The sequence below is a fragment of the Meles meles genome, chromosome 5 (assembly GCF_922984935.1).
Source record: "Meles meles chromosome 5, mMelMel3.1 paternal haplotype, whole genome shotgun sequence".
Classification (NCBI taxonomy): domain Eukaryota; kingdom Metazoa; phylum Chordata; class Mammalia; order Carnivora; family Mustelidae; genus Meles; species Meles meles.
In genome coordinates this window covers 48,277,075-48,421,253 of record NC_060070.1, presented here as the reverse complement: position 1 = coordinate 48,421,253, position 144,179 = coordinate 48,277,075, and the positions used below count along the sequence as shown (strand labels likewise).

Here is a 144,179-nt window from a genome sequence, read left to right as displayed (position 1 = left end):
GGACTTGGTGGGTTGCTGTGTCTGATGGCCCTGCCAGGAGCTTCTCATCCTCCCTGTCTAAATTCACGTCATGGCTGCGGGAGGAAGCTGCTGGGACGGAACAATATGCTTGTAGGGGCCTGGTTAGCAAAAAGAAGTTACTTGCAAACCCCGGATATAGGGGCGGGCCAGGCCAGATAGCCGTATTCAGTCAGAGGGGTGTGCATATATTAACTGTGGTAGGTTGAAATCCGATTGGCCACCTGTGTGTGGGTCGGGCTCAACCACCACTATAAAAGATGGTCTGTGAGGCTGGAGGAGGAGGTTTTTTTTTTTTTTTTTTTTTTTTAGCAAGAGCAGCAGCGGCAGCGGCACCACCGCGAGCGGCACCACCCAGAGCAGCAGCGGCAGCGGCGTCACCTCGAGCAGCATCGCCCAGAGCAGCAGCAGCAGCAGCGGCGCCACAGCGAGCAGCAGCGGCGCCACAGCGAGCAGCAGCGGCGCCACAGCGAGCAGCAGCGGCGCCACAGCGAGCAGCAGCGGCGCCACAGCGAGCAGCAGCGGCGCCACAGCGAGCAGCAGCGGCGCCACAGCGAGCAGCAGCGGCGCCACAGCGAGCAGCAGCGGCGCCACAGCGAGCAGCAGCGGCGCCACAGCGAGCAGCAGCGGCGCCACAGCGAGCAGCAGCGGCGCCACAGCGAGCAGCAGCGCCCAGAGCGGCAGGGGCACCACTGCGAGCAGCACTGTCCAGAGCAGCAGCGGCAGCGGCGCCACCTCGAGCAGCACTGCCCAGAGCAGCAGCCGCAGCGGCACCACCGCGAGCGACGCCACCCTGAGCCAGAGTATCAGCAGCAGCAACAGCTGCAGCGTCACCGTCACCGCAAGCAGCCACGCTGCCTCGGGCAGTGCCGCCACCAGGAGCAGCCTCTCAGGAGCCAATGGTGCAGCCACGCCGGGAGTGGGTCTGTGGTATGGTGAGGGTGAGGCAGGGAGCCTCCAGGAGGGACCCCAGCGACTGGGAGGCGGTGGTCCCCAGCAAGACTCGGGCACCTACCGGTCAGTTTGGTTTCTGATGCAGTTTGGTTTCTGATGCAGTTTGGTTTCTGATGCATGGCGCGAAATAAAGCTTTGCTTGATTTTTGCTTTGTGTCAGTCTCGTTCCTTTCCTATTGCATCATAAATTACTACCAACCTAGTAGCATGAAACATCATTCATTAGCTCACAGTGCCATGGGGGCAGCGGGGACCGTGTCCTACTGCTCACAGATGTGTAGGTCCAGTGCAGGGTGCCCTCAGGCTGAAGCTGAGGTGACAGTGGGGCAGAGTCTTGTCTGGAGACTCTGGGAGAAATTACTCCCAGCCTCATTCAGGTTGGCAGAACTCCGTTTCTTGCGGTCTTTGGGTGGAGGTCCATGTCTGCCACTGGCTGGCAGTCAGGCTGCTCTCCATTTTACTGTCATGCCTGAGATGGTGTGTGAATCCTTCTCATGCTTTGAATCCTGGATTTCCTCTTCTGCAACCAGCAGGAAAAAGCACTCTGCTCTTAAGGACCTATGTCGTTACATCAGGCTCCCCTGAATATTCTCCCTAACTTTAAGGTCAACTGATTTGGGACTTGAGCTACATCTGCAAAAGCCTTTCATGCCAATACTTAGATTACGGTTTTCTGAATAACTAAGAAGAGGTATGTGTACCCCTGGGACCAGGAATCTTGGAGGCCATCATAAAATTCTGCCTCCTGTCATCCCAAAGCAAATAACTGAACCTTGTTTCTCAGCAGCACCGTTAAGGCCATGAAGGGAATGGCTGGATGAGGTGGCCAAGAACACAGATCAGAGGAAATCCTGCAAAGGTCCTCGCCTTTGTTCTACCCAGGTTTGGCCATGAAACTAGTATGAAAACCTCAGCTCCCCAGTCCTGAAGCCACCATGTGGAACTGGGCCATGGATGCCTGAGAAGTGACCAGTAGTAATCATACTCTCAAAACTAGTACATGTTAAGGCTCAGACATGTGGTCAGAATTTAAATGGAGTTATATAAGTTAATGACAGTGATATTTCTTGCACAGCCAAAAGACAGAAGTTGGACACCTTGGTGTCTCCCACACTAACAGCATAGGAACAATTGCCTTGACTTATTTCCTGATATATTTTTTCATTGTTTCACGAATGAATGACCAAAGATGAAGCTAGTAACAAATAGTTTGCAAAAGTCCACAAGGGCCACCAGCTTCTTGAATAAATCTCTCTTTCAGGTAACAGAAAAAAGGCACCAGGGCAGCTCTTTTAAAAAGTATGTTTGGAGAAAGGTTATTAAGTATTATATGTAAAAAAAAAATAATTCTTTAATCAAGATAATTGGGAAAATGCTATATCACAGTGGTAAACTGATTTCTTTCTGGAAGGATTTCTTTTTTTTAAACATCCTTAAAATGCCAGTGTGTATTATTTTGAGTGGGATAGCATATGTAGCATTTTCAAAATGTCCTTGACACAAAGAATCCCCTTTTGTGTGGGTAATGCATCAGGAAGGCTGGGCTCAGAAGCTGCAGTAACAAAATCTCAGCGGCTTACCCAGCACTGCGTTGTTTCTTGTTCGCTTTCCATGAGAGCTGCTAGGGGGCTCTTCTCAACATGCTCTTCACTCTTGGATCAAGGCTGAAAGGGCAGCTCCCTTGGGCCACTGCTGGTCCATGGAGGAGAGGGAAGGAAGACGCTTGAACCTTGCTAAGGTGTTGAGGCTTTTGCTGTCGGTGGCACGTGGCAGTCGTGCGCCGCTCCATTGGCTGAAGCAGATCACGTGGCCAAGCCTGATGTAAACAGAGAGAAGATCCACCTGCAGAGGAAACATTAGGGACACTGATTCCATGTGGAACCCACTTTGAAAACCCCACCATAGGAACACAGCACTTGAAAATCCCCCTGGGCTTGGGGCAGCCTGTATTAGGTACAGCAGAGGAAGAAATTGGAACCACAGGGCCGTGCAGAATTCACGGGCAAATCTTGGATTTGATTCCAAATCAGTTGCACTTGTAGTTTATGCTTTTCTTTCAATTTGAGGAAAACTGTGAACAAAAGAGAATGGAATAATGTCCCAAAATTTCACTCCTTTAGTTTAATATGTTTAACTATTTCCAAAAGAAGAAAGACATTCAGTCTTCCATTATCTTCTGCCTAAAAATTCTGATTTTTGGATATGTCCAAGAGAAAATGGAAGCCTGTTGGCTTCTCTGGGAGAAGAGTGTTTGTTTGGTTTTCTTCCTTAAGTTCTTAGTGGGACGGTGCTCCAAGCATTGTTTGGTAACACAGGCCGACTGTCCTACTCACTGTAGAGCCCTGGGCTCTCCTTTTTGGACAGGGGCTGGGTGCAGATGGGTCTGGGTGAGGGAATGAAAAGCAGTTTTCTACAAGTAATGACCTGATTCTGGGCTAGATCTGCACCGATAATGAAGCTGGTGAAGGACTCCAGACCCCCACTGATAGAGCGCATCATTCTTTCACCGAGAAAAAAGATTCAAGAGAAAGATCACAAAGGCAAGGTGAAGGACTGAGACTTTATTTTCTTCTTTACTTCCCACCCTCCTGTCCTTTACTTCAGAGCTGGGCAAGGGACAGAGACAACTTGCCCCAGCTGAGAAAAATGTAAAACAATAGGGATACCACTTACCAATTGGCTAACTACTGATCCAAAACTTTATTCCGGCTGCAGACAAAGAGCACATTGAATTTTTTACTGATCACCCCAGTAACAGTTCCATACCAACAATCTGTAGCTGACATATAAAGAAGAAGGATGACTCTGTGAACTCCACTTCTTTCAGAAACACCTTTATACTCATGACTTGCGGCTGCTGATCCATTCAGTGCAATAAGAGAAGCACCCAGAATCATCTTTAAAAATGCAATCACAGTTAATGGACCTCCCATGACACACCCACTACCAGTCACTAAAGTACCTTCATCTAAAGAACTTCTAATACACACACACACACAATACATGCTCTTATATATCTAAGTTAAAAATCATATATTTAACTCATTTCTATAGTTTCAAATTCAAATCATTATACATTGATAACTAGAGAGACCATGATTGAAATCTAACAAAATACCTATATGGTGGTTTTAACTGATGCCCTTTCACCAAGCTTAGAACTGGCCCAGTGACTGTGTTTTGTGAACTGTGTGGGTTTGTTCTCTCCTGGGCCACGTGTTTTGAACAACTTAGCTACTAAGGCTTGTATTTTTAACTCTGTCCCCAAAGGTCTTTGAATCATAGGCAGTGAGATTGATCTATATTTGACTGTGCCTGAATGAAACTCGTGCTTGTTCTCAGCCACGTGTCATCAGATGTAGAAATCCGCAGGTGGATGTGATGGGTGTGCTGGCTCTTGGGAAACACACAGTAGGGAGACTCCCACAGAAGATGCTGGATTTCAAGTCCCTAAGAGATTTTATGCAAAACAAGTCCTTTTACACTGCCTGAAATAGGACAAGACTAGCAAAGTGTTCACAAAACAATAACCAACACTCTTTCCTCCTCTACATGGTCTTTATAATAGTCTAATTAGCTTAAATTATTTTGTTAGCTTAAACTTATAATTAAGATGTAATAAGAACCTCTCACTAACTTATAACTAGAAGTCATGGCTAATCATCCTGAAACATCAGACAGTTTCTCAACTTGATCTTATTATAAAATTGCCTAGAGAAATGGAATATGATATTTTGTTCTTCACCTAGGCTCTTAAGGGTATACATTTTAGTTATAGCTTTGGACAAGTGTTACAAATGATATTCCCAAATTTTCACAATACCAGAGAACTAGAGGAAATTTAAAGAAAAAGAAAAGTCTAGGGCTATGTCAACAAAGACCACAGATGTGAGCTAACTTGACTGTAGCAAATAAGTCCTCCATGTTGGAAAGGAAATAATATATATGTCACTGCCTTGTAAATATTTTAAATTTCCGTTTTATAAAAAACAGCTCTAAGAGAATTTGAATCTAGTTGCCTAAACCTTAAAATGATAGTAAAAGAAACGCCTCCCTCCATCATCCCCTCTGATCCCACTATGCACAGCAAGCTTTCAAGACAATTATGAAACATCCTTTTAAGTTGATAGTTAAGAAATTCACTAGAAAGAGTTTTGCAACTTTAAGAATGTAAAAGCTCACTTTCCAAGAGCCCAACAAAGAACTCTGTTTCCCTATGTCCTAACAGCTGATGTTCACTCATACTTGACTCAGAAAATCCAACAGGGGCTTCTCCATCTTCTGACCACAAATCCACACATCTACTTTTACCCATACTCAGGTCTTGTGCAGCCCCCCACCTTTGACAAGGAAACAGGTGTTGTCACCCCTATGAAGCTTCTCCCCTTCCTCCTGGCCCCCAGCCCCTTCCCCTTTACAAGGAAACACTTCTGCCAGTCTCTTATTTCCCATAGCCTCTTTTATTCTTCTCCTCTGGGGCGTCCATCGGCACATGGACAAGCTGGTGTTTAACATTCTCAAAAAAACAAATGACAATAGCAGCTAAAACAAACTGTCCTAATCCCAGAGCACCCTCTGTTCTGATTCCCTGCTGTGCTTCTCTTCATAGCAAAACCTCATGAAACTGAATCCATTCACCGTCTTCATGCCTTCACCCCTTTTCCCTCTGAGAGTGTCGCTCTACCCTCCACTGACTCATCTTGATGGGGCCGCTGACAAGCTGTGTGAGGCCGTTTCCAAGAGTCACATATCTGCCCTTGTGTTACCCAGATTCCCAGGAACTCTCAAAGAAGTGACCACTTCCTCATCTGTCAAGCACTTTTCTTTCTTTCTTTTTCTTTTCTCAGTGACCCCCACACATTCCTCATTCTCTTTCTACGTTCTGCCAGTTCCTTCTCTGTCTTTTATGTTCCTCTTGGCCCAACATCCAAGGTTAAAATGTCCCAGGATTCAGTCTTTCTTGTCTGCATGTTCTCCCTGGTCTTACATATTAGTTATGTGCTAATGACTCAGGGGTCATCAGTTAGGATTCATACCTCAAATAACCAAAAATCAAACTTGTCCTAAAAGTAGTAAAAGTGTGGGGGAGGGGGAGCTCACATGAATGAAAAGTCCAGAGGCAAGTATTCTTCAGGGCTTAATGATGTCACCAGGGAACCAGTCTCTTAACAATTCTCTGTCCTGCCCTCCATGTTAGCTTTATCCTCAAGCCAATATGTCCCTCATGTTGACAAAATGGCTGCTGTGGTTCCAGACTTTACATCCACAAATCATGTCATCTGAAAGGAGAAACAGGATTGTTTATAGTAGCTTTCTCAGGGGTCTCAGAAAAACAGGAAACATGAAACCCTGCATGTGCCATTTGCCTAGATTTTTCACAGACCTTCTTCTGATCTGATTCCTTTGGATAGGGTAAATGCCATGTACAGAGTGCCTTAAATCTAAGCTTCCTGAATCAATAACAATGCAGGAGAAGTATGCAAAAGATTTCTATAGGCTAATTAATCCATTTCCTTTCCATCTATGCTGAACTTAAGCCAATTACACTAAGATACAAGATATTAGGGACCTTGTTCTTAATCCTTTATATAACCCTGTAACTTTCTTATACAAATTATTCATATTCTACATTTTTTAACTATCCTGAAGGGACTACTGATTCTTTATCATTGTGCCTTTGTTTTTATAACAATATATCAATTGGGGAGGTTTGGAAAGAAATATGATTAATTCTATTTGGTTGCGTTTTGTTTGAGATGCAAGGGTAAGATTGGTCCAGATGGCCTTTGGATATAGCTCTGGATCTTAACTTTACCAGTTTTTGTTATTAGCTATAGTAAAGAATTTAAATGACTGGGTTTAGGCAACTTTGTGCTTCTATCCTACATATCTTCTTTTGTTTCTTTGTGTCCTACAAAGAATCTCAGGCTGAACAAGTTTTATCACTAAAATTATACTTTTTTGTGTATACACATTAATAGCAAGTCGAAGACATAACTGCCTATAAAGAGGTGAATAGATCTTTAATATAATTTTTCTCAAAAAGTACATATCAAAGATTATAGTTATTAAGTTTAGCCTTAAATAAATACAGAATGAGTGTCTTCACATTATCTTGAACTCAGAAAGAATGGAAGTGTGAATGTATTAATGGAGTGAATAAACGAGCTAGAGTTGAATCCTGGGCATTTACACAGAAGCTAGTAATTCTGTAAAGCTACATTAGTTTTTCAATACTTCATGAAATATGCCTTTTTAAAAATATGTATTTTTTCATGGTCATTTGAAAGCTCTTGGATTGCTCAGAAATGGAGTAGTTTACAGTCATATTATTTAAAAATTCTTGGTTGCTAACCTACTTGGTGAAAATCTAATAGCACAACTAACTAGAAATCATTTTGGCTTCCTTTACCTGAGGTAGGGTCATCTTCAAAAACAGTCCTCATGTTCATTAGAATTGGAATTATAATTAAATATACAAAATGTGTTGAGTTCTTATCAAAAGAGTTTTTAAAATTATAGATACTTTGAAATAAAAAAATCTTGACAAAATTTTACTATACTCAAGAAGGGAATAAGATAAAAAATATGGCTCTGGCCCTTTGTGTTTGTCTCTATGCTGAACTCTCCTAAGATGGGAGAGTTAGTCAGTCTTGTTTTTCTGGCAGAACTATCCCCAGATGCATATCCTCCCATGCAAATAGAAGTACCGCAGGATTTGTGTGTGGAGGGTCTCCTTATTGAGGGCTCAAGAGGGCTCAAAGGGAAGAATTTGGGTCCAGTGGAGACAGGAGTAGAGAGGAAAAGAGGGGAGGAGAGACTCCTCTAGAAGCTCATAAAATACAGACATAAAACCTTACACCCTATCATAATAGGAAAAAATGGCACCTAGCCCAAAATTACACAATATCATTGTGTCTTCTTTCTCCCTGTCAAGGAGAGATCTCACATACATAAGACAGACCACTAGTGACTGAACAAGGGTGTGGAATTGGAAAAGAAGAGGGTACCAGACATCGTGATGCTCTGGGAGCCCCGAGGCCTTGTAATCCCACACTTTGATGTTAGTTTCCATTTTCATTTTAAAAGGAGAAAGGAATTGTGATTATGCCATTCAAACACTCATGGAGTTAACCTTCTGTGTTGTGTAGTCAAGTAGTACAAAGAAAGGAAGGCCTTTAGGATACATTTTGGAAGTAGATTTACAGTTGGTGTAATAGCAAAAAAACACAAAAATTTCCCTGAGGTTTTTCTTCTGAGTAACTGAGTGGATGATGGATGCCAATGACTTCAACAGAAAGATGGTTAAGAAATAGGGCTGGGGATGAGGATTGGAAATTAAGAGTTGTAATTTGGCCATGTTAACTCTGCAATATCTTCAGTGGTCCAAGTGCATTGCAAACCTCAGAGGTTTTGTTGCTGCACTTAGACCAACATTCCTCATTCACTGGAACAACGCCCCCATCCACCATGTCTTTCAGAGGCAAAGCCTGAATGTCATCCTAGACCAGGCCTTCCCCTTCCCCACCAGCCATCAGCTCAAGCTGTCTACACTTCACCATCTTATTATATCTGACTTTCATGCTCAGTGCCATCTCTATGATCCAATTCCGGCTACTCTGTGCCTCCTCCAATCATTAGGACTGAAAAAATATTGTGTGAAACTATTGCTAGATAGTAACCCTCACCACACAAGACACAACCCAAGCGACGATAAAGATTTGATGCTCTGGAGTATGGTGCATTTTATGTTTCTTTTAAGTCTTTCCTTTTTGTATCCCTCCCACACACCCTAGTGCCAGCATTATTTTCTGGAGTGCTCCCGCAGCAGTCTGGTTGACCAGAGCTCCAGTTAAGACATCCAGACAGTTCCAAAGTCTGAAAAAATCTTAGCATCACACTATTCAACCCAGAGTTTCCAGCCTAAGTTTATCCATCTTAAGAACTCCAGCTTTACCTAGCATCTCCTTGTTTCTTTTAAGCTATGAAGCAGTAGGAGGAGGAGAGGGAAAGAGGAAGAAATAGAGGAGAAGAAAAGTCTGTGTATATGTCATCTCATTTCCACCCTCTCAAACATTATCATCATTTTAATACAGTATGCTATTTGGATCATTTTCCTATTCCAAGGACCATCAGAATGTCCAGTGAACGCAGAGTCTGCTTATACATAACCAGCGTTGCTTACAGAATCAAGAAAGAAGAGGTGATCCTAAATGATTAAAAACTGTTTAAATTTATTCAGACAAAGTTCTTGGGATAAGGGGGTTTCCATTGGTATTGACAGGGGAAACAGAGATTCCCCCACAGATGGGAAGACAGAAATTATTCTAATTATGGAAAGTCAAGGAAAACCAGTCCATTTAGAGGCAGTTCATGAGGAGGTATGCCTCAAGAGACGGGGACACATACAGGAGGCCAGTGTTGGCATGTAAAGGATGTTAGCAGAGCCACGGGCAGGAATTTGAATTTCATGCCTAAGGTAACTAAGAAATCCTCAGAGCAAATCTGACCAATTATCTACAACCCCAGTGGAACAGCCACGGTAAGAAGCACACTTCCATTTTCTTTTCCAGACCCCACCTCCATAAGAAGTTAATTTGAATTGCACAACCCAGTCTTCTGCCTTAGACAGAAACATTTCGTTTTTTTAGAAATTACCAAAAATATTTATAGCTTGACTAAGCTAATTTAAAACACATAGCAAAAGCATGCCGTGCCTTGTGCTCTCTGGGCTGCAGCTGTGGGAGCGGCTGCATGCCTCTCAGCCAAAGGGGGGGGGAGTGCTGGGTCGGTGGGGACCCCGTGTCAGCAGTGGCACTCTCCATTCATCATGACCTTGCATAGATTACACAGGAACTCTTTGCTCACTAGGTAACTGTCTGGCATGGATGCAATCATTTCCTGGAACATTTCCTTCAGAACCTAAACTTTCGAGGCATTTGAGCCTCAGGCAAGACCCTGAGCTGGAGCTCATCTCAGAGTGAAGTGTTTTGTGTACTGACCCAGCAAAATATTTTACAATCTGTTTCCTAATCCTGGAAAAGCTGAGTCTTACCCTTGTATAAACCGAAAATTTGCCCTAAAAAATGAAAGCAATTAAATAAAACAATAGGGAAAAGATTTCCTTTGTTCTGCGGAGAAAATTCAACATTTGCCCTGGGGCCACAGCCGGCTATCAGGAATTTCAGCAAAGTGAAGGCAGCCAAGCCTGCCCCAAGCACCTGAACCAGACACCAGACATTCTTTACCTTCTCCCTGGTGCTTCAGTGGTAACTGATTTTTTTTTATTTTTTAGCTTCTGTAATATTAAGAGATATGCCAGAAGGTTCTCGAATCTCCGTAGAACATAAATTTCATCAATTATAGATATACTGGACAGACTCTTATTTTTCTGATTAAACTAGTAATGCTTCCTCTGGAAAAACTGTTTTGTCATCAACTAGAAAGGGCATGGAAGGATAAATTCAATTTTTTTTTTGCTGCAAAATGTACAAGGAGAAAAGGAATACGGAAGAGGAGACCGGGAAGGAGGACACGAGGAAGTGGGAATAACCCCCAGCCACTTTCTTCTGAAAACATAAGCAGATGTTGGTTGCAACAGTGCATTTGATACATACATGCCTCCTGATAAAAGCAAAGGCAACAAAATTACAAAGGCCAGCATTATCATTGCTGAAAAGCAATATGCAAATTATGGTCTTAAAATAAGCCTGGGAGAGGCCTGAGCTTCACTCACATGAAGGCGACTTCTTTGCTAGATGGCTCTTTTTGTTTATTCTCGGGTAAAGCAAGCGTGGACGTTTCCATGAAGGGCAGTGTTATGATTCATGACATTTAGCAGATGAGTTAGGGCCCTCTCCAGAAATGAGCCTCTCGTCCCAGGCGGAGCAGAAAATAGCTTAAAATGAGTCACACAACGTAAGAGACGGTACAAAAGATGATTCACCGGGTCCCAAGGAAAATAAATCGGAGTGAATGGCTAGTGTGCCTAGGGAAACTCGGTCTCCGTGGGCAGAATTTATTGGTCTGCCTCATACTGAGCCCCGTCACCAAAAGTGGTGGGACGAGGTGCTGGTGCTGAGAATGTGAAGGGTGGCGCGGAGCTCCTTTTGAGGCGGTGAGCCCTGTAGCGGCTGCTAGCTTCATTTAAGCATCTTTGTGGCTAAGCAATGCATCTGCACTAAGGGCTGCGAAGTATATGATGTGAAATGATTTATCCAGAAGTCTGCACAGCTGGCATCAGATAAAACACTGGAATCATTTTAAATGTACGTTACCTAGACTCAGCATTCCCGCCCCAATGCTAAATTTAAACCATTCCTGTCATTTCAGACTCTCTAATGAAATCTGTTTCTCTAGGATGTGTCTTGGAAATAGCATGCAACCCTCACCCCCCAAAAATGGAAGAGAATTTGAAAGTTATAAATCAGCTGTTCTACCTTCCTCTCGCGCATGTGTGCGCTCCCTCCCCCACCCACACACGCGCATATTCGTGCACAACCCTACCTCCCTCCTTCTCTCTCTCTCTCTTTCTCTCAAGAATTTCAGAACAGAAGAAGGAATGGAAGTGATAAAGATGAGCTTCCCAGGATGGCAGAAGGAGTAGGAGGGGTTGGCTGGTGCTTGCCGATAAATCACAGCGGCATTGAATGACTCAAGCAAGAGCCCCAGAGGGATCCTCGGTTCCCTCAGTCGCCCTTTAGAAGAGAGACCAAAAATGTGGTATCATAAATGTTCCCACAGAATCACAGCTTTACTGAATCCAAGGCAACCACAAGTTTACCCTGCTGCTCGCTATGCTCTAGTGCAAATAAGCTGAGGGACCCTACCCTAGAAACCCAACGGAAGACACGCAGCACGCACACGTGATTTAGTATCTAATGGGAAACCTTACAGCGTCTGAGTCTATCCTATTCCATGCTTGAATACTGAAGGACGTTTTTTAAACCTTCCAATATTTCTTGATGCAATTTAAAGGCAAAATCAACATACGAATGTTACTATTCTTCTCTCAACCATAGATTCCAAAACTTTTTCAAGAAATTAAGAACCCAGGCGCCTGGGAGGCTCAGTTGGTTGGGTGATTGTCTTTGGCACAGGTCATGATCTAGGAGTCCCGAGATGGGGTCCCACATCAGGCTCCAAGCTCCATGGGCAGTCTGCTTCTCCCTCTGACCTTCTCCCCTCTCATGCTCTCTCTCACTCTCTCTCAAATGGATAAATAAAATCTTAAAAAAAAAAAAATTAAGAACCCATTTTAAGAAGAACTCAGGAAAAGTTCCAGTTTGAAGCCCAAATACAAATGTTCTTTGCTGTTGGTAAAGAGGAGACTTGCTCACATCACTGGCGATTGTAACACACAGTCACAGGAACACCACATCTTTAACTTTTCCCACATGTCTTGTTTTGCATGATGCTGCTGCTACTGCTTACCATAGTTCTTCATCTCATCTGGAATGAGTTAGCTGAGGAATTGGATGCTATGCCAACGGGACCAGTAAAGACGCCTAGGAGCCTGCCCAATGTGTAGCAGTGCTCATAAATGTCTGTAAGTGTAAGAAAGGGTTGGCAAGCCTTATTTTGTGTCAGTAACCTTCTCCCTCCCCTCAGTGTGGCTCAGAAAGAGCAGGTTTCTGTGGCCCTCTCTCATGCTGAGCAGACAGGCAGGATACCAGCCACCCTGAACCAAAGGACTGGGAAAAGTCTTTGCAGGGTGCCCAAGGCAGTAGATCCTCTGAATGTTTCCTTGGAGAGTCCAAACTACCTGCGTTGCTGGGTCTCTTATTTCCAGGGTTTCCTGTCAAGGCATTTGACCAAAAATCTTGTGGCCATCATGCATTGTGACATTACATTGCTCAAATAGTTAATGTGGCTAAAAGCCTCCACTTGACATTTCCAGGAATGTGCATAAGTCCACTGGGGAAAAAGTGGTTCTTCATAGGGAGTGCTTAAGTCCAACGTCATATATCACTTCAAGTGTGAGAATGTCTTTTTCTTAAGCCATATCATTGGTGCTTCCAGCCTTAATTAACCCAAGGAAAACCACTTGCAGTACTCACTACCACAGCTAAGAACTTTAGCCTTCCTGGGGTCCTACCATGTTTTTCATCCATATTAAGTATTGCTGAAACACCCAGTCCCCTCACACATTTCTTGATGGGGGCTTGCCATCAAGAGTATAAAAAGTCAATCCATTATTGACAACCTAGTGGATTTCAATACATACTGTTGAAAGCAAATAACTGTTTTGTGTCACCATATTACTATGTGATGAAAGATGTGTGAACTCACAAGATCAATTGCAGTCATCTACAGAATGTAACCACCTCTATGGTGACAAGATGATATTGCTATATTATCAAGCCAAAGTGTCCTAAACTGGCTTTGTCCTACAGATTGGACTGCAGGTTATAATACCTTCTGAGTGGAGTCAGCCCAAAGGTAAACTGCCTCAATGAAGGTAGGTTAATGAAGGCCAGTTCACTCCTTTTTTTTTTTTAATGATTTTATTTATTTATTTGACAGACAGAGATCACAAGTAGGCAAAGAGGCAGGCAGAGAGAGAGGGTGAAGCAGGTTCCCCACCAAGCAGAGACCCTGATTCGGGGCTGGATCCCAGGCCCCTGGGATCATGACCTGAGCCGAAGGCAGAGGCTTTAACCCACTGAGCCACCCAGGCGCCCCTCACTCCTGCTTCATACTTAAATCTTTACTCAGTACTCAGAACAAAGTTTGACCAATCCCTATTGACTTTCAGAATGCATACAGAATCCATATTTCCTTTTTGATTAAAACATGCACTGATTAGCAGAGCTTGGTAATATATATTCAGTCACGCAAATCTTTTTTGAAAGTATCACAAGATGCTTCGGAGGCAAGACTTACCAAGACTCACCAAGACTCAGAGTCAAATATAAAACTAGATTCAGCTCTTAAGCATATTCCTTTTCTACTAAAAAAATATTTGCAGATCTCTCTATTGACATAGGAAGTAGTTTTGATTCTTCTAATAGCAGTATCTAATACTGGTTGTCCCTTCAGGGTTTCCAGTGTTCCTGGTCAAGGTCGGGCTGTGCTTACTACAGAGTAATCAGGGTAACCTAATGGTCACTGACAATGTGTAAGGGGGACTGTGAGCCATTCTCTAGGGCCTGGACCCAGAATTCCATGTTGTGCTTTCCTAAGAATAACCTATTTTACAAACAGAAAATGAGCGATAATTCCCACTGGTGCTAGAGAAGCTCAAAGAGCTTTGTGTTTTTTAGAAAATTAAAGTTGATGTCAACCCACTGAGATAAGACACAGGTGTTAACCAGATTCTTATTGGGAGATTGCAGGAAGGAAGAGCATGGTATGCCAGTAAGCTGGCCATAGTACAATCAAACATCGGGGTTAAATATCTTTGCACTTGACTTCCTGCTGGAGTGTCACTTCATGCTTTCATGAAACACATTTATTCAATATGTGAAACTAAATTCAGAGTCATCTTCTCGTTAGCGTTTGAAAGTTCTGGTAATTGACGTCCTGGCCATAGAGCCACTACTGTCTTTGTTAAAATACAGCCACTGTGATGTTTGGTACCACGTGGAATTATATTCTGATAGAAAAATCTGCATGAAATAAATGCCAAATTTAAGTCATAAGGGCAATGAAGCAAGTGATTTTTATCACCCAAACTACTATTCACAATTGCTTCAGACTTTTTTTTATTCCCTATGTTTTGTTTAATTGAAAGCACGCATTTAAATAGTATCCTGCACTAATCCAAGATTTTGAAGCATTGTTTATTCGGTAGCCAATGTAAAATAATTGACTGTCAAATTGATTTTTTTAAATGTACTCTGTAAATCCTAGGCATTGTGAATATCTTTAGAAATCAAACTAGGTCCTAAGAAAGCACTTGAAGTATGTACCCAGTACTCAATAGTTCTAACATTCATTTAGGGGACTGAGTCACAGCTGTGTATGGGCATAAATAGCATGTATGGAGTTGGTTCTTCTTCTCAAGGATGGGGTGGGAAGGCAGAGAGACTCCGAATAAGACAGTCACCATTTACTCACATGACCATTCACAATGGGAAAGAGAACTCAATGTAATGCTCTACTCCCATTATACTGGGTGCAGGGATCGAAAAAAAGAGAAAGTACCTTGCGTTTTTGTCTATCTTGCAAAGAGAACAGGAGAACTATTTGGTCAGGGAAAATTTTAAGCAAATACTTTAATGTATTGATATAGCTTTGGGGACAGGCGTATTACACTGAGATTCTTTTAAAAGCTCTTCCTTCTATTCAAAGAAAAAAAGAAAAATGCAAGGACAGTGTGCCGAAAGCCCACTGCCGTTCAGAACTACCACTACCACCCCACCACCCCCCACAAAGAAATAGAATGACTCCCGTCACCATATGTGGTTTGATTTTGTCTAAGTATAACCTTAACGATCCTTGCTAATCAGTATTTTAGTTCTATAAAAAGAAGTATCATACTTTGCAGTCATTTGCTAATTAAAAACACATGCAAGAAATGCAATAGTGAAGGAAAGGAGGTAAAATATAGCATTCCTTAGAAAAGGAAAGTGCCTATTTTCTCTTTATGCTTTGACTTTTGCTTGATTTCCACTGTCCACATTTTCAGTTCTTCACCATAATGTCCTGTGTGAGCTTGGGCCTGTCCCAGTTCCAGAAGTCTTTCAACAGTCTGTGCCCTTCACCTGCCTCTGAACCCAGAGCTTTGGGATTTGGTGATGAGTCACATTGCCACCACAAGACCCACTGGCACAGATGCCCCCTGTTGCCAAAACTCTGCAAGTCTGCCTAATCCCCAGGTTGCCCATTCCTTTCTCCAGTTTGGCCTCCTTTTCAGAACTGGGTCTCCACCTAGGTTTCTCTTTCATTGTTGCCAGTTAGTTGCCGTGTATGGTGGACTTTTTACCCTCAAAGACAGGTGCTATATCCTGAACCCAAATTAATGGAGACTGAGCCCTGATGGTTCTCATCAACCGTGGCTCCTGCTTCCTGTCCTTTCAGTCAAATAGGGACAGATCATCCAAAATCTGACTTTTGTTTGCTGGCTCCTAGAGCCCAAGTTCTCAGTTTCTATGTCACTATGTACTTGCCTGGAGGATGGTGCACCTTGTCTCCAAGATCAGGGCAATGATCCCTCCCATTGCACAGGCACATTTTTTTTTTAACTTAGATTTTGAAATAATGGTAGACTCACGGGAAGTTGCAAAAATGGTACAATGAGTCCTAGATACCCTTCAACCAACTTCATAAAATGCTGATATCAGAAGAATAACTATGGTATGATATCATGATTATTGGACAATATATTGTACACCATCAAAACCAGGAGATTGACATTAGTATATTATTGCTAATGAATGAAATTTCCATCATTTTTAAACGTTTATTTGTGTGCTTATAGTTCTATGCAATTTTATACCATGTGTAGATTTGTGCAACAACCACCACAGTCAAGATACAAAATTATTCCATCACCACAAAAGAACTCCTTCATGCTGTCTCATTGCATCCATGCCCACCATCTCCCAGCCACACCCTCCTCACACCTACTCTCTGTCCCTTGCCAACCACTGATTTGTTCTCCATCTATATATTTTTCTCATTTGGAGATGATTCCATAAATGAAATCTTACAGCATGTAATCTTTCAAGAATGATTTTTGTGATAAGCCTAAGACCTTTAAGGTCTATCTGGGCTGTTGCTTGCATCGCTCATTCCTTATTATAGTATTGCACTGTATGGATGTATACCAGTTTGTTCAGTTGAATGCAGGATAAGGAAGGATTATTGTTGCCATCTTGGAGACAAGTTACACAGTTTGACAGGTAACTGAGTAAAATACTGGCACAAAGACTGAAACCTCTTCACCCACAATGTGGATTTGGGTTGAAGATTTAAATTGCTTCCAGTGTTTTGCACCTATAATTAAAATTGCTATGAATATTTGCATACAGGTTTTCTGTGAACTTTAGTTTTCATTTCTCCAGGATAAATGCCCCAGAGGGCATCTGGTGGATCGTGGGCTAACTACAGGTTTAGTTTTCTGAGAAACTGCCAAACTATTTTCCAGAATGGCTGTACCATTTTACATGTCCACCAGCTAATGAAACCCAATTTCTACACATATTCCCTCACTGGCAATTGGCATTATCACTAGTTTTCATTTTAGCTACTGTAGTAGGTGTACGATGACCCCTCACTGTCTCTGTAATTGGCGTTTTTCTAATGCTTGATATTGAATGTGGTTTCATGTGCTTATTTGCCATCTGAATCTTCTCTATGGTGAAAAATCTGTTTATTTCTTGTGCATATTTTGTAATTCATTTTTCAGATGTCATTTCTTATTCTAGATAGAGTCTATACTTTGTCTTTCATCCTTTTAACAGGGTCTTTCACAACATAAACGTTTTAAAATATGTTGATTTGGGGCATCTGGGTGGCTCAGTGGGTTAAAGCCTCTGCCTTCAGCTCAGGTCATGATCCCAGGGCCCTGGGATCAAGCCTCACACCGGGCTCTCTGCTCAGCGGGGAACCTGCTTCCCTTCCTCTCTCTCTCTGCTTGCCTCTCTGCCTACTTGTGATCTCTGTCAAATAAATAAAATATTTTTAAAAAATATGTTGATTTGACTAATCGTGATTTTGATGTCTTAAGAACTCTATATATTTTTGGAGAAACCAAGAATATATATTTGTATGTGCTTGAATCTGCATAAGGGAACTGGAAAAACACCTAATCTTATCAAAGTGTCGGGCATCTGAAAGTGGGTACTGAAGGACATAGGCATGGATAGGAGATTGACTTTTCATCTTTTTATGTTAAAGTTTTTAACTATATGAGGATATTAATTTTAAAAATGGAGCATGAGCTTTGGAATCAGACCAGTATCAATACAGGCTCCACAGATTAGCTGTTAGAATTTGGAAAGTTACTTATTACTTTAGTTTTCTCATCTGTAAAATTAAATGTAAAAATAAACATAGTATTAGTCATTTTCATGAAGATTAAATAAGATTATGTGAAAATAGCTTAATAGTTTAATCTCATAATTAGTTATGAGATTAAATTATGAATCATAAACCAAAGTAAAATGTATATTTAATATAAAATAGTTCATTTTTTTTCCTCTTGTTTCATAGATATCTTTGGTGACATACTGCTCAGTTTTTCTAGGCTATGTATATATTTTTTACTTTTTTAAATTATATTTTTAATTATTTTTATTATTATTTTATTATTTATTTTTATATTTTTATTAACATATACTGTATTATTTGCCCCAGGGGTACATGTCTGTGAATCATCAAGCTTACACATTTCACAGCACTTATCATAGTACATACCCTCCCCAATATCCATAACCCAACCACCCTATACCTACCCTCCCACCACCCAGCAACCCTCAGTTTGTTTTGTGAGATTAAGAGTGTCTTATGGTTTGTTTTCCTCCCAATCCCATCTTGTCTCATTTTTTCCTTCCCTAACCCCCCACAACCCCTAGCCCTGCCTCTCAAATTCCTCATATCAGAGAGATCATATGATAGTTGTCTTTATCTGATTTACTTATTTCGTTCAGCATAATACCGTCTAGGTCCATCCACGTCATTGCCACATCTTCTTTATCCATTATATTATACCACATCTTCTTTATCCATTCATCTGTTGATGGACATCTAGGTTCTCCATAGTTTGGCTATAGTGAACATTGCTGCTATAAACATGCAGGTGCATGTGCCCCTTTGGATCACTACTTTTGTATCTTTAGGACAAATACCCAGTAGTGCAATTTCTGGGTGATAGGGAAACTCTATTTTTCAACTTTTTGAGGAAACTCCAAGCTGTTTTCCAGAGTGGCTGCACCAGCTTGCATTCCCACTAACAGTGCAGGAGGGTTCCTCTTTCTCTGCATCCCCTCCAACATCTGTTGTTTCCTGACCTGTTGATTTTAGCCATTCTGACTGGTGTGATGTGGTATCTCATTGTGGTTTTGACTGGCATTTCCCTGATGCCAAGTGATGTGGACCACTTTTTCATGTGTATGTGCTATGGTGAGTGCTATGAAGTGTATAAACCTGGTGTTTCACAGACCAGTACCCCTGGAGCTAATAATACATTATATGTTAATAAAAAAATTTAAAAAAGGTAAACACAATAAAGGAATGGGAGGTGAATATAAAGATGAAAATTTTAAAACATTCTAAAAAAGTAATTGATAAGTTGGTTGGAAAAAGAAAAAAAAAAAAAGGGCGCCTGGGTGGCTCAGTGGGTTAAGCCGCTGCCTTCGGCTCAGGTCATGATCTCAGGGTCCTGGGATCGAGTCCCGCATCGGGCTCTCTGCTCGACAGGGAGCCTGCTTCCCTCTCTCTCTCTCTGCCTGCCTCTCTGCCTACTTGTGATCTCTCTCTCTCTCTCTCTCTCTCTGTCAAATAAATAAATAAAATCTTTAAAAAAAAAAAAAAGAGGAGAGAATGTGATCAGGCTGGAGACGAGAACAAAGCCATGCACTAGATTTAGGGTATATTTTGATGTATTAGGTGAAACTGTATCCCAGAATCTTAAAAAAAATCTATATGTGTATTAAAAATAAGCTTAACTATAATGAAGGGATAAAATATGAATATAACAATGAAAATTTAAAAAGATTTTTTAAAGGTATTGTTAAGATAAAATAGTTTAAAAACATTAAAAGAGGAAAGAGGAAAGGTTTAAAAATAGAATAAGATAAAAATAAAATTAAGAAATGTCAAGGTTCATGGGAAAAAGCCATGACTTCTATGTGTTGCTTTCCCCTAGCTCTGGAGTTCATTGATCAGTGAACTAAGTCTTGGCTGGATGTTTTTGCTAATCTTCTGGGTGAGGGTTCTGTTGCAGTGATTCTCAAATGTCTGCCCGAGGCAGAATTGCACTGCCATTGCAAGGGGCCAGACTAAGTAATCTGCTCAGTTTTGCTCTTGGGAGCTTTTGTTCCCTGAACACTTTCCATACAGCTTTGGAGGATTGGAATGAAGATGGTGCCTCCCAATCTCTGGCCCATAGGAGCCAAGAGCTTGGGGCCCCATTCCTCAGTGCACTGTCCATCCCTCCGTCTCCCTTGTCCCTGGGCTCGCCCCATGCTCACCCAGCCTGTGATGAGCGTTTCTATGTCTGGCACACAGCCCTCTTTGGAGTCTTCAAACCCAGTAGATTCCTGCTGTGTGCTACCGTGCCACTCCTACTGGAGGAGGAAGGAGGGGTCTCTCCGGATCTGACACTTGTGAGGTCCCTGCTCAAAGAGCAGTGGCCCTTCTGTGCCTTGGATCATAGTTTAAGGTAACCCTTAGCTGAGAGTTCACTCCTTGGCTCTGTCTCTGTAGCCGGCTTCCCTGCTCTGAGACCTTGGAGCTCTGCCATACTCAAACACCCCCAGTCTGTGAACCCACGGGTCCTGAGACCACATGTACCCACAAGAGCTCCACTCCCACTTAGCCTGTGGAGCAACATCCCTCAGTGGAGCAGATTTCTAAAAGTTCCGATTTTGTGCTGCACTGCTCCACCGCTTGCTGGGAGCTGGCCCCTCCCCCTGTGGTGTCTCTTCCAGTGGCTTTGGATTCACTTTTCCACACGTCCTACCTTCCAGAAAGTGGCTGATTTTCTGTTCCTAGAATTGCTGCTCTTCATCTCTTCTATCTGCTGTTGAGTTTGTAGGTGTTCAGAATGGTTTGTTAGCTATCTAGCTGAACTCCTGGGACCTAATGATATTTCAGTCTCCTACTCCTCCACCATCTTGCTTCCTCCCCGTAGGCTTTGTATATTCTGATGAGGACTTACAGTATCTGCATTTGGGAACTCTGCTTCTTCAACTAATGCTTTTTTGATAAGTAAACACTTTTTTTATTTATACTTATAATAAGCTGTGTTCTTTATATGAAGTAACAATCTCTAATACTCTCATTAAGTAGAAAATTTTATTCTTAATGAATAGGTGAGAACTCAGGGCTCAGAGAGGTAAAGTGACTTGGTAGGTTGTCTAATTCCAGAGCTTTATAACTAATTTTGGGGTACCTGGTCAATTCAGTTGGCTAAGTATCCTCACTCTTGATCTCAGCTCAGGTCTTGATTTCAAGGTCATGGATTTTAGCCCCATATTGGACTCCACACTGGGCATGGACCCTACTTTAAAACAAAACAAAACAAAACAAAACAACATATATCTAACTTTGATGCCAGTAAAACCCAGAATATTTTCCATGGAACTCCAATCCCTCAGGGATATTGCTTAAATAAATAAATAAATAAATAAATCATTGGTTAAATGAATTTATTGTAAATTTTAAAATAAAGCATATTAAAAAGTCCCTTCTTGAGAGTCTTCATTGCATAATCACAAATTAAATGTTCCAAGGCTGCTTGGTAATGAGTATGATGTTGATGGTGATGGTTTTAGATATGTGGTTATAGACATGCATCTAATATAAAAGCATACTAAATGCCTCTTTTTCCTGAAAGTTTTCCATGTCTCATGATGGCAAAATGAGTCAAATACACTATTTAATTACCTATTAGACTGGTCACTCTTACGCTATTCTTGAAAGGTAATAGAAAATTCATCTTTTCATTTCAGCCTACTGTTATTTCCATTTCACTTTTTATTGATAAGTGCAATTAGTAATTTTTTCAGAAACTTTAAATTTTTTTAGAAACTTTAAATGACTTAATTGAAACCAGTGACATATGTAACAAATAGAACTTTAGAGATAAAATAGTTATAAATTCATTTTCTCTAAAAATTAAGATGACAATAAATTTTATTTCTTCTAAATATTACACAAGAAGTGAAGAATTGAGTTACAATGACACAATACTTTAAATATTTTTAATAGAATCATCTATAATTTCTATCAGAGAACACTTCAGAAGTCTAAACTAAGCCATTTCATAGTATCAGTTATAAGTTGTTATGAATTGAACTTAATTATGATGTTTTTATTTTCTATCTTATTAAATACTTATTTTCAGTGAGGGTGGACATTACTATTTCCTCTTCATCTTAAAGTATACAAAATGTACTTCTGTAAAATTCCAGAATATATTGTTCCACAGAATTTTAAAACTCATTCATTAAAGTAAGCTATAAACTGTAATGGAGCAAAATGTGCTTGATTTGATGTTTATGATGATTTAAAAAAAAATTATTTTACCTTCTGTCCTTTAAGCTCACTTATTTGGCTCACAATGAAAAGAAGAAAAATAAATTGATGAATGTACTTCATATAATTCTATTTTAACATTCATCCATCTTTAAATATTATCCATGTACCAACTGTGTGTTTATACAGAACACAGAAAACTCTCACACTTCCAATTCTTAAGCTTATGATTTTGATGCAATTCACTACTAAAAATTCTAAATTAATATGCCATCTGTTTCTATGAATCTGAAAGATAGTGCCTCATTTGGAGACTTTTATTACATTAAACATAAAAATTTGGAATTTTGAACTTATAGTTACCTGTAAAACAGCTCTAATTTCTAATTTTGGAATACTATTAAGATTCACATGTTCTTAAAACATAAACCTTAGATGATTCCAAAGAAGAATCTAAGACTGAAATGGAACACAAAATTAAGACCAATTTTAAAAATGCTTAGCTTGAATAAAAACCAACCCCAAATATTGATAAACTTTAACTGATTTTGTTAATTTTCTGCTTTGGAGTTACTTTCTTTACTGACTCATAGTCCATATAGGAAGACCCAGCAATTAATATGTTTATTAGAAAAGGGTCTGTTTGTTTGTTTATTGGCAGAGAGAGAGAGAGACCACAAGTAGGCAGAGAGGCAGGTAGAGAGGAGGAAGCACGCCCCCTGCTGAGCAGACAGTCCAATGCGGGGCTCGATCCCAGGACCCTGACATCATGACCTGAGCTGAAGGCAGAGGCTCAACCCACAGAGCCACCAGGCACCCCAGAAAAGGGTTTATTTAAATATGCTTATCTACTGCTCTATCTCTATGGTATATATATATTTCCCATTACTGGGTGGATTTATTAATTTTTTTTTGCAGCCTTTTGGTTCATTTTCTTAAAAAAATTTATTTTTTCTTTTCAGTGTTCCAGAATTCATTGTTTATGTACCACACCCAGTGCTCCATGCAATATGTGCCCTCCATAATACGCACCACCAGGCTCACCCAACTCTCTTCCCTCCAAAACCGTTTGTTTCTCAAAGTCCACAGTCTCTCATGGTTCATCTCCCCTTCCAATTTCTCCCAACTCCCTTCTCCTCTCCATCTCCCCATGTCCTCCATGTTATTCCTTATGCTCTATGATATATTTTGGTAATTTATCAGAATACACAATTTACTCTTCTCTTTGTATTGTTTTTACATCACAATAGGATTCAAAAGTCTTTTGCTTTAACAAGTTTAAAAAAATATTCTGAAACAAGATCTAATAGATGTAACTAATCTAAATGCTTCCACCATAGTTTTTGCCTTAAAATATTTGATAGCTATAGCAAATGAAGATAGATGCTTTACAGTGTGCATTTTCTGACACTGGGGCTTATTTTATGAAGGAAACTTAGCTGAATAATTGGAGCTTTCATGTTAACCAAGTTCAGGATACTTGCTTTACAGTCTCAAATTTTAAGATTAAACACCAGGTAAATCAATATTTATACTGAGTAAGAAATATGTCTGGTTTTCTTTTCTATAAAGCCATTTATCTAATAGATTTTTGAGTTTATAGTTAATTTCTCAATTTTTAAAGTATTATATATTTACAGAGCTTAGAATTCAAGCCCTTCTAAAAAAAGACTTGTGCCAAAATAGCTGCTCCCTGACCCAGCTCAAATGCAATCCCTGTTCAGCTTTCGCCTGTTTTTTCTTTATTTCAATCTACTTCTTAAAACCACTTAACTGAGGTATGACTGATAGGTAAAAATCTGTCCATATTTAATGTATACAGCCTGATGAGTTTGGTAATAAGTATACTTCCCTGAAGTCATTACTACCTTCACCACCACTTCATACCACCATCAAGGTCATAGACATATCCATTACCTCCCAAAGTTTCCTCTTTCCCCCTTTACTAGTAGTAGTAATGTGTGTGTGTGTGTGTGTGTGTGTGTGTGTGTGTGTGTGTGTAAGAGAGAGAGAGAACACAGGATTTATCTTGGCAGATTTTAAGTATAAAATCAGCAGTGTTAGTTATAGGTGGTATGAAGTGTGGTAGATCTCCAGAACTTATTTGTCGCAGTGTTCTGGCCATTTGGGGCCAACTAGTGAAGGAGAACAACCATGCAAAATCACCACGAGGAAAGGGAGGCCATGCTTTGTAGGCTACATTGTGGAGGTGACTAGGGGAACTGATGAGCTGTTGAGATGCTGGTGTAAGATCAGCCTGCTGGAATTGAATTGGCTTGGGCTGTAAGAACAAAGCACCATGATGAAGTCTACTGAGAGCTGAAGTCATCAGTTAAACTCATCAAAGTGGATAACCACATCTACTCAGACATGAGAAAATTCTGAGCAACTCAGGATATATGAATTGGACCTTAAGAGGTCAAACCAGAACCAGCTAAAGGGGAAAATATGCAAAGAACCCAAGCTTTTCTGTAGACATAACCAATTAATAAAAGTGGAAGCCATTCTTCCACTTGAAGTTTGAGGAGATCTGTACATATTCTGTCACCTTATACTGAATTCAGTCTTAAGGATAACTCCTGGTTTGGTCAAAGATGAAGTTTGCATTTGCTTCTTGTGTTTCTTGTTATTTAGAGGTAATTTTCAAGAGGAGGCTGAAGATGGCTTTTCTTTATCATCTTAAAACTGGAAGTCCTACTGCACACTAAATTGTGCCTCCAAAGTCTCTATAAGTTAAAAAAATAATTACATCACCTCCAAATCTTTTCAATCTCATGTACCCATGAAAAGACTAAGAGGTTCCCTTAATTTTTAGCCTAACTTTAAAAGAATACTACATATAACTGCTACAATTTCAAATGCCATCTATTTTGAAAGAAGTCTATTTATAGGACTTTATTTTTTAGGGGCTCCAATACATCCTAAACTGAACTCCACAGCTAAAGAAATTTATAAGTATTTTGGAAAATATTTGTACTATAAATTCATATTCATAATTTTAAATGTAATTCAGTTCATTTTCTGCTCAAATTAAACTTATAGTTAAAAGTTCATGTGTATATAATTAGTTTATAAAAGATGGGTAGAGGAGGAGCTTGTAAAACAAAATACCTTATTAGGAAATGATGATCTGTCTTGGATATCTGAAAATGAGTCTGGCCCTATAATTTTTCCCACACAGTTTTGATCTACAGTTTAACTTTTATTTTCTAACACAGAATGTAACTAGAAAAAATGTTTAATTCAGGTATAATTGACATATTAGTTTCATGTATACAACATAATTGTTACCTGTATATATTGCAAAATTATCACTAGTAAGTCTATAAAAATTATAACTAGTAAGTCTAGTTAATATCTATCACCATATATCACTAGGAAATTTTTTTCTTCTTGTGGTAACTTTTAAGATCTACACTCTTAGCAGTGTTTAAATTCACAATACAATATTATTAACTATATTCCCCATGCTGTCCATTACATCTGCATGACACACTTGTAACTGGACGTTTGTACCATTTGAACTCCTTCACTCATTTTGTCCACCCTTCACTCCCTGCCTCTAGCAATTGACAATCTGTTCTATCTAAGGGCTTAGGGTGTATATATATATATATATATATAATATATATAATATGTATTAGTATAATATTAGTATTTAATTGTATGTTATATAGTATAATATATAATATAGTATATATATGATAGCATGCAGTATATACTAGATTAATATATAATTAGTATATAATAAATAATATGTAATATATAAAATTAACCTAATGTTATATAAATTATATAAAATAAATATATATATTTTATTAAGATTTCACATATATATAAAATTTCATACACACGTGAGATCACATGGTATTTGCCTTTCCTGTCTGACTTATTTCATTAGCATAATGCCCTCCAGATCCATCCATGATGTAGCAAAAGGCAAGATCTCACTTCTTTCCATGTGTGTGTATCGCAATTTTTTAGTCATTCATCCACCAATGGATACTTAGGTTGTTCCTGTATCTTGGTTACTATAAAATAATGCTGCAATGAACATTGTGGTGCCTATCTTCCAGTGTGTTTGGGTTTTGTTTTTTTTTTTTAGAAAAGTACCCAGATGTATAACTGCTAGATCATATGGTAGATCTACTTCTAATTTTTTTTTTTTTTTTTTTTTAAGATTTTTTTTTATTTATTTATTTGACAGAGAGAGATCACAATAGACAGAGAGGCAGGCAGAGAGAGAGAGAGAGAGAGAGAGGGAAGCAGGCTCCCCGCCGAGCAGAGAGCCCGATGCGGGACTCGATCCCAGGACCCCGAGATCATGACCCGAGCCGAAGGCAGCGGCTTAACCCACTGAGCCACCCAGGCGCCCCTACTTCTAATTTTTTGAGGAAACTCCATACTGTTTTCCATAGTGGCTGTACCAATTTATATTCCCACTAATAGTGCACAGGGGTTCCCTTTTCTCCACATCCATACCAATATTGTTATTTCTTTGTTGTTGTTGTTTTTAAAGATTTTATTTGAGAGAGAGAGGGAGCCCAAGCAGGGGAAGTGGTAGGCAGAGGGAGAAGCAGGAGCTCCCTCTGAGCAAGGAGGCTGATGTGGGACTCAATCCCAGGAGCCAGGGATCATGATCTGATCCAAAAGCAGAGGCTTAACCAACTGAGCCACCCAGGCATATCTCCTTTTTGTTGTTGTTAACAGCCATTCCACGGGTGAAAGTGGTATATCCTTGTAGCTTTGATTGTGTTTCCCTGATGATCAGTGATGTTAAGCACCTCTCATATGTTTGTGGTCTTCTGTATGTCTTTGGAAAAATGTCAATCCAGCTCTTCTGCCCATTTTTAAATTTGTTTTTTGTTACTGTATGGGTTTTTTAATTCAAGTATAATTAACCTACAATGTTTATTAGTTTTAGATGTACAATGTAATTTAAAAATTCTATACATTACTTGGTGCATCACAGTTAAGTGTACTCTTAATCATTTCACCTGTTTCACCTATCTCCCAACCCACGTCCCCCCTGGCAGCCTCTAGTTTGTTCTCCATATTTAAGTTTTTTTTGTTCATCTTTTTTTGTTTCTTAAATTTCACACGAGTGAAATCATATAGTATTTTTCTCTGTAATTTTTTTTTCATTTAGCATTATGCCCTCTAGAGCCATCCATGTTGTTGCAAATAGCAAGATCTCATTCTTTTTTATGGCTGTGTAATATTCTATTGTATGTATGTGTGTGGGCACACATGTATACTACCTCATCTTTATCCATCTATTGATGGACACTTGGATTGTTTCCATATCTTGGCTATTGTAAATAATGCTGCAATAAACACAGGGGTGCACACGTCTTTTTGAATGAGTGTTTTCATTTTCTTTGGGTAAATACCCCATAGTAGAATTACTGGATCATGATGGTAATTCTATTTTTTATTTTTTGAAGAACATCCATATTATTTTCCACAGTGGCTGTACCAGCTTGCATTCCACCAGTATACAATGTTTCTTTTTTCTCCACTTCCTTGCCAACACTTGTTACTTCTTATATTGTTTATTTTAGCCATTCTGACAGGTTCACAATGATGTTTCATTGTCATTTTAATTTGCATTTCCCTGATGATTAGTAATTTGGGCATCTTTTCACATGTTTGTTGAGTTTTAGGAGTTCTTTATATATTTTGAATATTAGCCCCTCACTTGCAAATATTTTCTCCCATTTGGTAGGTTGCCTTTTCATTTTATTGACCTCCTTTACTATGCAGAAACTTTTTAGGTTTGAAGTAGTCCCATTTGTTTCTTTTGTTGCCTTTGCTTCTGTTGTCAAATTCAAAAAATCCTTGTCAAGTCGGATGTCAGAGAGTTTATCACCTATTTTTCTTTTAGTATTTTATGGTTTCAGGTCTTTATTCTGTCTTTAACCCAGTTTGAATTAAATTTTATTTATGATGTATGATATTTTTTCCAACAGCATTTGTTGAAGAGACTCTCCTTTCCCTATTGTATGCTCTTGATGCCTTTATTGTAAATTAACTGACCATAAATGTATGGGTTTATTTCTGGGCTCTCTATTCTGTTCCATTGATCTATGTGTCTTTTTTTATGGCAATACCATGCTGTTTGATTGCTATAGCTTTGTACTACAGTTTGAAATCAGGAAATGTGATGCCTCCAGCTTTTTTTGTTTTCCCCTCAAAACTGCTTTTGCTATTCAGTCATATTCAGTCATATAGTTTCAGAAGTGTTCTATTTCTGAGGGAAAAAAAATGACATTGGAATTTTGATAGGGATTCCTTTGCATAGTATGGTCATTTTAACATTAATTCTTCCAGTCCACGAGTACAGAACATCTATTTATATCTTCTTCAGCTTCTTTCATCAATATTTTATAGTTCTCAGTGTTACAGATCTTTCACCTCCTTGGTTGAATTTATTCCTAGGTATTTTATTCTTTTTGCTGCAACTGTATATGGGATCATTTTAATTTCTCTGATAGTTCATTATTAGTATATAAAAACAAAAGATTTTTGAGTGTTTATTTTGATTCCTGAAACTTTTATTGAATTCATTTATTCTAACAGTTTTTGGGTGAAGTCTTCAGGGTTTATAGTGGGAAACGTAGTATATTATCTGCAAGTAGTGACAGTTTTACTTCTTTCTTTCTGATCTTGATGCCTTTTACTTCTTTTCCTACCAAAATGCTCTGGCTAGGACTTCCAATATTATGTTAAATAAAAGTGGCAAGAGTGAGCATCCTTGTCTTCTAATCTTTCAGCTTTTCACTGCTGAATACAGTGTTAGCTGTGGGCTTGTATATGGCCTTCATTATATTGAGGTACATCTCCTCTATATCCACTTTGTTTTCATCATAAATTGGTGCTGCATGTTGTCAAATGCTTTTTCTGCATCGATTAAAGATGGTCCTTCATTTTGTTAATGCGGTGGATCACACTGTTTTACAGATATTAAACCATCCCTGAAATAAATACCACTTGATCATATGATCCTTTGAATGTATTATTGATTGTGACTTGCTAATATTTTGTTGAAGATTTTGCATCAGTGTTCATTAGGGATATGGGATTGTAATTTTAGTTTTTTTGTGTGTGTCCTTTTCTGACTTTGGTATTAGGGTGATCCTGGTCTTGTAAAATGAGTTTGGAAGTGTTCTCTCTTATATATTTTTTGGAAGACTTGGATAAGGATTGTTCTTAATTCTCCTTTAAATATTTGGTAGAATTCATCACTAAAGCTGTCTGGTCCTGCACTTTTATTTGTTGGGAGGTTTTTGATTGCCAATTCAATGTCCTGAATAGGAATTATTAGTCTGTTCAGGTTTTCTATTTATGATTCAGTCTTTGTAGTAGGTTGTATGTTTCTAGGAATTTACCCATTTTTATAGGTTTTGAAATTTACTGGTATATAATTGTTCATAGTAACTTATGAATCCTTTTTATTTCTGTGGTCTTAGTTGTAACACCGCTCTCATTCTAATTTTTTGTCCTCTTTTTTTCCCCTTTGGGGAGGGGGTGTCTTGCTAATGATCTTTTTTTAAAATTTATTTTTTATTTTTATTTATTTTTAAATTTTATTTTTTCAGTGTTCCAAGATTGTTTATGCACCACACCCAGCACTCCATGCAATACGTGCCCTCCTTAATACCCACCACCAGGCTCACCCATCCCCCCGCACTGCTGTTTCTCAGAGTTCAGTCTCTCGTGCTTTATCTCTCCCTCCAATTTACCCCAATACACTTTTTCTTTCCTTCTCCTAATGTCCTCCATGTTATTCTTTATGCTCCACAAGTAAGTGAAACCATATGATAATTGATTTTCTCTGCTTGACTTATTTCACTTAGCATAATCTCCTTCAGTCCTGTCCATGTTGATACAAAAGTATCAACATCCTTTCTGATGGAGGCATAATACTCCGTTGTAGATATGGACCATATATTCTTTATCCATTCATCTATTGGAGGGCATCTTGGTTCTTTCCACAGTTTGGCAATTGTGGCCATTGCTGCTATGAACATTGGGGTACAGATGGCCCTTCTTTTCACTACATCTGTATCTTTTGGGTAAACACCTAGTAGTGCAACTGATAGGTCATATAGCTCTAGTCTTAATTTTTTGAGGAACCTCTGCACTGTTTTCCAAAGTGACTGCACCGACTTGCATTCCCTTGCATTTTGAAAGAGGGCTCCCCTTTCCATATTCTTTCCAACACTTGTTTCCTGTCCCGTTAATTTTGGCCATTCTAACTGGTGTAAGGTGATATCTCAATGTAGTTTTGATTTGCAATTTCTTGATGGCTAATGATGATGAACATTTTTTCATGTGTCTGTTAGCCATTTGTATGTCTTCTTTGGAGAAGTATCTGTTCAGGTGTTATGCCCAATTTCTGACATGACTGTTTTTTTGGGTGTTGAGTTTGAGAAGTTCTTTATAGATCTCGGATATCAGCCCTTTGTCCATAGTGTCATTTGCAAATATCTTCTCCCATTCTGTGGGTTGCCTCTTTGTTTTGTTGACTATTTCCTTTGCTGTGCAGAAGCTTTTGATCTTGATGAAGTCCCAAAAGTTCATTTTCACTTTTGTTTCCTTTGCCTTTGGAGATATGTGTTGAAAGAAGTTGCCAAAGCAACTTCTTTCAAAGAGGTTACTGCCTATGTTCTCTTCTAGGATTTTGATAGATTCCTGCCTCATGTTGAGGTCTTTCATCCATTTGGACTTTGCCCTTTTGCATGATGTAAGAGAATGGTCGAGTTTCATTCTTCCATACATAGCTGTCCAATTTTCCCAGCACCATTTATTGAAGAGACTCTCTTTTTTCCACTGTATGTTTTTTCCTGCTTTGTCAAAGATTATTTGACCGTAGAGTTGAGGGTCCATATCTGGACTTTGAACTGTTTCACTGGTCTTTGTATCTGTTTCTGTGCCAGTACCATGCTGTCTTGGTGACCACAACTTTGTAGTGAAGCTTGAAATCAGGCAAGGGATGCCCACTGCTTTTTCTTTTCCAACATTTCCTTAATGATTCGGGGTCTTTTTATTTACCTTTAAAAAAAAACAGCCCGGGGGCGCCTGGGTGGCTCAGTGGGTTAAGCCTCTGCCTTCAGCTCAGGTCATGATCTCAGGGTCCTGGGATCGAGCCCCGTATCGGGCTCTCTGCTTGGCAGGGAGCCTGCTTCCTCCCCTCTCTGGCTGCTGCTCTGCCTACTTGTAATCTCTCTCTCTCTCTGTAAAAAAAGAAAAAAAAATTAAAAAAAAAAAAACAAAAACAAAAAAAAACCAGCCCGGGCGCCTGGGTGGCTCAGTGGTTTAAGCCGCTGCCTTCGGCTCAGGTCATGATCTCAGGGTCCTGGGATCGAGTCCCACATCGGGCTCTCTGCTCGGCAGGGAGCCTGCTTCCCTCTCTCTCTCTCTGACTGCCTCTCTGCCTACTTGTGATCTCTGTCAAAATAAATAAATTTAAAAACAAAAAAAAACAGCCCTTGGGGCACCTGGGTGGCTCAGTGGCTTAAAGCCTCTGCCTTCAGCTCAGGTCATGATCTCAGGGTCCTGGGATCGAGCCCTGCATCGGGCTCTCTGCTCAGCAGGGAGCCTGCTTCCCTCTCTCTTTCTGCCTGCCTCTCTGCCTACTTGTGATCTCTATCAAATAAATAAAATCTTAAAAAAAAACAGACACCCCAGCTCTTCGTTTCATCGATACACATGTCTTTCTAGTTTCTATTTCATTTCTTTACATTGTGATCTTTGTTATTTCCTTCCTACTACTAATTTTGGACTTCATTTGTTTTTTTTTTTTTTCAGTGTTCCAAGATTGTTTATGCACCACACCCAGCACTCCATGCAATACATGCCCTCCTTTTTGAGGTATAAAGTTAGGTTGAGATTTTTTGTTGTTGTTTCTTGGTGTAGGCATTTATTGCTATGAATTGCCCTTTTAGAAACACCTTTGCTGCATCCTCTTTTATTATCATTTTTTCCAAAGTATTTTTTAATTTCTTTTTATTTGTTCTTTGGCCCATTGGTTGCTCAGTAGCATGTTGTTTAATCCCCACATTATTTCTGACTTTTCCAGTTTTCTTCCTGTGATTGATTCTTATTTATACTATTGTGGTCAGAAATGATGCTTGGTATCACTTCAGTCTTCTTAAATTTATTAAGACTTGTTTAGTGGCCTAACTTATGATCTATCCTGGAGAATGTTCCATGTGCACTTGAGAAGAATGTATATTCTGTTGTTTCTGGATGGAATGTTCAGTATATAACTGTTAAGTCCCTCTGGTTTAACATGTCATTTAAGTACATTATTTTGTTGTTGATTTCCTCTCTGGATGATCTTTGGAAAAACTATTATTTTCTTTATATCAAGTTAGGGCACCTAAGGAAATTCAAAATCTTTAAAAATCATACTAAAATTTGAGATGTAAAGGGAATTATAAGCAATTTATAAATAGTCCCCTTTTGCTATTAATAAAAAGCTCTCCAGACAAAAGACAAAACAGAAAAAAGTTCAGTCTCTTTCCTTCTGTCAATATGCCAACAGTATACTAGTTGCTCCTAACTGGCTAAAGTAACCCAAAGCCAAAAGGAAAATGAGCCAGTTGGTAAAGTTCTAGAGTTCAGCCTCACAAGACAGGATAGTGGAGAGAAGAAAAGAGAATGGATCTGAGGTGCAAATAGATTGATATCCAGCACAGTCCATACCTTTTGATCTTCAGCCTCTATTTCTGTCCTTTAGGTAACAATTTCTGCTTTCAACACAGAAAACAAAATTCTATAAGCTGCCATTTCAGAAGATGATGTCAATTCAGTCATATTTTTCTTATGAACACATGGAATAATCTCTAAAATTCTATGCATGTTAGGTGATAAAATATGTCTCAATAAATTAAAAGGACTGAAACAAAATAGATTCTCCAAACTTAACAAAATTAAAACAAAAATAAACAACAAAAGGATAGAGAAATTCCCAACTATTTTGAAATTAAATATACTTCTAAATAATCCATTGTTCAAAAAAGCAATAAAAGGAAATTTAAAAATACTTTAAACTGAATGAAAATAGAAATAAAACATAAAAATTTATGGAATGCAGGTAAAGCAGTGCTAACTGGTAAATTTATAGCTTTAAATGCCTATATTTAGAAAAAAGCTCTTAATAATCTAGGTTTAAATATCTGGAGAAAGAACAGTAAAAGCTGAAGCAAGCAGAAAAAAGGAAATAATGAAGATCAGGGTTAAAACCAATGGGAAAAAAATAGGGGGGAAAATCAATGAACCTCAAAATTTATTCTTTGAATAGATAGACAAAAGTAATATAATCAAGGAAAAAAGAGAAAACACAGACCCAAAATCAAGAATGAAAATGGAGACCTCACCAATCTTACAGAGATTAAAAGGATTAGAAATACTGTGAAAAACTTTTTGCCAACAAACTCTTTAGATAAAGTCCTGGACACATAAATTATTGTAACTGACTCACGAAGCTATTTTTTAAAAATCTCAGTAAGCCTACAACCTACAGAGAAATAGAAACTGAATTAATATTTTTTCATCCAAAAAAAGTGCAGATGGCTTCAGTTGTTAATGCTGGCAAACATTTAAATAAGAAATAATACCAACTATTTATAAGCAGTTCCAGAAAAGAGGAATACTTCTGAACTCATTCTATGAGGCCATTATTACACTGATTCTAAAGCCAGAAAAAAACAGAAGAGAAAACTACAGACCATTATCTCTCATGAGTTACAGAAGTAAAAGTTCTCAATTAAGTATTAGCAAATCAAATCCAGTACCTCTTTTGAGGTGCTATTAATGATCCATTTCTTGATTTACTGGTAAGTCACTTAGCTGAATATTTTTGTCTTTTGCACTTAACTGTGTTATGGTTCAAGATTTTAAATAAAACACATAAAGAAAGGAATGCTTAGTCTGTGCCTTCAAAGTACAAGTAATTTAGTGAAAGATAAAGACTAACAGGAAAACAGAACTAATGAAAGAATATGACAAGTACCCTGTAAGGCATAAAGTGCTGAAAGGAAATGGGAACACAGTCAATCCATGTATACTGTTTTTTCTTTTGAGAAGCTATGGGGAAAAAAAAAAAAAAAAAAAAAAAAAAACAAGAAAAAGTTTATGAAGGAAGAAGAATTTGGGTTGCCTTAATTATGGATGAAGAGAATTTAAGTAGGAGAAGAGAAAGAAAAATTTAGGCAGACATCTGCACGAACAAAGCAAAATCTATTTGGAATAAATATCAGGTCAGGTTTGGCTCTACCACCACATGTAGAGATGAGAGGGGGGGAAATCACTGGAAGGCCAAACTGAGGAAATGTGAACTTATTCAAAGTGTAGAGGGAGTAACTTAAGTTTTAAGTTTTCTTTTTTTTTTTTTAATATTTTATTTATTTTTTTGAGAGCGAGAACACAAGCAGGGGCAGCAGCAGGCAGAGGGAGAGGGAGAAGTAGGCCCCCAGCCAAGCAAGGAGCCTGATGTGGGGCTCGATCCCAGAACCCTGAGATCATGACCTGAGCTGAAAGCAGATGCTTAACCAAATGAGCCACCCAGGCACCCCAAGTTTTAAGTTTTCAAAGCACAGACAAGACATATGCTTTGGGGCTATTGGTTTGGGAACTAACAAGTTTTATGGACTGCACCAGGCAGATGGAAAAAGGGTTAGCTGCTAAGGGACTAAAGAAGTGGTTCTTAACCATGTTTTCAAACTTTCAGGGGTCAGATCCAAACCATTTTTATAACTTGTCTTATCTCAGTCTCTCAAGTTTCCAGATACTGTATGACAAATGACACTGCAACAGACTAAATGTAGAAGCAGCTAGGAGAATCCAGGAGTCCTCTATTAACCCAAACAGCAAAGACCTAAACCTGAAATACTGAGTCATATGTTTTTATATTTACATTTATTTTGTATTTATTTTTATATTTATTTTGTATTTGTATTTTTATATATAAAAATATAAAATGATTCCAATCTTAATTTTGTTTTGTAAAATAGCTACATTTTTATTAAAAATGTTAACATATGGTTATGATTTTTAAAGGAACTGAATTTTTATATTTCTAATTTTGAATACATTAAATACAAATAGATGGAACACATATAAACAAAAGCTCTTTAGAGTTCTCAGTAATATTTTATCAGTATAAACCTTTTGTACTGAGACCAAAGGTCTAAGAATTTTTGGAAAGAAAAAAGAACATAAAACACAGTAGTAGTAATGGAAATGAGTGAAATGAAGAATGAAATGGAAAAAGATTAAATAAATGATAGGAGTTGGACAACCCATAAATGGGGAGCGGGGGCAAATGGGGAAAGAGATAAAGTAGAATCCAAAAGTTCAGCCCGAATAACTTGTAAAAATGACAAAATAAGAGATAAGGAAATAAAGATCAGGAAGTTTGGGGTATCAAGAATGCAGTTTTGACACAGATGAAATGGCAGGCAAGCAGAGAGACAAGTAAAGACAGCCAAGTAGAGAGACATTAAAAAAATAAAATAAAATCTACCATAAAGACTAAGATACAGTTTGATGGTTATGTGTGTAGGAAAGACCAGGTTTTTATGATATCTGAATATAACTGAGCATCACTTCAAGCAAAAAAGATACACATAAGCAGTACCATAAATCCTGGATCACTTGTTCCCAATTCTTTGGTAGAAGTGATTGTTTTAGTTTCTTCTGAAAAGCTCTCTTAGACAATTCTGAAAGCTTCTGGTTACATTTATCTTTTCTAAGTGCTTTTTAAATTTGTTCTCAGTCTTGGTTAAATTGCTAATTTCTAGGAGGCACGGCTCTAGGGGAATCAGACTGAAAAGACAGACTTCATTCTTAGTCACTTGCTCTGGAGTTTGCTTTTTTTTTAAAAAAAAAAATGAAGACAATATGCAAGGTTAATGTATTAGGCTTCTTCAGATCTAAAATTTTATGAAACAGCTATTAACACCCTTATCATGCGCAAACACATACACCCAATCTCCAAGAGCTATAGATATTGACTAGCAGTATTTCTCAACTATCTCTGTCATTCCTATATAATATAAAGTAGGAATCTCCTGACTTTGTTTAAAAGTTACCTCTTTTGAACTTTAAGAGAGGTCCAAAATCCTAGTATTTTGTCAAAAAATTTACTTGACTGGCAGACTTGGCAGTTTTCCAAGTTTTCAAAATATTCTTATTTTACCACTCTACCTCCATTAACGATCACCTTTCTAGGCTGATGAGTTCTACAATTGTTTTGGACAATCTTAAAAACCTCTTCACTCTCTGATCCTTTAAATTGACAATATCCAGATTTTCTTCAATTCTGTTAAGTCTTGAAATCAAGGAGATTAAAGATGAATTAAATACTACAGGCAGAATAATATTGTTGTTGGGGGGGAGGCGGACCATCAATTTCCTGGGCTTTTTGGTGGTAAAGTATTAGGTTACTATCTTCATGGAACTGTTTATGGAAGTTACAGTGTATAGCATGTTTATCTTTCATTTTACTAGCAAAAGAATTCCTTTTTTCCCCCAATGAAATTTTATATAACACCTCACTATATAAAATGGGCCAGAAAGTACAACACTCCAGTAGAGTTTTGTAAATGCTTAAGGCCCCACAGACTCAGTTAGCCCTGTCCCTCCTTCAAATCCCATCCAACAGAGGCTTTTTAGGGTGTTTTCCAGGCAACATGGAGTGCACTGTGAAAACACCACTAAACATTCTTTAAATGTTAACGATCCCAATATGCATTAAGAATCAAAGCCTCATATGAAATAAAGCAATTACTTCAGAAGGCCTCTTTACTGCAACTTCAATAAAACATTACAAAATTCATTTCTTCTCAATTTAAACATAATATAAAACTTATCACAGACAAATCTTAGGAAAACTGCCTTTTTCAAGCACTGAGAAATGAACACACTGCATCAATGCAAACAACACCGGCTAGTAATTCCTCCTATGGTAGATGTCAATATAGTACCAGATACCAAAGACATGTTAACACTAAAATGGATCAAGATTATTTTTTATTGCACATATGCTTACAAATTTGCTGTTTTAGGTAGAGCTAAACCTCAAGTATTAAGTTAGTTTCAGACATATTTCCATCACCTGAATTACAGCAGTGAATTGCCTACATGTCCCCCTAGGATTATGATTCAGAAATAACAACATTAACCTTCTTGATTTGTCTAGTTTACTGGAGCACAGATTTAACATTTGTTTTTAACAAATTTAACCACTCAAAACCAAACCTCCTACTGTCAAGATAACAATGTGTATGTCTATTCATATAACTCAGGCTCAGTGAGCCTCTGATTACATAATATTGTAAAGAGTCTTCAAAACTATTAATTCTTGTATGTATAATTAACCATTTATTTTGGAAAACTTTAATATTTTGAGAAATTGATTCATAATATGGTTTTTGTATGGTCTCCCCTCCCCACCAAAAAATAACACACAATGACTCCAAATTTCATAAAGGAATTATTATCTTGGACTAAGCTTCAGAAGAGTATTCACATTCTCTTTTCACTGTATTCCATAATTTAATGCAAAATGTGCTGTACAAATTGAAATAATACAGCATTTGAGCAGTCCACACTTAAATTAAAACAGACCTTGGAACATTGACGGCCTGATCAAAAGACAAGAATGAAAACAAACTACAACTGCAAACACAAAATTTGGCTATTAATGGATCAGAAGTAATGGCTGATGCTCCTACTTTAAGCTCATTAATATCATATATTAAAAAAAAAAAGTAACAACAGATATTTGGCAATATCTTCTAAATTATTTATCCCAAATTCTCAAATGGAAAGTTATTTTTCATTCCTCACTCTTTTAAATTTTATACTTCAATCACTCATATTTTCCTTTTCAGACTGTTCAGAAGAAATATTTCTACTTAAACTTTTAACCTAGTGAAGTTTTTCCTCTCACCTTTTTACATAAAAAGTTACTAAAATCACAATTCTGTTGCATTTGTTTTTATCATACAAACATTACATACCTAAGCTGCACTAAAGAAATTAGATCCTTTCTCATTCTATCTAGAATGATGTTACCAAATTTGTAAGAACTCTTTTCCATAGCTCTTCTTTATAACAATCATGACTGATGAAAAATGCATTTCATCTCCAGAGCAAATTAGCATCCATGCTTATTCCACATAGGTACTGCTAGTGGTCCCTGTGGTGTCCTTTCAACAATGACAAACTCATCAGGGTTGCCAAATGCCTCATAAAAAACCAATAAATCTTGTATCGCACGCTCTTCAATCTGAAAAAAGGGTGAAAAAGAAACTTGCTTTAATCTTTCAGCAAGATTATATTAGCTTTTAAATTTCCTTTTGTGGAAGTACCACTTTCTATGAATACAATGCAACAGAACTAAATTAGGTATCCTGCTATTCCCTTTGTAAGTAGAAGGCTTAAAGCCTGAAAAAGAATAATCAGATACCCACCCTCCCTTGAATTTTAATCTCGAGCAAAAAGAAAACAAACCCCTGAAAATAGTTGTTGGAATCCATTCATTCCAATAATTTCAGTGAGATACTTTCTGCTTCCAAGTCTCCTAACTCTTCAAGAAAACTATGGGTCTTATCTGTTTCCAACCCTGGCTCCCTGGTCTTTCAACTAAATCTGTGGAATTTTAATATCCCTCTAATAATTTCTCTTTTCCATAAATTAGCCAAAGTTGGTATCTGTGGCTTACAATCTAAGAACACTTTCTGATTCGTAAGTACTAGATAATGCCAAGTTCATTACTGATCACTTTCATACTTTATATATATATATAATTTCTTTTATTATTATTTTTTTTTTATTAAAGAGAGCATGCATGAGTGTGGCAGTTGGGGGAGAGGGACAGAGAGAATCTTAAGCAAGCTCCACTGCCCAGTGTGGAGCCAGAAAGGGGGTCTGATTTCATGACCCTGAGATCATGACTTGAGCCGAAATTAAGAGTCACATGCTTAACAGACTGAGCCACCCAGGTGCCCTATTATTGATCACTTTAAAAAACTGAAATAGTCCAAAGCATCACCAGTGCTAAAAAAAAAAAAAAAAAAAAAAAAAAAAAAGTTACCCTTGTGACAATTTATTTGTTCTAAATTAATTATCCTGAATTCCTTCAATTAATACTATTGAGTCCCTTTGTTTTATATTTTAACATGATAAATATATGTACCTTTGTGATGAAAACAAACATAATTTTCTCAAGATGAAATGTAATGTAGCCCTTCTCTAAATTTAGTCCATAAAGGCACATTACCTACCTGAATCAAAGCTAAGGGTTTTTCTCGACTTCTGATAAGAGCTGCTTCCTGCTGTAGTTCTTCTTCTACAATAGATGCAAAAGTGACTGGGGCTACCATGGAAGGAGCAGTCAATGAAGAAGACAGCCAGGGACTAAAAGAATAGTAACAATGAGTTCTCATTCATCCTCGCAAATTTTTGCATATAAATTCTCCTCTGAAATATTTAACAGTGTTACATTTTTTTCCCAGTGACCTACAATATGAAGGGACTTGGAAGCTTTTGCATTCTCTTTACAGAATGGTGAGATGAGAAAGAGAAGTAAGGAGAACTAATATTTTATTTGGATCAGTGCTGTAGAGAAAACTTTAGAAAACACCAAAGGCTGGATGGAACAGAAATGATATAACCAAACAGAAAGGTAACTCAAACTGTGGAGTAGACAGTAGTCAGAAAACTCATTCTATTCAATATACTCCCAATTTTTAGTATTATCTTTCACTACTAAACAATAGCTTAGCTTTGGAAGCTCCAAAGCTAATCAATTAGCCTTACTTGTGACTGTCTAGAAGTGGTAAATCTGAAATATGGTTGCCTTCTGGTCCTGGGGTACCGTGAGTGGAGCATCTGCAAAACAAATGCCAAAACTGGAGGTTAAAACTTCTACTAATATTACTAAAATTGTTTACTAATAGAAATACAGAGGAAGAGTTACAAGTCCTGACTCAGGGTTCAAGTTAATGAGCAGAAGTCAGACTTACCTTTAAAATTATAAGTAAAAAAAAAAAAAATCTACAGGGGTGCCTGGGTAGCTCAGTCAATTAAGCGTTTGCCTTCAGCTCGGGTCTTGATCTAAGTGTTCTGGGATCAAGCCCAGCATCCAGGTTCCCTCTCTCAAATAAATAAAAACCGTTAAAAAAGAATCTATAGGTAGTTATAAAATCTTGTGTATAAAATGCCAGAGAGGAAGATGTTGCAAGAAATGGTCTATTTTTTCTAATAATATTCTACAGCCATTTACTATTATCAAACACACATTAGGAAATATGGAAAACTTTGTAAATAAAGTTTTACATTAATAATAGTTTATGAATAAAAGTGAAAAATTAGCACTAAGTTTCAAAATACATACACACCAGATAATTAGCCAAATTGTATGAACAACTAATACAGTAAATACTTTAATAAGCCAGGCATTATAGGATGGAAACATATAAGATATGATTTCTTTATTCTACGAACTCACAAAATGAGTAAACAATATATAAAATGATATATAGCAGAAAATTACTTAGACTCTAACAAGGACTATGAAAATAAAAAAAAGATTTGGTATTTGAGAGGGCCTCATGGAGAAGACAATAAAAGAGGTATAGGATGAGGCGGTAGTTTTCCTGTAAGGGAAAAAAAATTAAAGGTACTACAGAGACTGGCCTAATTGTGGAATTTTATAGCTAGAAAGGTACCTAGAGTTTATCAGGATTAATCAAATGCCCTCTTTCAGGAATGAGCAATTTTAGGCCTAGGCAGGTTTAATACAACGTCAGAGAATGAACAAACAGGGTCTAAAATTTGACTTCCTGATTTATTTATGGATCATATGTACAGTTGTTAAGTATGTGTAGCACTATGGTGCTGAAAATCAGGCTGATAAAAACTCGGTCCCTTCAGGAGGGAAAACTGAAGGGGGAGAAATCAGAGAGAGAGAGAGAGATGAACCATTAGAGACTATTATGGACTCCAGGAAACAAACTGAGGTTTCAGAGAGGAGGGGGTGGGAGGGATGGGTAACCAGGTGATGGGTATTGAGGAGGGCATATGCTTGGTACAGAGGTGGGCACATGTTGTGATGAGCACTGGGTGTTATATGCAAGCAATGAATCACTGACCACTACAGCAAAAACTAATACTATCTAAGGGCTAATTGAAGATACAAACAAAAACCTCAGTCCCTTCCCCTCTAAAAACTCTGAAAGATTTAAAAATCTATTCTTAGGGGCGCCTGGGTGGCTCAGTGGGTTAAAGCCTCTGCCTTCGGCTCAGGTCATGATCCCAGGTCATGATCTCAGGGCCCTGGGATCAAATCCAGCATTACTGGGCTCTCTGCTAGGTGGGGAGCCTGCTCCTCCACCCCGCCTGCCTCTCTGCCTACTTGTGATCTGTCAAATAAATAAATAAAATCTTTTTAAAAATCTATAAAGAATGATAAAACAATATGAGATAAAACAACTGATACTTGTACCAATTTGCACAAAGTAGTATGGAATCATAGGAGAAACTGACATGAGGGCTTCACTGAAGAAATGGCATTAAAGCTGAGGACAGTGGCACTGAAATAGGGTTTTTGGCTGTAAAATATATGGAATGGTAAAAGACTTTGGTAACTTAAGTAAAGATATTAATAGAATGACAGGAGTAGAGTTTGGAAGAGATTAAAAGAGAACCAAAGTTAAAATGAACCATGAGTGCCAGAGTACAAAATACACTGAAAGCTAAAACATTTAGACCTGATGTATGGGCAAATAACTTCACTGAGAGTATTTTCAAATATTTTATCTTACTTAATCTTTGCAATACTCTATAAAGGAAACAAGTATTATTTCCATTACAGTGATTAGGGAATTCAAACTCAAAGTATTATATATAATTGCCTGATTCACAGGTCGGGAAGTAACAGAAACGGAACACGAAACAAATCTGTTTTTCACTCAGAGTACAGTATGTTTTCCATTATCATAAACCTGCCTTTATTTCAATAATAATAATTCCCTTAGTTTAGAATACATTCCACTACAAATGTCTTACTCTTTAACGACTGGATTAAATAACACCTTCTCTCTATTCCTATAGCACTTCAACTACTATTACAGAGCTTCCCACACTGTGTTGCTATTGTTTTCACACCTGTCTTAACTGCTAGACTAGTCTCTCAAGGTACAGCACTGTGACTCACTCGTGTGTCCAACAGAATACCTGGAACACTGCTGTTTGTAAAAACAGAATTAAAGAATAAATAACAGAATAAGAAAGCCAGAGAATTTTAAGTATGAAACAAAAACAGGTTTTTTTTTTTTTTTAAAGTTCCTAATTCCTTTGAATTACGGATAACTCTTTTCTTCTAGATGATAGGTACTGAGTGAACTGAAAATAGGTATAGTTATAGGTTCTTAGTTTTAAGCTCTAGGACTTGAAATCTATAGGATGCTTGATCTATGATATCCAAAATAAGAGAAATCTCCAGGATGAAGTAAAAAAACGTCTAGCCAGGAGAAAAATGAAGCTAAGAAAATGAATTAGAAAACTACTGGAATAAATGTTACAAGATGATGAGTATCTAGACTAGAATAGCTACAGAATGAATGAAAAAAATTCTACATTCTGATGGAATAGAGTGCTACTTTAGTGACTAAATGCAAATTCCATGGTTAAGTTCCTTGAAAAGTCCTTGAAGGAAGGAAAGAAGGAGAGAGAGACAGAAAGAAGGAAAGAAAGGAGAAAAGAAAGGTCCTAAAGTCAGTCCGAGATTAGAGATTAGAGGCCTTCTAGGGCACTAAAGCATAACATGGAATAAACACAGATAATGACTTGAGTGCTATTCAAAAATCCCTCCAGTGTCTGGGATTGACTAAAAGTGTTTGACACTTTCAATGAAATGGAAAAATATTGTAGAATCCATTATTATTAATTAAGAAGAAGAGCTACAAGCTGTCTGTGAAAAATGGTATGATACTGGCTAAAACAAATTGAGTATCAGGACTAAAGTATCTTATTTAGGCCTTGTTAAATCAAACTTAAGCAATCAGAGCTTAAGTGTAACAACTGACCTGTATAACATTTTATGATTTATAAAGTACTTCCATATGCATTATCAGATCTTAAGCCTTATAATAAACCTGTATATTATTCTTATTTCAGATGTGCTTAATCTTGTTCAGAAAGGTTCAGAGGGCTACTGTGTTAGACTGAAATTCAAATCTGTTTTCTAAGATTGTAATCCCAGAAGTCTTTCCATTACTGATTTTTTCAGTGGATAATGTCATTAGCTATAAATTTACCCAAACAACTGAAAGTTCATGAAAATTTCATCTTAGAATGAAGCAAAACTATTAGAGCTATGATTAAACAAATATCAAAAACATGATAAACTTTCAGATAATACAGCATTGTTAAGCTGTAGGTATTTGTAACACAGAAACAGACATCTCAATAGACAATCTGTATAAAATTTAGCCTTCTGAAAATAAAAGCAACATTAAAAGGCTGGCTAAAATAAAATCTACTTTCGGGGATTTTGGTTCAAACTGAACAACATTAGTCTTACCAAATTTAGACTTTGAGAATAATTAAATTACTTCTTACTCATACCACTGACTTTTAATTTTTTTTAAGGAATTCTGCATTAGCTTAATTACAAAGACTTTTATGTTTAGAGCTGATAGAATAATTTTTGCCTCACAAGTAGCTTTCCTTACCAATAAAAAACACAAGATCATTTTCTGACCAGAATTACATAAAGGGATGCTTAAGTGGAATGAAAATGAAAGAAAACACATGAAAGCGAAAAAGAACATATAAGTAACAATAAACACATAAATTCCACAAATCCCTCTTTTCTGCATTTTAACATCCCCAAATAACAATGCCATTCCTGGATTTCCCCAGGCTTGGCAGGAGTGGGGGGAGGGGTGGGAGGGTGGAGGGAATCATATCTTCTACATTTAAAACAAGAATACATGATTTGAGGAATTTCCTGAGATGAACTCCATTACAGTTGCCACACAAATTCCCTAAAGGAACATACCATTTGTCTTCCAGCTCTAATTCTCACTATTACCTCTATTTACACCATCTCTATTACACTTCTGCTCTCTTAAAAATCCCATTCTGTGTTCAAAAGCTTGTGGCAATAGATCAATATTTTTTTTGACATTATTCATTATGGCCATACATATAATGATCAAATATTTGGCACTGAATAAGAAAAGTGTTTATGAACTATTACTCAAGCCCTTCTTCAGTTGGGTTTTTCTTGATAATTCCAACCCATAGTCATTTTTTCCCCTCTCGCTACTCACCTGGCACTTAAATCATATACTGCTTGTGACTTAATACTTATATTGTATTCCAATTTCATTCTTGATCTTTCATTTACCTTTCATATGTACACAATTAGACTTACCAACTAAATATTTCAAACATATTTAAGGGACTAGGCCTATATTTAACACTTCCTATGTATACACCTAATAGAGGCAAGCAGAATGTTCATATATAATTTGGTGAATTAATATTAAAGCTCACTTATGATTTCACTTTTCTGTAATGAAGTTTAAAAAATGAAAGTAAAGCGATTTTCCTTCTCAGTGATCATATGATATTATACAGTGATCAGTGATAATATACAGCTATTTAAAACATTAACTTCCACTTACCAAACAGACAAGCTATGGATGGCATCACACCATTATACACTCCTATATAATACTCTTGCATTATAGTATATACTGTTATAATACTCCTGTAGAATACTGTATACTATTATACACTCCTTTACAATTTCCAAACCCACATAATAGCACAAGCCACTTTTCACAATTAAGAGCCTTGATGTTATAGCACACTCTAGTGATCAACTATGAAACCACAGATCTTCACTATTTTAAGACAGACTTGTCCAAAGAAAATAAGAAAATTTCAATCTATAGTGTTAATATTTAAAATGTAAAGATACTAAAATGAACTTAATGCTCATAACTTACAATTTACACACCAAAGGCATACAGTATAACTTACTCATTAGAAACAAATGTTACCTGAAACAGCTACATTTTTACCTCACTTATTCATCTTATTCTCACTGAGCTCTATTACATGCTAGAAAATATTCTAAGCATTGGTAATTCAGTGAGGAGCAGCGATCAATCTCTCATTGAGATGACTCTCCTATGTTTTCATTGAACATATAGTTAGATATACAGACATTAAAATACTTGTAGTTGAAAACATTAAACAAAGAATCACACTAATAACTGTGAAAAGTGTGATGAGTGAGAAGTGCTATGAGAACATATCATAAAATACTGACCCAGTAAGGGAAGCCTGACTTCTCCAAAGAATATAACTAAATAGAGACTGAAAGAATCAGAGTCAACTAGTTAAAGGGTAGTGGCAAGAAGTAAATGGTATTTGAGAAACTGAGAGAAGAACAAGATAAAGAAAATCCAGAATGTTAAAAGAGAAAGAGGTTGGAAGAAAACCGACTATGAAGGCCTTAAAGCCCAGATAAGAATTCTAGCTTTTACCCTAAGAGCAATAAGATCTGCCATTTCAAAAAAGAATATAACTGCCTAAATATATTGGAGGAGAGGAAGATAGGTTATGGCAAGACCAATTAGGAGGCTATTCAGGGTGGTCCAGGTGAAAGATCATAGTAATCTGAATGAAGGTAAAAACAGTGGAGATACAATTTAATATATGATTTAAGGAATATTTAAGAGCTAAAACTGAAGTGTCTTGATGATAGACTGAATATTGGTAAGAAAGATAGAATATTAAATACTTGCCATTTAACAAGGAAGAAAATTCAGGAAGAATGGTTTTTTTTAAAGAGAACTTTTATCTTTATTTTAAACTAAGCATTATGATATACTTTTTTGTTTCCAGCTAACCATAGAATATTCCATTACTCTCATGAAGAACTGGACTTCATATATGCATTTTTTAATTGAAGTAGAATTAACATATAATGTCATATTTGTTTTAGGTATACAAAAGTGATTAACAATTCTATATATTATGCTATGCTTAACCACAAGTGTAGTCACCATCTCTCACCCCATAACATTATTACATATTATTGACTATATTCCCTATGGTGTACTTTTCATCCCTATGACTTATTTATAATTGGAAGTTTGTATCTCTTAATCCCTTTCATCTATTTTGCCCATGCTCCCAACCCCCTCCCTTCTGGCACCAACATACCCATTTATAGACATGAATGTTTTGCTTATTTCTTTTGTTTTGTTAGACTCCACTGAGAAGTGAAATTATATGGTATTTGTCTTTCTCTGTCTGACTTATTTCATTTAGCATAGTACCCTCTAGGTCCATCCATGCTCTCACAAATGACAAGATCTAATTCTTCTTTATGACTAAGTAATATTCCATCACACACACACACACACACACACACACACACACACACACACACCCCTTCTCTATCCATTTATCTATTGATGAACACTTAGATTGCTTCCATATCTTGGCTACTGTAAAAAAATGCAATAAATACAGGGGTGCATGTAACTTTTTAAATTCATGTTTTTGTTTTCTTTGGGTAAATCAGGAAGAATTTTGGAAGAAAAATCAGGAAGAATGGGCTGCTTTGTAATTTTGATTTTATGAAAGGGGTTTGAGGAAAACACTATTTGGTGTTAGACAAAGTTAAAATATTTCTGAACATCCAAGTAGGATGGAGTTATAAAGAAGAAAGCTGAGTAAGTCTGAAGCTCAGATGATAGTTGTGGGCAGGCAATATGATTTTTGAGTCTTTAAGTGTATAGCTGATAACAGAAAATAGAAGCTCATGAAATGGTGTAGAAAGAATGAGAATGAAATGGAATATGACCTGCAATTGAACTTTAAGTAGAATGAGTCATATAAAAAGTTCATGTTTTTGGCAATATGGAGGTCACTGCTGAACTTAATCTGAACTGTTTCAGTTTAGTAATGGGACTGGAAGCCAGACTGGATTAAGAAGTGATTGGGAGCTGACAGCTCTTTTGAGAAATCTGGCTGTGAAGGGATTAGGGGATTGGTTATGATAGGACAAGTCTGTCAGAAGAAAGTGTGGGGGATGACTGAAGGATTCATTACCTCATCCAGCCCACATGACAGAGATCTAATAAGCATATATACAACCAGATGGGAGGTATCTACCTAAAAGGACAAAGCTGAATGAATATCCACAAGAAAAGAGAGGGATAATTAACAGCTTAAGGCTTTTAAAGTAGAAAGGAGTGAAGATACCAGCACAGGTACAAATATATTAACCATAGATAAGAAAAATAACTCTTTGAATACAAAATAAGAAAGGAAAAAAAAATGAATAAAAATAGAGGCAGACTTAATGTGTTTCACAGTAAGAAAATAGGGAAGTTACATGTCTTCTATTTAAATGCCTGTTCTACACCACTCATCACACAAATTACAAAAACCAGTAGTAATCTTATGTTTCTCTTACATCAATAAAAAGACTATACTGTATTCAATTTTTTAAAATATTGTGATAGATGCAGGATCATTACAGAGTGTAACAACCAATTTTTTTAAAAAATTCTAAAACATTTTGGAATCAAAATATGTAATGAGATATACAAATATACAAATAATGACCTTTTAAAACATTTTTTTAGAATTATGTACCTAATAGACACATTTATGAAATAAATATATAAACATAAATCCAACTGTATATATGGGTACAGTGGCACTCAAATGTAGTTGAAAATAAACATTTTTACTCTGAGAATTTAATAACACTTAAAAGCCTCCCTGTCATTTAGGAATGAAATAAAATGCCCCTCACTCAACATCTTTTAAGAATACAACTTACAAAATACTGAATAGCTTTACATTGTTTAGTGTATCATAAAATGTTCACCAAACTTTGTTAGTATTTTTCTGAAATACATTTTGAGAGTAATAAAAAAATATGCACTCAAAAAAATTTTTTTTCAAATACTTTTAATACATTAAAGATCAAAGACATGTTAACTTCTGTTGCCAGGTTAATTCATTTCTATATCAACTCAAGAAGAAAATTTCTTCTGCCATCTCAGTTTAAATGAAGTATGCTCTTAGAGAATCTTAAACCATTTATAAAATTTCAGTCAGAATTTTCTTAATATTAGACGATTAAAATAAATACTGAAATAAAAGTTAAGGTTGATACAATTTTTCATTATATTTTATACACTTAATTACAAGTGTAAGGATTCTCTTCTCTTTTGGACTGTGTGTTCTCTACAGGCAGGGGCTGAATTAATTTTATCACTGTAACTCTAAATACCTGTCAATTTTAAAACTACAAATGTCTTAAATCACAACCTGTATTTATGTATTAAGTCTGTATTTATGGCCCTAACAAACCAGCCTTAATATTCTTACTTTTTCATAAGTAAACATATAAAAAGTTTATATGTTAGAATTACATTTAAGATTTTTGTAGTGTTCCACTAATAAAGGTTCTCATAAACATAGGGAAATAGACAAAATGATTTCTTCAGATTCTTTCTGATCTCTGATTTTCCATATCGTTTAAGTAAATGGCTCAAGATCTTTGGTCCCAAATGTACATTATAATAAGGCAGGCAGTCACAATATCAACAACGAAAATATTTAAAGAGTTCATCTAAACCAGTAATTTCCAATGTTGTTAGAAGACTTTGACAGTTCCTCCGGAGTTGCTTACAAGGCAGATACGATAAGGTTAAACTATAGTATTGTTCCCAGACCCCTCTTCTTAATTCAATCAGAGAAATTTATATTAACCTATTTGATAACACTGGAATTACACCTAAGATTTCACATTAAAAATGGCTTGGAGGAAAAAGGCCTAACAAATAGTGTTTAAAAAGCTTTATCATTATGTAAAATATTAATCTGGTCACAGTAATTTTTAATTACATTTTTGTTTTGTCTAAAATACTTTAAGGATTAGTATCTTTGGGAGATGTCATATTAGTAGAAAGAAGAAAAAAAAATTCCATTTAGTCAACCAACTTGAAACACGGTTCTTTCTTCCAACCCTGGACTATCTAATGCTCCAAGAATGTTCTTTTTTGTACAATGATTAAGAGAATTTACATGCCATGGCAGAAAAGCTATTTTTATTAGAAAATTGCTTTTAAAATTATGATTAGATTTTCATGTTTCATGTAGTCATTTAAAATATGAAATATCTTTTAGGGGCGCCTGGGTGGCTCAGTGGGTTAAACCTCTGCCTTCGCCTCACGTCATGATCTCAGGATACTGGGATCCAGCCCTACATTGGACTCTCTGCTCAGCAGGGAGCCTGCTTCCCCCTGTCTTTCTGCCTGCCTCCCTGCCTACTTGTGATCTCTGTCAAGTAAATAAATAAAATCTTTTTTTAAAAGAATAAATTAAATATGAAACATCTTTTAAAATACACCGAACTTTAAAAACTAGTATCAAAAATAACTAGAGAAATAACTGGAAACACCCAAAGGTCCATCAACAGACGCAGATATATAGGTTGCTTTATGACAATGAAATACTACTCAGTAATAAAATGGAATGAACTAATGATACAAATAGCAACTTGGATGAATCAAAAACTATATATTGAGTAAAAGAGAATTTTTAAAAGTACAGATTACATGATCCTATAGGTATAAAACTACAATACACAACATAGTCTCTACTGACACAAGAGGATTAGCAGCTGCATAGAGAACAAAATGAGGAAGGGAGAAAGAGATCACCAAGGGGCATGAGGAAAGTTCTGAGAATGATGGTTATATCGTCATTGTCTTGAATACAGCTGGTAATGGTTTCACAAATGCATACATATGCCAAAACATCAAACTGTACACTTAAGCTATATATAGTTTACTGTAAGAAAACGATACCAAAATAAAGCTTCAAAAAAGTAGACATGTTACATTTGAATGTAAAAGAATGTATAAAACTCTGCCTGATAAATTTTTAAAGATTATTTCAGAATGTAAAACCACCACAGAATTTTTTAAGGTAAAAAATTTTTAACTTATTACCTTTCAACTTTTGGAGCCTGGGAACTTTCTGTTCCTTTAAAACAAACTTTTTTGACATGATTTCCTGAACTATGGCCAGTAACAGATTTTTTTTCTTCTAAGAAATCCCGGAATGACTTGGATGAAACTGAATGCAGGGAAGATGCCCTGCAAAAAAGAACAGAAATCATGTTAAAACATCCATTTTTTTAAAAGGTCATTGTTAGAAATCAACAGGAGAAAAGGGAGAGAATGTATATAAAAATTTCACAGTGATGATATATAAATTAGTTTTTAATGTGATGTTAGATTCTTACTGTCAGTTCTGAACTAATCAAAATGATGTCGTAAAAAAACAATGGAGACCACCACTGAAGATAACCCAGATGTTGAAATTAGCAATGATATTAAAAACAAGTGTTATATGGGCGCCTGGGTGGCTCAGTGGGTTAAGCCTCTGCCTTCAGCTCGGGTCATGATCTCAGGATCCTGGGATCAAGTCCCGCATCGGGCTCTCCTTAGCGGGGAGCCTGCTTCCTCCTCTCTCTCTGCCCGCCTCTCTGCCTACTTGTGGTCTCCATCTGTCAAATAAATAAATAAAATCTTAAAACAAAAACAAAAACAAAAACAAGTGTTATAACTATGCCTCAGGCAGCAATAAAAAATGCTCAGAATAAACTGAAGAATAAGCTCAGGGAAAAGAAACTATGAAAAAGAACAAAACAGAAATTCAAGAACTTTTAATACAGTATTTAAAAAACAAAATTTATGGGATGGATGTAATAGCCAATTCGAAAAGAATCAGTAAAACTGAAGATAAATCAAAAGAAATTTTTTAAACTAAACAAAGGGAAGAAAAGACTGAAGAAAAATTATGCCATGGAAACTTATCAGATAATATCAATAGGTCTACCATAAACGTAACTGGGAGCACCAGAAGGAGAGGTTAGAAATACGGTAGACAAAAATATTTAATAAAACAATAGCCAAGGATTTCCCAAATCTGGTGGAAGATATAAAGATTCGAGAATTTAGCAAACTCCAAAGAAGATCAATCTAAAGAAGACCATACTTAGACATGTAATAAGCAAGCTGCTAAAAACCAAAGATCAAAAGAAAATCTTGAAAGAAATATAACACAGTATGAAAACTCTTAGCTTATTAGAAACAAGGAAAGCCAAAAGACAATGGAACAACATCTTTAATTTGATGAAAGCTAGGAAAAAATGCTATCAATCCAGTATTCTATATCCATCTGAGTGAACCTGGACAAGGATCCTCTCCAAGTCAGGATCAGAAATGATGATAGTCCTGGCTAAACCTTGATTACAGCAGTGTGGGATACTTGAGCCAGGGACACCCATAAGCAATTACTCAGTGAAGCCTGACCTAAAGGAACTATAAGACAATAAACTGATTGTTTTAAGCCATTGTTTAGGGATAATCTAAATAATATAGGGATTATCTAAATAATACATTAGTTAGGGTTATTTAACTACTATAAGATACCACTAGAATTAAAAAAATAAAGATTATAAGTATTTATATTTACTTTATGTAAATACATTTGATAAAAAAAATTTATTAGGGTGCCTGGGTGGCTCAGTTGGTTAAGCATCTGATTTCAGCTCAGGGCATGATCTCTAGAGTTATGGGGTCAAGCCCTGTGCTTAGTACAGTCTGCTTCCCCTCTCTCTCTGCCCCTCCCCCTCAGGCACTTTCTCTCTGAAATAAATCTTTTTAAAAAATATTTATCAATGGTAACAAAAATATGAAATAAAAAAATATATAGACCTATCTTTATTTTAAAATTTGAATTAATCCCACCAGTTTTTTAAATTGTAGAAATTAACAAGTTGATTCTAAAATTTATATGGGAGTATAAAAAGCCTAAATTAGCCAAAGTATTCTTAAAGAAATACAAAGTTGGAAGAAGACAGAACAAGTCAGAGTAATCAAGACACAGGGGTACGGACATAAGGATTAACAAACAGATCAGTGGAAAAGAATAGTGAGCTCAAATACAGACCTTCATATACACAGTCATTTCAATTTCTTTTTTTTTTTTTTTTTAAGATTTTATTTATTTATTTGACAGAGAGAGAGATCACAAGTAGGCAGAGAGGCAGGCAGAGAGACAGGAGGAAGCAGGCTCCCTTCGGAGCAGAGAGCCCGATGCGGGGCTCGATCCCAGGACCCTGAGATCATGACCTGAGCCGAAGGCAGTGGCTTAATCCACTGAGCCACCCAGGTGCCCCTCATTTCAATTTCTTAATTAAATTCCCCAAACAATTCAGTGGTAAAAGTATTTTATCTATAATAAAGGGCTAATAGAAGAAAAATACCTTTACTTTTATCTCACACCATATCCCAAAATTAATTCAAGGTGGATCACAGACCTAATGTAAAAGCTAAATATCCTAGAAGAAAACAAAACACTATCTTCATAACTTGGTGGTAGGCAAAGGTTTCTAGGACTTATACAGGAATAAACACCAGATAAAGAAATGGTGAATCAGACTTAACCAAAATTAAAAATTTCTGATCACAAGACATTAAGAAAATAATTTTTTTTTTATAAAAAGGGAAAGAAAATACGAAAAAAAATCTGCAAAACACATAGTTGACAAATGGCTTGTATCCATATTGTAAAAAGAAAGAACTCCTAAAGGGGTGCCTGGGTGGCTCAGTCAGTTAAGCATCTGCCTTTGGGTCAGGTCATGGTCCCAGGGTCCTGGGATTGAGCCCTGCATGGGACTCCCAGCTCAGTGGGGAGCCTGCTTATACCTCTCCCCACTGCTTATTCTCTCTCTCTCTCTCAAATAAATAAATACAGTCTTTTTTTTTTTCAGCGTAACATTCATTGTTTTTGCACAACACCCAGTGCTCCATGCAATACATGCCCTCCCTATTACCCACCACCTGGTTCCCCCAAACTCCCACCCCCGCCCCTTCAAAACCCTCAAGTTATTTTTCAGAGTCCATAGTCTCTTATGGTTGCTGGGGGGAGGTGGGGTTGGGAAAGGGGGAGGGGGTTATGGACATTGGGGAGGGTATGTGCTATGGTGAGGGCTGTGAAGTGTGTAAACCTGGCGATTCACAGACCTGTACCCCTGGGGATAAAAATACATCATATGTTTATTAAAAAAAAAAAAAAAAGGATGAATACCCAACTTTTGTAGCAACATGGACGGGACTGGAAGTGATTATGCTGAATACAATCTTTTTTTTTTTTTTAAGTACTCCTAGAACTCAAAACTAAAAAACAAGTAATAAAAGACAAGGCAATTTCAAAAAACAAGCGAAAACAATTTGACTAGGCACTTCACAAATAAGGATATGCTAATGACCAATAAGCACATAAAACAGTCCTCATTATTCATCAGGGAAACACAAAACCACAATGAGAGGCTGCTGCACACCCACCAGAATGGGTAAAATTAATTGACAATACCACATGTTGGTAAGAATATAAAATAACTAATGCTCTTGCTGGTGGGAAGATAAAATGATACTAATCCTATGGGAAAAGGTCTGGCAGTTTCTTAATAAGTAAATATACATCTTCTGTATAATCCAACAATTGTCTCTATCATCCAAGAGAAATTAAAATATATGCTTGTAAAAAGGCCCAAACAAGAATGTTAACAGCAGCTTTATTCATAATTGCCAAAAACTATTCAATAGGAATAAACACAAATTGTATACTCATACCTTGGAAGACTACTGAATAATAAAAAGGAATAAATCGTTGGTATACACAAGCTAGATGAAACGGAAAAACACGCTGAATGAAAGAAGCCAGACAGAAAAAAGTACATTATATTTCACTCTCATTATATAAAGTTCTATAAGATTTGAAACTAATCTGTGGTCAAAGAAAAATCACAAGAGTGGTTGACACTGGTATGGAAGAGGCACTTTTCAGAAAGAGAACTTTCTGAAGAAAACTTATCCTGGGATAAGGGTAATACTCAGCAATTTATTAAAAAGATAATAAACAATAACTAAGTGAGGTTTTTCCCAAGGAATGCAAGGTAGGTCTAACAGTTAAAAAAAAATATATAAAATATTTAAAATATTTAAAAATATATAAAACATTTAAAAATATTTAAAAATATATAAAACATACATTAACAAGATAAAGTAGAAAAATCTTATAGAAAAGGCGTATGATCCAAAATATGACCAACAAAAGGCAAAGATCTGAATATGTATCCCAAAGATATGAAAAAAAGTCAATAAACCCTTGAGAAATGTGAAATAAACCACACTTATTAGTAGCGAAAATGAAAAAGATTAAGGGTACCAAGTATTGGAAAGGATATGTAACAACAGGAACTCTCACTCACTGCTGGCAGAATATAAAACATGACCGTTTCGAACACTGTTTACTGCTTTTCTTATAAAGTCTAACATTCACTTAACATATGATCCAGCAATTCCAATCCTAAGTACTTACCCAAGAGAAATAAAAACATGTCTATTATATGAGTTATACATAAATAATAACTTTTTTCATAAAAATATACTGGAAACCCAGTATTTCTCAACAAAAAAGGAAGAAATTACAGATAAATGTAACAACATGGATGAAGCTCCAAAACTTTAAACTGAATGACAGAAAGCCAGACATAATACAGAACATAACTGACTTATATGCCATTTATATAAAGTTTGAGAGCAGGCAAAAACTAAGTTATAGTGACAAATTTCATCAATGACGGCATAGGTGGAGACTGAGAAAAGATACTAGAATGATAGAAATATTTCTTTTTATTTTCATTGGGATGGTAAATACACAGATCATACATTTGTCAAATCTCCTATATACAAAATTAGTGCATTTACCATATGTAAATTATTCCTTGATAAAGTTACTTAAAAAAAAAAAAGAAATAGAAAAAGAATTCTGAACTCCTTCCCAAATGGCTAAAATAAAGCTAAAAAATGCCAAGTTTTGGTAAAGAGGTGGAGAAAGCACAACTCATATACCATCGATGAGACTGTTCTGTGATAGCCACTAAAAATGAATATATGCATATCGTATGATCCAGTTATTCCTAGTTATATACCCAACAGAAATGCAAAAGTACTTCAACAAAGACAAGAACTAGAACATCTATAGCAACACTAATCCTAATAGTAAAATAATGAAGATATTCAAATGCAAACAAAAGTTGAAAGAGTAAGTAAGTTGCGGTATATTTACAAAGTGGAAATTAGTACTCATCAAAATATGAATGAGTTTCATAAATATGTTGAAGAAAGGAAGCCAGACATAATTCTATTGGTATGCATTAAAAGAAAAATCTATGGAAAGAGAAGTCAGGATAGTGGATGATAAAAAAGATAGTGGGTTGGTGCAGGGGGGAGGGGATATTGAAAGGTGGCAGGAGGGGACTCAGAAGATGCTGATAATGTTACTTCTTGATTTGAGTGCTGGTTGCATAGGATGTGTTCAGTTTGTGAAAATTCAACCTATACACTTATGATAACTGTACTTCTAAGGGTATATTGTTTTAATAAAAGTTACTTAAAATGCAAACCTAATTTTACATTGAAAAAATAGAGGAAATAAAAATTAGGTTGATCTAAATACACAAAATGAATCACACCCACACAGATGTAATACTTTGATAATTAGTTGAAAGTGAAATGTATTTTAGAATAATACCAAAAAACAGGCAAAAAATTAAAAATCTATACAGACTAATTTAGCTTTCAAAGATTTGTTACTCAGATTTTTAAAATATCAATCTCTGGGGTGCCTGGGTGGCTCAGTGGGTTAAGCCGCTGCCTTCGGCTCAGGTCATGATCTCAGGGTCCTGGGATCGAGTCCCGCATCGGGCTCTCTGCTCCGCGGGGAGACTGCTTCCTCCTCTCTCTCTGCCTGCCTCTCTATCTACTTGTGATCTCTGTCAAATAAATAAATAAAAAATCTTTAAAAAAATAAAATAAAATAAAATATCAACCTCTTAATTCAACAGTGCTGTATTTTACAATCAATGCAAAAACAATTTGTAGGATAATAGAGTTAGGCATATAAGTTCTGTTGCTAGGCTGACTGGGTTCAAATTTTAGCTCTGACCTTGGGAGTTAACTTTTGTGTTTCCTCATCAATAACAAGAGGATACTAATACCATCTCCATCATCATAATGGTTGTTATGAGGATCAAATTGTTAATTTATAAAAAAAAAATACTTAAACCAGCAGCCAATCCAGAGAAATGCAATGTTAAGTCTTACTATCCATGATTTTCAGACCATTTAACAAAACTTACTGTTATCTAAAAGAAAAAGGAGACAATGAGAACAAAGAAGTTCTGACATAAAGACATATAATCAGTTATAATAGGCTTTGTATCTCTTTCCTTCTAAAGTCTCAGAAAAATAACTTTTAAAAGATAACATTTAGCTATTATTTAATACACTAGATCTACATCATATCCTTAGCATCATTTTCAGAATCCTTAACATTAGAGTCAAAATTATAAGCAATAATAATGTAAACAATTTCCATGCCTACTTTAATTTTTTTTTCTATTTTCTTTACTCAGAGAACAAAGTGGTCATGTTACTAAGTGGACACAAATGATCACTGGATTAATTCCCAAAAAAGTTAAAGTCATACTGGCAAGAAATCATAAAGTCCCATACCCAGATTAAGTTCATAAACTATTTGAGATAGCCCATAAAAGACCAAGGCTTTCTAAAATCCTGTATTTTGTCTGAATAGTTCATTTGTATCTAACTCTGATCTAATTACCAAAACATATTTGCAAAACACTTCAATGTGCATCATGTCATTTAATTCTTCCAGTAACAATCCTAAAAGACAAGCATTTTATCATATCCTGTGTTTCAAAGAGGAGTGAAACTAAAGTTCAGGAATCACCAGAGAGAAGGCAAAATTGGGAACCAAATCCAGTTCTTAATGATCAGAGAACTCCTCCTTTATCTAGTCTACCACTGCCTTCAGTAAGAAATCAAGGCAGCACTTCTTATGAAGTGCCAAAGATAACACAAATAGTAAGAAGATACTAATGAGTCACACTTTGTTTTGTTATATGAGCTAAGCATCCTGTGTAACAAAACAGTAACTTTTCCCCAAATTTCTCAGTAAACTTTTACCAAACTGCTCAGTAAAGATTAGATCAATACAAAACATCTCACGTAAGATTTTTCTAAGAAAAAAGAGAAGTTTGCCAAAAACTTAACACATGTTAAGGAAATCGTTAATCGTGTGGCCATAAGACAAATCAAGTTATAATTTATTAAAGTATACATGGCTAACATTTATATATTTTATTAGACAATGTTGAAGGTGCTATGCTAAATGTTTCCTGCTGTAACTCAGTTTCAGCTTTTTTTTTAATTTAATTTTATTTATTTGACAGAGAGAAATCACAACTAGGCAGAGAGGCAGGCAGAGAGAGAGGAGGAAGCAGGCTCCCTGCGGAGCAGAGAGCCCAATGCAGGGCTCAATCCCAGGACCCTGAGATCATGACCTGAGCCGAAGGCAGAGGCTTTAACCCACTGAGTCACCCAGGCGCCCCCAGTTTCAGCTTCTTAATACCCCTGTGAAATCAGTACTGTTTTAGGCTCTATTTAGGGACAGGGTAAGTAAGACAAAGAAATATTAAATAACTGATCTAAGTTTATTTTGCGACCAAATAACAGATCCATATTTAAACTCGAACAAGGCTCGCTCCAGAACCCTAGGTTAATCACAGTATATACTGTGTCCACATATAAAAGTCATTTGCTCTAAGTAAAACCTTAAATCACATCAGAGAAACATGACCTACCTAGGTATTCATGCTAAAAATATTTCTTCAAAAGGAACTTACCTGACTTGACCATGAAATTTTTCCCTAAACACATACATACATAAAACATAAAAAGTTGAACACATATACAAAAGAATCATTCCCCATTTCCTTAACAACTCCTTCCTCCTCCCAAAGCACACATACCTAAATGCTTCTATTAGCAAACAAGGTAAATATGGTGTACAGTATAACATTAGCAATTTGGGAACACTGCTGGCCAATGTTCTTGACTGAAATCCATTCAATGTCTCTAAGTATTCATGTTTCTAAATACAGAAATTTCACAGTGATCTTTAAAGCACAAGTTGTCAGATTCATCCTAGGGGTAATTTAGGGACTCCTATATGTGGTAAATGATACATACTTTTTTTTTTTAAAGATTTTATTTATTTATTTGACAGAGAGAGAGAGATCACAAGTAGTGCAGAGAGGCGGGCAGAGAGAGAGGGGAGGAAGCAGGCTCCCTGCAGAGCAGAGAGCCCGACGCAGGGCTTGATCCCAGGACCCTGAGATCATGACCTGAGCCGAAGGCAGAGGCTTTAACCCCCTGAGCCACCCAGGCGCCCCGATACATACTTTTAAAAAAAACTTTGAAAACTTTTTTAAAAAAGCTACTGGTAGTATCTCCTTAGGAATACATATAAGTACAGTCCTTATAAAATACCTTAAACTCAAATGTTCATTAATCATGAAGTCATTGTCTATAGAATGACTTAACAGATTTCTATAAATGAGTTCTACTATTCTTTCTACTGATCATACCATAATTTGAAATAGCGTCTGGGGGCGCCTGGGTGGCTCAGTGGATTAGGCAGCTGCCTTCGGCTCGGGTCGTGATCTCAGGGTCCTGGGATCGAGCCCCGCATCGGGCTCTCTGCTCCGCGGGGAGACTGCTTCCTCCTCTCTCTCTGCCTGCCTCTCTGCCTACTTGTGATCTCTCTCTCTGTCAAATAAATAAATAAAATCTTAAAAAACAACAACAACAACAAAAACCTGTTGAAATAGTGTCTGATTTCCCATGATTCTGCTTTCTTAACTCAGGCTCTGGCTATTTTCCATCTTAGCAACCACAGTAGCTTTATGAAGAAGCATTTGTAGACATTTGTAACCACATAAAAAATTAACTGAGATTTTATTTCTCAGATAAAGCAGCCCTGAAATTTTAGCTTTAATAAATAAAATTTTTAGCTCTAAAAGTTAAATAATTGAATTAGTTTATAATTTATAGGTTACCTCTACATGGAATTTGGAAGAATTTATATTCATACATCAAGCCAGGCCACAAAGATTATGCATTCTTTCACTCAGGATAACTGGTAAGAAATGTATTATTTCTCTAAGCAAAACAGGTGATAAAGAAAAGTGGCCAACTCTCATATATACACTTGGTGTTTTCACATTAGATTTAAGTTCAGCTGATCAGAACTTCATTCTAATGCAAGAACCCGTTGTCTTTAATACATATTACCACACCTAACTGTAGACAGCAGGAGTACAACTATATATTATGAGACATATAAACTAGGTGAGTGAATCTGTGAACAAACTAGTGAAAATCCCTCCCACAATCAGAAGCAGATTTACAGGACTAATTTGTGATTTGCTAATGAACTGTATCTTAACCTTAATATTAAGCTAAATACAGCATAAAAACATCTTCAAAAAAATAAAATTGTTAGAGGATTCTTCAGGATGATGAAAATGCACCTGAGAAATATCTTTAAAAACTTATATCACTGCAGTATTGAATATACTCTATATATATATACCATTTGTAAATCACATTAAAATGCTAATTTTAATTTTATAATTTATTCACAGTATAGTAAAGTTTAAATTCTACCAACTTTTTAAAAAATTTTTTATTTTAATTATACTTAGCATACAATGTTATATTAGTTTCAGGTGTACAATATAGTGATTCAACAATTCTATATATCACATGGTGCTCATCACAAGTGCCCTCCTTATTCCCCATCACCTATTTCACCCATCCCTCTCACCCCTCCTCTCTGTGGACCATCATTTTGTTCTTTAGAGTTAAGAGTCTCTGTCTTAGTTTGTCTCTCTCTCTTTCCCCCCTTTGCTTTCTTAAATTCCACATAGGACTGAAATCATAAGGTATTTGTCTTTCTCTGAGTGCCTTATTTTGCTTAGCATTTTATTGTTTAAACTTTCATTTTTTAAACTTTATATTTTTATTTGTTTTTAGGTTTTATTTATTCATTTGAGAGACAGAGAGAGTGAGAGAGCATGAGTGAGGTGAGGGGCAGAGGGCAAAGCAGACTCCTTGCTGAGCAGGGAGCCCAGTGCGGGTTTTGATCCCAGGACTCCAGGATCATGACCTGAGCTGAAGGCAGATGCCTAACCAACTCAGCCACCCAGACAACCCAGCGTTATATTGTCTAGGTCCATCCATGTTGCTGCATATGGCAAGATTTCATTCTTTCTTATATCTGAGTAATATTCTATTGGAGATACATATCACATCTTCTTCATCCATTCATCAGTTGTGGGCTGCTTCCATATCTTGAGTGTTGTAAATTATGCTGCTCTGAACACTGGGTGCATTCATCTCTCGCATTAATGTTTTTATATTGTTTGAATTTTACCAACTTTCTTTAGACCAACATTTATATGAGATATTTCCAGGAAAGCAAACCTATTCTATTTTTTAATTTCTTCAATCATATACTACATGTATTTATGCCCTATGTGTAAAAAGTATTCAAGAATCAAATAATTTTCTCCATTCAGACTAAATATGGATCAAAATTCATGAATTCTAAACATCAACCATTTTATTTAAACATTTTTAAGATTACTAAAAAATACCTTGATTTGTGCCATTAACTTATAAAATGTCCATAACATATATATATATAGATATAAAATATCCTTATTTTATATATATACAATTTTTTTAAGTTTTATTTATTTGAGATGGAGCATGAGAGACAGAGAGCACAAGCTGGGGGAGCAGCAGGCAGAGGAAGAAGTAGGCTCTCCACTGAGCAGGGAGCCCAACGCAGGGCTCAGATTTCAGGACTCCAAGATCATGACCTGGGCAGACGCTCAACTGACTAAGCCACCCAGACACCCATATATAATTATTTTTATGTACATACTGGCACATATAACTTACACACATATATTTTATCAAGTTACCTCAGCCCACTGTTTAATGAGCAAGAAGTATATATATTCAGAAGAATTTAGCAGAAATGAACTTTAAAAGATACCTCAGATATCAAAAATAGTCTTAAGAAGTCATAAGGACATAAATGATTAATTTTATAACTCACTTTGATAATTCAGAATAAAATTAAAATTAAATTTATTAGGTATCCTAAGATACATAAAACTGCTTTTGATTGGTTTATATTTTTTAATTTTACTAAAGTATAGCTGACATATATTAATTAGTTTCAGGTAGTCAACATAGTGTTTCAACATTTATACACATTGTGATCACCCACCATAAATCTACCATCTGCCACCAAAGTAGTTACACATTATTAACTACATTCCCTATGCTACACATTGTATCTATGTGTCTTACTTATTTTATGACCAGAAGTGTGTTATTTTGACTGTTTAATCCTCTTCCCCTTCTCCCAGCTGGTAAGCACCAGATTGTTCTTTGTATGTATGAGTCTGTTTCTGTTTTGTTCATTTGTTTTTTAGATTCTACATATAATGGAAATCATATAGTATCTGTCTTTCTCTTCCTTATTTCACCTAGCATAATACCTTCTAGATCCATTAATCTTACAAACGGCAAATTTTCATTCTTTTCTTTTACTTATTTTTTTTTAAGATTTCATTCTTTTTAATGGCTCCTACTCCACTTTGTATATATATACCACATCCATCGATGGTACTTAGTTATATCCATAACCTGGCTATTATAAATAACGCTGCAATGAACATAGGATTCTATATTTATCTTTTCAAATTAGTGTTTCATTTTCTCCATATAATTCCAGAAGTGGAATTGCAGGATCATATGGTAGCTCTATTTCTAATTTTGTGAGAAGCCTCCATACCGTTTTTCATAATGGCTGCACTATTTTCATTCCACCAACAAGTTCCTTTTCCTCTATAGCCTCACCAGCACTTTTTATTATTGTCTTTTTGACAACAGCTATTCTGACAGGTGTATGGTGATAACTCATTGTGGTTTTGATTTGCATTTCTTAGATGATTAGTAATGTTGAACATCTCTTCGGGTGTGTGTTGGCTATCTCTAGGTTTTTCCTTGGAAAAATGTATATTCAGGTCCTCAGACCATTTTTTTAAATTTCGTTGGGTTTTTTTGTTTTGATATTGAGTTATAGGAGTTCTTTATATAATTTGGATATTAAATCCTTATCAATCACATCATTTGCAAATATCTTTTCCCAGTTAGTAGGTTGCCTATTCCTTTTTTTGGTTTTCTTTACTCTGCAAAGGCTTATTGGTTTAATGTAGTCTCATTTGTTTATTTTTGCTTTTGATGCCCTTGTCAGAGGAGACAATTCAAAAAAATATGTTACTCAGGGGTGCCTGGGTGGCTCAGTTGGTTGAGCATCGACTCTTGGTTTCAGCTCAGGTCATGATCTCAGGGTCATAAAATTGAGCCCCATGTCAGGCTCTCTTAAGTTCTGCTTAAGTCTGCTTAAGTTCTCTCCCTGTCCCTTTGCACCTCCCCTGACTTGTGCACACACATTCTTTCTCAAATAAATCTTTAAAAAATATTGCTCAGACCGATATTCAAGCTTAACAACTAGGTTTTCTTCTAGTCCTCCTAATCAACCATCTTCCCTAGGCTCTTCTTCTACTTTTTGTTTTTAAATAATGAAACTGATTAATAGCATGGTTAAAACTATATTACTAAGCCCAAAGCTTCCTCATGTGCGTAGTTCATTCTCGCAAACTGCAGTATAGTTAGTGCCTGAGAACTGATCCAAGAACTTTTGGCGGCTCTTCCATACTTTTCTTTAGGAAAAACACAACTCAGTGTTCCCAGAAACCCTACAGAGGCAATGACCAAATCAGTCTACCGTATATTGTCTCATATATATGCAACAAATACTGATGAATTAAAACATTCTGTTAAACTAGATCTCTCAAATTTTACTCTCTTTTACTTGGGTTTTCCCACCTCTTTCTTTACCTTCTTTTCTGTGATCATGCTTTAGATCTACAAGCAGCTCTGACAGACATTGATTTAGTCCATTTGGTAGCACTTAAAATGAGCTGCCACTCTTCTTCAAAGTAACTTACATTTTAATTAAGAAAACTATTCTCAAGCCCACGCGGGGTCAGCGTGGCCCCAGGTCCCGCAGGGTCACAGAAGGATCGGGGGTGTCGGAGTGTCGCAGAGCTTGCAGGTATTAGAACAGAGAAGCCGGCTACAGAGACAGAGCCGAGGACTGAACTCTCAGCTCAGGGTTACCTTGAACTGGTCGCGGGCTGGGTGAGCTCGGAGCGCGGCTAGAGGCTGGGGATACGGGAGTGATTGGGTGCTGTCCTCTGGGGGCGCACTGAGGAGTGGGGCCCTGGGCTCTCAGCTCCTCCGGGCCGGAGACTGGGAGGCCGCCATTTTCATTCCCGTCCTCTGGAACTCTACGGAAAGCGTTCAGGGAACAGAAGCTCCCAAAAGCGAACCCGAGCGGATTACTTAGTCTGGCCCCGGGTAAGGGAGGTGAAATTCCGCCTTGGGCAAAGACACTTGAGAGTCACTACAACAGGCCCCTCCCCCAGAAGATCAACAAAATATCCAGCCAGGACCAAGTTTATCTATCAAGGAAAGCAGGTTCAATTCCTAAGACAGCAGCGCAATTCCAGAGAAGGAGAAAGCAAAGCACAGAACTCATGGCTTTCTCCCCATGATTCTTTAGTCTTGCGGTTAATTCAATTTTTTTTTCTTTTTTTCAATTTTTTTTCTTTCTTTTTTCTTCTTCTGCTAAATTTTTTAAAACTTTTACCCTTTTCTTTTTTAACGTTTTTTGACTAGTTTATCTAAATATATATATTTTTTCTTTCTTTTTTATATTTTTTCTTTATTTGTTTTATTTTTAAATTTTTTTTTTTTTCCTGAATCTTTTTATCTCCTTTCTCCCCCCCCACAATTTGGGGTCTCTTCTGATTTGGTTACAGAGCATTTTTCTGGGATCTTTGCCACGCTTTTAGTATTTTATTTGATCCTTCATATCCTCTTATCTGGACAAAATGACAAGGCGGAAAAAATCACCACAAACAAAAGAACAAGAGGTAGTACCGAAGGCTAGGGACATAATCAACACAGACATTGGTAATATGGTAGATCAAGAGTTCAGAATGACGATTCTGAACATTCTAGTGGGGCTCGAAAAAGGCATGGAAGATAGTAGAGAAACCCTCTCTGGAGATATAAAAGCCCTTTCTGGAGAAATTAAAGAACTAAAATCTAACCAAGTAGAAATCAAAAAAGCTATTAATGAGGTGCAATCAAAAATGGAGGCTCTCACTGCTAGGATAAATGAGGCAGAAGAAAGAATTAGTGATATAGAAGACCAAATGACAGAGAATAAAGAAGCCGAGCAAAAGAGGGACAAACAGCTACTGGACCACGAGGGGAGAATTCGAGAGATAAGTGACACCATAAGACGGAACAACATTAGAATAATTGGGATTCCAGAAGAAGAAGAAAGACAGAGGGGAGCAGAAGGTCTATTGGAGAGAATTATTGGAGAGTATTTCCCTAATATGGCAAAGGGAACAAGCATCAAAATCCAGTAGGTGCAGAGAATCCCCCTCAAAGTGAACAAGAATAGTTCCACACCCCGTCACCTAATAGTAAAATTTACAAGTCTTAGTGACAAAGAGAAAATCCTGAAAGCAGCTCGGGAAAAGAAGTCTATAACATACAATGGTAAAATATTAGATTGGCAGACTTATCCACAGAGACCTGGCAGGCCAGAAAGAGCTGGCATGATATATTCAGAGCACTAAACGAGAAAAACATGCAACCAAGAATACTCTATCCAGCTAGGCTATCATTGAAAATAGAAGGAGAGATAAAAAGCTTCCAGGACAAACAAAAACTGAAAGAATTTGCAAACACCAAACCAGCTCTACAGGAAATATTGAAAGGGGTCCTCTAAGCAAAGAGAGAGCCTAAAAGTAGTAGATCAGAAAGGTACAGAGACAATATACAGTAACAGTCACCTTACACACAATACAATGGCACTAAATTCGTATCTCTCAATAGTTACCCTGAATGTTAATGGGCTAAATGCCCCAATCAAAAGACACAGGGTATCAGAATGGATAAAAAAACAAAACCCATCAGTAGTTGCCTACAAGAAACTCATTTTAGACATGAAGACACATCCAGATTTAAAGTGAGGGGGTGGAAAACAATTTACCATGCTACTAGGCATCAGAAGAAAGCTGGGGTGGCAATCCTTATATCAGATCAATTAAATTTTAAGCCAAAGACTATAATAAGAGATGAGGAAGGACACTATATCCTACTCAAAGGGTCTGTCCAACAAGAAGATCTAACAATTTTAAATATCTATGCCCCTAACATGGGAGCAGCCAACTATATCAACCAATTAATAACAAAATCAAAGAAACACATCAATAATAATACAATAATAGTAGGGGACTTGAACACTCCTCTCACTGAAATGGACAGATAATCCAAGCAAAAGATCAACAAGGAAATAAAGGCCTTAAATGACACACTGGACCAGATGGACATCACAGATCTATTCAGAACATTTCATCCCAAAGCAACAGAATACACATTCTTCTCTAGTGCACATGGAACATTCTCCAGAATAGATCACATCCTGGGTCACAAATCAGGTCTCAACCAGTATCAAAAGATTAGGATCATTCCCTGCATATTTTCAGACCACAATGCTCTGAAGCGAGAACTCAATCACAAGAGGAAAGCTGGAAAGAACCCAAATACATGGAGACTAAACAGCATCCTTCTAAAGAATGAATGGGTCAACCAGGAAATTAAAGAAGAATTAAAAAAATTCATGGAAACAAATAATAATGAAAACACAACGGTTCAAAATCTGTGGGACACAGCAAAGGCAGTCCTGAGTGGAAAATATGTAGCGGTACAAGCCTTTCTCAAGAAACAAGAAAGGTCTCAAGTACACAGCCTAACCCTACAGGTAAAGGAGCTGGAGAAAGAACAAGAAAGAAACCTAAACCCAGCAGGAGAAGAGAAATCATAAAGATCAGAGCAGATATCAATGAAATAGAAACCAAAAAAAAAAAAAAAATAGAAAAAAAATCAATGAAACTAGGAGCTGGTTCTTTGAAAAAACCAATAAGATTGATAAACCCCTGGCCAGACTCATCAAAAAGATAAGAGAAAGGACCCAAATAAATAAAATCATGAATGAAAGAGAAGAGATCACAACTAACATCAAAGAAATACAGACAATTATAAGAACATGCTATGAGCAACTCTACGCCAACAAATTTGACAATCTGGAAGAAATGGATGCATTCCTAGAGACATATAAACTACCACAACTGAACCAGGAAGAAATAGAAAACCTGAACAGGCCCATAACCAGTAAGGAGATTGAAACAGTCATCAAAAATCTCCAAACAAACAGAAGCCCAGGGCCAGACGGCTTCTCAGGGGAATTCTACCAAACAATTAAAGAAGAACTAATTCGTATTCTCCTGAAACTGTTCCAAAAAATAGAAATGGAAGGAAAACTTCCAAACTCATTCTATGAGGCCAGCATCACCTTGATCCCAAAACCAGACAAGGATCCCACCAAAAAAGAGAACTGCAGACCAATATCCTTGATGAACACAGATGCAAAAATTCTCGCCAAAATACTAGCCAATAGGATTCAACAGTACATTATAAGGATTATGCACCAAGACCAAGTGGGATTTATTCCAGGGCTGCAGGGTTGGTTCAACATCCGCAAATCAATCAATGTGATAGAACACATTAATAAAAGAAAGAACAAGAACCATATGATACTCTCCATAGATGCTGAAAAAGCATTTGACTAAGTACAGCATCCCCTCCTGATCAAAACTGTTCAAAGTATAGGGATAGAGGGCACATACCTCAATATTATCAAAGCCATCTATGAGAAACCCACCGCAAATATCATTCTCAATGGAGAAAAACTGAAAGCTTTTCCGCTAAGGTCAGGAACACGGCAGGGATGTCCATTATCACCACTGCTATTCAACATAGTACTAGAAGTCCTAGCCTCAGCAATCAGACAACAAAAAGAAATTAAAGGCATCCAAATTGGCAAAGAAGAAGTCAAACTATCACTCTTCGCAGATGATACGATACTGTATGTGGAAAACCCAAAAGACTCCACTCCAAAACTGCTAGAACTTGTACAGGAATTCAGTAAAGTGTCAGGATATAAAATCAATGCACAGAAATCAGTTGCATTTCTGTACACCAACAACAAGACAGAAGAAAGAGAAATGAAGGAGTCAATCCCATTTACAATTGCACCCAAAACTATAAGATACCTAGGAATAAACCTAACCAAAGAGGCTAAGAATCTATATGCAGAAAACTATAAAGTACTCATGAAAGAAATTGAGGAAGACACAAAGAAATCGAAAAATGTTCCATGGTCCTGGACTGGAAGAATAAATATTGTGAAAATGTCTATGCTACCTAAAGCAATCTACACATTTAATGCAATCCCTATCAAAATACCATCCATTTTTTTCAAAGAAATGGAACAAATAACCCTAAAATTTTTATGGAACCAGAAAAGACCTCGAATAGCCAAGGGAATATTGAAAAAGAAGCCAAAGCTGGTGGCATCACAATTCCGGACTTCAAACTCTATTACAAAGCTGTCATCATCAAGACAGCATGGTACTGGCACAAAAACAGACACATAGATCAATGGGACAGAATAAAGAGCCCAGAAACAGACCCTCAACTCTATGGTCAACTAATCTTCGACAAAAGCAGGAAAGAATGTCCAATGGAAAAAAGACAGCCTCTTCAATAAATGGTGCTGGGAAAATTGGACAGCCACATGCAGAAAAATGAAATTGGACCACTTCCTTACACCACACATGAAAATAGACTCAAAATGGATGAAGGACCTCAATGTGAGAAAGGAATCCATCAAAAACCTTGAGGAGAACACAGGCAGCAACCTCTTCGACCTCAGCCACAGCAACATCTTCCTAGGAACATCGGCAAAGGCAAGGGAAGCAAGGGCAAAAATGAACTATTGAGATTTCATCAAGATCAAAAGCTTTTGCACAGCAAAGGAAACAGTTAACAAAACCAAAAGACAACTGACAGAATGGGAGAAGATATTTGCAAACGACATATCAGATAAAGGGCTAGTATCCAAAATCTATAAGGAACTTAGCAAACTCAACACCCAAAGAACAAACAATCCAATCAAGAAATGGGCAGAGGACATGAACAGACATTTCTGCAAAGAAGACATCCAGATGGCCAACAGACACATGAAAAAGTGCTCCACGTCACTCGGCATCAGGGAAATACAAATCAAAACCACAATGAGATATCACCTCATACCAGTCAGAATGGCTAAAATGAACAAGTCAGGAAATGACAGATGCTGGCGAGGATGTGGAGAAAGGGGAACCCTCCTACACTGTTGGTGGGAATGCAAGCTGATGCAACCACTCTGGAAAACAGCATGGAGGTTCCTCAAAATGTTGAAAATAGAACTACCCTATGACCCAGCAATTGCACTACTGGGTATTTACCCTAAAGATACAAACGCAGTGATCCAAAGGGGCACGTGTACCCGAATGTTTATAGCAGCAATGTCTACAATAGCCAAACTATGGAAAGAACCTAGATGTCCATCAACAGATGAATGGATAAAGAAGATGTGGTAGTGAAATAAGTCAATCGGAGAAAGACAATTATCATATGATCTCCCTGATATGAGGACATGGAGATGCAACATGGGGGGTTAGGGGGATAGGAGAAGAATAAATGAAACAAGATGGGATTGGGAGGGAGACAAACCATAAATGACTCTTAATCTCACAAAACAAACTGGGGGTTGCTGGGGGGAGGTGGGGTCGGGAGAGGGGGAGGGGGTTATGGACATTGGGGAGGGTATGTGCTATCGTGAGTGCTGTGAAGTGTGTAAACCTGGCGATTCAGAGACCTGTACCCCTGGGGATAAAAATACATTATATGCTTATAAAAAAAAAAAAATTCGAAGGGGAGGCGAACCATAAGAGACTATGGACTCTGAAAAATAACCTGAGGGTTTTGAATGGTCAGGGGTGGGAGGTTAGGGGAACAGGTGGTGGGTAATAGGGAGGGCACGTATTGCATGGAGCACTGGGTGTTGTGCAAAAACAATGAACATTGTTATGCTGAAAAAATAAATAAATTTAAATACTGAAAAAAAAAAAAGAAAACTATTCTCTTACAAGTAGGAAAATGTGGCATTAGAAGCAATGAAGGGGGTGCACCTGGGTGGCTTAGTGGGTTACGCACCCAACTTTTGATTTCAGCTCAGGTCCTGATTTCAGGGTCATGAGACTGAGCCCTGTGTACGGCTCTGCACTGAGCCTGTAGCTTAAGATTCTCTTTCTCCTTCTGCCCTTCCCCGCTTCCCCACCCCATTCCCTTTCTCTCTCTCAAAAAAAAAAAAAAAAAAAAAAAAGGATAATAATAATAATAAATAATAAATAAAAGAAGCAAAGAAAGGATTTCCTCCAACAAAGGATAGACTCCAGGACCCTCCCTCTTCAGTCCTTATGAGGAAATGGGAGTTCAATGAATCTCTTGCCCTTCACACAATCCATATACTTTTCCTCTAGAATTCCTTTTTAGTTTTTAATGATATAAACTACAAAGAAAAGGGAGGCTGGAAAGGAAGCAGGAGGTACAACCTATTTTATATACCTCAAATTGCTAGCTGACCTTTTTGGAGATTATTCCTATTAGTCTTGCCATTTCAGGTAAACTCTAATGGAGTAAACTTAGAGTAAGTAAATACCTCTGCTTAAAAGTGATGATGAAAGCCATAATTATAACAACATAAAGATATTCATGATGTATCCAGAAGAAATTAAGGTGGTAAAAAAAAATTGTGTTTATCTAATTTTTCTATGATATATATTGTTTCTTAAAACAAATGAAAAAAATAAGACTCCTTCCTTAAATTACTTTAGCTATACACACTAATTAGAATACCAAGAAGTGGGGCGCCTGGGTGGTTCAGTAGGCTAAGTATCTACCTTTGGCTCTGGTATGAATGAGCCCCACATCAGGCTCCCTGTTCAGTGGAGAGCCTGCTTCTCCCTCTCCCTGTGCTCCTTCCCCAGCTCCCGCTCTCTCTCTTGCTCTATCTCAAATACAAGAAAGAAAGAAAGAATACTAAGTAGAAATTGTATCTATGAACAAAAAATTTTGGAAACCATGATGTAAATGTCAAAACAAAAAAATTACTACACAAGGTCTAATTTTTAACTTGAAAGCAAAGAAAGGAATGACATATTTGAAAAGATGGGAGGGAGACCGAGAAGCCAAGAACTACCTTGCAAGCTAATGCACAGATCTCAGTTTATTTTAATAGAATTTAAAGCATACCATGCATTCGCTGGTTTTGGAGTTTTTGAAGGAGCAGGTGAAGCTGTTTCCATGCTATTCATTCCTGAACTGTTTTCTTTGGTAGTCATTGCAATCATTTTTCGTTGCTTCTGAGAAAGTTTAACTCCATGAGAAATCACCTTGCTAGAAATTAAATGAATTAACATTAATTTCTGTTTAATGAAGGTTACAGGTAATTATATTGCTTTCTGTTTATCTGATATGATTTTACTATTATTGGGCCAAAATGGCCACAAGATTCAACAGAGACATTAACAATTTACACTATCAATGATCAAATAATAGATACAAATGAGCCTTCCTATTAATATATTCATATTATACTTGCATCAAAAATAACAATGATCATTTTAGAGGCCTATTTTTGACAATCAACACCATATTCCACAAGAGCTGGACTATCAATCCAACTCAATATTTAGCATATATTTAAGAAATGTTAAGAATGCCTAGGAAAGAGCTTATAATGTGAGTTAAATATCAAATATAGAAAAACACAAAAAGTCCAGTAGGTCTTTCCAATTCTTTAGAACAGAACTATGAAACAACACAGTTCTTCCTTTTTTATGATTTTTTTAACCAACCCCAAATTTGTCTTTGGTGTAGCTCCACATTTTTGTCTACTTTCTTCAATCTGCATGATGGTTCTGAGATCCATGACAGGAGGGCTGATAGGACTAAAATACAAATAAAAGGTACTTTACAGCTCAGTTCTTGATCCATAAAGTCCAACCCCCAAACTTCACTGAAACTGTAAACTATAAATAAGATTGATAATGAGATGATTAGGTTTGTCAGCTATGGCCAAATTCAAAAAGGATACTTTGAATGAAAGCTACTTTTATGTATACATAAAACAACTAAAATGCATCTGAAATCTAACTGAAACTCTCAAAAAGAAGGAAAAAAAAAAAAAGCCAAGCAAAGAGTGATAGAATGATTCTTATCCAACTCATCCAGAAGTAATCAAAGTTATGCATAAATTCTTATCCTTTAAGATGAATAGAACTTGTAAATTATATTCTATTTTTTTTTTTGCAAATTATATTCTACTTTTAACAAAAGTCTTACTACTGTCTAATGTTAACAGCAAAAAATTTAACAGTGAAGCTTGGGAGTGCTCAATAATATTAGAAACCCAACTGAGAGAGTTAATACTGTAATGAGAAAAAAAATTCTACAACCTTTAGAAATAGCCAATCTATTTTGCTGACATTACCCCAAGCGAATTAGTCTTAAAACATATTTAATAAAATAGTCTAGTTCTGGTCTTCCAACTTTGTAAAATACAGTACATTTCAAAATAATTACATAAATCTAAATAATTTTGAGTAATATATATATAATTACATAATATATAATTTTGAGTCAATTAACAGTTTTAGCCTACGATAAACCATAGTAGGTAATATAAAGATGAAGCACAACTCAATAAACACTTCAAAAGAATACTGCATTCTAACTTTATCTACTCCAATTTAAAAAACTGACTTTTCCAAACAAAAGAAAAACATGGATTTAATATAGGCAAGTCAAAGCACAGTGTAATATTAAATGAATGTCCTCTGAAAAATAACTGAATAACAATACATTTTGTGAGAACTTAAATACCCTTTAATGTGCTAAAAAAAAAAAAAAGATACAGTAAGCCTACAAATGATGAAATAGTATATATTAGTTAAAACTCCCATTTAGGAAGACTATCAAAAAAACAGCTATTAAATCAATACATCTAGATATAGATATCTCTGTGTCATGTAGTATTTACCAATTTTCAGAAATGACAGTACAAAGGGAACTAAATTCTGTCTGGGGAAAAAAGTGCTTATTTTAGCTGGCTACGAATTTGTATGCATTTAGGTAGTTTTCTGTGTATTAGAAATTTACATTAATACTTGTAAAATGTGCTTCATTAAAATTTCCACTGGACTAAAAATGATTATTTCTCAAATAGGCACACAACAAAATGAAAATCCTACCTGAAAGACCCAGCAACCCAACTTAAAGAACTTGTAGTATCAATTCTGTTACTTGGAATGGTCTGTGGAGCAGATACATTAACTACTGGTGATTTTTCCCATGGTTTTAAATCTTCTCTAGAATATGTAGGAGGTGTACCATTAACATATGGTTTAATTTTCCCCTGGAGATAAGAAAAAGAAAAATTTTAAAAATGAGTAAGAGCTGGCACCTAGTATAGTAGCTAATATACAGTTGGTACTTAATACATATTGGTTAAATTATATTAAAGCATAATATAACAATAATCACCCAGCATTCTTCTAGTTTAGTACCTTAACCAATTCTCAAAACTTATCAGTGACTATAACCCAATTATCATGAGCTTTGGGAATAATTTTTGGGGAGTAAGTTTGCACATTAAATCCCTACTAACATTAGTATTAAAGAAAAACATTAATGAAGTTGTCCAAATAAGATATAAATCAATAACTTTAAAATTAATGTCCACCATAAATAGATGACCCAAAATACTGCAGTTGGTGAACTACATATAATTAATAAAACAGTAAATAATTAAAAAAAAAATTAATGTCCATGACTTTTATGCCAAACTTTCATTTTGTTTCATATTAATGTCATATAATTCACACTGAGTAAAATTAAAGTTAAATAATATTGACAGCTCAAAAGAAACCCTGAAAGAATTGCCATTACAGTAGGTCTAAGAAGTTATTAAAATGGCTATTTCCATTGCCAGGACAGATGATTATTGCCAGACATTGACAGGATGCCTTTAATCTTCCTTTTAAACCTCAACTGTCTTCTACACCACCTTGAGGTTAATATAAATTGCTCCCAAACTTCTATACTACACACACAGAAAAAATAAAAATGAAATTTTAAAAACCACATAAAAAAAAAAAAATCAATCCTTGAGGCCTAGAATACCAAGAAGAATGGGTAAATTTTCCATTGTCTCATGAATTTCTCAAAGTCCTAATAGTTCTGTGGAGGTCTAGGGGTTAGAGAAAAATGACAGTGTCTAGTAAGTTAGAACTTTCCTTTCCTGTAGATTAACGATTATGAAATAAAAGGTTAAGATATATCTAAAAAATGGCCTCCCCAGAGTTTAACCAAACTAAAATTCTGCAGCATAATGTCAGTTGTGCTAGAATAGGAGAACTCCATTCCAGATTGCACTGCTCCTAACAACATGATAGAGGAAAGAGACTATGTGGAATTTGAAGTTAGGCTTACTTTCAAAATTGTTTTGACAGTTTGTTTTTTTTTTTTAAAGATTTTATTTATTTATTTGTCAGAGAGAGAGAGAGAGCACACAAGCAGACAGAGTGGCAGGCAGAGGGGGAGAGAGAAGCAGGCTCCCTGCCGAGCAAGGAGCCCAATGCGGGACAGAGCCCAGGACTCTGGGATCACGACCTGAGCCGAAGGCAGCAGCTTAACCGACAGAGCCACCCAGGTGCCCCTTGACAGTTTTTTTGACAAGTAATTTAGCTATAAATATATTCTTCCATAGCTCTATACAGTGTTGCTGTATTTTACATCAACATTATACTTTAATTGCAGAAAGAGGATTAGAAATATAATGTCATAAAAGGCTCAAACTGCCATTAGAATCTTTAAAACTAGAAAATGCAAATTTGAGAAAACTAATACTACACATATTATATATTTTTTTTTATAAACCAGCCAGGAGAGTATTTTAAAGTTAGAGCAAAAAATAATAAAAAACTAAAGATAAATTGTCTGTAGATCTAAAATTTGAAGAAAACAGTATATTAATAAATAAAAGCAAACCTCGAGTTTTTCTGACTGAAATCCTGCTGTGAAATCAGGGGACTGTAAATCTCTAGGACTACCCACTCCGGCATAGCTTCCTTCAGAGTCTGATGTCAACAGTTCTGGAAGAGATTCTGCAGAATTGGTCTTACCAGACTTCAATAATCCTAAAAGGTAAAATTTTAAAAAAATATTTAAACACATATACATTAAACATGTATATTACATACAGTGAACTAAACACAGCTAAAAACTTCCATTTATCCAGAGATTTAATAACATTTATATTATATTCACTGTATCAAATCTTGACAACTCAAGCTAACTGATGAAAATATCAGTTAAAGTAAAAAACTGAAATGGAGAAGACTTTAAAGAACAGTTTCAGCCATTTCAATTACACAGCAATTATGCAATGAACCGAAGGAAGGCACTTCTTTAAGAAGTGATCCAGAAGTTCTCCATAAAAAGGAAAGAATTAATAAACTTCAGACCTTCCCCTTTCTCATCTCTCTGTACCAAGTTCTCTGTAAGCATGCAGAGAGATACTGGCCCCATTCTGTGTGGGAGGAACATTGTAGTCTTTCTATTCTAGTTAACAGACTAGCCCAGTAGCAGCGTCTATGCTGAAGCAAACTGGAGCCTATTGGAGGATTTTTACTTCTGGGGGAAAAAAAAAAAAAAAATCTGTGGATTGAAAGCTATTTTAATTAGTTTATCACCTAAAGCAAAAGGGTTGTTATGAAATGTACATGCCATTAATTCTCCTAGGCAACCTAAATACCTGTCTCCCTGACATATCTGGTATCTATATTCAGTCGTGCATCAGAGTCATTTCAGATATAAATAGGGGAAACAATAAACTTTGATTTAACCTCATGTATTTATATATTTCATGTGTTTACATATTTCAATTTTAGTAGAATCTACATGAGGTAGCAAAAAAACATTAACACATATATGATCTATAACCACAAGTAACTAAAAGTTTTACAAATGACTTCAAAATAAAATATATCTCTCATACATTCAAGTAAGTGTGTTTTCTTTAAAGTAAATCACTTTGACAATGCCTCTTTCATTGCTGTCACTACTAAAATAGTTTGGAATAAACATTCAGCACCCCCGCAATCTTTTAAATGTTTTTAAGAGCACCAAATTTTTTTTAAAGACTTATTTGTTAGTTTCAGTGAGAGCAAGAACATGAGCAGGGAGGGCAGAGGGAGAAAGAATCCCATGCAGACTCCACACTGAGCATGGAGCAGGACATAGGGCTAGATCCCATGCCCCAAGATCAATAACCAGAGCTGAAACCAAGAACGGTTGTTTAACCAACTCTGCCACCCAGGCACTCCAGCAGCAAATTTTTCTTTAAAGAGAGTATATTTAATGCCAGAATGCTCCCAAAGGTCAGTGAGAAATAAATCTAATGAATAAAGATGAGGTTTAAAGTGGCCAACAATTAATTTTAGTATAAAACATTTTCACAGAATGTCTTTTGTCTAATGTTAAGGATCAATAAAAATAAATTTACTTCCAAAAGATTGTCTTTTTGGTCCCCAGTTTAAATTTTACCTTTAAGGGGCACCTGGGTGGCTCAGTCGGTTGAGCATCTGCCTTCTGCTCAAGTCATGATCCCAGGGCTCTGGGATTGTGTCTCCATGGGGCTCCCTGCTCAGTGAGGAGCCTGTTTCTCCCTCTGCCTTTCTCCTTGGCATGTGCTCTCACTCTTTCTCTCTCTCGAATAAATAAAAACTTAAAAAAATAAATAAATTTGACCTCTAAATCATCATCTGCTTTGGCCACAAAAAGAGTAGTACAGCACAAAGAACACAGAACTGGAATTGAAAAAATAAATTCTATTTCTGTCTGTCACTGCCTCAAATCACTGAAGTTTTCTGAGTTTGTTTGCTCAGGTTTAAAGGAAGGAACATAAACTAGGTCATTATTAATGTCTCTTCCAGCTATGAAATGCTAAGATTCTAACACATGTGCTAATAATATCACTACTTAAAGCAAACCAAATGGGGTGCCTGGGCGGCTCAGTCGGTCAAGCTGTAAGACTCTCAGTTTCAGTGTGGTCAGGATCTCAGAGTTCTGATATCCAACCCCACAGTGGGCTCCATGGTTAGCATAGAGTCTATTTGTTCTTCTCCCTCTCCCTCTCCCTCTGCCCCACTCTCCCCTCACCCCCCACTCATGGTCTCACAAATAAATAAATAAATAAATAAATAAATAAATAAATAAATAAATAAAACCAAATATCTGCTTTTTCCCTAAGTCTTTTAGGAGACTGGAAAAATCACTAGTTTTATGACTGTCTCTCCATTTATTCCATCTTTCCATCAATCCACCCATATGTCCTTCTAAGGACTAGAGATAACTCATGTAACACAGAGAACACAAAATCACAGAATTTTACATTTTGAAAGATCCTAAAATAGGAATCAGGAGATGTAGTAAATGTGAAAGACCTATCTTCAGTGCTTCATCAATCAATTTAGGTATATGATCTTTTTTGTATTTAGGTAATTATCCTTTGTATATCTTTTAGTGTTATCTAAAACAACTATTCTTGACATGATTTATCCTTTGAGCATTACCGAACACATCAAATACCTCATTTGCACATCATGTTAAACATAAAAAGACATTCTTTCTTTACTCTGAATGACAACTCCTCCTCTCCTTCCACAGGGACAAAAAACTGTGCACTTGAATTTTTCAAACTTACCTTATCAGGCTGATTGACTATGAAAATACTGCTTACAGAAATTGTACCTGTTTATGTCTTACTGCTAGAGACACACATTATCATTTCTTAAAGCCATACGGCAGTCTCAGTATTTTATACTTCCGTATTTTTATTTAAAGAAACTACTAAAATTTAGATAGTTTAATCTAGATCTAATCAAATGAATCTAGTATACCACTGGCCTGAACTTTTGAAAACAAAAAGATGTAAGAGCTGCTGCTCTAGTTAAAAGAGACTAACGAGACATTTATAAGCAAAGACAATGTCTATCTTCATAGAATACTGATCTTTTTTAAGGTTAAAACATAAAAAGCTATAAAAACATTCTTGGACAATTAGAGAAATCTGGACAGAGACTGTAATACTACATATTAGTGAATTAATGCCAGTTGTCTTAGATGCGATGATACTGTAGATGTGATAATGATATTGTGGTTATGTAGAAGAATATCCTTATTCTTAGGAGTCATATTAATATTAATTCACATTAAAATATCATGCCTACAACTTCCAAGTGGATCTATAAAAAATGTATAGAAGGTTTGGAGGATGAGGGAAAATAGCAATAGAAAGTCTGTAAGAAAAAGTAAATGTGGTAAGAGGTTAATGATACATCTGAATGAAGGGTATAAAGATTTCCATTTTTCTTCATCTTTTTAGTATAAAAAGTATATAAAAAGTATAAAATAAACAAAAATTTTTGAAAAACAACATAACCTTTACTTTCAAACAGCTCACATAATGCATAGATATGAAATGTGTTGTATTATATTACTAGATTATAACCTCCCAATGCAATGACATTACTGATATAAATGAAATTAATCCATGTGATAATAGTATCTGTGCCATGTTTTGTATATCTCTAACCCTCTATGCCACTAGACAGAGTGGTCTTTCTAAAAACATAAACTTTATCCATTCACATCAGATGCCTTAAAAATCCATCAACTTGATACCTGGGAGGCTCAACTGGTGGAGTGTCTGACTCTTGATTTCAGCTCAGGTCATGATGTCAGGGTGGGATAGCAAACAGTGTCGGGATTCTTGCTGGGCATGGAGTCTGCCTGGTATTCTCTCTCTCCCTCTCCTGCTGCCCCTCCCCCATCTCTCCCTCTCCAAAAAAAAAATAGATAGATAGATAGATAGACCTCCATCAACTAACTACCCACAGCCTTCAGAATAAGAGGTCTTCCCTGATTTTCTCAGACTAATATGGGCTCTTCTTTTGTGCTCCCAAAGCAAACTTCAATCAGAATATTTATTACAATATACTTTTCTGTATATCATTTTCTGTAGCCTCCCTAAGACAAAGACTATTTTCTTTTTTTTTTTTTTAAAGATTTTATTTATTTATTTGACAGAGACTACAAACAGGCAGAGAGGCAGGCAGAGAGAGAGAGGAGGAAGCAGGCTCCCTGCTGAGCAGAGAGCCCAATGTGGGGCTCGATCCCAGGACCCTGGGATCATGGCCCAAGCCGAAGGTAGAGGCTTCAACCCACTGAGCCGCCCAGGCGCCCCCAAAGACTATTTTCTATTACAATAGGCTAACCCTAACCCTGGCAAGTGGCATACAATAGTATTTACCACATGTTAAATGAATTAAGAACAGAGACATGAAAGATTAGATCAGAAAATATATCCTAAGATACTTTCACTAACCTGTGGATGGTGGACTCTGAATAACATCTGAAAGGTTATAACCTCCAGAACTATCTGAACGCTTACGTGGCTTCTTTTTTGCTTTTGTTTTTGCCTTCTTGAACAAACTTTCCCTAGGAAAAAAGCAAATATGAAATTCATTTTTTAGAAGTTAAGTTACAGATTAACAACAGAACTATGTATTTTGAGCAAATGAATACATACAGCATTTTAGTCAAAGAACACAAAAAATATACATGCTCTAGTTGCATTTATCTATGTGGCCCAGAGCAAATTACATGTTTTAGTGAAATTCAGTGTGATAATCGTACTTGTTCTGGCTCTACTATTTCTGTGAAAGTTAGAAATAAGATGGTATAGGGCACCTGAGTGGTTCAGTCAGTTAAGTATCTGCCTTTGGCTCAAGTCATGATCCCAGGGTCCTAGGATCGAGTCCCACACCAGGCTGCCTGCTCACTGGGGAGCCTACTTCCCCCTCTTCCTCTGCCTGCCTCTCGGCCTGTTTATGCTCTTGCTCGCTCTCTCTCAAAATAAATAAATAAAATCTTCAAAAAAAAAAAAAAAGAAGATACTGTATAGGAAAATACTTTGAAAACTAAAATAATCAGGTATCAGAAACTACAAGTAACCCAGATGCTAAAGGGGTTAAAAAAAAAAAAACCTCTGGAACCCAAGACCAGTTTCTCAGTAAGCTACATAATTAGTATACTTAGTATATATATAGTAAATGACTTGAATGCCCAAAGATTTTAACAAGTCATTTATCAAGTAGAAGGAAAGTAATTCTGTAACCAGTTGATAAGTGAGTCTAAGATGAAGAGGAAATTCTAAACAGGGCTTGTTAAATGGTTGGCCATACTACAGGGAGATAATGTAGAACCTGGGGTATTTTGTTGGAGGATTCCCAAATGTCAGTCACTATAGGCCCTATCTCTTGAACCAGTCAAGTTCTCGTAGAAAAAAATGCATAGTGTAATGCGCTCCTCTTAGATTCAAACTCTCTAGAGGGCAAATCTTTCTGTCAAGATGGATGGGAGAGGCAATCACTTGGGTAAATGGGATTAAGAAAGAGGTCAATGCTCTATATAAGAATTTCTAAAAATGTTCTTTTCTGAATCTAATACTTACCCTAATATTCATAAATCTGCTACCTCTAATTCTTAAGCCTTTCTGGAATTCTGTTTTAGTCTTTTTTCTGTTCTAAGTCATTACTCTTGGCAACCCCTTTCCCACTTCAAAAACCATAAATCTTCTAACTGCTATTTTCTCCTTTCCTGTTCTCTCTAGTGCAATATGCCTTTCTTATTTATTATGATTTCAGCAGGGTTTGGGAAGGTAGCTAAGATAAATGCACTTACTCAACCAGATTGTTAACTTGAAGGTTGTATTCCTTTTATATTTACAGTTAATTCTGTTACATCTACAAACAATTATGCACTTATTCTCTTATAATAATGCTAAGAATAAATATAAATACATACTTATGTCAGGATTCTCCAATTTTTCTTTTTAAGCATGGAAGTGTTACTGGTGTAAAAGATTGGGGGTGGACAAAGGAGGAGAGGGAATAAAAGAAGGAAAAGAAAAAAAGAGCAACAGAGCTTACGAATAATTCTGTTCGAAATTTATTTCTTCTTTCAAAAAGATATCTCCATCTTCTACTTCCAAATAGCTAATATCTGGTCCATCTTGATATGGTGTAATGACTCTTCTATCCATTGCTGGAATCTATTAAAAAAAAAAAAAAAAGGGTGTCCCTTGTTAAATACAAAATGTATAAAGACTTTTTAAAAAAATAGGTATATCCCACTTGTTCATATTGATATGTGGTGACATTAACAAGGAAAAGTCTAGAATGCTTAATGACTTCCTACATTCATGATAATGGGAAAAAGCTGGTTAGGTTCATTCATTTTTACTCTAAAAAACTGTCACCTTTTCAAAAAAGCTCTACTTTTTAATCAAATACAAATTAATCTATTTCTTAGGGATCATGTGAATCCACGTTTTTGTACTGCCCTGACATTTGGTAAATTAATAACTAAAGAAAAGCTTTCAAGAACTTTCATTTATAAAGCAATTTTTATAATAATCAAAATTGAAAATATTTAAGGATAAAATTATCATACTAATCTGTGGGATCTGTAAAAAAAATTACATCCTCATTTTTAAAAGATCCTAATATGTTAGAATTCATTAGGAAATTACTCCACTGAGAAGTCTGACCTAATAATACTAGTTTAGTTTGATTATATTACTGAAAAAAACATAAACCTTACCATTTTTCTATAAAAGACAGAAAGTTCCTTCAAAACAGCTTCACTTAAAACATCAAGAGACCTAAAAAACAAGACACAAAATTCTATCTTAAGACTTAAGTAACCTAATATTTATCAAGATTTTTCAAATATGTAGACACATTTTACATTTCTGAATAAGTAAGTTATTTTTTAAATCATTAATATGCCAGCTGCTACAAATTCTTTTTGGAAGTATGTATAGTTATATATTTCAAATAAACAGCAATCTTCAAACATCTTCAATAAAACTCAACTCTTCGAAAAGATTTTTCTATCATTTATATTGTAGCAAAATAGCAACTACAGTTCTTCCTTGACATCCCAATAAACCCATCAAAAGTTGAAAATCTCCTAAGTCAAAAATACACTTAATAAACCCACTTACTGAACATCACAGCTTAGCCTAAACTACCTTACACATGCTCATAACACATACTTTAGCCTACAGAGCCTATTTTATAATAAAGTGTTGAATATCCTATGAATTTACTAATTACTGTATTAAAAGTAAAAAACAAGCATGTCAGTTGTTTACACCCTTGTGTTCCTGTATGTCATTGGCAACTGTGGCTCACTGCCACTGCCCAGGATCACCAGAGAGTATTGTGCTACTTATCACTAGTATGAGGAAAAGATCAAAATTCAAAATTCAAAGGACAATTTCTACTAAACGTGTTTCACTTCCACGCCACCGTAAAGCTGAAAAATCCCAAGTCAAACCATGGTAAATCAAGGACCATGTGTATTCATTCTCCAACTTTCCAATCTTTAGCTACAGTAGGAGCACTATACTGACAGAACAATGGCCTAACATGATACCTTAATTCTATCTAGAACTATCACTGCATGACTTTGAGCAACTCAATTTACCCGTTTAGACTTTAGTATTTTCATGATGCATAAAATAATGTTTGGACTTGATCAGCTGTATTCAAAGTAAATTTCAAGGAACTCCCAAGTTCCAAAGAGATACTTCTAAAGCATCAGTGAAAACTTAAATCAAAACTTACATTCTAAAATATATTTTAAACTATCTTTACAAATGCAGAACAACTTGCCTATTCAAATCTGTACCATACCAGTTCTCAACATTTTGATGATAATTAACCTGTTTTGGTGCAGTTCTTCTTTTTTTTTTTTTTCCATTTATTTTTTCAGCGTAACAGTATTCATTCTTTTTGCACAACACCCAGTGCTCCATGCAAAACGTGCCCTCCCCATTACCCACCACCTGTTCCCCCAACCTCCCACCCCTGACCCTTCAAAACCCTCAGGTTGTTTTTCAGAGTCCATAGTCTCTTATGGTTCGCCTCCCCTTCCAAATTTTTTTTTTTTTAATAAACATATAATGTATTTTTATCCCCAGAGGTACAGGTCTGTGAATCGCCAGGTTTACACACTTCACAGCACTCACGATAGCACTTACCCTCCCCAATGTCCATAGCCCCCTCCCCCTCTCCCAATCCCACCTCCCCCCAGCAACCCCCAGTTTGTTTTGTGAGATTAAGAGTCATTTATGGTTTGTCTCCCTCCCAATCCCATCTTGTTTCATAGGAATAAATGAAGCAGTTCTTCTTTTTAACATCTCTGTAAATATTTATTTACACTCCTAGGAAATATATATTTGATAAGGAATGGTTAAATTTGTACAAATCTTTGTTTTATGGGAAGTTATGCACACCTACTCATGTGAAATTATACAAGTGATACCTACTAAGTGCCATTCTTAATGGTTCGCCTGACACACTTGTCACAACATAACAACTGAACAATGGTATTGAGACACATCATTTTCCAATATCACATCTTAGATAGATTTGGTGCTTGTTTTGTATTTTGGTTGATTCCTTGTCTGAAACTGGATGAACTTCATTTGGCAAGGCAAAGTTAAAAAAAAAAAAAAAAAAAACCTGCTTTGATTACACTTATTAATGTAATGTCAGCAAAGAAATTTATTCTGAAACCTAGCCAGGTTCTGATACTAAAACACCAGAGGCATTTTAAATCACATTGCAAAGGGGCACCTGGGTGGCTCAGTTGGTTAAGCATCTGCTTCTGGCTCAGATCAAGATCTTAGGGTCCTGGGACCAAGACCCATGTCAGGCTCCCTGATCAGCGGGGAGTCTGCTTCTCCCTCTCTCTCTCTGCTCCTCCCCCAACTTGTATGTGCTCTCTCACTCACTCTCTAATAAATAAAATCTTTTCGGCGCCTGGGTGGCTCAGGGTTAAGCCTCTCTGCCTTTGGCTCAGGTCTTTTTTTTTTTTTTTTTAAAGATTTATTTATTTATTTATTTGACAGAGAGAGATCACAAGCAGGCAGAGGCAGGCAGAGAGAGAGTGAGAGGGAAGCAGGCTCCCCGCGGAGCAGAGAGCCTGACGCGGGACTCGATCCCAGGACCCCGAGACCATGACCCGAGCCCAAGGCAGCGGCCCAAACCACTGAGCCACCCAGGCGCCCCAGCTCTCAGTGTCCTGGGATCGAGCCCTACATCGAGCTCTCTGCTCAGCGGGGAGCCTGCTTCCCTTCCTCTCTCTCTCTGCCTGCCTCTCTGCCTACTTGTGATCTCTGTCAAATAAAATCTTTAAAAAAAAATTGTATTGTCTAACATCCCATAACATTAATTTACATTTGAAAAGCACTTTCACAAAATAACAAAGCATTACATTTTACATTGCCAAAAGACTTTCCTCTGAATTTAACCTTATACAGCAATTATTAAGAATCCATTAGTGATTCACCTCTAATCAGAACACTTATTTCAATCACATTTTAGAATCAGTTTCATTAAGATTATCCTGACTATAAAAGGTGAGATATCAAAAATCTGTTTCCAGGGGCGCCTGCGTGGCTCAGTCATTAAACGTCTGCCTTTGGCTCAAGTCATGATCCCAGCGGCCTGGAATCCAGTCCCACACTAGGCTCCCTGTGCATCGGGCTCTCTGCTCAACAGGAAGTCTGCTTCTCCCTCTCCCACTCCCGCTAGCTTATGTTCCCTCTCTCGCTGTGTCTTTCTGTTAAATAAATAAATTCTTTTTTAAAGATCTGTTTTCATTTATAATAAATTATATAGATCAAGATTTTGATTCTTGCAAAAAAAGGGTTCCTGGGTTTTCTAATCTGTAATATGAGGATATAAACAGAATCTACTTCATCAGTTTCCATGAAAATCAACTGAGATCTACATAGCACTTTTAGGATGCTTCCTGGCACATAGTATTAGTTATCATTTTATGGCTAAAATAAAATACACAAATAAATGATACTGGAGCTTAAAAAATGCTAAGTGCACGAACACTCTCATCTAAAACTTCCCCAGAATACTCATTTTTCTCACCACTGACTTTATAGTAATAAAAATTTGACATTATATTAAAAATGAGATTTGTAAATTTATTTCATTAAACAACTCCAATGAAGATAATTGAAAACAATGGGAAGTTTCTAAGATCCCTCTAATTCTAAAATACCTATGACTCCTAAATTATTAGCATTAACAAATCTTTCCAATCCAAGTAAACACCAGTAATATGAATACTAGCTTAAAAAATAGGGTGTACACATTCAGTCAATTGCTTTACATAAAATGTGTCATTTTTCAAAGAATCATTTCATTACTCTTTGATTTTAACATAAAGATTTAAATATTCATACCAGCTTCCAACAAACTAAACCAACTAAATTTTTCAGGCCATCTGCTGCAGCCTAAGTTTGACTAAAGAAGCAATATGTAATATAAGAAATATCCAAAGAGAAAAATGCAAAAAGGAAATCAACCAGTAATAAATTTTTCACATGTTTACATGTGAAATAATTATGTGCTGTTTTAATTAGTATTATATATAGTTTCCAAAAGCCTAGGTAACAATTACATAGTTGTAAATCAGCCTAGACAAGCAAAGAGATATACATATGTATAAAGAATATACCTGTAATAATATTTTCCTACAAATTTCCAACAAGAATGGAAGCTCTCCATTGAGGGCAAGGATTTTGTCTGTTTTGCTCACTGATGTATCTTAGCAGTGGCTGGCATATATTAGGCACTCAAATATTGATGGAATGACTGAAATCCCTTACATTTTATTTTCTACAAAGCTGTAATTTATCATTATGCCTTTTTAAATTACTAATGTATCTGCTATCATATATAAATACTTGCTTTTATAGCAATCATATAATGTATGCACCCAACCTACCTTGCTTCAAGTAAAGCAGCCATATTCAGTCCTATAAACTGTAAACAAGACAGTTTCAGTTGTTCAGCATTATACATTGCTGCAAATTCCAGTATCATAGCAGCATTCTTTAGGGTAACTACAAAGAAAAGATACTCAAAATGAGATGAAAGCCATGTTACTACAGCAAATACAATATACTTATTTTTAAAATTGTCAGCTTTGAACATTAAGAACAAGAAAAACTGAAAGTATTTTCTTGCCAAAATAACTTATACTAAGGCAAATTTAGAATGCTACTTTCCATCCCAGTGTGCCAAAGTAATTTTAAATGACTGGTTATGAGGAGAAATAAGCACACCAAAAGAAAATCCAGATGATGTGTTACGGTGTCATCTGAAAGCAAACACATAACTGACAAACTTCCACCTAACATTTTTAGAACAGTTTCAACTTCCATCAATAAATAACTTTCCTTTTGATTTATATAACACAGAATTGTTATTCTCTCTCCTATAAAACTAAAAAGATCTTAAAACTAAGATAAACTAGAGGCACCTAGCTGGCTCAGTCAGAAGAGCCTGCAACTATTATCTTGAGATGGGTTTGAGCATATGTTGGGCACAGAGATGACTTCAAAAAATTAAAAAATAGAATATGCTTAAAAAAATAAATTTAAGGGCTCCTGGGTGGCTCAGTGGGTTAAGCCTCTGCCTTCGGCTCAGGTCATGATCTCAGGCTCCTGGGATTGAGCCCCACATCGGGCTCTCTGCTCGGCAGGGAGTCGGCTTCGCCCTCTCTCTGCCTGCCTCTCTGACTACTTGTGATCTCCCTCTGTTAAATAAATAAATAAAATCATTTAAAAAAATAAAATAAATAAATTTTAAAAAGTCAAGGTAACATTAAGGGTAATTTTTTAAAAAAGACTAAGAGAAACTAATGAAATCAGTCTATAAAACATTTATATTGAGTAATCCATCAGAATTTATGTGGGTGTATTTATATAAATACATACTCTATATATTTGGAAAACAACTGCATTTAAATATCACTGTATTATTATTTACGCCAGTGCAGAATCTAGCATACTGTACAAAAGACTCTGGATTTTACTACAATCCCAGTAACTTTACATATGAAGTATCCTAATTTGCTAGAGACCATCTCAGAATATTCTACAAACCTAGCATGTAACTTTGGCTTCCCAAACCCCTCCCTTCTTTATTTACTGTGAGTTCTAACCAACAGAGGAACACAACTGTTTTCTATACCTGGCATATTCCACATTTGTTTTTCTTTCTTCCTTATAACTCCATCAAAAGGTACAAGTGCAGTCAATAATGGTCTTTGTCCCACTCCTAACCAAACCTAAAGTTTCGACTAATTATCAACCCAAAGTCTCCCATTTCATGAAAATGGATCATACAAAAATTTTAGAGTTGGGAACAAGGACTGCCCTATACTAAGAGACCAGACTTCTCCTGAATCCTTCTCTTGCTAAGTTCTAGGATGATCAAGCTATTCGTTTATAGGACAGTTGTGCAGCATGGGCCAAAAAAGAATATCCAAGCAGTGCCAGGAAAGTCAACTGAATAGCTGAAAATATCTCCAATATGTATACTTTATTCGTGTTATATGAAAATAAAGAACGCAACAAACATTTCCATTTTCTAGCTTAAAAGAAAAGAACTGTTCTTTTTGATAACCAAGGAGAAGATATTCCATAAAGCTCAAGAAAAGTAAGTAAGTAAGAGACTAGAGCTAAGACACATTATCAGCAAGTACAAATTAGAAATTCTGACAGGAAATCACTTCATACTTCCTAAAGTGGTAATGAGACAATGAAGATGAACAAAGATAAAATTAGAAGCTTTTATATCAGGCTAAGAAAAACTAACCTTTATCCTAGAGTAAGCAATTAAAAATACCTAAAGAGAGGAAGATATATAATACTTCCAACAGAAAGACAGAAAGACAGAGTGACAGAATAAAATGGTGGGGGGAAAGTGGTCAATAAATATAGTTAAAGATGCATCAGTTCTGGCAACTGAAAAAATTTGGATGCAAAGAATAAAATAACATAAAAAACAGCTTTGGGTTTCAAAAGTTGAATGTTCAAAAAGACAGCAATACAATTAATTGAAATAATGAAGTATTCAGGGATGCCTGGATGGCTCAGTTGATTAAATATCTGCCTTCCACTCAGGTCATCATCCCAGAGTCCTGGGATCAAGTCCTGCATCAGGCTCCTTGCTCAGCAGGGAGGCTGGTTCTCCCTCTACCTGTTGTTCCCCCTGCTTGTGCATGCGCACACTCTCTGACAAATAAATAACATTTTTTTAAAATGAAGTATTCATTAAATGAAATAATGAACAGAGAAAGAAATAAGAGTTTAAAGAAAAGAGATGTGTTTTGACCACATAAATAAATGAGACAATTATATAAAAATTCCAGCAAATAGTAACAGGTAGCTAAACACAGACTTACAGCCAAGACCAGGGCAAAAGGAAGGAATTTCTTTCAAACATTCACCTTTGAAATTTCAAAATAAGTTTCCTAACATCTTCATAATTCAAGGTTTTACAACATTTCAAAAAACTTAACATTTCGATTATAAGACGTACGTAGTTTCACATATTAACACATCTGAAATAAGAATGTGCTTACAATGACACAAAATAGCTTAAATGTTTTAATATTTTTCATGATTCAAAAAATAATGGTGCATTTTACCACAAATGGAATCATAAAGTAAACGAATATCCTATACCAACCTGAAAACACAGTAATACTCAAATTCAAAAGTACTCACGTTTCTCAGTTAATGCTACTTCACACATCCCTTTCAATCGAGTTATAAGAAGCTGATCAGCCACCACAAGAACACTACAAACAAAATCCACATTTTGAGAGTCTAAAAAAAAAGAAAACAAGCAAAACTATTACTTTGTAAACGTTATACCTATGAAAAAAGCTCTCCAAGTAATTAAGACACAAAGAAAGAGGATTATGACTATTTTCTAAGTGTTGCAATGGCAACTCTGATAAATAGTAATAATGTGAGAATTTTCTACCTTTTAATAGAAAGCTGGAAATAAACACACCAAATGCCCTGGTTCACACTAGGACATAAAATGGGCAACTTGAATTGATCTATTAGTCTAGAAGGCTACAAGAATGCATGACCTATTTAAAAATCTCCAATGTTGTTAAACATTTCTCAATCTAATAGAGGAAAATCCAAATCTCAGTATTAAAATTATGTAGGTACACGTTAAATACATTTACATTTGTTAAGAACAAATATTTAAACATATATAGAGGGGTGAATAATGCTCTTAGATAACCATTTTTGTTTTAAATAAAGAAGTCTAAGAGTACATTTTCTTTTTAAACTATAGGAGTTCCTTAATTTAAAATAACCTCAGTCCTGAGTACTACTAATGGCCTTGAGCAATCACCCTGACACACTCCCAGAATAAAAACATAAATACAAAAACAAAACAACAATAGGAAAGGGAAAAAAAAAAAAGAAAAACTATTTTTAACAAAGAAGGAAGAGGTAAAGTCACTGAATGGCAAACTAAAGACTACTTCTAGAACTCCTCCACAAAAGCAATGAAGATACTATGAAAACTGTCAAAATCAACTTTTTCAAAATTCAAGAAATTAGCCAAAGGCTTAAAATAATCTGGGGAGTGGTTGACTCAAGAAATATGGCTGAATCTTGGTAGGAAAAGGAAGTGATGGGGCACTGTAGCTTTTTCTATTTAAATCCTCTTCTCCCCTCCTCTACAGTAGTCTTAAAAACCAATAACCTTGCAATCACAGTGGAAACAAACAACTACAGCCATTAAAGGAGGCAGAGAGTTATAAAGCTACATTATCAAAGAACTGTCATTATTTGACATGCCTGGCAGTTTCCTGGAAATCCTACTAGCAGGATTTGTCTTTATTTTGACCTGACTCAAAGCTTTACTGGAGTTAAGAGGCACTTCCTTCACGGCATTTATCAAAAAACAATCAGTAGCAATTGTTTAACACTGAAGCTGACTGAGACAATGATAACAGATGATAGAAACAAGAAGCAAATCAAGAAAGTTTTTTGTTTTTATTTTAAAGGGAGGGTGGCTCAGTCAGTTAAGCCTCTGCCTCTGGCTCAGATCATGATCCTGGGGGTCCTGAGATCAAGCCCGCATCAGGCTCCCTGCTGAGCAGGGTGCCTGCCTGCTTCTCTCTCTCTCCCTCCCCCTGCTTGTGCTCTTGCTCTCTCTCAAATAAATAAAATCTTAAAAAATAAAAAATAAAAATAAAAAAAAGGTAGGGAAAGAGTAGTAGTTATGACTGGATGTTTGTTTCCTGAAAATTCATAGCTGAAGCCCTAATTTCCAGTGTGGCTGTATTTGGAGACAGAGCCTCTCAGGAAGTAATTAAGGAAAAATGAAGATGTAAGGGTAGAGCTCTGGTCCAATAGGATTAGGGTCCTTCTAAGAGAAGAGGTATCAAAGAGGTGTCTATTTCCCTCTCTGCTCCCCCCACCCCCAAACACACACACACACACACACAGACACGCATAGAGGAAAGGCCAAATGGGGATCCGTGTACAAGCCAAGAAGAAAGTCCTCACCAGAAACCAACCTTGGCAAACCCTAATCTGGGGCTTCTAACCTCCAGAACTATGAAAAAATTAATTTCTATTCTTTAAGTCACCTAATAGAACCTATGGTATTTTGCTATAGCAGTTCCAGCTGACTAATGCAGATGTCCATGGGGGTTTTGAAAAGTTCCAACACACTGCTGTGAGTCTAAAAGGCCACACACATATAGATGCCTATACACAGGCCAAGGAAAAACTTAGGCCCTAAATTTTTACCTTTGGCTGGACATTAGGCTCTGCTAAAGCAGGAAGTAGCTAAAGTAGAGTCATAAATTGCCTGCCTGAGAAATGAAAGCATGCCCCAAAATACACAAAGAATCCATGGTAAAGACTGGGAATTTATTTGTTTCAGGCATTTAAGCAAATTTCTAATTATTAGCTGACCACTAAGCTAAAGTAAACAGCAGAAACTTCAGTGGTCACACAAGACAAAGAATAGAGATTTTACAGAATTAATAAGTTCAGAAAAATAAACAAATAGCACAAACAATACACCTTGGGGAAGGAGGAGAACCTGATTTCAAGAGTCGCCACATTATGTTATTTAAAATACATTAAAAATTATGAAAGATGCAAAAACATATAAGTACGGCTCATATATAGGAAAAAAGTACAAAGAGAAACTGTCCCTGAGGAAGCCAAGATGCTGAACTATTAGGGTTTAAATCAGCTATTTTTGGGTTAAAGCCTCCGCCTTGGGCTCAGGTCATGATCCCAGGGTCCTGGGACCAAGCCCCGCATCCCACATCAGGCTCTCTGCTCAGCAGGGAGCCTGCTTCCCTTCCTCTCTCTCTGCCTGCCTTTCTGCCTACTTGTGATTCGTCAAATAAATAAATAAAATCTTTTAAAAAAATAAAATTTTAAAATCAGCTATTTTAATTAATTATAATTAAAATTAAAAATTATTTTATTTTTAAAGGACTCTTTAAAGGAATTAAAGAATTAAAGGAAATCATGTTTAAAAAATTAAAAGAAAGTATGAGAGTAATACCTCTTCAAATTAAGAACATCAATGAAGAGGTAGAAATTATAGGTCAATTGAAACTATCCAATCTGAAGAAGAGAACAGAAAGAAAAAACAATGAATACAAATTAATATGGCATAAGAGACCTATGGAATACTATCTAGCATATCAAGATACATATGGGAGTTGCAGGAGAAAAGAAAAAAAAGGCATAAAGAATATTTTGAGAAATAATGGCAGAGTGGGGAGAAGTACAATGTAGAGGTTTTGTATGCAATGGAAATTCAGTCATGATTCGTTTAAAAAAGACTGTTATATGCAGGCCTAATGGTAACCACAAAGGAAAAACCTACAGTATATACACAAAAGATATAGAGAAAGGAATCAAAGCACATCACTACCAAAACATCATTCAATCACTAAGGAAGATAATAAGAAAGAAGGAACTATAAAAGTCAGAAAACTGACAAATGGCATTATTAAATCCCTTTCAACAATTACTTTAAAAGGATTAAATTCACTAATCAGAAGACAAAGTGGCTGAATGGATAAAAAAACAAGATGTATACTTGTGTACATCAAGTGTATACTGCCTACTAGAGACTCATTTTACCTTTAAGAACACACATAGGTTGAAAGTGAAAGAATGGAAAAAAATATTCCATGCAAATGGTAACTGAAGGAGAGCTGGAGTGGCTACACTTCTATGAGACAAAAAGGCTTCAAGTAAGAAACAGAAAAGACAAAGAGGTCATTATAATAAAGGGGTCAATACATCAATAGGATATTAACAGCTGTACAGATACATGCAACAAACACGAAACAGTGAAGCACCTAAATACATAAAATATATAAGCTGAAGGCAAAATAGTCATCAGTACAGTAATAAGAGAGCTTGAATATCAATATTCATGTGCAAATACGGACAGACCACAGAGACAGAAAATCAACCAGGAAACATCAGATTTGAACAACACTAGAGACCAACAGAACATTCCAATCACAACAGCAAAATATATATTCTCAGCGCACATAAAACATTTTTCAGGATAGATCATATATGAGGCCACAGAACAAGTCTTAACAATTTAAGAAGACTGAATGATACCAAGTATATTCTCCAACTACAGTGGCATAAAACTAGAATAACAGGACGAAAATAGGGAAATGAGTAAATATGTGGAAATTAACATGGTAATTCAAAGAAGAAATCAAAGAGAAAGCAAAAAATACCTTGAGATAAATGCAAATGGAAATAAAACAGACCAAAACTTACGGGATACAGCAAAAGAACTTCTAATAAGGAAGTTAATACTGATCAATGCCATAACAAAAAAGGAAGATCTTGAAAGAAATGAGGGGTGCCTGGGTGGCTCAGTCATTAAGTGTCTGCCTTCGGCTCAGGTCATGATCCCTGGTCCTGGGATTGAATTCTGTATCGGGCTCCCTGCTCAGCGGGAAGCCTGCTTCTCCCTCTCCCACTCCCCTTGCTTGTGTTCCCTTTTTTCGCTGTGTCTCTATCAAAAATAAGTAAAATCTTAAAACAAAAAAAAAAAAAAAAGAAAGAAAGAACAACTGAGGATTTTTATACAACAAAGGAACTACAAAAAGAAAAAACAAAGCCCACAGTCAGCAGGAGGAAAAAAATAATAAAGATTGAGCAGAGGGTTGCCTGTGTGGCTCAGTAGGTTAAGCATCTGACATAGGCTCAGGTAATGATCTCAGGGTCCTGGGACTGAAGTCTGCACTGGGCTCTGTGCTCAGCAGGGAGTCTGCTTGTCCCTCTCCCTCTGCTCCTCCTCTTTCTCTCAAATAAATAAAATCTTAAAAAAAAAAAAGAGCAGAAATATATAAGCTAGACACTACAAGGACAAAAAAGATCAACAAAACTAAGAGTCGGTTGTTAGAAAAGATATAATTAACAAACCCTTAAGTAGACTAAAAAAAATTCCCCTCAAAAATAAAATTCTAAATGAAAGAGAAGACATTACAAGTGATATCACAGAAATGTAAATTATGAGAGACTTCTCTCAACAATCATAAGCAGACAAATAGGATAACCTAGAAGAAACAGATGAATTCCTAGAAACATCATCTACCAAGACTGAATGAGGAAACAGACAATCTGAACAGACCAATAACAGAGTAAGGAGACTGAATCTATTAATCAAAAATCTCCCAGATGACTTCACGGCTTCTACCAAACATTTAAATAAGAATTAAAACCAATCCTTCTCTAATTTGTCCAAAAACAAAACAAAACAAAACAAAACTGAAGAAGAGGGAAAAACCTCCAAACTTATTTTATGAGGCCAGATCATCCTGTTACCAAAAGGAGTCAAGGACACTACCCGAAATGAAAATCATAGTACCATATCCCTGATGAACATACCTGCAAAAATCCCTAATAAAATAGTAAGAAACTAAATTCAATAGCATGTTAAAAACATCATACACCATGATCAAGTGGGATTTATGCCTGGATGCAAGGATGGGTCAGTACATACAAATCAACGAATGTTGATACTATCTTAACAAAATAAAGAACAAATATCATATGATCATTTCGTACAGGCAGAAAATGCATAAGACAAAACTCAACATCCATTCATGATAAAAATTTTCAACAAATTAGGTAGAAAAGGAAAGTTCCTCAACATAATAAAAGCCATCTACAACAACTCCAAAACTGACACCATATTCAACAGTAAATACCTAAAAGCTATTTGTCTAAGACCAGGAACAACATAAGGATGCTCACTCATGCCATTCCTATTCAATACAGAACTGGAAGTCCTAGCAAGAGTAATGAGGAAAATAAATAAATAAATAAATAAATAAAATAAATGTCATCCAAACAGAAGAGGAAGAAGTAAAACAGTGTCTGCAGGTGACAAGATCTTGTACCTAGAAAACCCTAAATGCACCATCAAAAATCTATCAGAAGTAATAAACAAATACAGTAAAATTGCAGGATATAAAAATCAATACAAAAATCAGTTGCTTTTCTGTGCACAAGGAACTATCAAAAAAAGTAATTAAGAAAACAATTTCTTTCACAATTATATCAAGAATAAAACACTTAGGAATAAATTTTACCAAAGAGATAAAAGATCTGTACTCTAAAAACTATAAAATACTGAGGGAAGAAATTGAAGACAAAAATAAATAGAGGGGCGCCTGGGTGGCTCAGTGGGTTAAAGCCTCTGCCTTCGGCTCAGGTCATGATCCCAGGATCCTGGGATCGAGCCCCACATCGGGCTCTCTGCTCTGCGGGAAGCCTGCTTTCTCCTCTCTCTCTGCCTGCTTGTGATCTCTGTCTGTCGAATAAATAAATAAAATCTTTAAAAATAAATAAATAAATAAATAAATAGAAAGATATTCCATGTACAGGGACTGAAGGAATACTATTAAAACATCCACTCTACCCAAAACATCTATAGATTCAATAAAATCTTATCAAAATTCCAATGGCATTTTACACAGAAACAGAAAAAGTAATCCTAAAATATATACAGAACCACAAAAACCCTGAATAGCCTCAGTAATCTTGAGAAAGAAGAACAAGGCTGGAAACATCACACTTCCTGACTTCAAAATACGTAACAAAGCTGCAGTAATCAAATCTTAAGATACTGGGGCGCCTGGGTGGCTCAGTGGGTTAAAGCCTCTGCCTTTGGCTCAGGTCATGATCTCAGGGTCCTGGGATCGAGCCTCGCATCAGACTCTCTGCTCAGTGGGAAGCTGGCTTCCCCCTCTCTCTCTGCCTCTCTGCCTACTTGTGATCTCTCTCTGTCAAATAAATAAATAAAATCTTAAAAAAAAAAAATCTTAAGATACTGCCATAAAAAGCAGATATATATACCAATGGAATACAAAAGAGAGCCAGAAATAAACCCTCATTTTACAGTCAATTAATCTTCAACAAGGGTATAAAGAATACAAAATAGGGAAAGGATGACCTTTGCAATAAAGAGTGCTAGGAAATTTCATTTTTCTGCATGTGGCTGTCCAATTTTCCCAGCACCATTTATTGAAGAGGCTGTCTTTTTTCCATTGGACATTCTTTCCTGCTTTGTCGAAGATTAGTTGACCATAGAGTTGAAGGTCGATTTCTGGGCTCTCTATTCTGTTCCACTGGTCTATGTGTCTGTTTTTGTGCCAGTACCATGCTGTCTTGATGATGACAGCTTTGTAATAGAGCTTGAAGTCCGGAATTGTGATGCCACCAACTTTGACTTTGTTCTTCAATATTCCTTTGGCTATTCGAGGTCTTTTCTGGTTCCATATAAATTTTAGGATTATTTGTTCCATTTCTTTGAAAAAAATGGATGGTATTTTGATAGGGATTGCATTAAATGTGTAGATTGCTTTAGGTAGCATAGACATTTTCACAATATTTATTCTTCCAATCCAGGAGCATGGAACATTTTTCCATTTTTTTGTGTCTTCCTCAATTTCTTTCATGAGTACTTTATAATTTTCTGTGTATAGATTCTTAGTCTCTTTGGTTAGGTTTATTCCTAGGTATCTTATAGTTTTGGGTACAATTGTGAATGGGATTGACTCCTTAATTTCTCTTTCTTCAGTCTTGTTGTTGGTGTACAGAAATGCAACTGATTTCTGTGCATTGATTTTATATCCTGACACTTTACTGAATTCCTGTACAAGTTCTAGCAGTTTTGGAGTGGAGTCTTTTGGGTTTTCCACATATAGTATCATATCATCTGCGAAGAGTGATAGTTTGACTTCTTCTTTACCAATTTGGATGCCTTTAATTTCTTTTTGTTGTCTGATTGCTGAGGCTAGGACTTCTAATACTATGTTGAATAGCAGTGGTGATAATGGACATCCCTGCCGTGTTCCTGACCTTAATGGAAAAGCTTTCAGTTTTTCTCCATTGAGAATGATATTTGCGGTGGGTTTTTCATAGATGGCTTTGATAATATTGAGGTATGTGCCCTCTATCCCCACACTTTGAAGAGTTTTGATCAGGAAGGGATGCTGTACTTTGTCAAATGCTTTTTCAGCATCTATTGAGAGTATCATATGGTTCTTGTTCTTTCTTTTATTAATGTGTTCTATCACATTGATTGATTTGCGGATGTTGAACCAACCCTGCAGCCCTGGAATAAATCCCACTTGATCGTGGTGAATAATCCTTTTAATGTACTGTTGAATCCTATTGGCTAGTATTTTGGCGAGAATTTTTGCGTCTGTGTTCATCAAGGATATTGGTCTGTAGTTCTCTTTTTTGGTGGGATCCTTGTCTGGTTTTGGGATCAAGGTGATGCTGGCCTCATAGAATGAGTTTGGAAGTTTTCCTTCCATTTCTATTTTTTGGAACAGTTTCAGGAGAATAGGAATGAGTTCTTCTTTAAATGTTTGGTAGAATTCCCCTGGGAAGCCGTCTGGCCCTGGGCTTTTGTTTGTTTGGAGATTTTTGATGACTGTTTCAATCTCCTTACTGGTTATGGGCCTGTTCAGGTTTTCTATTTCTTCCTGGTTCAGTTGTGGTAGTTTATATGCTGGTGCAACCACTGTGGAAAACAGCATGGAGGTTCCTCAAAATGTTGAAAATAGAACTACCCTATGACCCAGCAATTGCACTACTGGGTATTTACCCTAAAGATACAAACATAGTGATCCGAAGGGGCACGTGTACCCGAATGTTTATAGCAGCAATGTCTACAATAGCCAGACTATGGAAAGAACCTAGATGTCCATCAACAGATGAATGGATCAAGAAGATGTGGTATATATACACAATGGAATACTATGCAGCCATCAAAAGAAATGAAATCTTGCCATTTGCGACGACGTGGATGGAACTAGAGCGTATCATGCTTAGTGAAATAAGTCAATCGGAGAAAGACAACTATCATATGATCTCCCTGATATGAGGACATGGAGAAGCAACATGGGGGGGTAGGGGGATAGGAGAAGAATAAATGAAACAAGATGGGATTGGGAGGGAGACAAACCATAAATGACTCTTAATCTCACAAAACAAACTGGGGGTTGCTGGGGGGAGGTGGGATTGGGAGAGGGGGTGCGGGCTATGGACATTGGGGAGGGGAGGCGAACCATAAGAGACTATGGACTCTGAAAAACAACCTGAGGGTTTTGAAGGGTCAGGGGTGGGAGGTTGGGGGAACAGGTGGTGGGTGATGGGGAGGGCACGTTTTGCATGGAGCACTGGGTGTTGTGCAAAAAGAATGAATACTGTTACGCTGAAAAAAAAATAAATAAATAAAAAGGGAAAAAAAAAATAATAATAAAAAAAAAAAAAAAAAAAAAAAGAGTGCTAGGAAAACTGAACATTCATACGCAAAAAAAAGAAACTGGACCTACACTATACACTATAGTCAACTCAGAATGGATTAAAGACTTAAACAAAAGACCTGAAACCGTAAAACACTTAGAAGAAAACGGTAAAAGATTCTAGTCTTGCCAGTGATCTTTTGAATATGACATCAAAAATCACATGCAACAAAAGCAAAAATAAGCAAGTGGAATTACATGAAACTAGAAAGTTTCTGCAAAGCAAAGAGAAACAATTAATAAAATAAAATTTTTTTTAAAAAAAGGACAACCTTTGGAATGGAAGAAAATATTTGCAAACTACATTTGATAAGGGATTAATATCCAAAATATATAAGGAATTCATACAACTCAATAACAAAACAAATAACTAAAAAATGGGAAAAGAGCTAAATAGACATTTCTCCAGAAAACCATACAATTGGCCAACAGGTACATGAAAAGGGTGTTCGATGTCACTAATTATCTGGAAAATGCAAATCAATACCACAAGAGATGTCACCTTACACCTGTCAGAATGGCTATTATTAATAAAACAGAAGATAACAAGTGTTGGCAAAGGGAACACTTGTGTGCACTGTTGATGGGAGTGTAAAATGATATAGCCATTATGGAAAACAGCATGGAGGCTCCTCCAAAAATTAAAATAGAACTACCATTTGATATAGCAATCCCACTTCTACATTTTTAGCCAAAGGAATTGAAATCAGGATCTTGAAGATATATCTGCACTCCCATGTTCACTGAAGCACAATTAACAGTGAGGATATAGAACAGCCTAAATGTCCACTGAAAGAAGAAAGGATTAAAAAAATGTGGTATACACATATAATTAAACACAATAGTACACCAAAGGTGACTGAAAACCCTCTGTAACTAAAAGATCGGTGTATTACTTGAAAAAGTATATAAATGCAATCTCTCCATAAATTTTGCTTTAATTTGTAGTCTGTTTCTTTTACTTCAGAGATATTAGCACAAGGAGGAAAAGAAACAAGAAAAGACTTGTAAAGTATTTGTCAAAAACTATTCCCTGTTGTCTGTTCCTGATCTCAATCACAGAAGTAGCTGGGTTTGAAACTGTTAAATCTAATCTCAAGCATTATACATAATCCTTATAGAGTTCATTTTAACATAAGTACTGAAAGTTTTCTTTTTCCACTCCTTTAATATTAGTAAGTATCCCAACTATTGATTCTAAATTTAGCCCCTGTTGATGGCTTATTTCAATTAGAGTAGAAATTAAGATTCATGTTGATTTTGTCATTACTCAATTACATCTTAAATATCTAAAACATCCTCTTATTAATACCTTTTATCACCACAGCTTCATCAGTATAGAGGTAGTCCAAAATAACTTTTAGTATGTCAGAATGTATTGGCATCTCCAAAGCTGTACAAGTGGAAGCCTAAATAAAATAAAGTAAAATAATTAATTTTAAACTAAAAAAACTACCTCTCTCTGACTGGAACAGGAAATCTGAATAGGAGTAACATTAAATGCAAAAGAACATTTATAAAACACAAATCTAAAATGACATATATTTAATTTTAAAATGCCTTGTAACATGGGGAATCAAGAAAAATTGAAACAGAAACCAATCACAGTGGTATTCCAAACACATGTCCAAATAAAGGGGAAATTCTGACCTAAGAAGTTTTTCTGTAACAATTTTTAATTCTAATTAATTCTAAATTTTCTATTTCCAGCAGGCCAGAGCATAAATGAAGTTTAAAACAAAAGTGAAACTGACTTAAAATATTAGGTTCCCATTCTGCATTTCTTTAGTACATAATTTCCCAAAAACGAAAAGAAGTGTGATTACCAGCCATGTGGCTTCAACTTAAAACTTACCTCAATCCATGAGCTACTCAGCATACTATGAAAATATTCTGGGAAAGAAAAGGTACAATTCATTAGAACAGTTAAACAATACTAATAAATCAGCAACTAATTAAAAAGTATACCTACCAAGTCTAGCACAAAGAACACACTTATGGCAAGTAAATTCCTTTCCATCCACTGATTTCATGGTCACATCACATAGAAATGAACTGAAAAATAAAATTTTTTTAATTGAAATGAAAACGATTTCTTTACACATTTAGCAAATGGGAAATTTATTATAGGACTTGGCTTAAGTTGATTGTCTTTTAATTAAAGACAGCAGAGAACAAACAACTTGAGGATATACCTACAAATAAAGTACTTCATCTCCTTCCATTTGAGAAAAGATAATAAGGGTCTTAAAATAAAGATAATATTTAAAGGTAACTGGATACAGATAAATATTCAAAAAAGGTCTTCCTTCTAATTCCTTGTAATTTTCCTTTTGCATTACAGACCAGGTGTTAATAGTTAATATTTTATCAATTTACTCAACATCTCTCCAACATTCCTCGAAATGAAGACGAGCAAAGATAAAATGGTATCTATTCATATATTTTACTTCATATGTCAGTTAGAAGAGCTCTGTTTTCACACTTAGGTTTCAAAATCTAAGGATGAAAAGTTTATCTCCATTTCCTAACTTACCACTTTTTCTGATTTAGCTTCAATTTATTACCAGGTTTCTTCTCAATAACATTAATTTTTCCATTTTCAAATCTGACTCCATCTAACCTATCAAGAATAGATAAAAATTAAGTTGATGGACCAAAACAAACAAAATAAATCCAAGAAATTACCTTATATATAATCATATAATTTATATCACCCAGAAAAGGATCTCAACAAACTCTACTCTGTGATAAAAGAGTACCACATATTCTTCAATTTTACTTCAAAGTAGAGTTAATTGTTCAACAACGCAGTTAGTCACCACTATGTATCCCCTTCTTATAGAGTTGAAATCGGCATATAATTTTGACTCCCCCATAACTTAAATACTAATAGCCCACTGTTGACTGGAAGCCTTCTCAATAACATAAACAGATTTGTATGTTTATACTTTGTTACATGCATTACATATTGTGTTATTACAATAAAAGAAGCTGAAGAAAACGTTAAGAAAATCATACAGAGTACACATTTACAGTACCATACTGAATTTATCATAAAAATCTTAATACAAGTGGATCTGCAAAGTTTAAACCCATGATTTTCAAGGGTCAAATGCACATTAAATATAGTTACTGACAATAAAACATATCAAGGCCATAGCACAAAGTCCCTCAGTGTTTTTAAACAGGAAACCTGATATATGATTCTCTCCTCTACCCCACACATTAGGTTACACTGCCACAAGCAACATATATACCTTAAAAAAAGAAAATTCCAAAGAATCTGGCTTAAATGACAAATCTGTCTTAGGTACTTTACACATGCTACATGACAGAACTACACCAACAATTTGAGATCACTATTATCCCTCCCTTTTATATACTGAGAAACTGAAGTTCAAAGAAACTAAGAAATCTGCCCCAGCCATAGAGGAGCTAAGAGGCATATATAGGTTTAACTCCAAAGACAGTACTTTTTCCAGTATACCACACTGCCTACCATTCCAGATCCCTGTTACGCAAACACCATGGAGAGTTCAAACCCACTAACAGCCTCCATAGTTTTAATCCAGAGAGTCCTACAGAGATAGTTTTAGCAAAAAATGGGAGAAAAAAATACATCCAAAACAGAAGGAGTTGAGGGAGGGAAGAGGGGTAGTAAAGAAAAAGAGAATTTTTAAAAGGACATAATGAGGTTCAAGAATAGATATTAAGGACAAGCCATACCTACTACTCAAATTACTGAAACCAAATTTCCTTGCAACATTTTGTAACATTCTTATAGGATCATCTTCCCCAACACTTTTCCCTTTATTGGAAGATTTTGGTTTGCTTTTCTGCTTTTCATTAACCATATGAGCTTGATTACTTCTGTAAACTTCAAATGCTGACTTCTGATTATCTTCATGGAAATTCATTTTATTTGAATGAGTATTCATAGTGCCCTGATATTCTTCTGGCTTTTTGTTTAAGTTTATTCTTGGTGTGAAGCCATGAATTAAAAAATCACAAGTATCTGTGTATATAAATTGTAAAAGGTACTCAAACAAGTCAGGATGAACCTTCTCTACCACAAAGAGATGGCATCCTGCAGAATCTTCATCTTTCCGGTAAACATCTGTAAAGTCTAAAGAGGTCCCATCTGAAAGAAACAATTTCTGAAAAAAGTCAGAATGCGCTGCCAAAATATATTTGTGTGCAGGGAAGATTCTATTGCCAACTTGAAATGTCACATCATGTATGTTGTCCATTTCATCAGCTTCCCTTAAGAGTTTGCCAAACTCTTCAAAAAAGGATGATGAGGATACAGCTGGAATTTCATAAAGGCTAGAAATGAAACGAAAATCATTTTTACTTTCAAGAAATGAAAAAAAAAAGGCATCCCTAATCAATTCTCCTTTTAAAGTACAATTTCTTTTTTCATTATTAAACTTACAAGATTTTAAATCTGGCATTTCTTAAAATATAAGAATATTGCAAAGCCTTATATACCATATCACACTTTAAAATGTTTTTATTCCTTTTTATATTTTTCTGCTACACTAAAATGACAAGATTTAAGTTTTCCTACTAAAGCAGTGTTTTCTATTTCTACAAGGAAATACCAGGATATAAATTCAAATGACCATTTCACAGAAATTTTTTTAAATGATTGTAACTAAACACAAATGACTTTAAAACTAAAAACATCCAAAAAAGAATACAGTCCTCAACCTTTTATATCCTCCTATTTTATCCTTTATCCTTTTATTTTAAGTGAAGAAAACTAAATCTACAAAGAATTGAGCAAATACTTCAATAAAATCCGAGAATAGGATAGAAACTCAGAAACTAAATATAAAGATAAATACACATACATACAGTATGTTCTTTCAGTATTGTAAGATGATTATCACACCTTCCCAATCCACATTTCACCCTTCCAGGTAGGAGAAACACACCTTCTGGTTTGCCCTGGATTGAGAGCTTTCTCAGGAGATGAGAGTTTTGGTGCTAAACATGGGACAGACCTGGGCAAACCAGTATGGATGGTCACCCTACTTCTAGGACTTCTTTCCAAGAGTACCCTTGATATTTATCTTAACCTGTCATCTCTCTACTAATGTGACTTAGAAAAAAGCTGCACTGAGATTAATACTCCCCTACAAACCACTCTATACTACCTTTTTTTTTTGTTAATTATCATATTCAAGTGTTAGAAATTTTTGCAAACTATTTAATGTTTATTATATATTTCTCAGAATCTGAGAACCTAGAGTACATCATAAAGTACTAAGATACAAACTTTGTGCATATACATATATATCTTTAATACTCAATAAATAACAGTTTACAAACTAAGAGAAACACTTATCATTCCCACTGTAACAAATTCTACCTTTGAGATATCCAGGTAACATGGTTTTATGTCTAAAGCCTCTACAAGTCTTGGCAAAAGCATTTCAATTAAATTTGCTCCAGGAGCTACTAAAAACAAAAGAAAACCCAGTGATTACTCCTTCTAAAAATGAAATTTAATATATACAAGTGTACCTTGTTTTAGGATCTGACTGCAAAATTGCAAAGTTGCATCCACTTGGGTCTGTGCTGACACTAACAGCTCTATGGGCAAAAGTAAGTTTCTCAAGCCGAATTCTTTCATATACACTATTTATATCAGAGACACAAGACACATCTGATGAAGAATTATGGAGATTTGATAAAATCTCTGCTAAAAAGAAAAATAAACAAACTTCCATTAATGGAGGCTTTACTGAAACTCTTAAAATGGGTTAGGAGTAAAGAAAATAGAAAAACAATTAAAATATAGAAATATCTTTCATATATGTCTTTTTGAAGAATTATATCCTCTCTCTCTTAAACACAATTTTTACCCTATGTACAGGTATTATACAGGAAATTTTAGTTAGTCAATTCTCAATTATCCATGACTTTATCTTTCAACAAAAACATCTTCCACACTGCAACCAAAGTCATCTTTCTAAAAAGCAAATCTAGTACTATGCTGGCTTCTAACATTCCTCAGCTTGCATTAAAAATATGTAAACTTAGCCTTTTCATAATTTGTTTGCATGTTTATTTGTTTCCAAATATCTGAGTGACCATACTGTGCTACTGTGATAGAGCAGTCATCAGTCTATCCCTATGATACAGTAGTGAACAAGACAGGCATCCCTTCCATCTCAGAATACACAATCCAGCAAAGACAAACATTTAAACGAATTATTATTTCATTACAAGTCAGATTAAGGCTATGAAAAAAAGTAAGAAATTTGCATGCAAAAAATGATTCTGGCTGCAATAGGAAGAATGCTGAAAGAAATTAAAAATAAAGACAAAGAGATCACTTAGGAAACTATAGAGTCCAAAAAAGAATAAGTAACATACACTGAAGTTGTAGCAATGAAAGCAGAGAAAAGTGGAAAGATTTCAGAAATATTTGAGACAGAAGTGACAAAAATTGGATGACTGATCAGATACTGGGGTGGGGGGATGTGAGGTGTCAAAGATAACCATTTACTTAGAAAACGTTGAAAAGCAAATGTGGGAGCATGAGATCATGAATTCAGTTCTAGACCACTAAATATGACTAAGATACAATTCCAAAACTTTCAACATTTGCAAGTCAAACCTGCATTTTGGTTACTCCATCAAATTTACTCTATTTCAGTTTTATAGGGCTTCACTAATCTTCCCTAAACGCTCAATTATTGCAATTTCTACACTCTCAAACCTAACATATACATATTGGTATTTGTAAACTGTAAATAGTTACGTATATGTCTACTGTCACTACAAATTTATGAATGTCTGAAAACAGAGGCCTATCTTACATATATTTTGTTATCAATAAGGCATAGCCCTGTATCTGACACAGAGTAAATCTACTTTAAAAGTTTATACACTTATATAATCTATAAGAAAAAAAAAGAAATACAACAAATCAGTAATCACTTCACTGTGGCTTTACGATTTTGAAGACTAGGTTTATAATTTTCTGAATAATTTAAATGTTCCTTATATATGTTTTACCATACAATAATGAATTTATTCATTTAACAGATGACTTAATAAGGGAATACTATGTGTCAGGAAATATGCTGAATGCATATTCAGGATATGAATGCATATTCAGGATACAGTAAAACAGTCAAGGTCCTTGCCATCTTACAGTCTGATAGGAGGCAAGCATTAGAAAAATTAATCACAAAGATAAACACATAACAAGGAAAAATGACCTGTATCTTGAAAATACAAAGGGAATATGAAAAGTGAAACAGGGGTACTTCAATTTAGATTGAGAGATCTGTGAAAATATCTCTGATGAAGTATAAATAAAGCTGAGATGTGAAAAATTAGAAAAAGCCCTGGGATTACTGAAAAAAATTGAAAACCTGAAGGTCAATCTGACTGGAGAGTGGTAAATGAAAGGGAGTTCAGAGACACAAACAAAGGTCACAGCAGGAGCTTTCAGGATAATGTTTAGGAAATGGGGAAACCATTAAAGAGTTCTGAACACAGGAATATTAGAATCAGATCTTAAAAGATCATTCTGATAATCAAGAATAAATAAAAAGGGGGCGCCTGGGTGGCTCAGCGGGTTAAAGCCTCTGCCTTCAGCTCAGGTCATGATCCCAGGGTCCTGGGATCGAGCCCCGCATCAGGCTCTCTGCTTGGCTGGGAGCCTGCTTCCTCCTCTCTCTCTCTCTGCCTGCCTCTCTGCCTACTTGTAATCTCTATCTGTCAAATAAATAAATCTTTAAAAAAAAAAAAAGAATAAATAAAAAGAAATAAGAGTATGATTAAGGAAAACCTATTTTTTACAGTAGTCCATGTGAGTAGGGACAGGGTGGGACCAATGAACTGTGAAGTGGTAAATGAATTCTAGTTTTTCCAGCAGAAAAATCAACAGATTAATAATTATGGATGAAAGAAAAAAAGTTGTAACCTAAGTTAAAAGAACAATGCAAGTAATCCAAAAATTTATAAATTCATAATCAGATAAAATTAAGAATGAACTGTATAGGGCGCCTAAGTGGCTCAGAAGGTTAAGTGTCTGCCTTCAGCTCAGGTCATGATCCCAGGGTTCTGGGATCGATTCCCACATTGGGCTGTCTGCTCCTTGGGGAGCCTGCTTCTCCCTCTGCCTCTCCCCTGCTTGTGCTCTCTCTCTCTCATGAATGAACAGAATCTTAAAAAAATAAAAAAAAAAAAAAAAGAATGAACTACATAATGAGTAACTTCTATTTTCAGTGGTGGCATCTTAATTAAAGCTATCCTTTATATTCACCAAGTAATGAAATAAAACTATTGTCTATTCAGCAACTGTTCAATACAACTACTTTTATTTAATTCTCATTAATATAGACTTTGTTCTTCCCATAATTTCCCTTTAAGCCATGAAATGTACATTTTAAAAACTTTAATTTTATATATACAAGTGGGTAAAATATATAATTATGTATAAGCCACTCAATTCCCAATTTAGAGAAGAAGAGAAAAAATGGAGCTTGGAATATGATTTAAAAGCATCTGGGGAGTTTTTTCTTTAAACTTTATACTTCCCTGGCCCTATAACCAAGACCTCAGGATATGCTGAGACAGATAAACAGCTGAAAACCAGATTTAAGTGAACTGAATTCAGCTTATCTGCACGCACACACACACACACACATACACACAACTCAAAAATCAAAATAGGAGACTTAAAGTTAAAACCTAGTGACACTTGTCAAACCTAATAATAAACACTTGTGAAATTAAAGGTTAACTGAAAGATAATTTACTCACTATTCACATATATGAACTGACCTTTCTTTTCAGAATTCTTTTTTTTTTCTTCAAACCATTTTCCTCTAAATCCTTCTCCATCCTGTGTGACAAATAAAATGTCTTTTCTATTTAAAGCAATGTCAGAAATGAAGACCTGGCGTGGATAGGCCCATCGACACTGCTTCAGAGAACTGCTGACTGATCTCCAGCAAAATACCTAAAATAAACCCAAATTACATTGGAATATCTATTCCCGTACATCACCTGAACAACCAAAAACTGAAATCTAGAAATATCTCTAAAACAAAAGTTCTGATTAATGTTTCATGTTCATTCTTTCACATAAAAAGATACTATAAAAATCTATTTGTTTTTAAAGAACTGTATCTTTCAGAAAAAGTACATTAAGCAAATATGAAACATTAAAATATTTAAAAGACACTCCTCTTAAGGAGTATCATTCAGTATTACTTGTTTTTCACAAATCAATCTACTACAATGATAAAGGAAAACAAAAATATGAAAGCTAAAATTTAGATATCACACTTGTTGTAGTACCATCTGTTTGCAAGAAGAATGAAAATCAGCCTACTGAAAATCCAAACTTAAACTCTCAAGAAAAAAAGCAGCAGTGGTATGAATAACCCTATTTTATAACTAAAACAAAATTTTACAGATAGAAAAATTAAAACAGAGTTCAATGGCTTCCAAATGGTTCTACAAACCTTAGTATTCCTGAAAAATGACTTAGAACCTGCTGCAGAGGGATGGAGAGAATAATGAGAGGTATGTTTTTGAGTTTCCCAATTCAGCTTTATCCAGAACAGTAACTCTTATCTGCTTCATATATTTGCATTCCAAGAAAGATTTTATTTGAAAAATTAATACTGCTGATTTTTTTAAAAGTTCAATTCCCCTCATATTTAAGAAAAGTAAAACACAAAATGGTACCTGCCAAGATCACTCAAAAGTTATGTTAAAAATTAAAAAATGAATAAATAAATAAAAAGACTATACTGATTGATTCCTTCAGAGATTGGTTTTCATAGTAAGATTCTAATTTTCCATAAATGAACAAATTGTTATAGTCCCCCACAATGGAGGCTATAAAAATAAATGAATTACAGCAATATTTAAAAAAAAAAAATAATTCCAATTTTCCAGAAAGTAACAACAAAAGGTACAGACTAGATCCCTATTAATATAAATGAAACATATACTAGAGTCAAATGTTTTTTACACTCACTATTTTACGTAACCCCATGCCACTGCTTTCTCCTATTAGTATAAAATTAGAGTTCTAATTCTAATACAGTTCCCTATATTAAAATGATAGACCACAGATTTATACCCATAGATGGAGCTTTATGATTAATTCTTCAATTTCCAAATGTATCTTACAGCACTTTATAAACCTCAGAAAATATTCTTGTTTTTTCTATTTGATAAGCAAAAAACAGAAGGCAATCTGTGTTTTTCTAGCTACAGTGTAAAACTCTTTGTTACTAATGTATAATATAATTTTAATTTAACAATTTCATTAGAGAAATGTACTGATATATTTGCATAGGGAACTAAAATTGAACTCTACTTAAATAGAAAGAGATTAGCGATTCTTTCTGTAGTGATCTAGGAAGGCATTGTCTTATATATGACAGCTATAATCTCTAAAAATATACATTATGTGTATATTTACTTAAAACTAAATCTGGGGGGCGCCTGGGTGGCTCGGTGGGTTAAGCCTCTGCCTTCAGCTCAGGTCATGATGTCAGGGTCCTGGGATTGAGCCCTGCATCAGGCTCTCTGCTCAGCAGGGAGCCTGCTTCTCCTCTCTCTCTGCCTGCTATGCCTACTTGTGATCTCTCGCTCTCTGTCAAATAAATTTAAAAAATTTTTAAAAATCTTAAAAAACAAAAAAAACTAAATCTGGGAAAAATTTTCTAATTATGAAACAAATTTTTAATATCACCTGCTTAGCTTTTAAGAAGCAGTTACATAAAATATCTCCTATATGTAATTTGCTATCTTCATCAGTACTCAATATGCATATCAAATAATCCATCAAAATCCCCTATTGATTTCCATTTCAAGCACAGTAAATGAAATTTTAAGCTACAGTTTAACAAAGCTATACTGTGCAACATTAGTTAAATGTCATCAAACTTTCTTTGAAATACCAGGTCCATACTAATTAGTGCTGGACGTCAAAATGGATAGAGAAACAAAGTCAACAGAAATCATCATTATCTAGTAATACATGTTCACATTATCAGGTCCCTTATAGCTATCAACTCAGAATAAAATTACTTTAAAACACTTTTGCATAAATATACACTCACCCTTCCAGCTCCATCCATTGCAAGAATACAAATTTTTTGACCTCCATTTTCTTTCAAATTTTCAGGATCAACCTTGTATTCCATACGCCCCCCACAAACAAGAACTTTTTTCAAGTTTAGTTGTCTAGGTGAAAAAGAAAATTCTTCATTAATATGTTCTTTAAAATAGACACACTCAATTTTAAAGAAATTACTAATCAAACAATAATCTAGGGTGATTACTGTGAAAGGTGAAGTAAGATGTTTTGGCTTTCCCTTTCAGATATTTTGCCTGCATTAAAAGATTTTTACTTTCCAAAATAGCAATCTACAACAAAAAAATTTCTTATTTAAAACCTGGATATAAATTATGTTTATGTAATTTAATGTTACAGGGCAAGTTTTATAAATGTTAATCAGTAACAAAACCTAACATTCTACAAATCACCTCATGCTCAAAAGAAAAACCTACTCAGTCAGTTCTAAGAAACACTTATGTTCACATTTTCATGTTTCTAAAACTAAAATATGACCCACAACTGATACTCTTCCAATTGTTACACATAGAAGCTGAATTGTGACAAACTGATGGCCGACATTCTCTGTTCATGAGCTTATTTCATGGATGTTATACGTCTATTAAGTACTATCTCATTTACAATAGCAAAAGCAGATTCTGTTGCATTTCAGTATCAATTTAAAAACCTGACTGCTTATTTAAAAATTCACATGAGTAATCTCTAGAATTCCTGCACACTACTGCTTCCACTAATTGAGCTATACTCTTCCAGGTATTTGAATTTCATCTCAATTGTTCCAAGATCTATTTCTCTACTTATATTTATTACTATAACCACAGAATGAAATATTAAATAAACTAATAAACTATTAGTCTTAAAGGCCTTTTTTTTTTTTTAAAGAAGTTGAATACTTTGGAATGACACAATAAAAATGCACAGCAAGGGGCGCCTGGTTGGCTCAGTGGGTTAAGTCTCTGCCTTCCGCTCAGGTCATGATCTCGGGGTACTGGGAACGGGCCCCACTGGGCTCTCTGCTCAGCGGGGAGTCTGCTTTCCCCTCTCTCTCTGCCTGCCTCTCTGCCTACTTGTGCTCTCTCTCTCTCTCTCTCTGTCAAATAAATAAATAAAATCTTTTAAAAAAATGCATAGCAAAAAATTGCTGTCAAATCAGAAATAAATTAATCAACTATGTAAGACTGAAATATATGAGAAGTAAAAGACTCTTACCATATTAATTTACCTTACAATTGATTTTAAGAGCTTGCTCCTTAAACTGTTCAAATGAAATCACATATGATACATTACAGGTATGGTTTATGCACAAAAGCTAAGGAACTCCAATTGGCAGACCCTTCCATACTTAAACTTAGGTTTTACGGTTCCCTGCATTACCTGACCTTTTCAATGAGCCAATCACTGCTAATCTACTGCATGCTACTATAACCTACTTTCGGGTAACAAAAGGCTACACAAATTTAAAGATAAAAAAATATACCAGTCAGTTACAAACACAGAGACTGAGAATCCCATGATATGTAACTATTTTTTTCAAAATAAGTATGTACATAACAAAAAAAGGCTACATATGAACCAATGATGTGTCACAAACCAAGAACTATGATTAATCTAGTTCTATGTACCTGAAGCATAAAAAAAAGAAGGAAAATTTATAGATCACATTTAACCACATGGTAAATATAATTCAGAAATACTATTTTATGATTTGCAGAGAACTTCTACGTATATTTCCTGGGTGCATGTCAAAGACTAAGCTCATCAAAGGCAAAAACTCTTCACTTTTCCTTTCAGCTTTAAATTCTCTTTGTCCAGTTTTCTTCATCTGACACTCCAGAGCATAGCATAAAGCGAATCCTCAGAGTTTTGCTGGAAGAACTGAATTATTATTAAAGTTATATTTCTTTACAAAAATACACATACTTAGACGCCAGCTTCTTGCACTGATAGTCTGCAAGTAAGTAAATATCTCCTCTTGTGGTAACACAGACTGTGGCCCCATCACTTGCAGCAACCAAAGACAAAGTGATATCCTTATGATGAAGGGCAGAGACCTGACGAGGAGCAGTTACATACTTTTCTCCATTGGGATCTGGCAAATAACCTAAAAAATTACACAAATAAATCACAAAATATCCAAAAAATTCAATTTATTTTTCAGATAATGTCATCAAGATTTCTTACCCAGTTGTCCACCATTTAGCCCCATAGTGTAAACAGCTTCTCTAGTCCACAGCACTGTATGAAACCTGCCAGCTGCTACTCCAATGATTGTCCTTCCTTTTAGATATTTTGCCTGCATCTATTCAAAAAGATAATTAAGACAACAGTTTATTATATTACTAAGAACGAATACGATATTTCAAAGATCCAGTAGACCAGAGTAGCAAATATATGGCACACTACCAGTGCCCCCTTAAGTTCTAATGGCAGAATTCATTAACAGATCTTAGCACTAACACTGAGATCCAACTCTTCTCAGAACACAAGATATTCTGATGTAGCCACTTCAAGTCAGCAGTTTTAATATATAAAAAATTAACGTGGTAGAAAAGCCAAATCATCCAACCTGTCACCAAGCAATATGCAAAACAGGCACTCTATCAGAAAATAAAGTACTTTTATATTTGACATATTCAGGGTCTCTCAACAGTGTCACTAATGACATTTTCAGCCAGATGACTCTCATTGATGTAATGTATTACACTGATTCTTGTATGAATATTGAACCACCCTTGCATCCCAAGAATAGCCAAAGCAATCTCAAAAGAGAAAACCAAAACTGGAGGTATCATAATTCCAGATTCCAAGTTACATTACACAACAGCAGTAATGAGAACAGTATGGTATTAGCACAAAAAAAGATACATAGATCAATGGAATAGAACTGAAAACCCAGAAATAAACCAATTATATGGTCAATTAATCTACAACAGAGGAATCAATGTTTACAATGGGAAAAAGACAGTCTCTTGGTATTGGGAAAACTGAACAGCAACACGCAAAAAATAAACTGGACCACTTACTCTCACCATACACAAAAATAAACTCAAAATGGATGAAAGATCTAAATGTGAGACCTGAAACTACAAAGATCCTTGAAGAGAACACAGGCAGTAAGGTCTCTGACACTGACCCTTTTTTCTATGAAACTTTTTTCTAGGCATGTCTCCTGAGGCAAGGGAAACAAAAAGAAATAAACTATTGAGACCACATCAAAACAAAAAGTTTCTACACAGCAAAGGAAACAACCAACAAAACTAAAAGGAAACCTATGGAATGGGAGAAGATATCTGCAAATGGCATACCCAATAAAGGTGTAGTATCCAAAATATATAAAGAATTCATACAACTCAATACCCAAAAAACAAATAATCCAATTAAAAAATAGGCATAAGACATGAACAGACATTTCTCCAAAGAAGAAATACAGACGGCCAAAAGATCCATAAAATGATGCTCAACATCAGGGAAACAGAATTCAAAATTACAATAAGATACCACCTCACACCTGTCAGAATGGCTAAAATAAAAAACACAAATAAGTTGTAACAAAGATGTGGAGAAAGGGAAACTCTCTTGCACTGTTGGTGGTAATGCAAACAATTGCAGCCATTGTGGAAAACTGTACGGAGAGTCCTCAAAAAATTAAAAACAGAACTACCCCATGATCTAGGAATCATACTATTGGGTATTTACCAAGAGAATACAAAAACACTAGTTTAAAGGGATACATGCACCCCAATGTTTACTGCAGTATTATTTACAATAACCAAACTATGGAAACAGCCAAGTACTCATCAAAAAAATGAATGGATAAAGAGGTACACACACACACACGCACACACACACACACACAGGACTATTATTCAATCATAAAAAAGAATTAAATCTTGTTATTTGCAACAGCATGGATACAGCTAGAGAATACAATGCTGAGGGAAATAAAGAAGTCAGTTAGAGAAAGACAAATACCATATGATCTCACTCATATGTGGAATTGAAGGAAAAAAATGAGCAAAGGAAAAAAAGAGAGAGACAAAGACAAATCAAGAAAGAGACCCTTAACTACAGAGACCAAACTAATGGTTACCACATGGGAGGTAGATTGGAGAATGAATGAAACAAGTGAGTGGGGATTAAAGAGTACACTTACTATGTCGGGGAAATAAAAAAGAAAATGAAAAAAAAAAAAATAAGAGAAAAAATACTGGACATATTCAGAGTCTCCCAACAGTGGCACTACTAACATTTTCAGCCAAATGAATCTCTGTTGTAACGGACTACCTTTTAAACTGTAGGTTGAGCAGCATCCCTGGACTCTACCTACTGGATGTCAGTAGCACCCCCACTCCAGTTGTTACAACTAAAAAGGTCTCTGCACATTGTCAAATGGCTCCTGGGGTTGCAAAAGTAATTGAGAATACTGAATATGTCCATATCAACCTAAAGCTCCAAGACAGCCACACAATAAGAATAAAAACAGGAAAGAAATCTACCATTTATAAAGAAATCTACAAAATGGTTAAGTATCCAAGAAGTCCACGACTACAGAAAATGTATTTTTCATCCAAAAAGTATCAGATTGGAGACTACCTCTAACAACTTCTCAGTAATTCCTATTGATTCATTAGTCATCCAGAATGGAAAAGCATTAGATCTAAAAGCTTATTAATTAAAAATATATACCTAATAACTTTAAATCCAGAGGATTAAATCAATAAAGAAACTTCACCTCTGAAAATACAAAATTTTAGGATCTGAAATCTCACTTGTTATTGAGTGATGATTCTAGCAACATATTAGAGTACCAGTCCTAGTTTTTTTAACTACGTCTGTGAAGTTGAGTCAAGGGTACCTTCTGGTAGTGGTTGTGCAAATGGGAGGGGGAAATCAGATCAAAGAAGAGTGGCTTTTGGACACATATCCACACTTCACATAAACTTGCCATGTACGTTTTTGGCTCAGAGGCACATTTTCCGTGAGGCCAATAAGCTTAGTCTTCTGGGTAACTCACTTACATGGCCATTTTTCATTTTAAAGCTTCTTATTTTTTTTTTAGGAGGGCCTCAAAATTATTTGTTTCAAACCCCAAAAATGTGGATCCCCCTCTGCTTAAAAATACTTTAAAAGCTGAAACTAAAGCACTCTGGGGCCTAATTTGCCAATTGCCTTCTCCCTTACTCCAAACAAATGCTAATTTGTACTATGCTTAATGTCTCCTGTGAAAAATAAAGTATATACCACAAAAAAAAAAAAAATATATATATATATATAAAGGGAATATATATATATATAAAACAAATATATATAGTATATATATATATAAAGTATAGTATATATACTTTAAGTATATATACTTAAAGTATATAAGTATATAAGTATATATTAAGCATATATATATAAAGTATATATACTTTATATATATATATTATAAGTGAAATAAATTGCCTATCAATACCTTCTACCTTTTGTCATACAGGTTTTATAACAAAAAGTCACCTTGTTTTAAAAAAAGGAAGCATACCTGTCTCGGTACATTACAACTGGAGGGTGGAGGAATAATTCCTAACTGATGAAAAATATTCAGACCAAATGTATAAACACATCCATCTTCAGTCAGTACCACAGTATGATCCTTAGCAGCTGCCACTTGGGAACAATTGTGACCACTCAGTCCTTCCACAAGCCTAGGGATCTACAAAATAAAATTAACTTTAGTATAATATATTAACCATTTATACAAAAATAAAAAGAGAACCTGGTGATTCTATATCCAAAATGATATGACTAATAAATGGCTGATCTATCATAGGTAAACTCTACAATTTAGCAAAGATAGGTGAGTTTAACAGGATATGGACACTGATTTATAAGTAAAATACAAAACCCCAGTATGACATTTCAATAAAATAATTCAATCCAACAAATGATTTTTGAGCCCTTATCATACACCAAGTGCAAATTTGGTTGGTATAAATAAAGAGAGCTCTTCAGCCGAAGCATTCACTGATATATTGAAAAAAAATAAATAAAAAAACAGGAAAATACAGGTGAGGAGTAAATGAGTTGGTAAGTATAAAAAAACAATGGTCTCTGACACTGCACAGAATGAAGATAATAATGAAGATAATGAACAGAATAATGCCTATAATCTCACAGTGTTGCTGTGAGGCTTAAGTCAAGGTAATGATACTGCATGAAAAGCATCACTGATATCTAGAACATAATAAACCCATGAAAAATGAAAGCTGTTGTCATAGCTCTCTCTCCTTTTTAAAGTACCCTTTAATGGATAAATATACCAGTAATCCCGTCAAAATTTTACCTTAAAAGTAACCTATTGCGGGGCACCTGGGTGGCTCAGTGGGTTAAAGCTTCTGCCTTCAGCTCAGGTCATGATCCCAGGGTCCTGGGATCGAGCCCCCGCATCGGGCTTTCTGCTCAGCAGGGAGCCTGCCTCCCCCTCTCTCTCTGCCTGCTTCTCTGCCTATTTGTGATCTCTGTCTGTCAAATAAATAAATAAAATCTTTAAAAAAAAAAATAACCTACTAAGGCAACATTATCAAATGCAGTAATTATTAGGTTTCCAATTAGCACTAAGTTTTTGTACCATAAGACTCAATTTTGTGATTGTACAAAGAAAATATGGGCTCAACTTTTACATTTTTAAGATTTATTTATTTAGAGAACATACGTGTGTCTGCATGCAAGATGGGGGGAGGGGGCAGAGAGAAAGAATCTTCAAGTAGACTCTCCCCTGAGTGCAGAGCCTTAGGCAGGCATAAATCTCACAATCCATGAGATCATGACTGGGCTGAAACCAAGATTCAGAGGCTTAACCGACTGAGCCATCCAGGCACCCCCGACTCAACTTTTAGACCACAATACTTTGATGAGAAGTTAAAAAAAAATTAAAACACCAAGGTTTTGCAATTAGTCCAACTTATGGGGCACCTGGGTGGCTCAGTCAGTTATCTGTCTGCCTTCAGCTCAGGTCATGATCTTGGGGATCTGGGATAGAGCTGTGCTGAGGTCCCTACATAGGGAATCTGCCTCTCCCTCTCACACTCCCTTTGCTCGTGCACATGCGTGTGTTCTTTCGCACTCTCTGTCAAATAAACAAATCTTTTTATTTTTATTTTATTTTATTTATTTATTTGACAGAGAGAGATCACAAGTAGGCAGAGAGAGAGGGGGAAGCAGGCTCCTTGCTGAGCAGAAAGCCCGATGTGGGGCTCGATCCCAGGACCCTGAGATCATGACCTGAGCCAAAGGCAGAGGCTTAACCCACTGAGCCACCCAGGTGCCCCATAAATAAATCTTTAAAAACAATTAGTCTGACTTTTAAAATTTCAACTATGGAAACATTTCAAAGCTTATTTATATGCTCTCCTGTCCCAGTATTTGCCAAATGCAAAATATAATTTTCCTTTGATGCTTTAGAATTTGGCGTATCTAAATCCTTCAATTTGAACATGACAGAAGAAGAAACTACTTGATTTTTTTAAAAGGTTTTATTTCAGAGAGAGAGAGTGCACAAGTTGGGTGGGGGAGGCGAGGGGAAGCAGACTCTCTGCTGAGCAGAGAGCCCATATCAGGGGTCTGTTCCCTGACCTGGAGAGCAGGACCTGAGCTAAAAGAAAGAGAGGTTTAACTGACTACGTCACCAAAGTAACCCAAATAACTGATTTTTTAAAAATTCTACTATCGGTTGCTATATTACTCTCTGCTTATAGTAGATTAGAAAATTTTTTAAGTTAACTGAAGTCTCCATTTTATGGATATTTTACTGAAGTTACCTAAAATGTGTAATGACATTTCAATTACCAAGCATGTCTGTTCATCTCCATGGCCTAAACGTCCTCCAGGACCATGACCACAGGTATAAACCTGCCCTTTCTGAGACAGAAACACTGAGTGAAATTTACAAAGCACCACCTAAGAGAAAACAAGAGACTATTATTAAATTTCTCTGAATAAAATATCCTTTATTTTATAAAAAAAATAAATTACACTATATGGCTAGCTGCTGAAGCAGAATGATGGTATATGGGGATTATATGTTCTCTCTACTTTGAATATGTTCTGTAATAAAAATTAAAAATGTATACACTCTATTTTAAAACCATGTCTACAAACACTGACAAATGGGAAAAAGAACAAAAAAGAAATTAGCATATGTTACCCACAAAAGAGACTAAACAAAGGAAATGCAAATCTCAAATGCTCAACTACAAAAAGCAGAAGCCAGCTGTTTCCCAACTTTATGGAATCCAAAACAATGAGAACTGAGCAGTGCAACAGGAAGCACAAAGATGAACAAATATGGATATATGTTATTAAGGAAAATAATGGCAATGGCTTAAGCACATTTTTAAAAAACAACATCACCTCTACAGGTATTGGTAGTTAGACAGTATATCCTTTTAATATTTCTGATTCTGTCAAATACATCTTTAATATCATTACAGTGAATCGTTTCCAGAAGATTTTCAATTTATTTCGCCCAGATACACAGGTGGAATCACTATCTATGGCAGCTATAGCCATTTGATATGTATTTCTTAAATAATAAGACTTGAAAGTCAAAATGACTCCTTGATCCATGGGCCACAAAATGAATGGTGTCTTTGCAGGCATGAAAACACAAATCTCATTGTACATGTCCATCAAATCTCTTGGCTGACCAGGTGCATTATCAATGAGCAGTAATATTTTGAAAGAATCTATTTTTTCTGAGCACTAGGTCTCAACAGTGGGCTTAAAACATACATGCAGTAAACAAATGTGCTGTCTTCTAGGTTTTGTTCCAGTTTTAGAGCACAGGCAGAGATTCAGCATTATTCTTAAGAACCCTAGGATTTTTAGTATGCTTAAGAGAATGAACCCCTGGTTTCAGCTTCAAGTCACCAACTGCATTAGGCCCTAATAAGACAGTCAGCCTGTCCTTTGAAACTTTGAAGCCACTCACTTGACTTCTCCCAAAAAAAAGCTCATTGCCTACTTTGTAAATCTTGTTTAGTGTAGCTATTTGCATTAATGATCTTACCTAGATCTTTGGGATAACTTGTTGCAGCTTCTACATCAGCACCTGTTACTTCACCTTGCATGCTGATGTTACAGAGAAAGCATCTTCCCTCAAACTTCATTAACCAACCAGCCTCTGCTAGTTTCAAACTTTTCTTCTCAACTTCCTCACCTCTCTCAGCCTTCATGGAATTGAAGAGAGTTAGGGCCTTGCTCTGGATTAGGTTTTGGCTGTAAGGAATGTTATGGCTGGTTTGATCTTCTATCCAGACCACTAAAACTTTCTCCATACCAGTAATAAGGCTGTTTCACCTTCTTACCACTTGTGTGTTCACTGGAGTAGCACTTTTCATTTCCTTCAAGAAATTTTCCTTTGAATTCACAACTTGGCTAACTTGTTGGTTCAAAAGGCCCACCTTTCAGTCTATCAGCTTTTGATACTTTCTGCACTAAGCTTAATCATTTTTAGCTTTTAAGGTGAGAAGACATTCAACTCTTCCTTTCACTTAAACACTTAGAGGCCATTGCCAAGTTCTTAACAGGCTTAATTTCAATAATTTGTATCTCAGGGAATTAAGGAAGCCCAAGAAGAGGTAGAGAGATAGGGGAACAATGGCCAGTGGAGCAGTGAGAACACACACAATCATAAATTAAGTTCACCATCTTATATGGATGCAGTTTGTGGTACCCAAAAACAATTACAATAGTAATATCAAAGATCACTGATAACAGATCACCAGAAGAAATACAGTTAACTCCTAAACAACATGTGTTTGAACTTCAGTATGCATCCACTTATATGCAGATTTTTTTCCAGTAAATACAGTACAGTACTTTAAATGTATTCTCTTCTCCCTATGACTTTAATAACATTTTCTTTTCTCCAGCTTACCTTATTCTAAGAATACAATATATAATGCATAGAAGTATGTGCTAATTGACTATGTTCTCAGTAAGACTTTCAGTCAGAGAAGTTAAGTTTTTGGAGAGTAAGAAGTCATGCATGGATTTTTGACTGCATGGGGAGGTCAAGTGCCCCAACCCCCAATTTCTTCAAGGGTCAACTGTATAATACTAATGAAAAAGTTTGAAAAATTGAGAGAATTATAGAGATACGAAGTAAGAAAATGCTATTAGAAAAATGGCAATGAAAGACTTACTCAATGTAGGACCCACATAGACCTTCAATTTGTAAAAAATCCAGTGTCTTTAAAGTCCATTAAAGTGGAGTGCAATAAAACAAAGTACGCCTGTTTACATGTACATACACACATAACCCCTACACACACTGCTATTTTTCAAAGCATCTAATATTGAGTATATTAAATTTTACTTTAATATTATTTAAAAATCCTTTTTTCTTACTTTTAAAAAGTATGTACATATACATTTCTTATGTCATCTATAAATATTTCTAACTTTGGACACAAAAAGTGATTATGAAATAAATCTTAAAATTACTTTCCAGAAAGTCCAGTTCTTACGGAAAACAAGAAAATTAGAAGCTGAATTACAACCTCTACTTACACATATCCTTTAACTACTTGGTAAGTTCTGTGAATACATATACTTATCATAAGTAATGTAAAAAGTCATTATCTCATTTAACCATAAAACAAATACTTTTAAAATAAAACCCAAAATTATATTCGTATTTGTAGTATAAACTTAGAATGTGTAAAAGAAAAATCATTTTTTGAAGCCAGAAATAATACATTTTGTTCAATTTTATAGTTAATATTAGAATGCCATTCTATAATTTCTGACTTTTATTCAGCAACCAATACCAGAGTTTAAGTGTTCCAACTTTAAAACCTCTGAATTTTTTAAGGAGATAAGTGATTAGCTTAATTCTCTGGAATATATTATGCTGAAATTAATAATCTCTGCTCCATGGTAGTATAGCATTAGCTCATTTCAGTGACTAATGGGGGCCCTCTACATAACTGGTGCTCAATAAATATTTCCATAAAATTTGCCTTCTCTTTTGTTATTTATACTGTTTTCCTTCCTAACCTATCCACAGGGCTTGCTTCAACTCTCATTCAATCCTCATATACGGATATAAAGTTCCTTATATCCTTAATCTCTTCACAAAATACTGACGCTTTCTTGCCTTAAGTGTAGCTTTCTCCTGAATATGCTCATTTCCTCCATAGCACATATATCCTAGGACCAGAAGATATAATCAGTTTCTGGTTTCCTAATGCTATCATTTATTCCTTCACTCTTCTTTAAAAATCCTTGCTCCTGAAAAAGCTCAGCTCATGAAAGGTGACTAGTTCATGTATTACGTCAGAAAAGGAAAACAGGAAATTTTTTAAGTGCCCCAACTGTGATCAATTGTTAGTGGCTGCTAATGGGTGGAAGAGCATTTTAAGGATTCTGAGGACCTAGTTAAGCTCAGATGAACACACATACACACACAGACGCTGCCTTATGGAAAAAGATGAGTATGTGTGTCAACAGTAGCAAAATCCATGGAAGTGGAAGACTTCATCCAGCAAAATGAACTAAGACTAAAGACCAAAACTTTCCAATATATCAACTCAAATTTTATAATTACTTATATTTAAGAACTCAAGTTCGTTCACCTAAAACTAGTAACACTGAGTTTCAACAACAAATTCACTTGAGAAACAATATGAAGAACTCTAATTTTTGTGATATGAAAACAAATGTTAGAGAATCAGTAGAAGCTCAACCTTTAAAAGTAGTATCTCTATAGTGCCTTCTAATTTCTAATACTGCTTGCACAAACATCTCATAGCTTTATGGTATTTAACACAATCTAAATATGATTAAAGCTAACACAAAATCTAAAATAGAATTCGTGAAGTTCTGTTGGATTTCTTCTTTAAAATGTTATTATCCCTTCAACCAAGTTAATCCAAATGAAAAACTATCAAACACAAAAGTTCTCTTTAACCTCTGAAAGTACTCAGACCGTACTTCAAAATACCTGCTTGATATAAACCCCACTCCTGGAGAACAGATCCACCAACTCTGGATGATGTTTGCTATTCTGGCTTCCATGCCCCAGGGTGAAATTTGTATTATCTCCCCAAGTGTAGACATCTGTAGGATCTAAAATGTAAATTAATTTTTATACTTTTATATTTTAAAACAAGTATCAGTTGAGTTCAATTGTATATACACTCTATTAATCAGTTTACTTCAAACAGAGACTCTTTATAGGAACTAATTCAACCAGCATGTTTAGAAAGACACTGCCAACATTATTTTTTACATTATTAAACTATTAACATATTACCTAATTCTAGGAATTGAAACAAGAAAATCCAAATCAGCACAGGGCTATCTCAATGTTAGGAATCTAACATTTATTCCTTGTTTCATTAGCAGCTAATTTAACTGCCAAAGGAGTAAAATACCACCTGCTATAGCCACTTAGTTTCTATGAAAATAATAATTAAAGTTATTTAAATACAGAATGTTACCAACAGATACATAATATACAGTAATATTATTTATATATTATATACATACATGTAAGGGTTCTAGATGAAGCAAATGTGGTATCAGTTACTATTCCTATAGAAACATTAACTTTAATAGTATGCTCTTGATAGATCCAAAAATCACACTTGTAATCAGGGTAATGACTATTTTAAAGTGGGATAAAACTTAATCACAGCTAAGTTTATGATCTAAGTTTTCATTTTTACTTTGGAAGGTATATAAATTTCTTGAATGGAATTATAACTGTAACTTGCAATATAGTACCCAAGGTAGAAATAAAAATGAAAAATGTATCCTTACTTAGCTTGCTCACTACTTAAATGCAAATTGTGTAGAGTGGCCCATTTAAAACTCTTCTCCTTTTCCATCAATTTCCATTTCCAAAACTCAAAGGCAAACAAATTAGAGAAATAAGTAAAATCAGAAGGATGTGAAGGCAGAAGAATCACTTCCTTTTTCCCTCTACCTCAAGTACTGATGTTATTTTCTGGATGGATGCACTTTCTGGATGTAACAGTAGTTACAATTCTGTAACTATTGTCTTAGGGTGTGTTTTTACTCTTACAGACATAATATAGGTTGAAACTGACATTATACAGATTGAAACTGAAAATGCAAAATAAATCAATGTTCTGAATAAAAGCCCAAAATTATCAGCTAACATACACCAAGGTAAAAGTTCTTTGCAGATATCCACACACAAATTTTCTCAGGTATTTTAATAAGTACAAAGTTTCATTAAAATTTTCTAAGTTGTACCATAATGGAATATATCTGTAGAATTTTCTTACCAGTAGGTTTGAATACTACACGAGTTGGTCTATCCTTCATTACAAGATCCAAAGCTGATAAGCCTTCTTTATCTTGAATATACAGACTAACACCATGCTAAAATTAAAAAAAAAAAAAGAGAGGAAAAAAAAAATATATGTTACCTCCAATGCTCGCCCACATTTTTTCACACATGGAAGAGAACTAAGAAAAATCAAGTATCTAATTCTCAAGAACCAGAAAACCTGAAGAAATAAAATAAGTAACATTTAAAATCAAAATGAACTAGATATGAAAATTTTCTACAGTAAGGTAAGTCTGGCTGCCTAGAAGACCTTAGCTCTGGGTTTCTCTGTGCCTCTGCATGTACTACATTTTATGTATTTAAAGAGCCATGCTCCATGTCTAGTTCAGTTAAGGGCTATAAAGACATCAAGGTAAACACAACACTAATATTAGAATTTACTGTTTGTAAATATAATGTGATCACACAGGCCACCTCTCTTCTTGCCTTAAACTTTGTTATATCCAGATTTACATTTAAGACAATTATATTCCTTTATTTCTATTTGTGTGATACAGGTTTTCATCGTTGTATTTAAATTTTTTATAGCATTGTTTAATTGTGACATCTTATAAATCATATATAACAGTATCCTTAAAAAAATCTGAGACTGTATGTGTGTATGTGTTTTAAGGATGAATTTAAAGTAATCTTTGTATCTTCACAGTTCAGAATCAAACGTGAAATAGAACATTTTCTATCCCACTTATTTAAGGCAGTTAGCACACACTATCCCTATCACCATACTTTTCTATCTTTTAAAATACATGGGGGGGGCAGGAGGGACAGAGAGCAATGTTCAATTCCTATTGTTGTTATCTGACTAGTTTTTAAATATAAAATGTTCTTTTCAAGAATAACTTTTGGTATTTGCTGATAGTTTAATAAGACATCCAATAATTAGACTTATCTCTATTTTAACCTGTGCAAGGCATCACTGCCTGTCTGTACACAGTTCATTTGGGTAGTTACAGACAGAGAACTATAAAGTTATTAAACTCTGTGATGCGTTGGAATCCTCTGTTTTAGGTTACTTAGGAAAGAAGAATCTCCTCTTACCTTGTAACAATGGATTCCTAATAAACTAAAACCAATTCAAAATTCATTATGTTCTAGACGGTTATAATACTTGCTTTCACAAGGATTGTCAACAAGCAAAAAATACTAAAATGAGCTAACCAGTAAAAAAAAAAAAAAGTGATCTAAGATTTAATGAATTTAAAATCATATGTTACCTACTATTTAAAAAAAAATTAGATATAATAAATCACATGAGAAGCCATGAGTTTCTTTAATCTTTTAAGAGAAAAGAAGGTAGATTCCAAGACAAAATGCTCCAAGCTATGAAGGTGACAAATGGGATCCCAGAAACTTAGATCCCTAGAGGGTTTATTTTGCCAGTTTTATAATTTTCCTAAACTTCATACAATCAACTGGACACTAGTAAGACTACATATACTTGCATCATCCTAAGGAGCCCCAACTGCATAAGACTACATTCATTTGGCCATTAGAGCTCCTTAGATATGGTAGATTTTGACATTTTCTAATATACTCATCTTAAACTTTAAAGGCTGAAGGACTAGTGTGTAGTCTATCCTATTTATTTAAAGATCAACTCTTTACATATCCGCAAAACAGTAAGTAAATTCATTACCTTGTTAAATAGCATCTAAGTATAAACCAGGCTTAAAAGCCTGAGCATTTCATGGGAACGCTCTACAAGGAGCAGATGCACTTTAGACACAGCTATTCCACTACGAACCACAAGTAACATTACTGGATAGGTCTCTCTGCAAATACAGAGAACTATTTTTGTTTACTTTGACTGTCTTCCTCAAAAGCAAAGCATAAGATAAAGACGGCATGCAGGTAATTTTCTTGGGAAGAGACCCTAGAAAATGAGGACCAGAAGAGTAAATAAAAGGTGGAAAAACCAATAGTTATCAAGTAGGCCACTGCTAAGGCTTGTTTGTGCATGATCCTGCCAGGAAATTATGAGAACCTTATACCATATATCACAGAATACTCCAGTTGAGGAATAAAAGGGATAAGGATTTACCTCCAGTTCCCATTCTTCATTAGCAAAGAGTTGCTCTAAAAGGGATTTAACTCTCCTGTACTTTTGGTTGGTCACACATGAATGCCAAGCTCTGGCACATAAAATAAGAGGCAAGCAGTAGATGCTAGAACCAAGGTACAGATTTATAACTATACAAAATGCTAGATGCCTGTGCACAACTGGCTAGAGTAAGAGATGAAGCCCAAATTAGATGAAGTGTTCAGGAAAAGTACTTGATACACACTAATTTTTCCAAATTGGTTATGAGCTAAACTGAATGAGTTTAATATGGCTCTCTCACTATTGCTGCCCATACACTGCCAAAAAAGTCAGAATCAAAAGACTACCTTAGGACTATAATTTCCAGTGGGAAAAGGTGGGATGTATTCTACTCTCCTTCTTTCAAGCCTATTCTTTAAAGTTTTGATAGTACTTTTGGATACACTGGGCTAGATGCCCTCATACTAAAGAAAACAGAAAAATAAGCATTCTCTTATATTCAAATGACAGTTTTAAAATCATAAACTGGGAATAATTTTAATAAACTGGCCCTTGCTGTCTAATTATCCTAGGGCAGGGAGGTGGGAGGGCCCTTCAGATCAGTTCTACTTAGTTTATAACTATTCTGTTTTAGTTTGAGAAATTTATCTTGTTTATAATTTGGCAATTAATTGCACTGCTCTGGCTCATGACCTGTTCTATTTTGTGAGGTATCTGATATCCCTCTAATAAAATAGCTTTTGCTTAGGGAACCTTAGTTAGCTTCTGTTTTTATAAAATAAGAACTCTATTTATTTATTTATTTAATTACTTCGTTTTGGTCTATCTCCTTCTACTAAAATAAAAACTCAAAAAAAAAAAAAAAAAGAATTCTGTCTGTCATGTTCATTACATATCCCTAGGACCTAGATTATTGCCTGGCAACATCAGATACTCAAAAAAAAACATTTGTTCCAAACACTGTACAAATAGTATAGAATTTAATCCACACAACCTTATGAATAAGATGGTTCTATTTACAAATGAAGAAAATTAAAGCAAGTTTTTCCAGAATAGTAAGTAAACCACCAGTATGAAAAAGCAATAGTATAGCAAAACAGATACAGCAGGACCCTACAAGCATAAACACTCTTTGCCAGCCACTCATCTTGTCATGGAATCAAAGAGTCAAAGAAGATATGCATAAGATAGGCTGTCTTCCCTCCAGCTTTTGGTAGACAAATAGTTTCTGCTAAGGTTTTTGGTTTTTGTTTTTTTTTTAACTTTGGCAATCAGGAACTGACAGTGTGGGAGTATATTTATTGTACAATTTGTTTTGGCAATTAAAAAGTCTTATAGCTATAAATTTGTTATCAAATTCAATATATTAAGATGTATTTGTGTATGGTCTCTCTCTGCCAACCACAATACCTTAAGGGCTATAGTTGTCATAATACCTTATATGCTACAGGTGTCCAGAAGTGGAACTGACATGCACACTCCAATCGTTGCAGCTCTTCCAATTTAATGATGTTGAAAGGTCAAAGGGAAAAAGGATATGCTATGTTGAGACTTGACTACTAAATGGATAGGAAAAGGTTTCTGTGTGGGAAAATTTTATTAGTGCAATGTATCCACTACTAGGTATCTATCACTGAGCAGTAGGCCTCTGATGATAATAAAGGACAGTCAAGATAAGCGCAAAGTGGCTGAAGGCAAAAATTTCCTGGCTTCTCTTAGCCAAGGAGAAAAGAATGATTGAGGATTTCTAAAGGGATATGAAACCCCAAAGAGAAGGAAGGTCCAAAATTCAGACCAGACCCTACTTCAAACTGAAGCCCCAAATCCTGACACCTGAATTGGCAATTCCTATGACAACAGAAAATCCAAGGATGCTCTCAAGCTTGACAGGACTGGCAATGATCCAAATTTCTAGCAGAAACTGAAAAAATGCTGAGACTGTAGAAGTGGGAAAGGGTAAGAGTAGGGCTGATAAGATGTTTTAATAACTCTTACCAACCTAGCTTTCTATATAAAATAGAGTAAGTAAGAGAATTAAACCATCTAAATCAAATGTTTTATATGTAAGAGGAATTAACATAACTACTGGTACTTTTTTAGAATCAAAAATAGATGAAGACACTGAAGATAAGCTCCCTAATGTGACCATAAGTTCCTTGAGGACAGGAAGTGTTTTGTTCTTCTCTGTGTCCTCTACAAGCATGATAAAATGCCTGTACTAAAAAAAAAAAAAAAAAAATTTTCAATTTAAAACTCATGACTTCTGAGTTTTTAATGTGCACTCATTAGTGAAATGACGTTAGGGTGCATCTCAAAACACTTCATTATTTGACTATACAGTACAACAAACCTAGATTGAATCTACTTGATGGGAAATTTCAAATTAATTAAACTGATTGTAATTATTGGTTTTTTACAACTATAAATTTTATCCTAGCCAAACAAGAAATAAGCATACTATCCAGAAAAACAGTCCCAGATGTTGTATTTCAATAACTAGTGAGCTTTTAAAGTAGCTAATAAAAGTTACAGAAAAGTAAACCATTTTTCTTAAGAATACTAAAAGATATATAATATGGGTTAAATGACAAAAGGTATGGGATTCACTTCAAAATAATGTGAGATTAACAAAGGTGGTGGAGACATATATAAGACACAATTAGCCAACAATGCATTATGTATTGTAAACTTTGGTATATGTTTAAAATTCTACATCATAAAAAGTCTAAATAAAAATATACATGGGATTTGAATTATAAAGATTAGTCAGTTACAACAGTAAAAGACATCAAATGACTAAAAAGAACAAACTCAAATCTCTGGAATTTAAATGAGGTGTTTGAAAAACACTAAGAAAAACACATGCCAGACCAAACAGTTTTAAATAAACAAATGACATTTACCTTCAATAGAGACCAAACACAATCAATATGCCCATAAAAAATGCTTCTGTGCAAAGCTGTCCATCCTGATTCCTTGTCTTTCACCGAAAGATCCACTCCTTTCTCAATAAGCCAATCTAACACTCCTTTCTTTCCACAAGAGGAAACAAGGTGGAGGGCATTTCTGCCAAAAGCATCTTTGATAGTTGCAGCATTATAACAATAACTGGAGAGAAAGGCCTTAATCTGATTTTCATTCCCCTTTGTTACCACAGAAAGGACATCCAAAGCATGTTTCAGGGATCGACACTTCGATGTGCAGTCAGGGATGGAAGAATTCATCCTAACTGTTTTTATACTGCTTCGTTTACTTCTTTAGAGTAGTCAGTTAAGACTAATTTTTAAAAATTAAAAAGCCAGGACAAAAAGGTACTATTCAGAAAGATTTATAGAGAATAAATGACCTGTTTAGGATTATAATTTAAATCCTCAATGGCAACAGTATAAAACTATATATCTTTGTACAATTTACTTTGGCACTTAAATCAAAAAATTATAAATAGTTCTATAAAGTTTATATCAAATACAAGTCCTTATTTTAAAAAAAAAAAAAAACACTTTCCAGAGTTTATAAATTAATCCTGGAGTCAAGCACCAAGGGGGAGTGAGGAGGGGAACTCCCCCTCCACACTGTCTGATCCTTTTAAATATCCATAATTGCAAGAGTGACCTATAAAAAGAAAGAGAGAGAAAGTTAAAAAAAAAGTACAAAATCAGCCTCTTGCTCTCAGATACTTTACAACCACCTCTATATATAAATGCCCCTAAAAATAAATAAATAAGTGTCCCTAATTCCTATTTCAAAAAAATAAAAGTGTACCAACTTTTCAGCTTCACATCCACAGTATTCTAGAACTACATTAATCATCTTCACTTCCTTTTTTTCCATTCTGCTTAAGGTTAACCTCTGTATCTCTGGAGTTCACCTCTTTCTTTTCAAAAGCTTTGTTTCTTCTCCCTTGTATTTTTACACTCTACTAGCTACGTCCCCACAAGATATAAGCACACTTAAATCCACCATCTTTATAACAATCACATCTCAAACTGTAATTTACCCCCTAAAATTGTCTCATTGCAGCCACCACCCATCACCATCACAATAACCAACCCTCTCATCATTCACTTTTTACTAAGGGCCAGGCACTGTGATAATGTTCTCTGTGCCTGGAAAGTCCTTCAGAATAGGACCACAGGAAATGATAATTAAATATCAGGTAGCAAAACAACTAGGTATCAACCTGAAAAAAAAGAACTTTAGATACTTACTTTATACCTTACACCAATATAAATTCCAGATGGATCAACGACAAACATAAAAATAATACCATAAAAGCACCAGAAGAGAGCATGGAAGACTCTTTTTTATAATTTCAAAGTACAAAAGGCCTTTCTAATAAGTATGATCTGAAATTCAAGAGTCCTGAATAAAAGATTATTATCAGTTTAAAGCCTACATTAAAAATTTTAAGACAGAAAAGCAGAAAAAGCTTCTTTAACATATAGTCTCTACAAATAAGAAACCAAATAAATAAAACTCAAAGACTACGACATTTCTCAAAAAAAAAAAAAAGGAAATTTAAACAGATTTTTAAAAAGAGACTCACCTCACTCAAAAGAAATATAAATTAAAACTATAATGAGATACCATGCAACAACATGAATGGAGCAAAAGAGTATAATGTTAAGTGAAGCCAGTCAGTCAGAGAAAGACATACTATATGATTTCACTCATATGTGGAATTTAAGAAAAAACAAATGAGCAAAGGGAAAAAAGAGAGAGCGAGACAAATCAAGAAACAGACTCTAATTATAGAGAAAAAACTGAGTTACCAGAGGGGAGGAATGGGTTAAATGGGTGATAGGGATTAAGGAGTATACTTGTCAGAAATGAACAAAGGGGGATTCATGAAATTACTGAATCACTACACTGTACATGTGAAATTAATATAACACTGTATGTTAACTAATTGGAATTAAAATAAAACTTTTAAAAAACTATAATGAGATACTATTTTTTATCCATCAAAATAGGAAAGATCAAAAAGTTTGATACTACTATGTACTGACAAGACTGTAAGAAAATACGTACTCTACTCCACTGCCAGTAAGCATATAAACTCATACAGTCTGGAGGGCAATTTAATATAGTTATGAAAATGTAAAATATACCTTTTCTCTGACCAAAGCAATTTTACTTCTAGGAATTTATCTTGGAAAACTATATCTGTGTGTGAAATGGCGTTAGTATAAGACTATCCACTGAGTCATTGTTTGAAATAGTAAAGCATGGAAAAAACCTAAATAGTTAGAAGTAATTATGTCCATAAAACAGAATATTACTCATGTATCAAATGAAGCTGTTATATATTTTCAGATATGAAATAATCTGCAAGATACACTGTACAGTGTAGTTGAAAATGAGATGTCTATCGATACGATTTATGGAAAAAGTGTATATGCATTTACATGTTTATGCTTGAACATGCATGGAAGATGTCTAGAAGAAGACAACAAAATGGTTAAGAGTGGTTCCTCCTGAGAAGAGCACCAATAGCTGGAGACAGAAATGGAAGGCAATCTTACTTGTATTTTACTACAAACCACTTCTGAATGCTTCACCATAAGCATGAATACCTAATTCAGAAATAAATACCTAAAAAATATAAAGAAATGCTAATATATTGATTAGAGAGGCTGTAGGAAAATATAGAAAACTCAGCCACCAAATAAAGAGCCTCTAGTTTTTTTCCAATATGCTACCCTGTCTGCTTTGCCCTGTTCGGATTTGGAGAAATGAAATACAATTTGTCAACTATTTGATAAAATATTATCCCTCAGGTTTTTAATTACCTGAAAGAAAACTAACCACCCATATACCAGAAATTTTATAACTAGAGTGGACGACTTTACATTCAACATTTCTTCATCTTTTTATTTATCATCTCCAAATTATTTTTTTTTTCAATATTTTTGTACTCTCGAGTTCATTCTATTTTATTTTAGTCCTCTGGATTTTAAATTAGTGAATCCATTTCATAATGGTTAGATACAATAGAAATTCTACATTAATTCTCTTCTCCGAGGTATTGATCATAAATACTTAATAGAACAAACCATGCTAAAACCACAAAAAAACCCAAACAGCCAAAGCAATCTTGAGAAAGTAGAAGGTGAAAGCATCACACCCCAATTTCAAACTATGTTACAAAACTGTAGTAATTGAAACAGTATGACATTGGCATACAAAGAAACACATAGATCAATGGAACAGAATAGAGAGCCCAGACATAAACCCATGTCTATATGATTTACAACAAAGGAACCAAGAATATACAACAGCAAGGGGACAATCTCCTCAATAAAGGGAAAATTGGACAGCCACATGCAAAAGCATGAAACTGGACCCCTATCTTACACCATATCCAAAAATTAACTCAAATGGTTTAAACACTTAAATTTAAGACCTGAAACCATAAAACTCCTAGAAGAAAACACAGGCAGTAACCTTCTTGACATAGGTCTTGACGATGATTTTTTACTCTGACAGCAACAGCAAAAGCAACAAAAGCAAAAATAAACAAGTAGCACCAGACCAAATTATAAAGTTTCTGCAGAGCAAAGGAAACCATCAACAAAATTAAAAAGTAACCTACTGAATGGGAGAAAAATTTTTGCAAATCATACCTCTGATAAAGGGCTAATCTATATAAAGTATCCAAAGAATTCATACAATTCAAGAGCAAAAAACTAAACTATCTAATTTTAAAAATGGCCAAAAGATTTACATAGATTTTCCAAAGAAGACATACAGATACCCAACAGGTACATAAAAAATGCTGAACATCACTAATCATCAGGTTAAATGTAAATCAAAACCAAAAGGAGATATCACCTTTCTCCTTTAGAATGCCTATTATCAAAAAAATAAGAAATAATTAGTGTTGCCAAGGACATAAAGAAAAAGGAACCCTATACGCTACTGGTGGGAATGCAAATTGATATAACCACTATGGGAAGTAGTGTGGAGGTTTCCCCAAAAATTAAAAATAGAACTAACCTATGATCCAGCAAGTCCACTTCCAGGTATTTGTCCAAAGAAAACAAAACACAAACCCCATGTTCACTGCAGCATTATTTAGAATAGCCACGATATGGAAACAACCTAAGTGTCCATCAATGGATAAATGGATAAAAAGTTATATACAAGGAGAGAGAGGCAAGATGGTGGAGGAGTAGCAGACTGATATGACATCAGGTCCCAGGAGTTTAGCTTATCTTATCAATTTCTTTTTTAGAGTTTTTTTAAAATTTTCATCTTTACAGTCATATTCCATCCCTTCATTGTATTTACCTTCATATATATGAAGGTAAATAGGTAAATAGAAGGTAAATAGATCTATAGATATATATATTCTTCTTTCTTTAAAATTTTGGGAGGTAGTTTCTTCTAAGAGACCAAAATACACCCAAAATCAAATGGGTGGCTCTGTTCTATCCACCATTCATTCATATATATATAAACATATGTGTGTATATATATGAATATATATGGGTTTTTTTTGTTTGTTTGTTTTGCTTTTTGCTTTTTCCCCCCTTGCTTATTCCCCCAGTTTTGGGTCTCTTCTGATTTGGTTAGTGTACATTTTTCTGAGCTCTTTGCCTCCCTTTTAGCATTTTATTCCCTCGCTCACATATTCTTATCTGGCTAAAATGACAAGGTGGAAAAACTCACCACAAAAAAAACAAGAGGCAGTACCAATGGCTAGGGACCTCATCAATACAGACATTGGTAATATGTCAGAACTACAGTTCAGAATGACCATTATCAAGGTGTTAGCAGGGCTTGAAAAAGGCATGGAAGATATTAAAGAAAGCCTTCCTAGAGAAATAAAATCCCTTTCTGGAGAAATAAGAGAACTAAAATCTAGTCAAGTTGGAATAAAAAAAGCTATTAACAAGGTGCAATCAAAAAATGGAGGCTCTTACTGCTAGGATAAATGAGGCAGAAGAGAGACTCAGTGATAGAGAAGACCAAACAACGGAGAATAAAGAAGGTGAGCAAAAGAGACAAAGAACTACTGGACCACAAGAGGAGAATTCGAGAGATAAGTGATACCATAAGACAAAATAATATTAGAATTAGGATTCCAGAAGAAGAAAGAGAAAAAGTGGCAGAAGGTATATCAGAGTGAATTATACTAGAGAATTTCCGTAATGTGGCAAAGAGAACAAGCATCAAAATCCAGGAAGCACAGAGAACGCCCTCAGAATCAATAAAAACAGGTCCACACCCTGTCATCTAAGAGTAAAACTTACAAGTCTCAGTGACAAAGAGAAAAATCCTGAAAGCAGCTCAGGACAAGAATTCTGTAACATACAATGGTAGAAATATTAGACTGGCAGCAGACTTATCCAGAGACCTGGCAGGCCAGAAAGAACTGGTATGATATATTCAGAGCACTAAATGAAAAATATATGCAGCTAAGAATACTATATCCAGTTAGGCTATCATTGAAAATAGGAGGGATAAAAGCTTCCAGGACAAACAAAAATTAAAAGAATTTGCAAACACCAAGCCAGTCCTACAGGAAATATTGAAAGGGGTCCTCTAAGCAAAGAGAGAGCCTAAAAGTAGTAGACCAGAAAGGAACAGAGACAATACACAGTAACAGTTATCTTACAGGCAATACAATGGCACTAAATTCATCTCTCTAATAGTTAACTGAATATATGGGGCACCTGGGTGGCTCAGTGGGTTAACCCTCTGCCTTCAGCTCAGGTCATGATCTCAGGGTCCTGGGACTGAGCCCTGCATCATACTCTCTTCTCAGCCGGTGGCCTGCTTCCCCCTCTCTTTCTGCCTGCCTCTCTGCCTACTTGTGATCTCTCTCTGTGTGTCAAATTAAATAAATAAAATCTTAAAAAAAAAAAAAAGTTACCCTGAATGTAAATGGGCTAAATGTCCCAATCAAAAGACACAGGATATCAGAATGGATAAAAAAACAAAACCCATCAATATGCTGCCTGCAAAAAACTCATTTTAGACCCAAAGACACCTCCAGATTTAAAGTGAGGGGGTGGAAAACAATTTACCATGCTAATGTACATCAAAAGAAAGCTGGGGTGGCAATCCTTATATCAGATAAATTAGATTTTAGGCCAAAGACTATAATAAGACATGAGGAAGGACACTATATCATACTCAAAGGGTCTGTCCAACAAGAAGATCTAACAATTTTAAATATCTATGCCCTAACATGGGAGCAGCAAATTAAATAAACCAATTAATAACAATATCAAAGAAACACAGTGACAATAATACAATAATAGTAGGGGACTTTAACACCTCCCTCACTGAAATGGACAGATCATCCAAGCAAAAGATCAACAAGGAAATAAAGGCCTTAAATGACACACTGGACCAGATGGGCATCACAGATATATTCAGAACATTCCACCCCAAAGCAATAGAATACACATTTTTCTCTAGTGCACATGAAACATTCTCCAGAATAGATCACATCCTGGGTCACAAATCAGGTCTCAATGGGTACCAAAAGACTGGAATCATTCCCTGCATATTTTCAGACCAAAATGCTTTGAAGCTAGACCTCAATCACAAGAGGAAAGATGGAAAGAACTCAAATACATGGAGGCCAAAGAGCATCCTACAAAAGAATGAATGGGTCAACCAGGAAACTAAAGAAGAATTGAAAAAATTCATGGAAACAAATGAAAATGAAAACACAACCGTTCAAAATCTGTGGGACATAGCAAATGTGGTCCTGAGAGGAAAGTATATAGTGATAACAAGCCTTTCCCAAAAAACAAGAACGGTCTCAAGTATACAACCTAACCCATAGCGATACAAGCCTTTCCCAAAAAACAAGAAAGATTTCAAGTATACAACCTAACCCTACCCCTAAAGGAGTTGGAGAAAGAACAGCAAAGAAAGCCTAAACCCAGCAGGAGAATAGAAATTATAAAGATCGAGCAGAAATCAATGAAACTGAAACCAAAAGAACAGAAGAAATCAACGAAACTAGGAGCTGGTTCTATGAAAAAAATTAGTAATGTTGATAAACCCCTGGCCAGACTTATCCAAAGGAAAAGAGAAAGGACCCAAATTAATAAAATCATGGATGAAAGAGGATAGATCACAACCAACACCAAAGAAATACAAACAATTATAAGAATATATTATGAGCAACTATACGCCAGCAAATCTGACAATCTAGAAGAAATGGATGCATTCCTAGAAATATATAAACTACCAAAACTTAACCAGGAAGAAATAGAAAACCTGAACATACCCATGACCAGTAAAGAGATTGAAACAGTCATCAAAAATCACCGCAACAAACAAGAGCCCAGGGCCAGAGGACTTCCCAGGGAAATTCTACCAAACAGTTAAAGAAGAATACCTATTCTCCTGAAATTGTTCCAAAAATAGAAATGGAAGGAAAACTTCCAAACTCATTTTATTACCATGATCCCAAAACCAGACAAAGACCCCACCAAAAAGGAGAATTACAGACCAATATCCTTGATGAACACAGATGCAAAAATTCTCACCAAAATACTAGCCAACAGGATCCAACAGTACATTAAAAGATTATTCACCACGATCAAGTGGTATTTATTCCTGGGCTTCAAGGTTGGTTCAACATCCGCAAATCAATAATGTGATGCAATACATTAATAAAAGAAAGAACAAGAACCATATGATACTCTCAATAGATGCTGAAAAAGCATTTGACAAAGTACAGCATCCTTTCTTGATCTAAACTCTTTGAAGTGTAGGCACAGAGGATACATACCTCAGTATCATCAAAGCCATCTCTGAAAAACCAACAGCAAATATCATTCTCAATGGGGAAAAACTGAGAGCTTTTCCACTAAGGTCAGGAACACGACAGGGATGTCCACTATCACCACTGCCATTCAACATCTTACCAAAAGTCCTAGCCTCAGCAATCAGACAACAAAAAGAAACAAAAGGCATCCAAATCAGCAAAGAAGTCCAACCCTTACTTTTTGCAGATGATATGATACTTTATGTGGAAAACCCAAAAGGCTCCACTCCAAAACTGCTAAAACTCATGCAGGAATTCAGCAAAGTGTCAGGATATAGAATCAATGCACAGAAATCAGTTGCATTTCTATACACCAACCGCAAGACATTAGAAAGAGAAATTAAGGAGTCAAACCCATTTACCATTGCACCCAAAATTATAAGATACCTAGGAATAAACCTAACCAAAGAGGCGAAGAATCTGTACTCAGAAAACTATAAGTATTCATGAAAAAAATGAGGAAGACATAAAGAAATGGAAAAACATTCCATGCTCATGGATTGGAAGAACAAATACTGTGAAAATGTCTATGCTACCTAAAGCAATCTACACATTTCATGCAATCCCTATCAAAATACCATCAACTTTTTTCAACGAAATGGAACAAAAAATCCTAATATATATATATGGAACCAGAAAAGACCCTGAATAGCCAGAGGACTGTTAAAAAGAAACCAAAGTTGGTGGCATCACAATTCCAGACTTCAAGCTCTATTACAAAGCTGTAATCTTCAAGACGGTATGGTATTGGCACAAAAACAGACACATAGATCAATGGAACAGAACAGAGAGCTCAGAAATGGATCCTCAACTCTATGGTCAACTAACCTTCAACAAACAGGAAAGACTGTCCAATGGAAAAAAGACAGTCTCATCAACAAATGGTGTTGAGAAAATTGGACAGTCACAAGCAGAAGAATGAAAGTGGACCATTTCCTTACCCCACACACAAAAATAGACTCAAAGGGATGAAAGACCTCAATGTGAGACAGGAATCCATCAAAATCCTTGAGGAGAACACATGCAGCAACCTCTTCAACCTCAGCTGCATCAACTTCTTCCTAGAAACATTGCCAAAGGCAAGGGAAGCAAGGGCAAAAATGAACTCTCGGGACTTCAAGATCAAAAGTTTTTGCACAGCAAAAGAAAGTCAACAAAACCAAAAGACAACTAACAAAATGAGAGAAGATATTTGCAAATATCAGATAAAGGGCTAGTATCCATCCAAAATCTATAAAGACTATAAAACTCAACTCCCAAAGAACAAATAATCCAATCAAGTAATGGGCAGAGGACATAAACAGACATTTCTGCAAAGAAAACATCCAGATGGCCAACAGACACATGAAAAAGTGCTCCACATCACTTGGCATCAGGGAAATACAAATCAAAACCACAATGAGATACCACCTCACACCAGTCAGAATGGCTAAAATTAACAAGTCAGGGAACGACAGATGTTGGAGGGGATGCGGAGAAAGAGGAACCCTCCTACACTGTTAGTGGGAATGCAAGCTGGTGTAGCCACCCTGAAAAACAGTATGGAGGTTCCTCAAAAAGTTGAAAATAGAGCTACCCTACGACCCAGCAATCACACTACTGGGTATTTACTCTAAACATACAAGCATAGTGACCCAAAGGGGCACATGCACCCAAATGTCTGTAGCAGCAATGTCCACAATAGCCAAACTATGGAAAGAACCTAGATGTCCATCAACAGATGAATGGATAAGGAAGATGTGGTATATATATACAATGGAATACTATGCTAGCCATCAAAAGAAATGAAATCTTGCCATTTGCAATTACATGGATGGAACTAGAGGGTATTACGCTAAGCGAAATAAGTGAATCAGAGAAAGACAATTATCCTATGATCTCCCTGATATGAGGAATTTGAGAGGCAGAGTGGAGTTTGGGGGGATAGGGAAGGAAAAAATAAAACAAGATGGGATCGGGAGGGAGACAAAACATAAGAGACTCTTAATCTCACAAAACAAACAGAGGGTTGCTGAGGGGAGTGGGGGGATGAACACTGGGGAGGGTATGTGATATGGTGAGTGCTGTGAAGTGTGTAAGCCTGACAATTCACAGACCTGTACCTACCCCTGGGGCAAATAATACACTATATGTTAATAAAAAATAATTTTTTAAAAAAGTTATATATAGATACAATGGAATATTACCCAGCCATTAAAAAGGATGAGCTCTTGCCATTTGCAACAACATGGATGGACCTCAATGGCATTATGCTAAGTTAAATAAGTAAGAGGTAAGCAAACAGCATATGACTCTCTTATATCAAATTGGGGGTGGGAGGGCAGAACTGGATCAACTGGCTTGTTTTTGTTCTAAATAAACTGAATAAATTATAAAAATAAAATTTAAATTCCCCAAAGCACTTTTCTCATTTCAGTTTTTAAATATATATTTTGAATGACAAAAGAAAAAAACAGTTATGAGGCAGCTCTTTGGAGGGACATATATGAGTTTACTATAAGTGTAGGGGAAATTTCTATGCACCATAGATAGATATGAAACATTGCAAATGTGCACGTTCAACTCCCATTTCAAACCACACTAAGAGTCAGAAGTCCTAAATCTAACTAGTTCTTCGCTATTCTGACTTCCCCATCCAGAGGTGACAGCATAGAATTAGGATTACCAATCTTTTCTAGCTCCAGTTGTTTCTACAAGTCTGTATTTTTATAATTTGATATAAGGCTTATAACATTATTCCCACCTTAAACTGTTGATTGGTATAAAAAACAAAGTGTTTCTTAGTTGACATGAAGAAAAAGTTAACAAAGCCTTAAGTAGTTTAAAAGGTGAAAACTGGAAAAAAATATCCATAGCAAAATAGTCAATTATAGTTAATTTCATTCTTTTGAGGCTCTAAAATATTTCCACCTTTGTATTTTCAGTTTATTCATAATACCTGAAAAGAACTACTTACTGGCAAATAACTCAAACACTACATGAAAGAATCAAGGTACAACCAAAGAAAATTCTCTAATTGTTACTATATATAAGCAATTACAATGAACAAAAAGGGGAATATTAAATATAAAAATGGTAGTATACTATAATATATAGAGAAACATGCAGAATACTATGAACATAAATATGGAAGTGACTAAGAGCTAGTGTTTCTTAGAGCCTTACATATTTGGATTCAAATACAGCAATGCCAGCTGTTACTAGTTATGTAACTCTAAAAATTACATAAATCTCTTACTTCTTCATCTGAAAACAGAAACAATGTCACCAACCCCACAGCATTACTATAATAACAAATGAAATTGCTTAGACTGGTACCTGGCACAAAATTAGGCATGCAACAAACAGTAGCTTTTATTACTATTACTTCATCAGTTAACAAAGGGGTAACAAATTTAATCTCAAAATTCATGTTTGAAAAAAAAAAATTCATGTTTGAGTTTCATTGCCTCTGCTACCTGGTTTCCATGCATATTTTTCCAATTAAACCATATACACTAAGGCTACCAAAATGACCTACAAAACTACAAATACTTTTAGATACTTTCAGTTCTTATCTTAATTTACTTCACAGCTTTTAGTCATTAACACTGCAGGCTCCTAGGTATCTAGGAAGGGATGCTGAAAGCATAGGGAACTACTGAAGCATTTAAGCATGGGCTCTCTCTCACCCCTTCTTCCAAAGACATTATTTCTTCCCCTTACCTTCAAATTTTGGAGTTTTCTCAATGTTCCATCGTCAGCCTTCTCTTCCTCTCTACTTCATATTCTCCCTGAATAATTTCAATCTCTTTCTACCTTTTAACTATAACCTATATGCTCATAACCCCCAAATATGTCTTCTACTCTCACAGCTTTCCTAAATTCCAGGCCCATATTTCCAATTACTAGTGCAAATGTTATTTATGCATTCAACAAATGCTTACTGAAGGCAAAGAAAGCAAAGGAAATAAATATTTACTAAGCACCTACTACATATTGGATATTTTACATCACAGAGAGATTAAGTAAGCCACCCAAATCATAGCACTAATAAAAGAGAAGTTAGAATTCAAGCACAGATCTGTTTAAGAGCAAAATACAAGCTATTTCTTCTATACTACACTGCCTCTCCAGTGCATCCACGGTAGGTTACAGGTACTGGGAATACAAAATAAATATGGTATAAATATTTTAGATAACATAATAAAAATACAGGTTCATGAATAATACTTAAGTGAAAGTATAGCTCATTAACATCTGTATTCAATGAACAAAATTTATTATCTATTAATCTCTACCATCAAAAGGTCACAGTTTGATAAAGAAAACTGATTGTATTTAAGCAAATAATAAAAACATATGATTATAAACCTATGGTAAAGATAAAACAAGTGATTCATAGGAATAGGGAGTTGAGAAGAGAGAGACAGGGAAGATTTCCCACATTAGGATGAGTACATGTTTGCCTGATAAATTCAGGGTAGTGGCACTCAAGGCAGGGAGAACAAATATAAATAAAAGCATTGGAATCATTTTAGTCTATTCTGAAAATTCCAAGTAATTCAGAAGACAGAAAACAGCAAGGCCTAATATATACACCAGGATGGGACAGATTATGGACAGCTTTCTGTGCCTTTCTTTAGGGATAAAGAAATCTAGCAATTCGGAGACACATTTAGATATTTAAGATCTTGAATATACAAGATGTGGTGATAACTCCCAAATTTCTAGCCAGATTATATATAATGGCAGCCAAGAAGTAGATGGGGGTAAATACTTTGGAAATTAGAAAAAGAAAAGAAAAAACTTTTGAAAATGCAACAAATAAAAATTAAAGGGGAAAAGTTGTTTATATGTGATGAATACAAAATGTTGATGGAAAACTGAGTTGTAACAGTACAGCTAGCTACAGGCAATTGTTCAACCTTGAAAACTGGCCCACCACAAAGGCGTTAGCCAGTAAAGGTTGAGCCCTCAACAGTGACTCATAATTGTTCCACTTATCCTTGGTTAGGAGTTTAGGTATCTTCCTAAAACACAAATCTGATCATGCCATTCTGACAAGTCCAAGCCTAATATCTACATTCCATGTGTTACAGTTAGCCTTGGGACTTCAGGAAGAGGACATCAATTGAGACCACATAGCCCATAAAATTCAGACTCTAAATTCAGAACACCAGAGTTAGGAACCCAAGTAGACCACTAACTAAATGATCCTAGGCACATCATTTCCTAAGTTGCAATTCTCTCACTTAGAAAAAGTAGCAACAAATATTTATAACTTGAGTTGTTCTGAAAAACAAATGAAACAATTCGTATTTAAGCAACCAACAAATGTTTTAAAAAAGAGAGAGAGAGAAAGGGGTACATTGATATACATGTCAGAAAATGACATAACTTTATTAGAGTCCTTTCTGCTTGGAATGCTTTTCACCCAAACCCTTACAAGACTGCCAATGTGTCCATGAGTTAGTTACAGAGTATCTATCATCTTTTAAATTTTGATATGGACAACCAATATAAATTTCAACCTCATACTGCCTTTTTATATATGAGCACCTTCATTTTACAATGAGGAAATTTACAGGAAAGTTTAAATTACAAATATAGAAAAGTTTAAATTACAAATATAGAAAAGTATACTCTAGATTCTATCTATTCTACTCTATCCAAATTATTCTCTCAAAATGCGGTTAGGAAATCTTTTTTAATGAGAAGTAGAACAGTGTACTACAAAAAAATTACCCTTATTTATAGTCAGAAGAATTGGGCTCCTACTACCTAAAATGGCCAAATAACTTAATCTCCCTAATCCTATTTCACCATCTGCAAAGTTGGTGATAATAACTTGTCCTGTTAGAATGGACCTTACTACACAAAGATTTTAAGTTCTCGGGGAAGGGGGAACTAGGGACAGGGTTGTCATTATTTCTTCATATTTCTCACAAACTATATATATACATATATTCAATAAACAGATTCACTTATAAAGCACTAATACCAAAATATCTTCCTTTTAAAATTGCATCTATATTAAATTGTTACAAAGCTACAAATTATAACTCAAAATTGAATTTAAAAAATTTTTAATTCCTTCTGCAAGCCCTGAAAATAGTTCACATAACAATTTTAAAACACAAGCACTTGCTTCTTTAAGAGATTAGTAATTTCCCTTCATCAATATTGTATTTTAGTCAAATGTTATCTCAAATACTCTCTTGGTACTAAAGATAGAGACTTCAATACCTTACCGGTGCAATATCCAGTTTCACAATAGAAAAATTCCACAAATTTTAAGGGTCAAGCACATCTCTACATGTAGCAAAAAATTAGTGATCTATTAATAATGGTAAACTGATTTTGATATCATTTATAATAATAAACTCAGTAATAATGAGCTCCTTTATGTAATAGGTAAATTCACTTATGGTCTATTGAACTACATACGGTCCTAAAATATAATGAGAGTAAAAGAATGTAGTAAGTTCCTTCACAGAATTTAGCATCCTAAGAACCCTCAATACAAGTTCTTTTTTTTTATTTAAATAATGAAACATCCATTTTTAAAAATTTCTTGAGATAAACTCTGCTCTAACTAAAGCTTCTGCAAATACCTGTAAACAAATTCTTTTTAGAAAACATCTTTTTGCCCTCATCTACGTCTGTTTCTAAAACCAATAAAAATCAAGGAATTAAAACCAAAAAAAGATCAAGAAGTAGCTATGCAAGGATGTGAATTGGGACATTATGGGTGGAGAAATACTATCACTCATAAAAGTCCCATTCTTTCAGTAATTCTGATAGATTTCGAATTTCAAACGCCCTACTTAGAAGCATGGAGGGAAGGGGAGCAGGGGGAGTGCTACATCAATTTCTGCTTCCTGAAAAAAAATATCTTTAAGTTTTATTAACTATGTTGGAGAACAGTAGTCAAGGATGTCTGGGCTTACCAATTTCGCTACAGACCTAAAACTTTTTAAAACCACACAACGTGTTACAATAAAAAGCCTCTATCCTGTCTTCCTCAATCCCAAGAACCGATCCCTTTTCACACAATGGTCAATTCACAGAGAATTTCAGAGTCAGTACCCCCATAGTGGAGTAAAACTATATGACCCCACACGAAGGGATAACACTTCAAGGAACGGCTTCAAATTTAAGGCTCAAAGGGAAGTGACTCAACTACTGAAACTAGCAAAGCAACAACGCTGGAGGGCGTGTCAGGCAGGACAGCAGCGTAGCGCGTCGCAGAACAGCCCATTCATAAGCCGAGCGATGTTGCAAGAAGGCGGACGCCGGGACCCCGCCGCCTCGCTCGAAGCGCGGCAGCCTCGGAGCCACTGGGCTCCCTCCCCGCGGGGCATCCGTGCCACCGGCGTCCCCAGTCACCCGCACCCTCCGGAAACTGAATACTATCCCATTGCCCGCCCCCCGCCCCCCCGCCCCCCCCCCCCCCCCCCCGGCTTAAGAGACACGGTAGCCTCAGCCTACTCCGCACGGTGAGGCCGCGCAGAGCACTCCCTCACCAGTCGCTAGATGAAAGTGCGCCGGTGTACTCCGCGAGACGGGCATACAGCTGCGCGCGGACTCATCCTCAGTGAAGACAACTAGAGAAACCCAACAGTGCCAGGGGGAGGCTGGTCCCCAGGCCCAGCAGCTGTGGAGGTGGCTGCAGCTTCAGCCGCGACTACAGGATCCGGGAAGGGGGGCTGGGAGAAAAGGCCGGTGCGGGGGGAACCCAGGAATAACACAGGCGTTGATTGGCCGAGGCTCGTGGATGCCTCATGAGGATTGGCTGGTGTCTGCCCAGAAGGCCTCGCGTGGCAGCACCTAAGCTGTGGCCTTTCCCGAGAGCCGTGAGAGAACTTGACCCTGCCGGCCTTCCGACTACGGGCGCAAGCCAGGGGCGGGGAAACGCGGCAGTTGAGGATTCTCAGCCAACAGCGGTGGTGGAAATGTGCTTTTTGGGGTCAGCCGCGGCCTAGGTTGAAACGTCAGCTGCGGACTGGAGTTCCGGATAAACCCCGGTGGAGACAGAGTCCTGGAGACCTGGCCAGATGCCTTGTGCAGCCAGTCATCGTGCAGTAGAAGCCAAATGCGTAGGCATCTTGCTCAGAAGAGTTCTCGCGTTGCCCTACCAGTGGGGTCACTGGAAAGCCAAAACGCAGATACGCAGCATCACAGCAGCATCACACTTGCCTTCCCGCTCAAGCACCCAGATTGTCTGAGAGTCACTCCCTTGGTCCGAAGGCGTCACTGCCTTCCTAGATTGTTACTGGGACCTGCTGCGCACCAGGGTCACGTCAGTCAGTGCCTGACACCAGGCTTGCACTACCGCTTTCCCGCATTTAACTCCACATCCAAGGCCGATTTTAAAAGTGCTGGAGTGAAGAAGAAAAAAAATTTTAAAACGGGGGTGGGGGGGGTGGGGACGACTAGGAAAGAAAGTAGCAGTATTAAGAGGAGGAAGAGGAAATTAGTACTAGTATACCGAATGGGAAACACTGCAACCAATGCCTCATACCATAGGCATTCAGTAAATGTTTGCTCAAGGAGGGATAGTTTGATTCACAACAAACAACACTAGCAGGAGCAGTACAGCTCGAGCCTCTTAGTCTCTCTCATGTATAACACGAAGGCGTTGGACTACGTGTCTTCTTGAGGTCCACCAGTTCAGCTTTACCGTCTTTTTGCAGCCTTCCTTGTGGAAGCGCAAAACCAGACAGCTGGTTGGTGAAAGGGAAAGGTGAGAATAGCCCCTCTGCTACCCTTCCCAATACAATGGTCTGTTTCTTTGTCCCTTATTTGAGATGCCCTATTTCCTACTTTGAGGTAACAAAAATCAGTTTGTACTGTAAAAATTAAGAGATTTTGAAAATAAACTATATATGATGACTTTTATAATAAGGAATAAAGAAACCAGTAATGGCAAGTAAAGAAAATAATGTAAATAAATGCTTAAGCCTAAGTTCAAATCTTTTGTTGATCGCTTTCATTTGGCCAGTTAAGTAGCTTTTCTGAAAACTTACTTTCCTCCTTTGTAAAATAGGAACAATAATGTATTTTAGAAGCGAAAATGCATTTATATTTGTGAAAAATGTAATTACGTAGATACAAATATACAGCTCATAGAGTGCCTAGCACTTCATAAATAATAAATCTTACTTTTATAAATCAAAAGGTATTTCCAGGGGCACCTGGCTGGCTGAGTCAGAAAAGTGACTCTTGATCCAGGGGCGCCTGGGTGGCTCGGTGGATTAGGCCGCTGCCTTCAGCTCGGGTCATGACCTCGGGGTCCTGGGATCGAGCCCCGCATCGGGCTCTCTGCTCTGCGGGGAGCCTGCTTCCTCCTCTCTCTCTGTCTGCCTCTCTGTCTACTTGTGATCTCTCTCTCTGTCAAATAAATAAATAAAATCTTTAAAAAAAAAAAAAAAAGAGTTCAAGCCCCATGCTGGGCATGGAGATTACTTAAAAATAAATCTTAAAAGAAAAAAAAAGTATTTCCATAGCAGCGGAATTATTCCAAGCAGTCATTCATTCATTTTAAGGATTGCCAAGCCCAGATAATCCCAAACAGAAGAATAAATTGCAGCCTTTACAAGTACTACAAAGAATATCTGACTTCCCAA

The 144,179-nt window shown here is 35.9% G+C and overlaps 1 protein-coding gene across 3 annotated transcripts; it reads right to left on the bottom strand.

Annotated features, from left to right (window-relative positions):
- Positions 1–37,144: 37,144 nt before the first annotated feature.
- On the bottom strand, positions 37,145–142,236 carry IBTK (inhibitor of Bruton tyrosine kinase). Of its 3 annotated transcripts, none has more exons than XM_046005307.1 (29): positions 142,077–142,236; positions 126,674–127,382; positions 121,665–121,761; positions 120,353–120,477; positions 116,191–116,301; positions 113,888–114,058; positions 110,545–110,662; positions 110,284–110,464; positions 108,347–108,470; positions 106,047–106,224; positions 102,768–102,945; positions 100,962–101,561; positions 99,769–99,855; positions 99,205–99,287; positions 99,088–99,125; positions 98,545–98,641; positions 88,099–88,200; positions 85,308–85,425; positions 81,090–81,150; positions 80,417–80,538; positions 78,811–78,923; positions 74,412–74,560; positions 72,614–72,777; positions 71,219–71,311; positions 70,614–70,757; positions 50,199–50,345; positions 39,955–40,026; positions 39,420–39,552; positions 37,145–38,422 (listed from the first exon to the last, which is right to left on the bottom strand). In XM_046005307.1, the coding sequence occupies exons 2-29, from the start codon at positions 126,992–126,994 to the stop codon at positions 38,291–38,293; spliced, it is 4,059 nt and encodes a 1,352-aa protein (XP_045861263.1). In that variant the 5' UTR covers positions 126,995–127,382; positions 142,077–142,236; the 3' UTR covers positions 37,145–38,290. The 3 variants fall into 3 exon arrangements, with proteins under 3 accessions (XP_045861263.1, XP_045861264.1, XP_045861265.1); XM_046005308.1 differs by having other exon boundaries at positions 102,768–102,942; XM_046005309.1 differs by lacking the exon at positions 71,219–71,311.
- Positions 142,237–144,179: the final 1,943 nt, after the last annotated feature.

Excerpts from the sequence above, each read along its gene's own strand:
- IBTK (XM_046005307.1), bottom strand. The coding sequence starts at position 126,994 with ATGAATTCTTCCATCCCTGACTGCACATCGAAGTGTCGATCCCTGAAA. Across the intron at positions 99,288-99,768 it reads AAGCTAAATCAGAAAAAGTG|TTCATTTCTATGTGATGTGA; the intron begins GTAAGTTAGGAA and ends TTTATTTTTCAG. Across the intron at positions 40,027-50,198 it reads CAGGCTCCAAAAGTTGAAAG|ATGCTCCACTCACGGTACCC; the intron begins GTAATAAGTTAA and ends TTTGTTTTGCAG.